Genomic DNA, 115,900 nt, shown 5'->3' with positions numbered 1-115,900 from the left:
ATCTTGCTTTTAGAGCATAGTTTCAGAGATTCCCCCCCATCTCTAAGCCTATGTTGTAAACATGCTAGTCCTTAAGCCACTGCACACATCTTTAGACAAAGGTAATTTATGACCTCTGAGGTAACTCTCTCCAGCAGATGAATTGATAATTTCTTGCACAGCTTGTCTTTTTTTGTTGCTGTTGTCATTTCCATACATCTCTAACTGATGCAATGAGTTCTTGCAGTTCAGATTATTTACATACCCTATTGGGTTTCTGGGCACAGTGATGGGTCTTGAATTTACCCTAGCAGAGGTGAAGTAACATTCAATTTGTCACTACCTGGTCTAAGTCAGCAAGATGCTCCTGGATAATATTCTCAGAACTACTAAGCTGAGAAGTCCACGGGGAAGAAGGTGAAAAGAAGGTCAGCTGCTGACATCAAATCTGGTGCCAGATGTGCTGACCCCTAATCACAGGCTTGGTAGCCTGCAAGTCAGCAGAATGTTATTGAATCCAGCATCTAGCTGAAGCCAGATGCTTTGACAAAGACAACCCCACCTGTGCAGCCAGCATTATGTCACAAACGAGGAACAGAACAGGGAGCTACTTATACATTTTTTTAAAAAAAATTACAAAACCACCTTTGAACTACAAATTACCTTTTCTGCTTTCTACTCTTTCCTCAAAAAATGTTGACGTTTCGTAGTTAAAGGATCCATAAATATAATTGAAAGGGAGACTAAAAAAATTAAGCTTTGGTGGCCAGAATCTTTTTTTTAAAAAAAACGTATTTGAGAAACACTTGGAAAATTTAATCTCCCACTTGTTGAGGAACTAGAATAAAATCTTTAATTTTGTTTAGAAACAAATATAGTCATAATTCTTTAAATAACCTTTCTGCCTCTCCTGGTATCTTTTTTCAGAAATAGTTTAAGCTAGGATTACTGAAGTAAGTCCAAATCCTAATCATCATGTTTGTTTCATGTAGCTAGCAGTCTACTATGAATCAATCAATATTTGATATGATTCAATCAATACAATAAAAAATATTAAAGAAGAGCCTGGAGTTTGACCTAGTGATAGAGTACTTGCCTAGCATGCATGAAGACCCGTGTTCGATTCCTTGGTATCACATATATAGAGAAAAGCCAGAAGTGGTGTTGTGGCTCAAGTGGTAGAGCTCTAGCCTTGAGAAAGCCCAAGGACAGTGGTGCTCAGGCCCTGAGTTCAAATCCCAAGACTGCCAAAAAAACCCCTCCAAGTCAGCACCAAAACCCTGATTTTATGCGGAAAACGGCATTATGATGACAAATGCTCTCAAAGCTACCAACAGTTATAGTTCATGAATAAAGAATATTAAGTTAGAGATGGAATGTATATCTACTATGGTCTCAAAGCCGTGTGGCCAGACCGAAGACCATACTGCCCTTCTTGCCCTGAGGAGCTTCTGTGGGTAACTGCCTTCAAAGTGTAAGTGCTAGGAACTGCACACTTCCAAGAGGACAGCAGGGATTAGGGATGATGTTCTTGATTTCTCAACTGCTGTCAAGTCTGCTCTTTGCTGAGTTGTGGCCCTGAGTTTCTCTCTCTAATACAGCCATCCTGCATACATTGAAACCATCTCAAATACTTGAATCCCCCTTCTGGACTTGGGGGAAACAGGACACTGGCACAAACATTATTGAATTCTGATTAGTGTTTTAACTAATAATAATGTTTCTGAGTTGTGTGAGGGGGGTGCAGGGGGGAGGGCTAATTATATCATTCACCAGTTTACCTATTGTCCAGTATTAAAATCCCAGTCAGGGACCAGGAATGTGGCCTAGTGGTAGAGTGATTGCAAACATACACCAAGACCCAGGCTCCATTCCTCTTTACTACAAACAGAAAAAGCCAGAAGTGGTGCTATGGCTCAAGTGTTAGAGCTCTAGCCTTGAGAAAGCCCAGGGACAGTTTTCAGGGCCTGAGTTCAAGCCTCAAGACTGGCAAAAAAAAAATATAATAATTCCAGTCATCTTTGACTTTTCCTTTATCATTGTTCCAGATATTCAAACTGATTTCATTGCTATTTCTTCCTTTCTTTTTATTGTCTGGGTGATGTACAGGGGGATTATGGTGACATTCATCAGGTAGTGGGTCCATTACTTCTTGAACATTGATATCCCTTCCCATGTTTTTTCCCCACTTCCCTTCCCCAACCCCCTCTCAATCATCTTGTTTTTCCCCTTTCCTTCCCTATTTCAAATAAACAAATAAATATATATACAATATACCAGGTACCAAAGTCAGATAGAGTAACAACATGAGATAAACTATAAGGGGAAAAAAATAACCTCATATAGTACATCAAGAACAACAATCACAAAGATAAACCTCTTGTCTCCACATGCCACAGTTTATTTCCCTTAGCCTCATCCTAGATAGCTATATGTACATAGCTTTTGAGTTATTGCGATCCTCTGTTAAGAGAATCCTTTACTGTCTGTTTCTGTACCTTCTCCTTCATTTAGATTTCCACTACTGTGAATCTGACAAGAATCATCACAATTCCATTTGTATTATTAAAACAGACTCCTGTTTAATCTACCTCGACCCAAAGTTTCAATGCTATTCTATTTACCAGAGCTACTCTCCCTGTTGAACTTGATCCTAATAGTTGACAAAATAAGCCCCCACATTCGGACCTATATTTAGTCATTTATTACCTATGAGATTAATTAGTAATAGTAACTTCTTCTAGTGAATCCTGAATGCCTGCTGTAGGTCTAGTGTGCTGGCAGATGCTCCAAAGGCACTCTTCTCCCTTTCAAAAGCATGCCCTTGCCACTTCTAATAAGGTCCACCAAGGCAGTTATTATGAGCATGTGCATGCGCCCCTTCTCTTCCCTAGATGGTTTCACATTCCCTGTTCCTCCCATCCACATGGAACGCCTGTGTTCTTGACTTCCTCATCATCATTCATTGGATCCGAGTCCTACCATGTCTAGAATGTTTTCTTCAGACTCTTTCTTAAACAGACATGTATTGCTTACCTATCAACAATCAGTACCAGAACAGACACATCCTGCAGTCTCCAAGAATAAAGCACGCATGCTGACCTTTAAGAAAACATAGAACAACTAAAGGATGGCAAAAGTGTTGACGTTTTGCCTCCTGGAGGACAAAGTTTTGTTCTTTGGAATGAAAGCATACAGGACAGTAGACAGGCAACAGATGCCATGCATAACACATGGATGAAGACATCGACAGTGTGAGAGTGGCTTATATTTACTGAGTGGTCACAATGCAACCATGACCTGCTTCAGAGCACACCATAATTCAGTAAGATACTAGTATTTCCATGTTATTGATGTTGGAGATATGACTAGTTAGATGATTTGTCTACATTTTCAAAGATGATAAGAGGAAGAACACATTGAAAAAACCCTCAAATCTAAAGCCTCGATAAATTGTAATTCTAGGAATTGGCTAATACAATATCAGGGTACACAGCAAAATATGGGGATCTATAAAACAGGTTTGTATGTCAATAGAACCACTGCCACAATGTTCTGCTCCCTGATCCATCCTCCAGAGCTACAATAGTGATCTATTGTGAGTTACACCTGTACTTGTAGCCACTCAGGTGGCTGAGATCTGAGGACTGCGATTCGACTTACCTTCTTTATTAAAAAACAAGTATTTTTTCTCTTTAGTTTCAGTTTCAAACTGATGCAAAAAAACAAATCATGAGTTTATAGCAGAAATGCATTTATAATATCTGTTTTATCTCTTTTCCCAAACACTTCACACAAACACTTCACACATAGCAAATAAAATGACATTTGCTCATTATTATAGTAGAATAATATAGAAGAGTCATAACAAATGTCTACTTTAAAAATAGTAGTGCGTTATACTCTATGTTGTTAATTTGTCTTCCACTTATTTTTAGATTTTTCATTGTAAAAAGTGCATGAAAAATTGTGAGTACAACAGATTTAATTGCTTAGTAGATCACAGACTGGCTAGTTTACAAAAGTCAGGCAGTAGAAAAAAGAATTCTTGATTGGTACCAAAACATTGTGTAAGTGAACTAGAAGCCACCAGAAGCATTTTTGTTCCTCTGGTCTCCTATTGTGGGGGGAGCGGGTGGGAAGGGGGATTTGGGTGTTTTCAATCCAAGGATCTAGAGATGATCACCATTTTGCTTTTGATTTAAGAAATATACACAGAGAGCATTATTTTCAAGCTGCATGTCATGAAACAGTTTGTGGGAACATCAGTTTGATGATGTTAGATAAAGAAAAAGTGCGTGATTCAAAGGAGAAAGAAAAAGAGCTTTGAATGTCTTGCAGGGATAAGGTGTCTTTCAGCTTTATGTGTATGTGTGTGTGCATGCATGTGTTTGTGCATGTTCACAACTTGATACACAATGTTTTAAAGTGATTTCCCCATCTTCCTGGTGGGTCTAGTTGCTGCAGTAGAATATACAAAGTGATATTATTGATCAGACTTGTAATTGTTGGAGTCCAGACAACATAGTTTATTAAATCCCCAACTATCATGCATAGTTTTAAAGGTAGGCCAACCAGGGTGTTTTTGAATCTTTGCACCCATAAAACTCATAGAAGTGGGAGGAAGGAAACAGGAAGTGCATACTGACCCACCGAGGATATGGAAGTTGGGTCTGGATGGGATGTGGAGAACTTTGATTTTAACAACTCTCCTGCCCACTGTGAGGGGAATGACTTTCTCTATGTTCATGTGGACAAAACCACACATGGTAATGTGATTACAAATTTATCAAGTCAAATGTCTTCTTATGGGTACTGGGATTTTAACTCTGGGCTTTGAACTTAGTAGAAAAACATTCTGTCACCTGAGCCATATCTTCAGGCCTACTTTTGCTTTCATTATTTGTTAGACAGAATGTCTCATTTTTGCCCCAATCAGCCTCAGACTGCAAAAGTCCTACAGATGACTCCTAAATAGCTGGTATTTAGGTGTATACCATCATACTCAGCCTGCAGAAACCAGGTTTTAAACATAAGAGAAAATAAAGAGATGATTTATTTGCTTTCCAACTGGGGGAGTATGTGAGAAAAATAAAGGGACATGAATATCTCAGTGATGACGGTCTATAGTACCACCATCATGTGAACCATGCCCACTTAATAGACAGAATGGGACATTCATGATACTGAACTTCACACTAAAGCTACACAAGTGTTGGGTGCCAGTGGCTCATTTCTATAATCCTAGCTACTCAAGAAACTGAGATCTGAGAATCACAATTCAAAGCCAGTCCCGGCAGGAAAGTTCATGACACTCTTTTCTCCAATTAATCAACAGAAAACTGGAAGTAGCTCCATGACTAAAAATGGCAGAATGCTAGCCTTGAACAAAAGAGCTTAGGTACAGCACTCAGGTTCTGAGTTCAAGCCCTATGACCACCACCACCACCAACAACAACAAAAACCCACAAGCAAAATTAAAATTAAAAAAAAGAAGGTAAATATTAACTAATTTTTTTAGACTGATTACACAAAAAAATCAAAAAGCCATGACATACTTAAGAGATCTGCAGTTTTCAAATCCTGCTAAGGCATGTGCTTATTGAGATAATACCTTTGGCTCTTTGATTTTAAAAGATAGCCTGAAATTCTTCCTCTACAATAAATGACCAGCAGAGTGAGTGACATTATTTGAGGTAACAAATTGGCTAGCAAAACCCACCCCTTAGCCAAATCTCAGCAAAGAAAAACATAAAAGAAAATGAGAAGTTAATAGTTAAGAAAATAAAGAATTAGTTTTTTTTTTCTTTGATGAAAGACTTTTAGACACGAGTCATTTGTGGACTTACCCCCACAAAAACCCCCATCAGATAGAGTTCTTAAAATGGGAAAAATAAGTAGGTGCATGAAGTTTTCACCTTTGGTACTGGGGCTTGAACTCAGCCAGGGTGATGTCTCAAAGCTAGTGCTCTACCACTTGAATCACAGCTATATGTCTGGCTCTGTGGTGGTTAATTGGAGAAAAGTCTGATGCACTTTATTTCCTGAACTGGCTTCAAACTTTGATCCTCAGATTGAAGCCTCCTGCGTAGGTAGGATTACATGCATGTGTCACCGGTGCTGAAGTATGTCCATTTCTTTATTTCATGCTAATTTGTACCCAAACCAGAAAAAAACTTTTGAGAGTGCTTGGACCATCCTTGTCTTTCTGGAAACCTGTTGGTTTTCAGTGCATTTATTTCCCCAAACTTATCTAGGAAAAAAGGGTGAAAGCAGGATGATTTGTGGAGATTTATTTTACCAGCTTATTGCCAGTAATTGATTTTTATCCATGTTGCCTTGAAACTCTCCCAAGCTTGGGACATTACTAGCTCTACCCAGCAGTAATGAACAGCCCACAGGTAACAACAACCTTCTTTAATGCTAAAGTCTGTGTGTGTGTGTGTGTGTGTGTGTATCCATGTGTCTATCTGTATATGTGTCCATATGCATGAGCATGCAGTGTTTAAACCAATAATTCTTGAACTCCAGTATAATCTTCTTAACATGTGGCTGCTGGGGGCTTATCCTTGTGTAAGAGATTATGTTTCTGTAGGACCTGGGCTTCAGTTAGAAGTTGACATTTTTAAAAAATTGTACTGTGGAATTAACTTTTCACACTTCTCAAAGAGATTTGTTACCTGTGATTGAGAAGAGAAGTTTCTTATATAATGAGTCCTGTTTAGGACAACTGTTCATTGCTGTTTGAAATGTACATATCCTGCTTGCATTTCACTGTTATTATGCCTTATAATAATAATAATAATAATAATAATAATAATAATAATAATATTAAGAATCACAGAACTGTGCTGCTTGGGTTGGAGAAATGGCCTGAGCGGTAAAGAGCCAGTAGTGAGAAAGAAAGCTGAGTGAGTAGGGGGATAGGCTCTGAGTTCAAGTTCAATACTAGAAAAACCAACCAACCAACCAACCAACTAACCAATAGGAACCTTTGTTGCTAACGGGTGGTGTGTACCTGGCAGAACCACACCTACTAGGCTTGTGTTAATTCTCCATTCCTGACTATCCTGCACCCTCTCCATCTGACCTGAATTTTGAGATGATCCTCAGGTCTGAGGAGTCCTAACTAACCTACCAGATTTTCAGACTAAATCTGATTTTTTTCCTGGATCATTTTTGTATCTTCTATTCCATATTTTTAATGAAAAAGAATGGCAAAAATTAATTCCTTAGGAAAGCAAAGGCATTAAGGGGAGACACATCTTCCAGACTCCCCATTTTACTGTCTATGCCTGATGACTTTTAAGTCAGAAGATAATTGATAGCTGTGTGATCTCATTTACCCTGCACTTTCTTTCCCAGTGATCTTCATGCTCTACAATCATGTTATGTACACTTAACCCCCCTTCACTGTCATCTTTCAGATACCTGAGTCCTAAGTGGGTAGCCAACTTCTTAACACACAAGCAAGAAAACCAGAATGGGGGAAAAATATCTGTCAATTATGTATCACAGTATATACCCATTCCTACAGAATACACACACACACACACACACACACACACACACACACACAAATTCTGTAGCTACTTGATCCATAAGGTCCCCATTATTTTCGGTAAGTAAATACTGTTTACAGGATATTTATCACACAGTTAAGACATCATTTACTTCGGATCTTCATCAGAGTTGCAAGGAACCATATTATATATTTTATGTTGTTTTCCAGGGTAAGAATTCAAGTATTCCTTAGTATTAAAATACATTGACAGCCAGGCACCAGTGGCTCATGCCTTTGATCCTAGCTACTCAAGAGGCTGAGATCTGAGGACTGCTGTTCAAAGCCAGCCCAGGCACTAAAGTCCATGAGATTCCTATCTCCAATTAACCACCAGAAAACTGGAAGTAGTGCTGTGACTCAAATGGTAGAGCACTAGCTGGGCCCAGGCCCAGAGTTCAAGCCCCACAATCAAACAACAACAACAAAAAGATATATTGACATAAAGAGTTCTTACCTGAAGAAAAGTCCACAAATTTTGATTTTTCTTCAAGTACTGTTCTAAATTGCTAAAATTAATCCTGGATGGTAGGACTTCTTACATTGTCACACATTAATACTAGAGATAATATCTATTGAAAGAAAACTTTTTATAAATTTCAAATGATCATCAGTACTCTTAGGGATATATTAATAATTTACCAATTTTTGCATGATCTTCCCAATCATATAGTACACAGGTTATTTATTATTTCCATTTTACATCTCGTTGTAGATATACTTTCCCAATGAGACTGGTTCTCACAGCCTGCACTAGCCTGGAACTCCCTATGCATCTCAGGCTTGACCTTGAACTCAGGAGCACCTTGCTGCAATGCTTGGATTATATTCATGCACCACTGTGCACAGTCAGTAACGATTTAATCATAATTTTGTGCGTTCTATCATTATAACTCTTAGCAATGATTTTAATGAATCATTTCAATCATCTTTCAAAATGCACTTTACCCTCCTTACAACACAGACAGCTCTTACTGCCCTATAGGTGGCAGCATTGAGCAACACATTTAGGTAATGGCTAGCTTTTCTATTCCTGTGAATTTTCAGTTATGAGCAAATTTTCTTACAGTGTATTTCATTACCGGATACCAGAAGACTAATTTGGCATAAGGTGACAGGATAATACATGTGTCTGCTGAACATCACTCCTGTCAGATTCCACGAAGCATCTCATTCTGTTCTGTAGACTGCGTGAACCCAAGGCCAATTTGCATTTATAGTTAGCACAAATGATTGCTAAGGAAATGCAAAGAACAAGTGAATTTACAGTAATTACAGTATTAGCTACATGGGTAGTAGTAAAACATTAATAACTAGGACAAATACCAAGAACACTCTGATTAGTGATTACTTCCATATGAAATCTATTGCTGTGAATAATTAGTCACCTTAAACTTTGGTTTGGTTTTATTTGTAGTCATGAGTATGCTAAGCACATACTTAGCTACAGTCATCTTCCATGATCTGCAAACATTTTAGTAATGAAAATTGTCTTTTACGGGAAAACGAGAAAACTTAAAAAAGCCCAACTAGTTTATATGGTTAATCAATCCTAATGTTCCCCGTGAAGATTAAATGCAAACTATTTGTACATTAGGTTATTGCTCAATTCTCTCAGGAAAATAATATTTGTTTGGAGGGGCATCACCGTTATTTAGTTGTGGATTTTGTTGTTGTTGATGTTTTGAGGAAAGGGAAAGAGGTTAGGAAAGGTCATTTAAAAATTGAGAGGCACTCACTGAGATTACAGGCTCATGCTTGTAAATCCTAGCTACTCAGGAGGCAGAGATCTGAGGATCATGATTCGAAGCCAGCTTGGGCAGCAAAGTCTTTGAGACTCCGAGCCACAGCAGCATCACTTCTGGGGATTGAGTAGTGAGTTGGAGGAAGAGCACTAGCCTTGAGCAAAAGAAGCTCAGGGACAGTGCCTAGGTTCAGAGTTCAAGTCCCAATATATATAAAAAAAGTGAAAGTCTATCAATGAGAATTGTTTTTCTACAGAAGGTGAAATTATGGCTCAAGCTCTTGCCCCTGGGCAGGAAACACAAACCGGTAAAAAAAAAAAAAGCCCTCGGGCCTTATCTAGATTACCTTGTTACTAGTAAACAGCTCTTTTGTTATCCTCCTTTTCTTGTGCAGATTCTGTAACTTGTCTGCTCTAACTTCAGGCGGGCTCTACCCTGCAGACTCCAGGGGTGGGGGTGGGGACGGCATAAGGCATTTTATACTCCCCTCCCCCGAATTTCCGTCCTTGTAAGTGCAGCCATTGGAAGAGTTACCATTTCCAAAGGGTTTGCTATTTATAGCCTGGCTGTAGTGGGGCACGTGTGCCCGCATCACCAAGCAGTCAGAGGAAGGGAGGGGAGGGCTCTCGATTCCACATGTGGACTCGAATCATAACGCGGTAACCAGGTCTGGAAGAGACTGCACCCCTGCAGATAACGAGAAGGTGAGAGGAGAGAAGAAACCAGGGGCTCCCAGGGTTTAGTGGGGGAGACAGCCTCTCTGCAGACCCGGGATACCCCCCAATTCACGTTACGCAAGCAGCTGCATGGCGCCTGCGGTTCTTTTTTCTTCTGTTTTCTTTCGCTTTGCAACCAACCTTGGTACCCTCACTCTCTCCCCACCACCACTGCAGTGCCAGGCTGGAATGACAAGCGCGTCCGCCTATCAGCAGGCCGCTGCGGGAAAGCAGCGCCCGCCCCTCGGCCGCCTTAGGCCGCGGCGAGCTTTGAGCCATTGAGCATGCCCGGCGCGGAGCGCTGCGTCTCCCGCGTCTCCCCGCAGTGCGGGAACGCGGGAACCCCACGAGGCTCCCCCGGCTTCAGGGAGGAGGCAGAAACCCCTCCCAAGAGCCAGGAGTGAGAGTGAGGAAAATAAGATAGCCTTCAGCACAGAGACCAGCGTCATCTTTGTAAGTCTTCAATGTCAGCTGCGCAAGCAGGGGGCAGACTTGCCTGTTTATAGGTCACCCTAAAAAAAAAATAAAATAAAAGGGGGGAAAAACTCGGGGGGTGGCACTTTTGCTGGTGGTGACAACGAAACCACGGAGGAAGCCAAGTGAGCAGGCTGCTGGCCAGGCCCTACAAGGAGTCCCCCGGAGGCTGTGCCGGGCCGAGCTGGCGACGACCTTGCCTTCTCCCTCTTCTCCTGGCGGTCAAGGTTAAAGATGTATGGGTGGTCACATGGGTGTGGGAGTTGTGAGAAACAGACGTTTCTGGCACGATTCGCACAGTAGGCTTTTGGCCTTAGGAACCCTCAGTAGGTCTTTAAATTTCTTTTTTTTTACATTCACAAAATGGCTTTGGGAATATAAGGGATATTTTATTCCACATCCCCCCCCCCCCCCCCCCCCGGCATCTTGACCCATAGATGTGAGCCCTGGGCTCTCCCGGAAACAGAATTTGTGATCACATTTTCTTCCCAGTGGATCCGCAGCGAATCCTCAGTGCCAGCTGTGAGACAATCGCCTCCAGTGGATCGTGGATCTGGTCTCCCCACTCCCCACCCCACCCCAGTTTGATTCCCCCCCCCACACTCACTGCCCTTGGTGTGGGACTGCTGGGCGGCAAACCCGGGGGGGGGGGGTGTCCACGGTAAAAGGATGATCTCAAGTCTCTCAGAAAACCATACCAGCATTCAGGGCGCCTCTCCCTGTCCTCTCACCCCGAAACCCAAATCCAGCTTTTATTTTTCCTGAGAAGTGGAGAGGGGGGCCTGTGGTGGGGGGGAAGGTTAGACTAGAAAGCTCCTTCCCGAGGGGTGCGTCTTCGGGTCTTACCTGTTCCGTCTGCGCCAGCCCGGTTCCCGCGCCCCCTCCTTCCCAGGCCTCCCTTCCGATTCGGGGCTCCGCAGCCGCAGAGCCCCCCCCTCCACCCCCCACCCTCACTCCTGCGTCTTCCCGAGCCCGCCCCCTCCCGTTTTCCCAGACTCCCCTCGTGCTTTCGGGTAGCCACCCAAACACCCCCCCTCCGTCTCCCCCTCGCGCGCCCCCCGCGCGCCCGCCGCGGGGATTCCTGCGGGTCGGGGGCGCCCTGGGTGGCGCGGGCCGGGAGTCGCTGCAGCGGGGCGGATCGCCGCGCAGGGGCGCTGCCCGCGCGCTGCACCGAGGCCGGGCGGGCAGGCGCGGGCGCCGCTGCGGCACTGCCGGGGGTGGGGGGCGGAGAGGGGGCGGGCGCGGGGCGGGCTCGGCCCGGAATGTGGGGACCCGGGCGGGAGCCTCCCGGCGGCGGCGGCGGCGGCGGCCGGGCTGCCGAGTACCGAGGCTCCATCACGTGTTTTTCTCCCCGGGACTGAGACGGCGGCGCGGTCGGAGGGGGCCGGCGGGCGCGCAGAGCCAGACGCCGCCGCCGCCGCCGCCGCCGCTTGTTTTGGTTGGGGCTCGGCAATTCCGCGGTGGAGGAGGAGGGAGGGGAGAAGTAACTGCAGAGGCTGAGCCTCTCGGGGGTGCTGGCGATCCTTCCCAAATCTCCCCCCACCTCCCTCCCTCCCTCCCTCCCGCCCCCTCCTCCCTTGCCCCGCGAGCTTGGAACCGGGGGATGAGCCTCCGGTCCTTCGCTCTGTCTCTAGCTTCCCTGGCGGCTCCGTAGCCTTTTGCGTGGAAAAGCTACTTTCCCCGCCCGCCGCGATGAGCCCCGGTGCGGGCTGCAGAGGACGCGTCCGCGGGCGGCGACAGCAGCCGCCGCAGCGCCGCTGTCTCCGCGATTGAGCTGGTATTTGGGCGGCTGGTGGCGGGCGGCGGGGACGGTGTGTGTGTGGGGGGGGCCGCGTGGGGTGGGAGGAGACGGAGGAGGAGGAGGAGAAGGGGGAGGAGGGAGAGCCCCGTGCAACGTTGGGACTTGGCAGCCCGCCTCCCCCTGCCCAAGGATATTTAATTTGCCTCGGGAATCGCGACTTCCAGAGGGGAACTCGGGAGGGAAGGCGCGCGCGCCCGCAGCGGCCACGCAGGGAGCCCCGGACCCCCGGCCGCCGCCTTTCCCCGCGCGGGACTTCAGCGGGGCAGCGAGAGATGCACCTCGGCTCCTTCCTCGGTGGCGGGGGCTGAGAGGAGACTTGGATTTTGGGGGAGCATTTCGGCCGTATCTACCCCAAGACGAACTGCCTCGGCCTCCCCCCCACCCTCCTGATCCCCCGGTGGGGCACAGAACGCCCTTCAACTCCGGCGGGGCTCTCTCTCCTTCCCTCTTTCCTCTCCCTTCTCCTTTGGCGCAGCCGCTGCGATCTCCTTCAGCCGCCCCTTCCTTCCCCGTGCGAGGGGGCGCCGCGAGGGCGCCGTGGATCTCGCCGCCGCGGGGTTCTGCCGACTCCAGCCCCGTGTGCATGTGCGGAGCGGCGGCCGGGAGCCTCCGCCCCCCCGCTCGGTTGTTTTTCGGCGGCGCCGGCCTCTGCTCCCCGGCGGCGGCGGCGGCGGCGGCGGCATGGCGAGCCCTCCGGATGCCGAGGGCTTCTCGGACGTGCGCAAGGTGGGGTACCTGCGCAAACCCAAGAGCATGCACAAGCGCTTCTTCGTGCTGCGGGCGGCCAGCGAGGCTGGGGGCCCGGCGCGCCTGGAGTACTACGAGAACGAGAAGAAGTGGCGGCACAAGTCGAGCGCCCCCAAACGCTCGATCCCCCTCGAGAGCTGCTTCAACATCAACAAGCGAGCCGACTCCAAAAACAAGCACCTGGTGGCTCTCTACACCCGAGACGAGCACTTTGCCATTGCGGCAGACAGCGAGGCCGAGCAGGACAGCTGGTACCAGGCGCTCCTGCTGCTGCACACCCGCGCCAAGGGCTACCCCGACGGCACGGCGGGCTCCGGGGCCGGGGGCAGCTGCAGCGGCAGCTCCGGCGTCGGGGAGGCCGGCGAGGACCTGAGCTTCGGCGAGGCGCCCCCGGGACCCGCCTTCAAGGAGGTCTGGCAGGTGATCCTGAAACCCAAGGGCCTGGGGCAGACAAAGAACCTGATCGGCATCTACCGCCTGTGCCTGACCAGCAAAACCATCAGCTTCGTGAAGCTGAACTCGGAGGCCGCCGCCGTGGTGCTGCAGCTGATGAACATCCGACGCTGCGGCCACTCGGAGAACTTCTTCTTCATTGAGGTGGGCCGCTCGGCCGTGACAGGGCCCGGTGAGTTCTGGATGCAGGTAGATGACTCGGTGGTGGCTCAGAACATGCACGAGACCATCCTGGAGGCCATGCGGGCCATGAGCGACGAGTTCCGCCCTCGCAGCAAGAGCCAGTCCTCCTCCAACTGCTCCAACCCCATCAGCGTGCCCCTGCGCCGGCACCACCTCAACAACCCCCCGCCCAGCCAGGTGGGCCTGACCCGAAGGTCGCGCACCGAGAGCATCACCGCCACCTCTCCCGCCAGCATGGTGGGAGGGAAGCCCGGCTCCTTCCGCGTGCGCGCCTCCAGCGACGGCGAGGGCACCATGTCCCGCCCGGCTTCGGTGGACGGCAGCCCCGTGAGCCCCAGCGCCAACAGGACCCACGCGCACCGGCACCGGGGCGGCTCGCGGCTGCACCCCCCGCTCAACCACAGCCGGTCCATCCCCATGCCTTCGCGCTGCTCCCCTTCGGCCACCAGCCCCGTGAGCCTGTCATCCAGTAGCACCAGCGGCCACGGCTCCACGTCCGACTGCCTCTTCCCCCGGCGCTCCAGCGCCTCGGTGTCCGGCTCCCCCAGCGACGGCGGGTTCATCTCCTCCGACGAGTACGGCTCCAGTCCCTGTGATTTCCGGAGCTCCTTCCGCAGCGTCACCCCGGATTCCCTGGGCCACACCCCGCCGGCCCGTGGGGAGGAGGAACTGAGCAACTACATCTGCATGGGTGGCAAGGGCGCCTCCACGCTGGCCGCCCCGAACGGCCACTACATCCTGTCTCGTGGGGGCAACGGCCACCGCTACCTCCCCGGAGCCGGAGTCGCCACCGCCGCCGGCACCAGCCCGGCCCTGGCCGGGGAGGAGGCAGCCGGGGCGGCCGATCTGGACAATCGGTTCCGGAAGAGAACGCACTCAGCCGGCACATCCCCCACCATCTCCCACCAGAAGACCCCGTCGCAGTCCTCCATGGCGTCCACGGACGAGTACGCGGAGATGATGCCCGCCTACCCGCCGGCAGGGGGCGGTGGAGGCCACCGCCTGCCCGCCTACCGCCACTCTGCCTTCGTGCCCACCCACTCCTACCCCGAAGAAGGCCTGGAGCTGCACGCCTTGGAGCGGCGCGGGGGCCATCACCGGCCCGACCCGGCCAGCCTGCACACCGACGACGGCTACATGCCCATGTCCCCAGGCGTGGCCCCGGTGCCCAACAGCCGGAAGGGCAATGGCGACTACATGCCCATGAGTCCCAAGAGCGTCTCGGCCCCGCAGCAGATCATCAACCCCATCCGACGCCATCCTCAGCGCGTGGACCCCAACGGCTACATGATGATGTCCCCCAGCGGCAGCTGCTCGCCCGACATCGGCGGTGGCTCCAGCTCCGGCTCGAGCAACGTCAGCGCTGCTCCTTCCGGGGGCAGCTACGGCAAGCTGTGGACCAACGGGGTCGGGGGGCACCACGCTCACGCCCTGTCGCACCCCAAGCCCCCCGCGGAGAGCGGCGGCGGCGGCGGCAAACTCCTGCCCTGCACCGGGGACTACATGAACATGTCGCCCGTGGGGGACTCCAACACCAGCAGCCCCTCCGACGGCTACTACGGCCCGGAGGACCCCCGGCACAAGCCCGTCCTCTCCTACTACTCGTTGCCGAGATCCTTCAAGCACACCCAGCGCCCAGGGGAGGCCGAGGAAGGCACCCCCCGCCAGCAGCCCCTCCGCCTCTCCTCCAGCTCCGGTCGCCTTCTCTATGCCGCCACCACGGCAGAAGACTCTTCGTCTTCCACCAGCAGCGACAGCCTGGGTGGGGGCTACTGCGGGGCTGGGCTCGAACCCGGCCCCCCGCACCCCCACCACCACATCTTGCAGCCGCATCTGCCACGGAAGGTGGACACGGCTGCCCAGACCAACAGCCGCTTGGCTAGACCCACCAGGCTGTCCCTGGGGGACCCCAAGGCCAGCACGTTACCCCGGGCTCGTGAGCCGCAGCCCCCCGAGCCCAAGAGCCCAGGGGAGTATGTGAACATTGACTTTGGAAGCGAGCAGCCTGGCTACTTATCTGGCCCCAGGGCCTCGCACAGCTCCGGGCTTTCTATCCGGTGTCCACCCCAGCTCCAACCAGCTCCCCGAGAGGAGGAGACGGGCACTGAAGAGTACATGAACATGGACCTGGGGCCAGGCCGGAGGGCCATCTGGCAGGAGAGTCGCCCCGTCGAGGTGGGCAGAGTGTGTCCCCCGGCGCCCCCGGGGGCCTCCAGCGTCTGCAGGCCCCCCCGGGCCCTGCCCAGCAGCCGGGGCGACTACATGACCATGCAGATGGGCTGCTCCAGTCAGAGCTACGTGGACACCTCCCCAGTCGCCCCTGTCAGCTATGCTGACATGAGGACCGGCCTGGCCACCACCACCGAGGAGGCGAGTCTGCCCCGGGCCGCGGCCGCCGCCACCGCTCCCTCTTCCTCCTCCTCGGCCACGCCCGCTCCCCCCGGCGAGCCACCCGGAGCCGCCCGGTTGCCTGCGCCCGCGCCTGGGCGCGCGGCCCTCCTAGGGGCCCCGCCGGGACCCGGGGGCCCCAGCGCCTTCACCAGGGTGAATCTCAGCCCCAGCCGCAACCAGAGTGCCAAAGTGATCCGTGCAGATCCACAGGGGTGCCGGAGGAGGCACAGCTCCGAGACCTTCTCCTCCACACCCACCGCCACCCGGGCCGGCAACGCGGGGCCCTTTGGAGCCGGGGCTGCGGCCGCGGGGGGCGGAGGCGAGGAGGTGAAGCGCCACAGCTCTGCTTCTTTTGAGAATGTGTGGCTGAGACCCGGGGAGCCAGGGGGAGGCCCTAAGGAGACTGCCCCAGGGTGCGGGGCCACCGCGGGAGTGGAGAATGGGCTTAACTACATAGACCTGGATTTGGTCCAGGACTCCAAACCGCGCCCCCAGGAGCGCCCCCCGCAGCAGCCGCCCCCCGCGCCCGCAGGCAGCCAGAGCCGCCCGGCCAGCCGCTCCAGCGAGGATCTAAGCACCTATGCCAGCATCAGTTTCCAGAAGCAGCCAGAGGACCGTCAGTAGCTCCGCGGGGCGTCACAGCAGGTGCGTTTTCATGGTGGCAGTCACAAGTTGAACTGCTTTTCACCTTGTGTTGCAATTCTGTCCTTTGACCCTGACCCTCCCTCCCCACTTCCTTCCCACTGTGTCCTTGGAGAGGATGTACTTGCTGGAGTGAAGGTGGGTGAGAGCACTCCCCCCCCTTTCCTCGCCCCCCCCCCCAGTGGCCCCTACCAGACAGAGAAGTAAGTGTGTAAGAGCAAGCTCACGAGGGGCGTCCGCATTTGCGAATTCCCAAGTGAACTACTGAACACGTATATTTTATGATACAAAGTTCTCAGCAGCCGTTGTAAAGTTTATTTATAAGAACTTTCGCTTTGGTAATGAAGTTTACTTTTGACCCTCTGTTTAGGTCAGCTCCCCCGAGGGACAGTGTTACAAAAATATTTGTTGCTACAGGGCACTAAACTCTCTTCACTTAGGATCCTTTCTTAGAGCTCTGAAGGCAGATCTTATCGAGTATGTCATGTGGACTTTTGTTCTGTGATTTCACAATACCAAGGCAACATAACAGGCACCAAAACAATTCAGGAGTAAGGGGGTTGTTTTGTTATGATGGTAGTTGTTTGTTTCGTTTTTTTTTCTTTTTTGAATTTAGAGAAAAGTGCTAATGGATCTCTGATCTCAGAAGAAAGTAATTATAGGTGACATTTTCTTATTGTTCTTGAACCAAGATCTGTGAAGTATTTTTCACTCAGGGACCCACCATCTCTCAGGCATGTCAGCTTTTATATACAGGATATGCAATAAACTCTGTGCACCTGGGACCCATTAAGAGTTAAGAGTTGTGGAAGTTCATCCCAGTGTGTCTTTTCTTGTACTAGACACCACAAATATATCATTTGGGAGCTACTGTATCTCTTCTGTAAAATGACTTAACATGTTGCCGGAGAAAAGGATGGCTTATTGAATGGAGAAAAGATGGAGTTTTGCTTTGGTTTGCATTGGTTGAGTGGGGAAAATTGTACTTTTCACTTTGCCAATATTTGTTTTCCCTTTAGCTCAAGAGTAGATGCCTCAGGAATACTGAAAAGTTGACGTCGGGTCTTCTGTGGCTGGGGCTGTATGAAAAATGGAAAATAGTTGTAACAGGAAATTAGTGTGCCCCTTCAATCTATGTGCTGGGAGTCTGTTTTCTGATGGTCATCACTGTGGGTAGAAGAGAGGCTTTTAGTTATCCAGTAATGTGATGAGTTGGCAATGAGGAGTTTTCAACATTTGGAAACACTTTATGCTGACAAGCTGCCTACCTTGGGATTTTACACATCCTTCATAGAGGAGCCTTTAGGAGTATTTTTGCGTCTTCATAGGTGTCCATTACATTTAGCCTTGAGTTTCTATGCATAGGAAATAATAACATATAATACAAATGTATATCATGTGGCTATTGTCACTTGGATTCTCTATTCAGCACTTAATCTTTTTCTATTTTGTAAAAATAAGATAAAGGTATCTGAAGATTAACACCAAGAATTTTGGTGACACATTATAATAAGCATATATTTGATTAGCATTTATTGCAACATTTATTTTCATTATTTGCTCAAAAAGATTTGATTGTATATACTGTAACAATTATTGATTAGTTCAAATGCTTCTGGAAGTTAAACTCCCTGGGACACTGTAAACATTTGTTTGTAAACTGCTTCATTTATAAAGTCAATTGAAAGGAAAGAAACCCAGTAGAACTAAAATTTTGGTTCTAAAGGAGATAAAAGATACATTAGCAGGTTTTTCTTAGCTTACATCGGTTCCTTTTTATAGAGAAGAATAAGTATGCTTGATTGAAACAAGCAAACCAGATGACCAAGCACACATTTTTAAGAAAGAATTTAAAAGAAAAAATCCTCCCTACATGGAAAGTACACTAATAATCAAAACCAAGAAAAGGTAAAGCCCTAATCTTATATTCTTGACTTCCTTAGATTAAACATATTCTACCAAAAAATCATAGAATCATATTCTTAATCTAGGAGTAGCTAATAGGCCACGTTTTGGCAGAGCTGTGCCAGCAATACATTTTAAAACTTGTATTTGTTTTTAGATGCACATGTGGATCTGTGATTTAAGTGGGCACTAAATGAAGTCTGGTATATCTGCATCCCCAATTCTCCTTTCTTGACTTTGTCCTGTTGCATTTAAAGTTATTACTGCATAGTCAATCTTAAGAAACAGAAAGACATCAGACCTGCTCCAGCTAGGGACAGGGATTTGTAGCTCTTTGCCCAGCTTCCTCACCAGTTGCTAGCTTTGCCTTTCCCATGGCTCAAGGAAAACCTGCAGCATGATGAGGGGAGCCTGCTCTTTCTGGTCCCTCTCTTAATCATGCCTACTTCTTGACTATTTTCAACTACCCATTAAAAGAACATTTGTGAAACATTCTACTCAGGTGTTCAGGACTTGAGACCCTTTTCTGTTTCTCTTTTCCATCTCTGGTGTGTGCTCCAACTTCTTATTATTTCTGTGCTTTGGTTCCTCTCCCATTTCTTCTCTTTGTTCCCCACCATCCCAGCATTGTCTCCCCCACCCCCTCTCTTCAGAATTTCACCGTGTGGTACTTGTGGCCTGTTCTCTGCTGGGGCTAAATTGAGCCCACAAAGAAGGGCAAGAAGACCCACTCCAACTTAGGACAGCAGCCCAGCCACCTTTGGTCAGCATTTCCTTCAGATCCGTCTTGTAGATCTGTAACCAAGGCGGGGCACAGGAGAACGGGCTCGCACAAAGACACACAAGACCCCAGCCTGCCCTTTGGGGTTCAGTGAGGTTGCCTTTTTGTCATTCTTTTGTTATGGCCTCCTTAAAAATGAATTTGCCCTCTCTTCCAGGCTGACTTTAAGGGATTCCATGCCTCTAACATCAGGACCCCATCCCGCCCTTTCCTCAGCCTGGTGGCCTTTTTATCTGGCTTGCCCCTGGCACTTTCCCTTTTCCTGGGTCACCTCCGCTTCCTGCATTCCTCCCTCTTTATTTGGCTCTGGGCTGCTCCTCCCTCCTCCTCCTCCTCCTCCTCCCCCCCTTTTTGCTGGGGGTGGGGGTAAGGCCAGCCCTGGGGCCGCCCCTCGCGTCTCCCGCCACCGCCTGGTCGGTTGTTGGGGGCAACCGGGCCCCTTCCCAGGCCACGTGGTTGGCGGTGTGCAAAGGAGCCCTGGCCCCGCGGGCCCCGCGGTGTGGCCGCTGGCTCTTTGGCGGGCGGGGCGGTTCCGTTGATTGGCCCCTGCCAGAGCCAATCAGCACGAGGAATGGCTGGGAGGGCGGGTCTTGGGGGTGGCATTTCCCCGGGCCACGTGTTCCCACCCCCCCATCCCCGCGTTCCTGGGCGGGCACCACCCTCGGTGCGGCGCCAAACGCTTCCCAATCCCCGGCTTCCCTCCCTCCTTCCTCCCCCCCTCGGTGGGCCCCCCCCCCCCTTCCACCCACCCACCCACCCAGGATGTTTTGCACTGCGCCTGATTTGTGCCTCCAGCCCAGAATGTCAAGAATGAAAAAGGCAATTCAGCTGGCAGACGCAGGCCCGGAAACGCACGCTTCCTCTTGGTGTTAATTGAGAAATATGCGGGCTGTGAGCACGGGACGCGCCCCATTTTGTGTTTCCCTGCCTCCCTCGCTGAGCTTTACGCGTCTGGTGGGTTGGGAGGCGTGAACTGCAGCGAGCCTGGGCGGCGCGGGACCTGCGGGGTCTGGGGTCGCTCGGGGGTGGGGGCCGGGGGTCGGGGGGGGACAGAGGTGGGGGGGAGACAGAGACTGCCCGACGTTCCCCGGACCTCGACTCTGAGAGCCTCACCCCAGTGGTGACTGCCCGCCCTTGCCCTCCCCACTCCCCCCCACCGCCCCTCCCCAGGACCCAGAACTGCTTCCTAGCAGTGACAGCTACTGTTCCAGAAGGCTTTGATTGATGGATTATTTATTTATTGTCCCTTTTGTTTTCTAGAGCTCCTGGGATTAAACCCCAGGGCTTTTGCCCCCATGCCAGGCAAGTGCTCTGTAACGGGGAGCTGTACATTCTTAGACATCTTATTCTACTCTACTCCGGACATCTTCACAGTCTTGATTAGTGTGGGCTATTGTTCAGGGATCTTTTTCTGTTCAAATAAACAACATCCATGAACATTCGCAACTCTTGTAAAAAATGTATCTGAATGTCTCCCTCAATTAAAAAGTATCTTCAGTATTGCCTTTCACAAAGAATTGGGATCCAAAAGGGCATACAAAGTTATTATTTTTTAAAATCAGAATTCCTGGAAAATAGCTGTGTACTATCTTGAATGATGATGCCATGGAAAAAGCAGCTCCTGGGAGTGAGAACTGAAGTTCTAACAGAGTTTTTGTCCTTTACTTGCTGGGTGACCTTGAGAAAATCAGTTAATTTCCCTGGACCTATTTCTTCACTAATAACTTGAGAATTTTGTTCTAAATTATTTTAACCTCCTTTGCAAAACATAGGGATGTTTTGGAGCAAATGGCAGGCGCTCCTTAATAGGTCAGCTGTAATGAAGATTCTTCCTGAAGAGGTTATCGATGGATGGGCCCATAATAAGGTGTGTTGGAGTAGCCTGTTCTCTCTAATACCCCTTACAGCAGACATTCTGTATGGAGAACTAGACAGAAAATATGGTCTGATTTGGGACTGACTTTAGCCTTTCTTATTTGGAGGAGGTATTTTTCTAGTTTCAGTCCTCTTAATGGTGTACCAGTCTAAATTTTTGAAACCATCTCTAGTCTGGATTATATTCTCTCCCTATCCTGTTTAAGAAATAAAGCCGGGTGTGGTGGCTCACGCTTGTAATCCTAGCTAATCAGGAGGCTGAGATCTGAGGATCAGGTTCAAAGCCAGCCTGGGCACAAAAGAACCTGGGACTCTTATCTGTAATTAACCTCTAGAAAAGGGGAAGTTGGGGCTTGGCTCAAGGGTAGGGCAGTAGCCTTGAGCTGAAGAGGTCAGGAAGGGACAACACCCAGGCCACGGTTCAAGCCCCATGACCCACAAAAAATTAAAAAAAAAATAAAGAAAACATGTGGGGGAAGGCAAGTCACTTGCTGCTTCCTCCTTCTCCAGCCCAGCCGTCCCAGGAAGCATCTTACCTTACAGGGAAGGTCCAGCTAGAACCAATGCATGCATGTGATATTGTTCAGTGCTTACTCTGTTAGGACTCACCTCTTATGGGGAGTCTCTTTATGGGTTTATTCCATCAAAATTCTCCAGTGAGACAGTGACAGTCTCTTAACTGGGTAGAGAAGAAGTCTGAGAAGCCACGAGGGGACTATGTGAAGTCTTCCACATTTTTTTCTTCTTCTTCTTTTCCTTTTTTTTTTTTTTTGTGGCTTTATTTTACTTGGCTAGGTGAGTGAAACAGCTCAACACTTCTCTTGTTAGCAAAATTTGAACTGTCTACTGTGTGTGTGTAAGTGTGTGTACATTTTAAGATTTTGGATTAACTAGCTATAGGTTTTCTGCTTGACTGATGCAGTATCATCTTAGATGTGCAGTGCCTGTATATTCAGAAGTTCCTACAGTGTTCTCATATCCAGGTGTGGTTCGCAGCATCCTTTGAGTGGTCTGTAGACATCATCATTCAGAGCTCTGGTCACTTCTGCTTTTACCCATCCTCCAACTATAGTCAGTTTCTTAGCTGAGTAGTATGTAAATGGCTCCTTTTATTCTAATGAGTTGGTAATTTAGTATAATGGAACACTTTAAGGTTCTGTTTTGTTTTGTTTTAAAGCCATTTCCTCATGCTAAGAGAGTTATTGGAAATTATATTCACAGAAAATAGCTTCTTGTGAAATTGTATTGAAGACAGATTCTCTGTAGGATTCCACAACTTTTCTTATATTAATACTTTTTATATTTGGCTTTGGAAATAATAGATGCCCTTTCACATTTGTAATTATGTATTTGAATTGCTATTTCATTGCCTTATGAATGTATAGCTGTGTGGCTGACTTTAAAAACTCTTCAAGATGTTATTATTGAAATATGTTTAGTAGGTATAATCACATGGAGATTTAACTCAGTAAAATTATGTTTTAATGTTAGTATGGTATAATCAGTATACTTTCAACTATGGTGAAATAGTTAAAAAGCAATTGTAAGGCTTTTCAAATTATAGGCTAGTCAGTATCATCTATTTGCTTCGATTCTTGTTTCTCATTATGGAAATAGTGGTATCTTTCCCCATCTTAATTCAGAGAAAAAGGGGAAGATGGATTGGATAAGTAGAAGGCACTGTCATCAATGGTAAAAGAACATTTTCCATTTTAATATTCTTGCTGCAGGCTCTGCTATAATCTACTTGTTAAAATAAATTCGGTTGGATAAATGTCATTTATGCTTTTGCAATGAGTCAGTGATCATTGAATAATAGGGTTTTTAAAATGACATGTTTATGTTAAGAAAGCTGTCTTCCTTTTTCAGTCCCTGTCTTTTCACTCCTAATGACAGGAAAGTAGAGACTTGGGTCAGTCTACAATTTTAGTTGTATTTCTCTTAAAGTGAAAGATTATGCAGTTTTATTACCCAATCTTTATTGAGTAAGCTCAGGCATATTCATTGTTTTCCTTGATACCATCCCATATATATATATATATATATATATATATATATATATCTTTTAAAAATGACATCTTAGGTACTTCCCCCCCTCATTTTTTGCCTTTTACAGAATGAAATGCTTTGAAGGGAGTTTTCTGGTTCTCATTGACATATTTAAATAAATTGCTAAACAATACGACTTTTTATGCTTCCTTCCGACTGGCAGAATAATCTGAGATTTTGCCATTGCTTCCTTTAAATGCTTGCTTTCTTACTGGGTGTCAATTATATGTGATCATACTTGTTTTCGAAGCTTATAGCATTTTCTTTAAGAAACATCAGCAAAGCGTATTTCGTATACTACTAAGTTTTATGATACCTGTCTGGGTTTAGTCACACTACCGAAAAATATAGGTGATGCATGGATATACTGTAAGTATTTGAAAAGGTTTAAGTATTTTAAAAAGGTATAGTGTGAAAAATAAACCTTCCTCTCATCTTCTTTTCCCATAGACTATCATCATTGTTGACTTCAGTTTTATTTTTCCAAAATTTCATTGCCTGAACAGCATGTGTGTGTGTGTGTGTGTGTGTGTGTGTGTGTGTGTGTGTGTGTGTGTGTGTTCGTGTTCTTGAGCGTGAACTCAGAACTCAGGGTCTGGAGCTCTCACTTGTCTTTCTTTGTTTTGCTCAGAGATAGTGCTCTACCACTTGAGTCATGCCTTTGTTTCTATTTTTTTTCTGGTTACCTGGAGATATGAGTCTCAAAGCTTTGTCTGTATACTGTAATCCACAGACTGCAGTCTCCCGAGGAACTAAGGTTGTATGTGTTAGCCATTGGGCTCACTTGCCTGTACATTTTGAACTTTAATAGTAGAAAGTTGATTCAATTCCCAACTGCCCAATGACACTAGTGGAAGAATAGGCTCAGATGTCAAAATCTGACACTAAAGGAACACAGAGGGTAATTTACTTCATAAAAGGAGAAAGAACAGCATTCCTTTACTTTCCAGGCTTTCTGGTAGATCCTTAGATTCAAAAAGATATAGCCCAAGGAAAGGAAAGGAAGGAAAACAAGATGATTGGGAGGGGGTGGAGGGAGGGAAATGGGGACAAAAACTTAAGAAGGGGTATCAATGTGTGAGAAGTAATGCACCTACTATCTGGCAAATGTAACTGTAACCCCTCTATACATTACCTCAATAATAAAATATAAAATGAAAAAGAAAAGAAAACAGATATAGCCCAGTAAAGGAGGTGAAAGCATTAAGAAAGAATCTGCTTTTGCAATGTTGAATTTTTTTTTTTTTTTTGCAAATAAAGAAGGCAAAGTATCTTAGGCTTTCTAACACAAAGATTTCAAATCTTTATTGTTTTATTTTCTTCTGTTCACTTGCCTGGCAGTATACAAGCGCCTCCCTATGCCTTTGAACTGAATGAATAACTGACTCCAAGTATAATGTAGTAGGATTAAGTATAAAGATTAAGGTTCTTTAGAAAACCCTTTTGAAAACTTTCTAGATATCAAAGGCACATATTTTTGAGAGTTCAAATGACTCAGTATTTGCTGAAATTTGCCTTACCATTTCAAATTCTGGAAGTAGTTTGTTTTAAACAAAAGATTTCATACAAATACTTGAAGAAATTTCTGTACTTTAGTGATCTTTCCCCACTCATTATCTCCAAAGTTATTAACACTGGAATTTAGAGAATCTATCCTGTCTTCAGAGGGATTGCTGAGATAATTTCCAATTTGAGCCAGAGATGAAACTTCCCTAGTGCTCAAACACATGCATGACCTATACCCTCCCTTTTTCTTCTGATCTTAAGTAGTCCAGGGAGGCTATGAAGAGAAAGCTACTTCTGTATAAAATAGGAACATTCAGAAATACTCTAAAAGATAAAACATTTTAATGAACAGTTTCTTCTTTCTCCTCCTCCTCCTCCTCCTCCTCCTGCTCCTCCTCCTCCTCCTCCTCCTCCTCCTCCTCTTCTTCCTGAGTTGCTCACAAAAATAGACTCATAGAAATAGCATCAGTATTTGTCTAAAGCAGCATCAGGGAACATTTTAAAAGGAATCTTCTATATGAAGTTATCTAGTTATCTTCTATATGAAGTTATCTAGTTTCTCTGGTATTTGTGCCACTTCACTTTTGAAATTTTAAAGCATCCGAATACAAAGTGCTTAAAAACACTGCTCATTTCTTAGATCACGGATCTGTGGGCGGGGTCATTTGGAGTAGATTTAGGTGGGCAGTTCTTGGGGCTGGTCTCACTGGATTGGCTGGAGGCTGGAGATAAAAGCTGCCCTTGCTCATATGTCTAGGGGATGGTGCTGGTTGTCACAGGCTACTTTTGGACTCCATAGTCCTTGTAGGTTAGCCATGATTTTGCATGGTACTGAGTACATTCCCAGTAGCAAGACAGGCAAAACAATGAGCAAATACATACTTTTAGACCTCTGCTTCCACCACATTTGCTATTATCCCATTAGCTAATGCACAAGTCACCTGCAGCTATGCCCAATTTCAAAGGGGAAAAGGGGGAGGGAAGCTAAGCTTTTGTGACTTACTGTAGTATGTAAATGCATTTATAAATGCAGTCAGTTCTTTTTGTTTTCATTGACAAAATTTTACCCATTGCATGCTGAACATTTAGAATAGAACTACTGTTGGGTATTAGAATATTTATTTCTACTTTGGGGCTGGGGATATTTGTTAGAATAGAATTCTCCCATCTTTATTTATCCTTTGAAAACATAAATTGTTTTAGTCTCTTATATAAATCTTTGAGTTCCTTTGGTGAGCTAGGCTTTGGAAACTGAAATAGGCATGTCCTTGGCCTCCATACATTTCATAGAGTGCAAAGAATCAAGTAAACAAGTAGGTTACTATAAAAGAAACAAAATGTGTTAGGGAGAGGATCATAGGAATTATTTTAAAATGCAGGGACAGAAAACAATTTGAGAAGACAGTAGTCATTACAGTTCTTGCACTCAGATTTGTGAAGAAAAACATATATTTTTATGTCCCATATTCTGTAGGCCAGATTTTGGATGGTATCTTTCTAAGCATTGGTCCTCACCCTTTAAAATGCCTCTTATTGGATGGATGTAGGCTGAGTGCCTGGCACAGAAAGTCACAAAAAGAAGACTGCTTCGGTTTCTAGTAGAGGAGGCTGTTGTCTTAGTTTGTGGTGCTGTTAGTAGTTGGTGAAAAAAGATGGTGGCCCTATGAACTCTCTCTTCCTACTGGAGTAGAGGAAAGGGTTACACTTTGGTAGCCCTCAGGTAGGTTCCAGAGGACTAAGAGAGCAATTACGGTACCAGAAGGGGACCCAGAGCCAGTAGACACCCTCCTAATGACTGCTCCCCCTCCCTCCCTCCACAAACTAGGATAGATAAGAATTGGTTGTGATGAGAATCAGGGAGTCTGAGACTTTTCAATGGTGTGAAATTACTTTCCCACTGGCTTACAGATACTGGTAACATCTCTGTTACTGATGACTGAGATGTAAACACAAATGGTAAAAGTACTTGGTATTTACATTTTTCTTTTTATCAGAACCTCAAATGCCTTAAATCCTCTTGAGGTTACACAACCAAACAAAATGGGATACTATATAAAGTACCTTGTGGTTGTGGGAGGAGGAGGGGGCTGTAAACTTTTCTGTGGAGTTAGTTATGTGGTGGTATTTATATTGAGATCTTAGCAGCCCCTCTCTGCCTAGCCCTCCTGACCCTCCCACTTGTCCATCCGTCCCCCCTTCCCAATTCCAGTGCATTCTTTGAGCTGTAGCTCAACAATGATTTCCTTTCAAAACCGATCCTATTCCCTTTGGTTAGATTCAGGAATATAAATATTCCAGTTTTAAAGGAATGGGTAATAAAAATAATTTCTGAAAATGCTCCATTGGTTAGAGAGAGAGAGAGAGATTGGAGAGAAAATATGAACATGTTGAGAAGTACTAAAAAAAAAAAAATTACATTCCTAAAACTCAGCTTTAAAAACAGGGGCTGGGAATTTGGCCTAGTGGTAGAGTGCCTGCCTAGCATGCATGAAGACCTGGGTTCGATTCCTCAGTATCACATACATAGAAAAAAGCTGGAAGTGGTGCTGAGCTCAAGTGGTAGAGCTCTAGCCTTGAGAAAGTCCAAGGACAGTGCTCAGGCCCTGAGCTTAAGCCCAAGACTGGCAAAACAAACAAACAAACAAACAAACAAAAAACATTTGCAGCCTAAGCATTTGGTCCTTCACAAGTTCCTACAAGGGATGGCAGTCTCAAAGTGTGCAGGCTTGTTCCTCGGGCCTTTGAACTGGGTGAAGAATGTGTCTCAAAATGGAAAAAAAATGAATGGCTGGTGCTTTTAGCCTGCAGCCTGAAACTTGCTGGAGGAATGTCATTGTGTCTTCAAAGCCTGCTTCCCACCACGCTGCATTAGATGGCTCTTGGAAAGCGTCTTTGCATTATCAAGTACACAACAAAAACCCATGCCACCCAATTCGATCTAATTCACTGGTTCCTTTTAGGTGAGTTTAATTAATGTGTTTCTTCTCTCAGAAAGGAGTTCCATTTTGCTCCCTCTCTACTCCCATTGATAAGGACTTGCTGTTATTCCATAAATCAAGAATCTTCAGGCTTTTTCTTTTCTTCTAGTGTCATGGGGCATATTATAATAAAACATAGTGACAGAAGTGGTTAGGAAGATGTTTTTGTTCCAAGGAATTCTTAAATTCTAAAGACCTTTTTCAGCATGACCACCATTAGGTTTACCAAATATAAGTGCACTTAAATAACCAGAAAAATACCTAAATTATTTCATTTGCTGGGTTCAGGTATACATACCCCCTGCTTTTTCTTTCAGAAAGTCTTCCTCTTCTGAAAGAATGAAGGCAACAAACTGTTCTTGTTATAGTTACAGGTTTCCTGCATTCTTTCCTTGTTCAAAATTCGGAGCTATTTGAGAGTAGACAACTTATTTAGCCATTTGGGGAGGAATATTCCTTGAATTTCAAGGAAGGGTGTAGCTTTAAGAAAGTCCCCAAAGTGGATGTATTTTGAATATTCCCTAATCATTTCATTCATCCAATATTTCAAAAATTAAATTCGGACCTAACACGATCAGATATAAGACCAAAGTATAAGAATCCTTGTGACCGAGGTATGGATAGGAAGAACACTTGGGTGAAAGGAATTACACTGTTCCTGTTCCTGTATCTGAAACTGTAGTGTATATTCAAGTCTTGAAGACTCCCTCTCTTCCCTCCAGACCATTTGTCAGAAGACTGACAGAAACTTTGCAGTGTTTTGAACAGATTTATTTCTCTGCTTCCAACAGTAGCTCATCAACTTTTGTTCTATTAATATAGTTCTTCTGATGTTAATTGTAACTTACTGATCTAGGTCAGCACATAGCATGTTCACTGAAGTTTATGATATCCAAAGCAGTGAGAAACATTATTTGAAAACCAGCATATGAGAGTTACCTCTGTTTTAAGGCACAGGACAGTTACTTACTTTGTAATCCATAATGCCCTCGTAATATGCTCCTCTTCTTCTGTTCCCCTTCTTCCTCTTCAGCCTCCTGTTGTTGATTAGCCTCTTTAATAAACTATTTGGTGAAGGGCTCTGAAAAGGAATTAAATGTAAGTGAGATCATTTGGCCAGCGTGGCGCTTGTTCAGTACTCAGCTGAAATGTTAATCTGGACCCAGGACACTCAGTCCCTCCAGTTTCCAAACACTCATTTCCATATATACTTGAAGCTGGGCTATTTTGATGGCAAAATAATAGAGTACATAGTTTGTTGCGATTATAGCAATTCTTCTCAAATTTGGTTTGACAACTGGGCATCATTGGCTCATACCCACAATCCTAGCTATTCAGGAGGCTGAAATCTTGAGGGTGGCTGTTCAAAACCAGCTCAGGCAGGAAACTCCTTGAGACTAATCTCCAGTTAACTCTCAGAGAATAGGAAGTGGCGCTGTGGTTCAAAGTGGTAGAGTGCTAGCCTTGAGTGAAGAGCTCAGGGACAGCGCCCATGCCCTGAGTTTAAGCCCTACAGCTGGAAAACATGAGCATGCATGCATGCATGCATGCATGCATACATACATACATACATACATACAGTTTGACATATCAAGCACTGAGATAAAAACCTATAATCCAAGCAACTTTACATATAGCAAAAAAGTGTTACATTTTCAAATGTAAAGTTCCCTAGCTACCCGAGATCTGTAATGTAAATATGCTCTCATATATAATTGTAGGGATTCAGTTTCATTGGCCCTTGACATGTATACTATATTTCAATTATGGATCTGGTGCTGAGCTAGGCTGTTTTTGTCTCTCTCATAGTTGATGAAGTCTGAATGGATGGTAGAATGAGCCTGGCATCTGATAAATACTGCTTGTTGCATCTAGATACTGAACAAATGTTATGAATAAATGAATAAATGGGAAGTTGAATATCTGATGTCTTTAAAAAAACTAATGACCTCCTTTTGTCTGTACATGAGTACTTCATTGTTGCTCCTTGTGCTTCCCATTTCTCAGTTTTGATTAAGTTTATTTGGCAGTTCCCAAAGGAAACAAAGTCATACTTTTCTGGGGGTAATAAAGCTGGGTAGTAAAAGGAAGTGAGAAATGAAATTGATACGTATCTGCTTGAGAGATACTGGCTTAGGGGAAAAAGCTACAACAGGTGGGCCATGAGAAGGGTATTGGGATTGTGTGATACTTTCAGGAGTTCACAAGTGTGACCACCAATGTGTACTGGGCCACTCTGTGTGTGTGTGTGTGTGTGTGTGTGTGTGTAGTCAGGAACCATAGCTTATGCTGCAGCATTCACGTCAGTGATTTTGTGGAGTAATAAAAGTTTCTGCTTTGAGACTGAAAGCAAGATGTAGTAATATGAACATGCCAATGGTTCTTTTTGAAAATTTTGTTTAAAGCCATTTGCTTTTCTGTCTGTTTCTTTCTAGAACAAATGTTTGGCAGGAATATACTAATATCTTGAAACTACTCTTATGTAAGAAGCTTTTATTTTGACACAGCTGCATATTTTGCAGCTACAGATCTTCAAGCATAGTTCTCCTTAAATCCATACATCACTAGAGGAAATCCTGCAATTTGAAGGTTACTTTTGTAGTGGATAACAGCTTTTATGGTGGGAAATTCTTTCTTAGCTAACTTAACTCCTTCATTCCCATGTGAAGGCATTTTAGTCTGGGTTTTGGTCATGATAAAAATTGATGGCTCTTTACAGTTGGGAAAATTGGAAGCTATCAATTATACTTTTACCAGAAGCCATGAATGTACAAAGTGGAGCCAGGGATTTGGCCTAGTGGTAGAGTGCTTGCCTAGTATGCACAAAGACCTGGGTTGGATTCCTTGGTATCACATACATAGAAAAAAAGCCGGAAGTGGCGCTGAGGCTAAAGTGGTAGAGCTGTAGCCTTGAGAAAGTACAAGGACAGTGCTCAGACTCTGAACTCAAGCCCAGGACTGGCAAAAAAAAAAAAAAAAAAAAATTAAAAAAAAATGTATGATGTGAAGATAGGCTATTTTAGGTCTTAAGTAACAAAATAAAACCTGACAAAAAGTTGTAAATATGTAGAAGATAAAATAGGAACTTACAATGTGTTGGTGCTGTGATTTGTCAATTTTCTCCAAAGGGAAATAAGGCTGGAAATGAATTCAAATAGAATTTCTAAGAAGAAACTTTATAAATACTTCATAATTGTTCAGAAAATGATAATTAACTGAATGATATTCTGGATTTCAAATGTAAATATAACATATTCATTTTTCTGCAAATTAATTATAGGTCAGTTTTTTAGGGGCAAAAATTTGCCTTCCTTCCACTTTTCTGTGAAAAGCAATAATTCATTTTAAATTCTGCAAAATACAATTTAAAGTTCTGCAAAATGTTTGATAACCATTTAGAGAGCAAGCTAAACTTGGTTTTATCACTTACTTTAATTTGACATCATTCATTTTGAAAATGTACAGTATTATTGAAAGGTGGTACCGATTTTCCTTCCTTATAATTAATGAACCAGTTTACCATATTATTTTTGACTTAAATTTGTACTATATTCAGAGTTCCTCCGTTTTGCCTCACCTGCTTTTGATCTTTTTTTTTTTTTTGCATCAATTCTCGGTGCGCTTTTACCACACTGCATTTGGTCTTCATGTCTCCATAGGGTTCTCTTGGCTGTGTCTTCTTTTTGATGATTTCTGAAACTTTAGCGTACTGGCCAAGAATTTTGTGTGTTTTGTAGACTGTCCCTACTTGCAGTTTGGTGCTACCTTTTCTCGTGATTATCCTGGCATGGTATGCTTTGGGGACACAAATCACAAGGATGAAGTGCCATCTCTTCACATCACATCAAGAATGCATGATGTGACCAGCATGATTCATTAGTGTTGCTTGCCATTGACCTTGCTCACCTGGATGAGGGTACATTGGGCAAGTTTTTTGTTGTTGTTGTTTTTGTTTTTTTTTTCCCACAGAGGAGTTATTTTGGAAGGAAACGCAGACTTAAAGAGTGTGTGACTGCATTACCAGCTGCTGGATAGGCAGAGTGAGGAGGATGGAGAGCCAATGGAACAAAAGCTAGCAATCTCAAAAGGAAAAGGCAAAACAATAGAGATGGTTTATGGCTAAAGTGGGATGGCATTTGCTTAGCATTTTTGAGGGCTCAGCTTCTTAGCCTCCCCCCAAAAAGGGAGGGGTAATTACCTGCTTTATATGTATGTGGGTCTATATCTGCATACATGAGATTTATATTATATATTACATGTATGTTCACATTATAGATATTGTATGCATAACATACATATGGGTAATTTATGTGTATATGCACATGTATATATGATATGTACAAGCATGTATATACATTCCTTTGTCTTCCCAACCTTTGACAGTCACTGATCAGTGGGTTGTTTCTACATGTTTTGGAAACATTTTCATTTGTATTTTTACTAGGTTGTATTCTTTTAGCAATATGCACTTAAAATCATCTGCAATTTTTTTGTGTGTGGCTTGATAAGACTTTTATTTTATTACTGATGACTACCCTTGTATGTGTGTCCATATAAAAACCACTGGCCTTTTATATTTGCTTTTATGTGTGTTTGAAGATGTTTGTGAAGTCAACTCTCAGTTTTCTCTTTATATTAATCATTCTTAAGTTGTTCCCATCATTCTTATTTCTTAAGCCTTCAATTTTGTGGTTGATTCCAAAAACCTAAGAAATTTTCCTCATCTTTTTCCTGCCCAGAATGTTCCACTTTCTGTAGTCAAATAATTCAGAGCAGACCGGCATACTGTTAGAGATTGGCTTGTGCTTGCTTATGTTCTCTCCACTTAATCTCTTCCATATCATATTTATTTGGTCAAAGATAGCAAAACACTATAGATATTTGTACCATTTTTGAGCCACTGTGATCTTTAGGAAACCCAGGCAAAACTCCTTCTTCATCCCCTTTGTGGGTACTGTAGATGGAGAAGTCACAAATGCACACATGAGAAAACAATAAAAATCCTAAGCCATTTCTGTTCTCTATAGTGACATCCCATATGATTCTTTATTCACCATTTAAAAAATATAGACATTACTTTCTCTGTCTCTCTGTCTCAGTCTGTCCTTTCTCTCTGAAATTTTCTTAGTGTGTTATGCAATTCTAGAAATAAAATTCTTGACATACCAGATCATACAGATTATGATGAGACATATCTTATATGTAAATTTAAGTATATGTGTGTGGGAGAGACGGGGGGGAGGGAGGGAAAAGGAGGGAGAGGGAGGGAGAGAGAGAGTTTTCCATGTGACTTGTTGCAACAGAGAGCTGAGAAAACATTCATGTTCACCAAAATGAATCTTGGTGCAATGATAGTTGTTTCTAAAGCTGTTTAAATATTAATTGACCTGAAACAAACCGTATGTTCCTTTGTGAACCATAAACTAAAAATAGGAATATGTATCTGCGAATAATCTTTACTTCAAAGTTTCCAGAAACTCCACGTAGAGTTCCGGAGGTCATCAGCTGCAGATGTTTATGAAGCCTTTTCTGTGGGTGCCTCATTTTGCACATTCCATCTTGTCACCAAAGTCTACAAGGAATTGGTATTACTGGGCTATATTTACATTTAGAATGTTGCCAACTCTCCAGAGTACATAAGCTGGGCTATTTATGAAACCAATTCAGCTGGCAGCTGAAGATGAGAAGATGCTATTTTGGGAGGCATCCTAAATGCAAGATTCTGTGGTGAAAAACTATGGTGTCTACCAGATAAAAATACTCAGGGCAGGAAGTAGTGGTAACTGATTACTTCCCGTTGTAAGTATTCTTATCAGTATGATAAGCTTCAAGTTTCAGTTCTTCTTTCCTCACCCTAAGATTTCCTTTCCTGTAATCATTTTTTTATAAGAGGATTAGAATTTTTCTTTAAAGTCGATGAGTAGAGAACAGGGAACTTTTACTAGCATACATTTTCTTAGCGCTCATTGGACTTGGTTAGCTAAGAGAAAACTTGAATCAAAAATGAACTGCTGTTTACTCCTTCATTAACTAGATCAACTGTGCACAAATATGAAGGCCAGCATGGTTTTTAGGAATTAAAATTGAATGATAGAATTGAACCAGCATAGACTGGCAAGAACAAAGGAGATAAGAATTTTATACCTTTTTTTTTTTTTTTTTTTTTTTTTTGCTATTTTTGAGAGACCTGGCATTCTTCAACTTGATTTTTTTTTTGTTGTTGTTCATAAAACTAGAGGTGATCATATTTCCCCAGTCCATTTTAGACTATAGTTTATTTTAAATTTTTGGAGGATCAAATGAATGTCTATATGAAAACACAACTGTAAACAATGGATACTCTTTTGAGACCTGGGTTCATAGTGGTTTGAGTTAGGCCTCACCAACTCCTCTTTTACCTTTAAAGCACAAAGGTATTTGGGGTTTGTGCTCTTTCTTTACTGAAAATATTTTTCAGTAAGGAAAATCATTTTTCTGTATTTCTTGGCTGGAAGAATGTGTCATGGATGGCTCAGAAAGATACATCAACATTTATTCTGTAGTTCAGATAGGAGCACAAATGTGTGACATCATTAAATTCTAGTAAAGTGTCTTGCATTCATTAACTTGGCATAGGAAAAAAATAAAGTTCTACATGTAAACTAACTTATTTTTCAGAGCTAAGTGTAAATTAAGATTAAAGCCTGAAACATTTATTATACTTGAAAGAAGGTCTGTACTCATATTGTACAGTTCTTATAGATTCAATCATGTATTTAATATGGAAAATGAAAGTATTGTTGAAAATGAAAGTTTAACCCAAGGACTAGTTGCTTGCATCTGTAATCCTAGCTGTTAAGGGGCTGAGATCTGAGGATCAAGGTTGAAAGTCATTTTATTCAGGAAAGTCCAAGATTCTCTTATGTCCAACTGGTTTAACCACCAAAGAGTTAGATGTGGATCTGTAGTTCAAGTGATAGGGCTCTAGCCTGAAGCAAAAAAGCTAAAGGATAGTGCCGGGGCCCTGAGTTCAAGCCCCTATACCAGCACACAAACAAAATTTTACTTGGTAATATTGGGTATTTTCTTTCTACAAAGTTCTTGTTGATAAGTACCACCCTGCCCCTCTCTCAAGGCTGCTACCCTACCCCTTGAGCCACAGTGCCACTTCTGGTTTCTAGTGGTTAATTGGAGATAATATTCTCATGGACTTTAGTGTCCCGGCTGGCTTTAAACCATGGTCCTCAGATTTCAGCATCCTGAGTAGCTAGGATTACAGGTATGAGCCACCATACTGGCTTGATCATTATCTCTTACTCTTGAGTCTCAGCTGTCTTTGCTGGAGCGCTCCCATGTTTTGTGTGGGACTGAGCAAGAAAGGATGACATCTTGAAGGAATGGGAATCTATGGCTCAGCCACTTACTAAACAAACTAGATCTACTCTTCGAATATGGTTACAGAATATAGCTATGAATTAGTCCTAGTCATAAAGTTTTTAAAATGCACTTATCACTTCTATGATGGTTATTAGTGTTCCATTTTTAACCTCCTATTTCCTTTTGGGAAGAGGAGTGGATTTCTCAACACCTTATCAGAAAGGGAAACTATGTTATTATCTTCTGTGACTTCACAGGCCTTATCTTGCAGGCAGTCAAAGTCAAAGGTCGAAGTGTCTTAACAAAGATAAATGTAGTGATCAATGAATGGCCTAGGTTCATTCACAAAAGTAGGAAGACTCCATCACATTAGAGTATGACTCATTTTTAATACACGTACCCGTTTTTCTAGCGTCATAGATCCAACATTTGCTGGATCTGTTCTAATCCTTTAAAAGGATAGCTTGTTAAACTCCTTTGACATTATACTGATAGGCTAATAGATTGATGCTTTTCAAGTTCAAGTTGTTTCTAAGCTTCTTTTGAAACTCAAGGGAAGCCTAGAATGATGTCACCTACATTTGTTTGTTTGTTTGGGTTTTTTTTTAACTTTATTATTATTTTTTTGGTCTTTTCTTCTTTGGTACTGGGGATGGAACCCAGGACATTGCACTTGCTAGTGCCACTGAACTACATCCCAGCCCTCACCTACACTTTTCTGTCTGTAGACTCGCTGGCGGGAACTACAAGCCCAGGATTGGCTTTGTGAACCCAGTGGATGTTATTGGCCTACATTACTTTCAGCTTCCTTATAGTCAGTTGCTGCCAGAAGATTCTTTAGTCATTCTTGGTAGATCCTCATTTTTCTTTTTTGTCACCATTAGTTTGAACTTCCACAGAGTTCCATGTCCATACTCTCTATTACTAATGACGACCATGGAAGGGCAAAAACTAGTGCTCTTAGTTGTCTTTAGTTTCATTGTTCCTCTCATCAGCTATCGCTTGTGACTTTGCTTTGACAGTTGTCGTCCTTGTGTACCTTATGTATTATGGCCCAGTGTCATTAGGTAATATTAACTATATTGATTTAAGAGAATTCTATTAGTTTCTAAGTTCAACTTGTACCTTTGCTTGCATAAAGCAATATTGAGGGGCAACAATAAAAAAAAAACACTGAAACACACTGAATATAGTTACATAAAATGTATTGAGTGTGAGCAATCCTGTTATATAATTAGTAGACCATCTCTTCTCCCACAGTCAATTTTGATAATTTGAGGAGCAATCAGGATTTCAATAAAATACCAGGACATTCAAATTGTTTTTGTAACAGCTAATTCTAGTTTCAAATGGCTGGGTATGTGTGCGCATGTGTGCACTGGTATTAATGCTTGTACTCAGGGCCTGGGTGCTGTCCCTTAACTATTTTGCTCAAGGCTAGCTGGCACTCTACCAGTTCAATGACTTCTGACTGCTGTTTTTTATTTTATTTTTTTCCTGGTTAATTGGAGATAAGAATGCCTAGCTATCTTGAACTGTGATTCTTATAGGTTTGGTGTAGTAGAATCTTGTCCAGGAAAACTTGGGTATTATTTAATATTCTGTTCTTTCACAAAGTATATTTGAATCAGCACAATGATTTTTACATTTACTAATTTACCCACAGATATTATTTGTTGAGGCTTTTTACTGTTTTCTCAGATCCATTGTTTGAAGAAATGAAATCTGCATTAACGAAAGGTCAGAAGTAATATAATTTCAGGGAATAAAAGCCACAACAACCCTTCCACCCCAGAAAAAAAAAAAAAACCAACCCTTAAATACTGTAAATGAATAGAGAAAGAAATAGGTTGAGCCATTTGGGGTGGTTAGTCAGAATAGGAGGAAGCTGTGTTTGAGTGCTTGGAAGAAATGATGGAGAAGCGAGAAAGGGGTCCTGGGGGACTGGGATGTAGCCCAGTGGCAAAGCGCTTGCCTAGCAAGTGCAATGTCCTGGGTTCGATCCCCAGTACCAAAAAGAAAAGACAAAAAAATACAGTTAAAAAAAACAACAAAGAACTAACAAACAAAAAACCCAAGAAAGTGAGCCCGGAAGGATTGGCAAAAGAGGAGTCTTGCCAGTCCCGCCATGTTCCAACAGATCTCAAGCCACAGGGACAGAAGTAGGAGTAATCAATACAGTAGACTTGGGCTAGATGTTGGAAATATCCATGAAGCAAGACTAAGTTGGGTTTCACTCCCCATGTGCTAGGAAACCCATTTAGAAAGTGAGTACATGTGCTAAAACCACCTCCCATGCCCGTAGGTTTTCAAACTAGTGGCATGTGGTATTCTACACCTGCTAGAACCTCTTAGATATGAACGAATGCTCCCTCTGTCCCAGATTTTCTTGGATTAGTTTCCAGCATCACCTAGGAGTGTCTCAAGGAGGTTTCATCTCTAGTGTTGCCACAGCAACAATTACTCTAGCCCCTGAGATACCCATTGGCCAAATCAGGCCCTGTGACTAGAATCTAGATGCACCCAGATCACATGATCATTGTTGATGTGTTTTTTTGTTTCTGTTTTTGTTTTTGTTTTTGTTTTTGCCAGGCATGCCTTCTTTGATTCTTTTTTCCCAGAGGCGAGAGGGTCAGATTTCAATTCATCTGTAAAGAATGACTGAAGCCCAGCTTCTGGAGGTAGAGTCCTTATTTGGAGCCTCCAACAAACATTCTAGCTATAAATAATCTAATCTAGTTTTTTGTATGTGTCTTCAACTGGCCCTTTTTCTTTTGGAAACCGTGTCTCCTGACATGACCCATTCAGTTACTGGTTTTTATTATGATATGCACTTACATTTACATTTTTTCCAAGAAGTGATTTTTTTAGATTATGAGATTGAAATTTAGCCGGGCTGATAACTCTTCGCTGACTGGCACTGTTTGGAAGTCTGTATGTTTTAGGAAGTGCAGTATTAGTTTATTTTAGGTCTTTGATATTGATCTACTATATAGTAGATAACAATTTTCTGTTCCAACATTTACGTTACAGAACATTTTTTTTAATGTGTGTGTGTCCTGGTAACACTGGAAATCCATGGTAGAAACATATGGCACCAATCAAGTGGAGTGAATTTGCTTTGACTTTTATGGCTCTTTTTTTTTTTTAACTTGACTTTCGCATAATTCCTGGATAGTAATGTTGCTTGAATGAACGTTTACTAGTGTTTGTGATGATGTCATTTGCTCTTAGGTGTTCATTTTGTGATTTTTTTGAGCAGCTCTGATTCTTGGAGGTTTTTGGAGTGGGAAAGCCTCATTTCCCCAACCTTTACATAGTAGAGCCTGATGATTTTCATTTCTCCAAAGCTATAAGGCCTGTTGTTGAGTAGACAGGTGACAAAGCTTTGTGGATTTTTCACTTTGGGCATTCTAATGGACATCACTAATGCTCACCGTGTTGTTCCAAAGCACTAATTGGAACAGAGAGATATTAACCAAATTTTAGAAAACCCCCAAAAGTTCATGGCTTCTCTCAGGTGCTCAATAAAAAAAATATCTGCTGGTCCTAATACATGGATATGGACCTGCCTGGAGAAAGCTGCTAGGAGAACACACATTCTGTTGCCTGAGCCATTTATTGTCAAGTATGCTACTTGCTATTTACAAAAAATTGAAACGTATTAATCTGGTGTCTACTTTCATGACTGTTTTCGGTAGGAAGTAAGTGTGGAGAGATTATTTTCCTAAGAAAGGAATATGAGTTGATCAAGCCATACTGTGAGGTTCTGAGCGGTAGTGGGTATAATTGAGGTGGAAAGAAGTGGAACTGTACGCAGATTCACTTGACACTTAGAGGGGAATTAGCAAAAGGCAAGTTGGGCAGAGTTACTGCTAAGTAGAGTATTGATAACATTCCTGGATTTACTATTTAAATGGGCTTGTGCACCATTCTGTCCTCAGGTAGCTATTAATCATGTCTGTCAAATACAGTCTTATAAGAAAGTTAGCTAGCATTTGACCTTGGTGGCAGATAAACATTAATAGGATAGGATTCATCTACAGTATAAAGTCAGTGTTTGCGGTCCCTGCCATTGTGATCTGCCCAACTACTGCTTCCAGCTCTGGTTATTCATTTGCTTTCCCCTTCCTAGTCTTCCTGTGACCAATGACATGGTTTTGGACTGTAGGTGCCTTTCATAACAGCATAAAAATCTGTATGTGTAAACCTGCACATTGCTTTCCTTAAGCAATTATTTTGTGCTGCTAAAGGAATATACACACATTTTTTGGGCAGTAAAAGTAAAATATTATTAGACAATGGACTTCTAGGGGAGAAAAAAAAAACATATACAGAAAACAAATTGCCAGGCTTCAATGAAATGTTGGTTGGATTGGGGTTTAGGAAGATTTAGGGATTCTCTGTTTTATTACTTGGTGCTAGGTAGTGTATAGAGGGATTGTATAGAGGGATCTTTATTTTATTAGGATTTAAGGATCATTTGCTCTAAAACAATGACTCAGATGAGTTTTGAACCTTAGATTACTGAGCAGCCCAAAGATACTCATGCTGAGTAGGATCTGTTAAAACCTTGATGTCCATTCTTATAATTCCAGGGAAGAAAGAGCAGCTATAGGATAGCTAAAGAGAAATGCGAGGGTTGGTAAATGTCACTTTGTGACAGCAAGCTTTGCTTAGCATGCTTGAAGCCCAACATTTGATCTCCAGAGGCACATAAAGGAAAAAAAAATTAAAGGAAATTTAATGCAAAGTTTTTATGAATGGAGCATTTATTTAGGATCTTTTTTGATGGCATTTAAAGTTTGCTTGGAATTATGATGAGGAGAGTAAATAATTCCAGATGGAATAGAACTTGACCAGTAACATGGCAACCAAGAAAGACCACAGAAATGTTGGTACCTTGTCCATTGGAAGATGAAAGGCCTGGCAGTCTAATAATATTTTGGGTTGCTGGGGCTAGAAAAAGAAGACGATTTCAGCTTCTGTTTTGTTTTAGAAAGCAGATGGCATCTTTTTAAAGACACCCTTGAAATTCAAGCTCTCTGGATGGCTCATTTCATTTTCATGTTGGCATTCAAAGAGTATAACCACCAGGATCTGAGCTGTGGCATGCATGGATTTTGTGTGGGTTTTGTTTGTGATATTTTTGTCATAAATGTGGACAGTAGCCTTTGCAAGAGAGCTTTAATACAAGACTCTCAGATTCTTATATAATTTTAGGACTGGGGAAACCACAACATGTTATAAAAAGAAAAACCCCCTAAATGTAGCAATTTGAATAAAAAGGAACCAAAAGTAGGATGGCATGGGAAATGTTTATGGAATGATGAATAAAAACTAAGATCTCCAGCTCTCTAAAGCCAAAAGCATCTTCCATCATTCCGTTCCTCCTGCCTCTAGGCATCTCCTTATCACTGCAGGTGTTGTCTGATTGCTTTTCTTTGTATCTTGTCATTAAAATAATTGTATTCTTTAAAAAAAATAATAAATGCATTTCAAGGAAGGAAATGACATGGAATGCTCTGGGGCTAGTTTTCTTCTCTTCTGGGTGGTCACCATATTTTATCTTGTAAGAATGACTAATGCCTACTTGTGGTTTGGTGGATCACTTTTAGTGATTGTATTTGCTTTCATTAGAAAGATGTTTTTAACATTTGTAGATTGTTTCTTCAAGCTGATTGACTGTGTGTGTGTGTGTGTGTGTGTGTGTGTGTGTGTGTGTGTGTGTGTATTTTAAGCCCCTATTGAATTCTACTTCTTGATTCACAACCAAATATGTAGTTTTCTCATTGAATTCAAGATTGGCTCACTCAAGCTCATGGGTCACATCCAGCTGCCTCCTGTTTCTGTAGAAATGTATTGGAACCACCCGTTCCTTCATATGTTGCCTGTGGCTGCTTTTGAGTTACAATGATACAGTTTAGTTGTTGCAACAGAGATCTTAGAAGGCCCACACAGCCAGAAATATTTACAATATGACCCTAAACAGTAAGAGTTTGCCAACCCCACTGCTAGTTAAAGCTCATTACAGTTAATTGTGCAGATGTATGACCTGTGCTAGGTAAAACTTAAGTTACACCTTGTAATTTGCTCCCTTTGTTCTTCTTTTCCTTCCTTTCCCTCCCTTCCTCCTTTTCCCCTCCTTCCCTTCCTTTTTTCTTTTTTCTTTCTTTTGCTTACCAGGCCTAAGGCTTGAACTCACCAGGCACTGTCCTTGAACACGTTTGCTCAAGGCTAGTGCTCTGCCACTTGAACCATAGCACGACTTCTGGCTTTTTCTGTGTATGTGGTATTAAGGAATTGAACCCAGGACTTTGTGCATGCTAGGCAAGCCCTCTACTACTAGGCCATGCTGCTGGTTCCTGTTCTTCCTTTGCTTATATTTAAAAAATTTTATTTTCACAACTTTTGTTAGCATTTATTGATTTCTTTTCTGAATTTTCAGAGAATTGAATTCTTTTCTGAATTTTAGAGAGCAATATATCAGGAGTCATGTGTTATGTATCTTGAATTGTCTGTATAACAAAGCATACATAAAGAATTTTCCAAAGAATTTATGAGCAGTGATATCACACATGAATGCTTACATGGTATATTTATTGCTGTGATTTGGGAAAGTTTTTTCCCAAAGAATCATGGGTTATAAGATTGACAGCTGATGGCATTATTGGGAAGTGCTAGAATCTTAGGAGGTGGAGCCTAATGGAAGGACTATAGGTCATTGTGGCATGCTGTAGAAAGGGAAATTAAGATTTTTCAAGACTTCTCTTGTCTGTTTTCTTCCTGGTTACCATGAGCAGAGCAGCTTCCTCTTCCGTTCATTCAGTCAATGACGTGCAATCTGGCGACAGGCCCAAAAGCCACAAGACTAACCAACTCTGTGAGACACAAATCAACCTTTCCTCTTTATGCCCTTCTTTGTTGTGGTACTTCGTGACAGTGATGGAAAGCTGACATACTGGTTAAGAGCAAGATTATGAAAAGCTTCACAAATCAAGCCATATTTGTAATTAAATTTTTCTGGAAATAATGGTGGCTGGTTGTTGGAACAGAGTGAACTTTGCCTTTTAATTTGTAATTAGAGTACTCTGTAACAAACAAGGAGAATGTTGAGATGGGGCTGCAGCTCAATCCTTTGTATTATTTAGCCTTTTATACAGCACTCTTTTTTTTTTTTGCCAGTCCTGGGCTTGAGCTCAGGGCTTGAGCACTGTCCTTTCTCAAGGCTAGCACTCTACCACTTGAGCCTCAGCACCACTTCCGGCTTTTTGCTATATATGTGGGGTACCGAGGAATCGAACCCAGGTCTTTGTGCATGCTAGGCAAGCACTCTACCACTAGGCCAAACTCCTGGCCCCTATACAACATTTATATTTGGCTTTTTGGTAATTAATGAGCAAGGGCTGGGAGTGTGGCCCAGTGGTAGAGTGCTTCCCTAGCATGCACGAAAACCAGAGTTTGATTCCTTGGTACCACATACATAGAAAAAGCTGGGATTGATGCTGTGGCTCAAGTGGTAGAGCTCTAGCCTGGAGAAAGCCCGAGGACAGTGCTTTAAGTTCAAGCCCCAGGACTGGTAAAAATAATAGTAACAATAATGAGCAACTTTAATTTTTCCTTTACAATGGAAAATTTTGCCACTGGCACCTTCTGTTATCTATGATTTCATTGTAAAATCACTTAACTTTCAAGATGTATACTTCAGTTTTTTGTTGTTGTTTAAGTTAGCCAATGAATTGGGAATTTCTAGCTTACAGAGTCGTCTACAAAGCTAATTATTTTCAAATTTAAAGCTTGAACTGCATGCAATTCTTTTAGTGAAGAGAAAAATGTACATTTCAGATAGCCTTTATGCAATTTAAGGTTTGATTAGAAAGAATCAATGACTGCCACTGGAACAGAGAAGGTGGCTGGGACAGATTGTGTAGGAAAGAATCAGGGAGGCAAGATCTTGGTAATTGGTTTAGAATGACTCAGTAAGATCTTCAGTCACCCAGGCCATATATAGCACAGATACATGTGTGTTTATACAAATGTGAGAACATCACCATCTGTAGTTGTGGGGTCAAACTTCATTTACGACAATAGCCCCATTTAACACCAAAGCGACTATGCTGTTATCTGCCGGGTTGCATTTTATTGGTCTGCTTTACTCATTAAAACCAATAGTTAATTAATGAAATTATCTATATGGTCCCATTCCTGCCCACAGCTAATGAGGTAGCACAGCTTGATATAGAACCCAACTTGATGTCTACTATAGCCTCACATCCTGTGCCAGAAATGAAATCTAGAAGTATTGGTTTTCAGAGAAGCCATGTGAAAGAAACAAAACAAAACACCTCATCAATTCCAAAATCTCTGCTGACAAACACACCTCTGTGAGTCCCAGCTCTGAGGAGGACAGAGTTAGGTTGGGTTGGGTTTCCCAGGAGTCTTTTTGTGCGTTGGTTTTAGAGTTCATGCACATTTGATTCTAATGCTTTGAGTGCTGGAAGAAGACAGCACCTTGGACTTCAGACAGCTTTGGTGGCAAGATTTCAAGCTTTGTTCTTCTGATATCCTTTCCTCAAGGAATTTAATTCTTGTCTGAGGATAGTTCAGAATTCAATGAAAACAACAATTTCATATTGTCCCTAGCGTTATCTGAGAACCAGATGGAAGAAGGTGCTGGAAGGATTATGTATTTTAATGTTGTGCATGCATCTGTGTAAATGGCTGAACCTCATCTGGGCTTCTGTTTCTACCAGCTGTGTTCTTCAGCTGGGGTGGAGTGATGAGGGTTTTCTTCTGACATGGAATCATGCCAAGTGAACACTGATGTGACTGCCAGGTTAGATTCTTAAGGGCTTACTAATGGGGACACAGCAGATGAATAGGAGAGGGGGAAGCAGGAAAGAATGTAAAAATGTATAAGGCAGTGTGGGCTGGACATCCTTTAAATTTGCTATCTGAGCTCTTCATCTATTGACTTTATAAGTAAATTAATTGGATATTTTCATCTGTCTCTGAAGAAGAAAGGATTTTTTTTCCCTCTGTGCTTTTGTTGGGATAGGATTTCGGGCAACTTTTCAATAAAGACATGGGTGAAATATTGTTTTTGAAATTAATTTTTTATCTTGTCATAGGCATAATGCAAGCAAAATAATATTTGTTGCCCATAAATTCAAAGCCTTGTTTGGGGAGTGAGCTTTTTCTTTGCCAGCTAGGCCTGTGTGTGTGTGTGTGTGTGTGTGTGTGTGTGTGTGTGTGTGTGTGTGTGTGTGTGTGTGTGTGTGTGTGTGGTGGAGATCTGGAAAACATCACTTCAATGCCTTTTCATTGCTATTTATCTCATGTTTGTATTTTACTGTATCTTGATTCTCAGATTTACTGTGAAAGAAGTGCCATGTTTTGCATTGTTTGCTAGAAGTTCTTATTTGCTTTCCCATGGGTTTTGGAAAACTTTGTTGTTTTTCATCCATTTAAAATTACATTTGAGAATATGTTTCTGCTTTGATTGTCAAAGCTCTTCTAGGCTGTCTGGTCTTCATTGAGCTTAGTGGAGAAATACATTTCCTGGCATAACTCAAGTACCATGTTATAGGAAGTGCTACAGAGTTTCAGAGTGTAACTTGTGACTACAGCTGTTCAGTATTTCATGGTTCATGACATGTAGCCAGCTGCCCTGGCTCCTCCATGGCTTGTCCTGGCCAGCTCAAAACCCTTGAAACTTTAGGCTCCAAAACTCAGTACTTACTCTGTGAAATGCAAACACTGTATTTACTACAAACCTCTATGAAAAGTTTTCTCTCAACAAATTGTTTCACTTTTGTAAAAAGTAAACGATATCTCAAGTTACAAAATATAAGTAAGCATTAGGAACTGTCTTTTGAAACAACTTGGGTGCCAGATGAAAATGACATTGCTATGATTTTTTTTTTTTACTTGTGCTCTGAGCCAATTCTCTACTTTCTTTACCACTACCACCCAAAAGCAGTTTTAGACAGTAGAGCACTATTTTGATTACTCTTCTCTGACCTCTGTATGTCATATGCTGGACACGGAGGAGAATATGTAATTGTATACCCTGTCTTATCTACAGTTACTGAATAAAATAATTTGTAATGTACAATGAGCATCTTTGCTAGAGGTTTTTAAAAAGCTCTTCAAAGATAACCCAGTATTTTATTTGTAGATCCTCAAATTTCCAAACTGCCACCCTTAGATATTATTGAGTAATTGTGTCTAATTTTAATTAAATTTCAGCTTTCCCCTGACACCTTTTTTTTCCCCCCCCCTTCGGTCAGTCATGGGACTTGAACTCTGGGCCTAGGTGTTGTCCCTGAGCTCTTCAACTCATGGCTACTGCACTACTCCTTGAGCCATAGTGCCACTTCTGATTTTCTAGTGGTTAATTGGAGATGAGTCTCCTGGACTTTCCTCCCTGAGCTGGTTCTGATCCTCAAATCTCAGCCTCCTGAGTAGCTAAGATTACAGGCTCATGTGAGCCACCATGCCTGGCTCACCGTTTTTTTCCCTTTTTCGGTTAGTCATGGGGCTTAAACTCAGGTCCTAAGCACTGTCCCTGGGCTTCATCAAGGCTAGGGCTCTACCACTTGAGCCACAGAACCACTTCTGGCTTTTTCTATGCGTGTGATACCGAGGAATCAAACCCGGTCTTCCTGCATGCTAGGCCAAACTCCTGGTTCTGGAACTTTTTTTTTAAACTATCCTGTTTCATTTCTACTTTGGTGGTAATCTATAATTTAGATATGTAAAGGTATCTAAGAAAATATTATGCATCATCACAGTCTCTTGGAAAATCTGGAAGAAATAAAATAAGATCTGTTACAATTATTTCTGTGTCATATCAAAGTCTAGTCCCTTAATAAGGGTAAAATTTCTAAGTATTCACAGTTAGACATTCAGATTTTATTTGTTTCTGCCATAGAAAATTGTGAACCAGGGAAGCCAATGTATATATTATAATATTGTAATATAATACTATTATAAGTACTCATCATGCATTTAATCATGGTGGTTGGTAAATGTAAGGTTAGTCTTCTAGTGAAATAACATATTTTAAAATTGGTCTCTACTTTTTCAAATATTCTTTAAAATTATTTTTGTAATAATAAAACCATTATATGACATATATCCATTAATGCCATTAAAATAAAAATAAAAACTTCTTTTTGCCTGAGTCCAAAAACAGGAAGAAGTTTTGTGAATTGAGATTGGGTCTAGGAAGAAAGCTTTCTTTCCATTTTCAACTTACATTTTCTTTTCTCTCTATCTCAATTTCATTGATTTTTTTTTTTTCAAACTCAGGGCAGCAGTGAACTCTTCACATATAAACATTATGCCAAATTATAAATCATTAACATTTAAAATTTTTGCCAGCAAATCATATTAGGAATTTGAAAATATAAAATTATCAAGTGTATTTTTCCTAAGTAAAGATTAGCTTTTCTGTCTAGTTAGTTGATATCAATTGCTATCCTAAACACTTTTCTTTTGCTTATGTCTGGTGTTTTTAATCTAGTGTTTTATCTGAATTTTGGGGGGATTCTAATGCCGATTTTCTCAAAGTGCCTTTCAAAGGATGTTGGAGTAGTTAGTACAAAATAAAAACTACAGCTGGATGCTGGTAGCTCATCTCTGTCACCTTAGCTACTCAGGAGGCTAAGATCTAAGGATCAAGGTTCAAAGCCAGCCTCGGCACTGTGGCTCAAAGCGGTAGAGTACTAGCCCTGAGCAAGAACTCAGAGACAGTGCTTTGACCCTAAGTTCAAGTCCCATCTCTGTAAAAAACAAAAACAAAAACCCACCAAGAAAACCAACAATTATTTATTGTAAGTGTAATAAGCTTATAAGACCATAAGCTGCAGAAATGCAAAATGCCCACATGGCAAATGGGAGGAGGGAGATATTTCCCAAGTGTGGTTGGACACAGAATCATGTCCCCTGGAGCTCATGTTCTGTGGATCATGTGGAACTGCTGGCTTACTGCATGTCAGAATCAGATTCCAGGAAAGTCCACATTCCATGGCTCCAGCTGTCCTCTGGTTGTGAAAGCTTTTCCACTCTACATGGAAGTATCACCAAGTATATGACTTAGAGTCATTATTGTAGCCCATTCCTTGCTGTACTGTATGGAATGTGGAATACAGTTGTTATTTTTACACATGCCCTTCGTTTTTGAAAGCAAAGACACAAAACATTTAGACTTCTTTTTGGCCATATACATTCTATGTAGCCTGGTCAGGATGGGAACCATCCTATTTATTTATTTGTGTTGCTCAAGATATTTTACTTCAATTTTTAAAAATGTGTCATGGGGTTTGAACTAGGCCTGGGCGTTGTCCCTGAGATCTTCAGCTAAAGGCTACTGCCCTAACCCTGGACCTGGGTGTTGTCCCTACCCTTGAGCCAGGCCCCACTTCCCATTTTTTGGAGGTTAACTGGAGATAAGAGTCTCAAGTCCTTTTGTGCTCTGGCAACCTTTGAACTTTGAGCCTCAGATCTCAGCCTCCTGAGTAGCTAAGATTACAGATAGGAACCACCACACCCAGCTTTAAAAATGTATTCATTCTTAAGCAGTTGAACAATAAGGTTTCAATTCATCATGTCAGTTGGTGAATGCAGTGCATCTTGGTCAACGTTATTTTAAAAAATAGTTTATTTTTATTATCTTTAAGTGGTTGTATATAGGAATTTCCATTTCACAAACAATTTAGGATTACAATATAGATCTTGATCAGTATCACCTCTTTCAACATTCTCACCTATCCTTCCCCTACTCACCCTTTAGCTCCTGTGTCTTAATTTTGCAGGATATACATTGCATTCATGCCTGCGTTCTCCTCTTCTCTTCATTATCCACCCTTTTCCTTTGGGCCCTACAGTATACTTTTGGAGTACTTTCTTCCTAGTGTTTTATTTCACTGAACTTTGACTTTGCCTTACTAAGGAATTAGCTGTATTTGAGTTCTCCATTGAAACTGTCATATTTCAGTTAATCCATCCTATGTACAGAAGGTAATTCTGTCCCAGTTGTGGACTGAAACACCAAGTCTGACTTCTCAGCTACTTTAATGCGTCAACAATCCTAATATGGTTGACCCAACTGATTTTTTTCATATATTTTTTAAATTGTAATAGAAGGTTACATTATATTCACCAGATAGAAGGCGCATTACTTCACAAACAATGATACCCAAATAGATGCAGGCCCAACTGATTTTTAAAAACATCCATTTTCCCTACTCGTGTCCTAAAGGAAATGTAGGTTGTTTCCTTTGATCTTTCCTCATTAAGTCTTGGATGCACATTCACACTGGAGCCACTTCTGTGGATAAGGAAGCCTGACTTGTAATTGCAGGGCTTGTGTTTATATCTAATCCGCGGAGACTTTTGAGAGCTGATGATTCACTTGCAAAGGATGCTTCACCACTTTCAATGGAGCATGTGTTTTGATCCTATGAGGTCAGTGATACCAGATTTTAACATCAGAACTTTTCTTAGTAAGAGAAGTTGGTGATTCACCTTGGCTTGTGCCTCGTACACATGGCCTTAAGATAAATGCTTTCTTAATAATAGTTCAGAGAGGCCAAATCTTTGATCAGCCTGAACTTATTTAGCTCTCTTACTGCTGCTATTAATTTGCTGCTTCTAATGGAAGTTGGCTCATCTTATGCTATGTTTAAACCTTCACCACGAGCTGGAGTATAGCTCAGAAGTAGAACATCTGCCCATCACGCCCAGGGCTCCTGGGTTATATCTTCATCACTGCAAACAACCAAAACAAACCCAAACAAGCAAAAAAGCACAAAAGCCCCAAACCTTAGACCTTATCGGGGCTGAAGTGTTTTCCTTCTGAAGGACAGGTGGAAAGAAATGTGCGAAGCATGAGAATGGATATTATGTTTTGAAGACTTTCTGGCCTACTGTGAATCTCTGAATATGTGACAATAAAAAATTCCAAATCTGTGACTTGTCCTGTTCTTCTGTCACTGAAGTACTGGATGCTGGCGGCTGAATAATGGAAGGTTTCTCTTGGATTGCTGTTTTGATGCTTGAAGACAAGAACAAATAAAAAGGGATTATTGGAATGGAGCCACCCAGTTTTTTGAGCCTGAGTCAGTAGTGAGCTCTGCCATGTTCACTGGAACAGCAGTTGAAAGAGACCAGGTATGGAGAGAAAAAGAAAAGAAAATGAGAGAGGAAAGATATAAGAGACTAAGAATCAGTGCCCCTGAAAATTGTACGTGGTCTCATTTAGACATAAAGCACCTAAATTCAACTTAAATGGATTTTTGGATAATTTAATAATCTTAAAACCATTGTATTCTGTACTCCGGAACACACTCCAGTGATACACCATTCTAAAAGTGACATAGGGATCTTTGACTTTTCTGTAGACAGAGATAATGAACACACTTAACTGTAGGTCTCCAATAGAGCCATTCTGTTTCATGTCTGCCAACTATAATTCTATAATTCGCTCTATAATTGGCTCTGTGTATGTGTCAAATGTATAGTATTTTAAAGCTCACCTCATTGTTTTCCCCTTCTCCAAGGACAGAATATTTTTAAAAAGGGGATGTCTAAGAAAGTAAATATAGTTGGGAGGGAAAGTATAACTGTTTATGGTTTATTTTTTAAATCTTTCATGCCTTCTAATATCCAAAGACATTTTTATTACCTATTATAGTGTATGGCTTATGATCTTATAAGTAGTTTTTTTTTTATTTTGGCTTTCTAAATAAAAGTCTGAAGGATGGAGAGAAAGAAATGGATAAAAATGTCTCCACATCCACCAGACATTGTAGCAGAAGTATCCTGGAGGCAGAGTTGGGTCACTTACCATGGGAAGGGATTCTGTTTTATGGGGCCAATAAGTGCCAGGCCTCCGGTTTACCTTTGGCTCTGTTTGTGCTTCTTTGCCTGAGTCTGTTAGGCACACCCCGCTGCTTGTGTCTACCACTGTCTAGACTCATCCAGAAATGAGAGATAACAGTTTTAGTGCTTTCCTGGGACACACCAGGAGGGTTAAAAGCATGCTTTGTTGGTGGCAATCTCTTTTGCACACTCTTGTCTAGAAGGGAAGGTTTTTTCTGATATCCAGGTGCCTGGTATGTGGAATGTTGTTCTAGCTGCTTTCATTTACATTTCTCAGCAAGGCATTTCAGCATGTAATTTCTCATTACCCTTCGTAAACACAAATCTTGCCCTTGGTTTCCTTTCGTGAAAATAACCCTGTGTATTGCAGTGAATTCTTATTTCTATGAAAAGTTTGACAGTGTTTCATCCCTGCTTTTTTTTTTAATATAGCATTGTCCATAAATCTATGGTTAAATGCCTCATTTGCTATCTATGAGAGCTTTCAAATTTTTTTTATTGATATCAATTAGTTATATGCGGGGGTTTCAACAGCCTGAAAGCTGTCTTCCTAGGCAAACATTTCTCTTCTTTTTAATTTTATTGTCAGAGTGATTTACGGAGAGGTTACAGTTATATATGTGTAACTGTATATTTCTTCTTGAACATCGTACCCCCTCCCATGTTGTAAACATTTTATATAGAGAAACAGAGACTGGAATTTGTATCTCAGTCTTATTATTTTGATAGTGGAATTTTTATATTATTATTTCAAATAACTGATCATCTTTCAAATTGGGTCTTGAGGATAAATCATACATGGCTTAGGAGTCACAAGTAATGGAAGTGAAGTATTTAGTTGGCCCTTTGCCCTTCTCTAGTTATGATCCTGACTTTTGCAACTGGTTGTGAGGACCATGTATCTTCCCCATTTTAGTAAATTGTGGAGGTGTGAGGGAGTCCAGCATGTTGTCCAGGATTGGTCAGCAAGTCCTGGTAAATCAGGAGAAGACACAGTCCTGGGAGTGACAAGTGTGTTTAGTTGTGTCTGTTTTTCATGGTTAGGACATGTGTATCAGTGTCACATCCTGCTCATTTCCCCAACACTCTGTGACTTGAGCATCCTCTTCCTTGTTACAGTATTGCATCTGGAAAGTTCTTGTATTTGGAGGGACCCACTGAGACTCAGATATGGCATATCAGTGGTAGTCACAGAAGTAAAAGGAAGCTCCAGAACATGAACTATAGACACAGATGCCTCATGCTCTTCTTAGAGCTTTGGTGAACCCTAGAAGCAATGGACAACCAAGTTTGGACTCTTCCTCTGCCTCCTCAGCTGGACAAACAAAAAATAGTTAAGCATGATGCTTAACTATTTGGGGCCTCTTCCCAAGAAAACCTAATACTTTTCCTAATCCTTGCCCACATTTCCAAACATCCCTAGATAGGACAAAATGTTCCCTATTCACTAAAATTGGGAACCACTAGTCCCGAGATTTAGTGAAATCCCTGGAGACTCGAAGGTGTCTACAAAGAAAGTGTATAGTTAGCTCCATGTGCTGGCTTGAGGTGAAATGCAGATAACCACTGTGAGGTGAATTCCAACAGATGTGAGGATGACCCCACTTGTTTCCCTTGGGACTGAGGTCCCTTTGGAGTCACTGACTTAGTCGTAGCTGCTGTCACAAAAAGAGTGGTTAGTGAAATAAGTCATATTGTTTTCTCGCAAATCCAGAGGCTGTAAAGTCCAAGATCAAGGTGCTGATGAGTCTCCCTTCCTGGTTTGCAAATGGCAGCCTCCTGCATTTATATTCTTATGGTGGACCACAGAAAGCAGCTCTCCCATATCTTACATCAGAATCATTCTTAGTCTCACTCATATGACCTATTGACTTCTGTCTCCCCAAAGTCTTACTTCCTAATACTGTCACATTGAGGGGAACTACCCAGTCCATCACAGATGCTTAACGACGGCGTTTTCATTACAAGGTGTCACCACTTCCTCATTAAGAATTGAGACAACTGTTCTCAGGGAATCTTTTAGTCCAGTCAAGCAGCCAGCTCAGCTGGGAAGTAACATGTTGAAGTTCAGTTGTTAGAGAACTTCTAAGGAAAGTAATTTTCCTTAAAAAGACAGTCGGGGGGGGGGGAGGGAAATGGGTACCAAGAAATGTGAAAGGGTATCAATGTATGTGAATTAATGCACCTTCTATCTGGCAAATATCATGTAACCCTTTTACTAATTACAATAAAAAAATTAAAAAAAAAGACAGTCTAAAATGTCAGAGAATGGAGAAAATTAAGAAGAGCTGGAACCTTGCGGAAATAAGACTTAAAAGATGAAAGCAAACACACTGGGAGCTTTGGGGGTCAGTGGGTGAAAGGTCAGCCATCTTTGTCTCCTGGGAAAATGTTGCCTTTTTATTTGAAATAATAAAGAAATGTCTGCAGTCAAGTCAGAAGTCTATATTGTGTGCCTCAAAGCAAGGTATGCTTTATCAATTACTTCAGATAATCTTTCTTTCTGATTTTTCCCTCCTCTTTCTTTTCCAGCTGCCAACGATTAGACGTGCATCTGGCAGCAATTTCAGTTTTTCAAGTCGCTCAAGCAGCACTGACTTGTGGAACTGCCCTCCTGTTCTGTTCCCTTTAGATCAGAGATTGGGGGAAAAGAATTTTGAAACAAAAGCTACTCAATTCTGCCTCCCCCCTTTTACATACCACCAATTATAAACATGCTTTTGAACCTGCATTAGAAAAACCTCACAGAACGTCCACTGAAATGTCTTCATGTGGCTTCTTTGTAAATCCATTCTTGTAGTAGGATAAGGCCGACTCTGAAAGGGCAGAGAGCTTCAGGCTTGTAACTGTGCAAGCAAGAGAACTGGTCTACCAGTGGTGATTCTGTAGATTGTGTTAGTTTAAAAGCTTTCCCAAGATATGTGAGTGCCACTGTCTTAATATTTAACTTATTCCATTCCCTCTTCAAGGGGCCAGTCTTTATGTAGTTGTTTTCATGGGACACCTTGTTTGATTCACTGATACTACTTGTCTCTTTCTGTTTTTGCCCCATGCCACCCCCTTTTCTCAAGACACATTCTACTTCTGGCTTTCCCCCAGCCAACCCTTCATTGCAGTTCTGCCTGTGGATTCATTCTTACTTGCAGGGCGTTTTTTGCCTGGTGTTCTGTGTGTGTGTGTGTGTGTGTGTGTGTGTGTGTGTGTGTGTGTGTGTGTGTGTGTTTCAGGTAGCAGAAGATTTAAGAACTCAGAGTTTCTAGTTTTTAATGACATTAGATACAACAATGGTCACTATAGACCATAATCTCAATGGAAAGTGCTCTTTGTGTATTAACTATATCCTTTAATTTCATATTGACCCTATACAATGGGTATGCTATCCTTTGATATAGAAGAAAACATGGAGACAGGAGGGTGGGCAGCTTACTTAAAATGATAGAGAGAAAAGGTCATAGAAGCTGGTTTTGGTGCTCATGCCTGAAATCCTAGCTACTCAGGAGGTTGAGATCTGAGGGTTGTGGTTCAAAGCCAGCCCAGGTAGGAAAAACTTCAGGAGAGACTTATCTCTGATAAACTACTCAGAAAAAGGGTGCTGTGGTTTAAGTGGTGCTGTGATTTAAGTGGTAGAGCTCTCTCCTGTAACAAAAGAAGCCAAGGCACAGTACCAGGACCAGAGTTTAAGTCCTAGGACCAACACACACACACACACACACACACACACACACACACACACACACACCCCTACCTCATGGAAATGTGCTCTTTCTTTCCCTTCAAGGTATACCTTGGAAATAAGCTTTTAGTTAAACAAAATTATCATTCTTTAACAGCATCAAATCCATTGTGATGTCTCTGTCTTCCTTCCAAAGTAGCATTTCTTGGGATGAATTTCCTACATTATATTTTGGAACTCAAACTTGAATACAGGATGCTCACTGTTCACTTCAATAGTGACAGTTCAAGGGTGACACACAATACTGCTTTATGACAAGCAGCTCTTCTAGATGAAATCATCTCAGTACAACTTCCTCGAGATGTTCGATTGCCATAGAGAAAGGCTTGAGCTTGGCTCTCAGACGAATGGTTGGGAGTGGAAGTGTTCCCTTATTTACCTGTTGATTAACAAAAATAGAAAACAAATTGTGGGAAGGAAAGAGACCTGGGCTTGTTCAGTTCAGTAGATGTTTCTTGCATGACCAAATTCTTCCATAAAGACAGCCACAACCATATTGGGGACTCTGGCTAAAGCTTGTGGGGAGTAGGAAATAGATTAAACACAGGTTTTCCCAGTTCTCCAGCTGCCAAAAGTGATGTCAGTGGCATTAATGGTTCTTACCTCAGTCCTGTGCTGATCCAAAGCCGTTTGTATACACGCTCGGTTTGTGGGCCCTTATGGAAAAAAAAATGATGATGGTTGAGCAAACAATTGGGTAGCTAGCCAATCACCGAAATGCACCATACGGCACTTGCTTTGTAAGTGCCGGGAAACAGGCGAGGAAAGAGAAATCTCTGTAGTGGTACAGACAAAAATTAAAGGCAGTGATTGTAGGGCTGCCTGATTTCCTTTCGTCTAATTACAGAAATGGTTTGACAAACAGCTTTTTACCCTCTATACCGCATAAGTGCAGGTATGATGTAATTGTAAATCTGCTGGTTTGTATCAAAGCCAGACTTATAAAATGTGCATTACAAAGAAAACAAAACCAAAACCCCCTAAAACTGACATGAGAGTACAGTATAAACCCCAGTACTGGAATGTAATTTCTGTACTGCAGAAACAGCTCCCCTGAGTTCAAATGACTTCCTGCCACACAGTACATGTGGCCAGGCCTGAAACATACGGGGAATTGCTTTTCCTAAGTCCTGCTTTGGTTTGGTCTCACATCATGTTGGCAAAGGACACCGTGGAGATAACTTCACTTTACGATTTTTCCAGGAAGAGAATGGGAGAACCCTTCTGGCATTGATCTCATCTGCTTTGTTGGCTTTCTCCTGTTCATTGAAAGAACTGAAAATTACTACAGTGTTTATTGGGGGGGAGGGGATATCATTTTTTTGGAATGTTTATTGAGATTTCCTTAACTATCACCCAAATACTTTTTTTGTGTGCATATGTGCCAGTACTGGAGCTTGAACTCAGACCCTCCAAGTCTCCCTTGGATTCTTGGCTCAACACTGACGCTCTGCCACTTGACACACCGCCAACTTCTGGCTTTTTGCTAGTTAATTGGAAATCAGAGTCTCCTGGGCTCTTTTTGCCCATATCGGATTCAAACTAGAATCCTTAGATGTTAGTGCTACAGGCATGATCTACTAGGCTTATTCTATGTTTTTGTCATTTTAATCTTATCTTCCCATCCCTGACCAACTCAAAATGTTTCTGGAACCTCCTTCTGCCTTTTATAGCTGGGAAAGGAGGAATCCACAGCACTGGCAGCACTGGCCCTGATAGTCCACAGCGGGCACTGACAGGCCTCCTTGGTCATTCCCGATCCTCGTCTTCTTAATACTACGCATGCCTTTCTTCCTTGGTGGTCTCCTGGAGCCAGAAGGTCTTTGACTGGAACAAAAGGAGAGCTGGAGCAAAGCTGGCCCCTCACATGTTGGCTGCTCTGCCTGGCTTTCCTTTCTTGGCAACCCAGGCCCAAGAAGGCCTGGCCAGAAACCTTGTTATTATCCTCAGGCCTCCCCGTCTCCCGTGTGACATGTGCCAGGCAAGACTATTATTTAAGCCCTGGCTTTGGCTGGTTGGTTAACCTTTGCTGTTGAAGACTATGAAACCAACTCTTAACAATCCTGGCCTGTCTTAAAAGAAGTGGTTTTTCTTTTCTTTAACTGAAATGGCTTTTAACTTTCAACAGCGAGTAGCATCTATCTTGACTCCCCCTCCCCCCCTCTAGTTTAATCTTCATTTGGGTTTTATCTATTTATTTTGGTGGCAGTGGTCTAGAGGCTTTGACACCAAGAGTATTTTTGCGTCACCTTTTCTTAGTGGAAAGCTTGAGGCTTGCCACCATTCTTTCAACTGAATCTTGTAAAGAGCAAAAAAAGATTCTCCCATGGCCCAAATTTTGGAAGCTCTGTGGAGCTGACTTTTTTAAGTTGATGATTGCCATTGTAAGCAGAGCTGACTGTGATACTGCTGTCATCTCACTCAGGGGGTAAAGCCCAGGCTCTCAATCCCGCCCCCCCCCAAAAAAAAAACAGAAAAAAAGAAAAAGGATGTCACAGTCTATCAAAGGCATCACTGGTCTTTTTATTCATAAGAATTTTATAATGTGGAGGTTAAGATAGAAATGTATTCATCTACTAGGAGCATTGTGCAATTTTGCAGATGCCAAAAACAAAAAACAACACAGTACTCTTGAAGCATCTTTTAAGGTACTTGGTTAGTGTGCCAACATTCTAGGAGATGTGATGTTTAAATTAGTGATGCAGCTGGATGCTGGTGGCTTATCCCTGTCACTTCAGCTGTTTGGGAGGTTGAGATCTGAGGATCACAGTTTGAAGTTAGCCTGGGCAGCAAAGAGCTCATGAGACTGATGGAGGCATTGCTTGCATGATAGAACATCAAGTCATGAGATAAGAGCTAAGCAAGAGCATGAGGCTATGAGTTCCAGCTCTAATTCTTGCACACATATTTAAAAAAAAATTAAATTAGTGGTGCCATGAGTTAATTGCAACAGTGTTGTGAGGTCACTAAAGACCTAGACTTTTAGAAACCAAAACCAAGAAATCAGAAATGTTTTTTACTTTCCAACTATAGATAGTTAAAAAGATGGGAAAAGAATTTACTCGAAAGGCTTAGAAATGGGTTAACATTTCACATCGTTTCTCAACACAGAGTTTTAAATAAGAAAGATCTAGGAATGACTTGAAGTTATTTTCTTCTCTTAAAAACAAGCCTAGCACTGGCTTCATGCCTGTAATCCTAGCTTTCTCAGGAGAGCCAGCCTGGGCAGAGAAGGTGGTGAGACTCCTTAAATTAACCAGCAAAAAGACAGACTATAGGTGTGGCTCAAGTGGTCGAGTGCCATGCAAGAACTTGAATTCAAGCCCTGGTACTAACACCTTACATTAAAAGAAAAAGACAAAAACAAAAAGACATTAAATACAGAATTGTAAAAGTTAGATCTTCTGAGTATATAATGAAATTAGAAAGATTACAGAATAGGGATTCTCCTTGAGTTCAAGGAATTTCTGTAATTCAAAGAATTACAAACAATGTTTATTCCTTTTTTACATTTCCTGGTACTTTATTTATACATTTTCTATGTTATACTCAAGATGATTTTTGAAGAACAACACAGCTATTTATGTTAAATGAAAGAGAAATATGTTGTTTTGATGCATTCCTTTAGGTGGTGGGGTTTAATTTATATGAATTTTTCTAGTGAAATCTACAGTAGAAGATTTCAGACAATGATCTTCATTGAAGAAAAGTGATTGCAATACTCATTTTTTTAAGCAGGAGGAATTCTGACAGCCAAGCCACCTACAGTATTTTCCTCCCACTCCCTTAGTAAGTATAGAAACTACCAGCAACACCTTGTTCAGGTAGTTATTATTACCTTGCAAAACACATAGATACCAGATGAAAACACTTGTCAATAGTTTTGAGTAAAAATGCATTGCTGAAACTACAGAACCTTCCATTGCAATTAGATCTTCACTCTGTGCTGGCTTCAGTTTACATAGTTAAAAAGGACCAGGAGGTTGAGACAAAGTAAAAGGATGCAAAGGCCTTATTTATTTTCCAGCTCTAGCAGACATAGTTTCAGTGGGTTGAGTCCCAATGTAAATTCTTGTGGATGCAATATTGTAATAATCCATAGGTCTCAAATAACACTGCTCAAGTGTTGACTTATTTGATAATGCTTTAAAAATTACATTTTTCATTACTGGCAATAAGATCAGGTAGATTTTGTCTGACAAGAAGATACACACAGGAGTCAGGAGCTACTGAGGTGGTGATAAAATTTAGTGAAAATGTAATTTCCTGCTACTAAATCTTGTGACAGGTACATGGTATTTGTGGGTTCGGAAGTGATTCTCCAGTGATGAAACGATGGCAGAATATCACCAGTTGATATTTGCACATTTCCCTTTAAAGAAGTGTTTTGGGTTTTAGTTTCTAGTTTTTCTATATTATTGATGACATTTTTTTTTGTATTAGAGCAATGTTGCAATATTTTTTTGCATGTACTTGGTGTCTGGCAACCAAGAGTGTTGGATTTAAAGGGTGTGAAATGTGCATTAAATGTCTGCCATCTTTTTCTGGCACTTATTGCTGTACTTTATCATTCATCCATTGCATTTGTCTTCGTCACTCATTGATATTTATTGAGGTGAATGAGTGTGGGAACCCAGAATGGCTATTGCTTTTTTAACCCTCTTTCAAATATGCCCTTCTAGTACAAAATATCTGTACATCGATCTTAGTCTGATTTACATGCATAGCTTTATTCAAGCTCAGCCTGTCCAGATTAGAAGCCTGCAGAGGCAGAGCAATGGGGAGGTTCGCAGCACTTCTTCAGAAAGCGTGCTGTGACGTTTGTCTTATCTGGTCATTAGGTTTCCTTTCCAACCACATAATCATAAGAATGCTTGTAAAAAGCTGTTAGGGGAACTTGAAAGGAACAATATTGATCAAATTTTAGTATATTATTCATATACTGCTTTGTTAAAAGGCAACTCCTTTGTACAGCTACTTTAAAAACAAATATTTTAAATGCACAAAATTCCAAAATGTGGGGGCTCTTTATTTTCAGGGAAGACCTCACTGGGTTAATCAGCCCCTTTATTTGCCATCTTTGGCTCTGGAAGCTTTTCAGGCTGTTTCCAAAGATCAAATGAGCCCTTCAAGGGCTGAGACTGGCTGCTATAGAGACCACTGAAAAGAATACACTCAAGGCTGAGAATCCAACTGCAAGAAAGAAGTAGGAATTTGAGAAGGCATCCCAAAAATGCGACCGTGAGGGTGGCCGCTGGAGAAGGCAGCTCACGACCAGGCATGCATGCTAAAGAAAATTCGTACCTTTGCTACATAACTAGACTTTATATACATTAGTGTATAAAGACAGACTGGTGTGAACTTCCAACTTTTTGTAGGAGTCTGTTGTCCATAGCCTTCTGTCTAATCTTACCTTGTCTACTATGATTGCCCCCACTTTAGCTTTCACAGACTCCTAAGTCTGTGTCAGCAACTGGTAGCATCTGTGGCTGAGATGAGTTTGCTTATAATAAACCTAGCTTCTCAGGAGATTTAGATCTGAGGACTGAAGTTCGAATCGAGCCTGGGCCGAAAAATCCTGGATATTGAAAAAGAGCTGGATGGTAGAGTCCCAGCAGTGAGTGAAAAAGCTAAGCAAATGATCCTAAGACCCAGTGCTGGCATTCTCGCTCCAAAATCTGGATTTTAAAACTTTAGAAGGAAGGTATGCAGTGGAGTTAGTAGGCCCTTTTACTTCTTGTGTTTTTCACATTCTTATGGAAAATGACAAGGCTTGTTTCTAGAGGAGCACAGCAGTAGACTTTAGTACCTTGTGAGACCATGTTTTTGCCTCTCCTCATAGAGCCCCCAGTCTCTGCCTGGCGTATCTATGTAGGTTGGCATGTGTGATGATAAAAAAAAAAACCTGGTACTGTCTGTTCCTGTCCTAAGCTGTTGGTTCGGGCCCCCTGGCTGAGTGCCAGATACGGAATGAAAAGCATACTGCCTGTCCTTTTCTTTTCCTCCATCGTGTGTTTGGCAGTTCTCTGTCACAAATCCTTTAATTCCATGTGGCTTTCCTGCCTTGATTTAAGGCCTAGATCTATGAAGCTATATTCGGGTATATATTGCTATTCTAGTAAGAATGTTCCGCTAAGAGTTAAAGAAAACTTGGAAGTAAATCAGAGTTGTGGGTCTTCTGGGCTGTTTGTTGGACAGAAGGGTTTGCCTTGCATTCTTGGAAATGACAGGGAAGAAAACGTTTTCACTATTTCTCTGACAATGAAAGGGATAAGCCTAGAATGTATTTCACTCTTTTTTTGTTTGCATTGGCACCTCCATGCTAAGTATTTCTTAGTAATTTTTAAAAGTTTTAAAATATTTTTCTTTTTTTTTTGGCTTACAACCTAATTAACTTGGAACCCTCTGTAGTACTTAATGCAGCCATTCAACAAGTATTTATGATGAGCTACTCTCTGCTGTTCTGTGTACTCTATAAATATTGATGGGCATAGATTAATTTTTGAGTGCTTGAAAAATAGGGACTTCTGAAAGACTATGTAATTCTAAGAGCAAAAGATGGCTCACGAGGTTGGAAAACTGTCTCCTCTCTGAAGGAAAATTGTGCATAGTGCCTTTTTCAGATCTTGAGTCACAAAGAAGAAATGCTGTGCTTCTGTTTTAGTAATTTGTTTCTATTAGACCTAAATCTGAATTACTTTCCTTTATTATTTATTGATTCACTAGTCTCTTTTCTTTGGGATTCCCTTTACATCTAATTTCTTATGACAAACAATATCATACTAAAAATAGATTTTAGCTGAACATTGGTGGATCACATCCTAGCTACTGAGGAGGCTGAGATCTGAGGATTATAATTCAAAGCCAGCCCAGGCAGAGAAGTCTGAGAGCTTCTCATCTACAATGAACCAGCAAACAGTTGGAAGTCAAGGTATAGCTCAAATGGTAGAGTTCTAGGTTTGATGTAGAGTTTGAGGGCATGAGTTCAAGTATAAGTACCCACATATACACACACAAAGAATGGATTTCAGATTTTTGTAAGATTAAGCTCTATAACTTCAGATACTAAAACCTGTGGTTGATTTTTTTTTTTTTTTGCCAGTCCTGGGCTTGAGCTTAGGGCCTGAGCACTGTCCTTGGACTTTCTCAAGGCTATAGCTCTACCACTTGAGCCTCAGTGCATGCTAGACAAGCAATCTACCTCTAGGCCAAACTCCTGGCCCCTGTGGTTGATTTTTTAACAGAAAGGTTGGACACAGGTTGACTGTAATCTGTTTATTATATTTTATAGTTGTTTTACACAATGGCTATAATGTATATATTTGATTCGATCATAACCACCAAAGAACTTCATATTTATTTGTTGCCAAATCTCTGAAATGCCCAGGTCACGGTGATTTGTTAACTGGTTTACTACTATTGAGTACTTTTAGTTTATGATTGCTTTAGACTCAGTAGTTTGAAAGAAAAGAAAAAGCAAGTTAAATACAGTTTGCCGATTTTATTTAGGTCCACACTAGTTCTGGGACCTCTGAGTTCAGTCTGTCTGTTCCTGCCTTTCTTTAAAAGGAGAGTTCCTGAATTGTGATTGAATGTGGATTTTGGGATGTCCTTGGTGACCATTTCTTTTCTTTTTTACCCCCCTCTTTCCAGAATGAAGACCTAAACAACCTCAGCAAATCCTGCTTTAACTCATGGGTACCCAGACTCTTAACTATTTCATGATTCACAACCCAGGACCTCACCTCTTCCTCCTCCGTAGATGGTACGATGCATCCATTTCAGTTTGTTTACTTTCTATAATCCTCAGGAGTTCATGAACGGAACTGCACGTTTTATATTGTGCCAAGCAAAAAACAAACACACACACACACACACACACACACACACACCAGAAACCACCAACACCAACAAAAACAACAAAAGCACTGTGATACCGGAACAATGAGACTGCGTCAACTTCATGTTGGACCTTCATGGACTTAGCTGGCCACAATGAGCTGCGATGTTCACTGCGATGCTGTGGGAGAATGAGTTAACGCTCATTGCAGTTACGAGATCAATTTTATCTGCTGCTGAAACTGCTCCATAAAACACCATTGTAAATTATTTCATACAGAACTGTTCGCGTTGGGTGGAGAAAGTATTGGATATTTAACATAGGTTTTGATTTCTATGTGTAATTTTTTTAAATGAAAATGTAACTTTTCTTATAGCACATCTGTTTTTTTTTTTCTTTTTGGATGTGGAATTGAGATATACGATGTTCTGTTGTAAAGAAGAGTGGAGCAAATGCTTAGAACAAGGCAAACGAGCATAAAAGAGGATCTGGTCCTTGTTTTAAGATGGTAATTAAGAAAAGTAATATACTAAGAATCATAGTGCCATAGACGATTCTCAATTGTATAGTCCTATTTGCTGATACTCTCTCTTGTAATATAAACTTGATGTTGAGCTGAGTTCTTTACAAGAATTAATCATAATTTTGTATTTTTTTCCTGTAAGACAATAGATCATGTTAACTAAACTGAAGAAGGATATATTCTACTGGGGTATTTTCAAATGTCAGTTTAAAATTGGTAATTGAATGGAAGCAGAATTATAAGAAAAGGAAATGACAGTCTTCCATTCATTATATATATTGTACAGAAGAGAGACACAGATGGTCCCTTCATATACAAAGTTCTCTTTGGAATGAACCATGTAGGTGTTTGTAAATTCTGGGAATGTCTTTCTATTCATAATACACTAGATCCTGTTGATCTCTTCTCTCCATCCCCTATTCTGGAAGCTTCCTGCTCCATCTCCTCTTTTTTTTAATTTAGTTTATTTTTTGTGTACATGTCATGGTATTTCATTTCCTCATTGTCCTGAGAAGGATGTTAAGACAAGCGAGTTCTTGCTAAGCAGAAATTAAAATCCCAGAATTTTGTTTTCTTCTTTTATTCATGGCCAGGGCTACATGTCACTTTCCTTAAGAACATTATCTCTTGTGTCCTGACAAGTTCCAGTTTTACATGACTTAACGGAATGGAAGTGGTTCGTTTGCTGTGATGAGTGCCGGGCCTATCAGCAATGAGTTAATAAAACCATAAATGTGCAGAGAGCACACGAAAGCATAAAATGATCTCCTATTGGAAGATCCAGCCAGAGTGCAAGTGTTATTCCTCTGCTTGTTTGCATAGTGTATGTACCTTGCAATTTTCCCTTGTGAAACCAAAATGGCCATGAACACAACGTCCAAGATATTATTAACCTGTAGAATGTTTGATCGTTTTGCAGAGAAGTTTCCTAAAGGTTAAGTGAATTAATGCAAATATCAGGGCTCTCTGTGATGCAGTGTGAGCTGTATAGCGGACATGGCCAGCTGTCCTGTTAGAAGGAGCACTATTGTAATTCTGGGAAGAGGTGAGCTCTCTGGTTGGAGCTACAGGGAAGGGGCTAGGAGGGCATTTACTATAGCTGCTGTCCTGATCAAGTGGCTGGGGACCCCTGTTCTATTCAGAAGGGAGGGGAGATGATGGACTTATTGCTGAGGCCTGTGTTACTGCTCATTGAACCAGATGGCATGTACCTCACAGACTGTTGTGCAATGTTCATTGTTGCAGGTCTCAATCATTTGCATGCTCATCAGTTTCTAAGATAAATAGGTCTATAGTCGTAAGAATCCATTGTTTCTAAGAAAGCTGCTGAATTCCATTATTTCCTATTTGTGGAGAACCCCGCCAATTTGAAAAATCTGCTATGAAAGTTGTTTCTTATACTTTCATAATCTAAATCACTTTTTTTTTCTTCGAACATTCTAAGTCGTTCTCTTGTTCGAGTAAGAAGAAAGCAAGGCAGTTTTTTCTTTCTTTCTGGTTGTAATTTTTTTTTTAAAGTAAACTAGACTTTGAATACATCTTACCAAGATACCTCTGAATGTGGGATTATCAGCGTATTTTGGGTGAGGAAAGAAACGAATGGACTGGAAAATCCATCTCTAGGTCTCTGACTTTTTTGTTGAGTCAAATAGCACAAAGGTGGAAATTCTTATTTAAGCTGCTCTAGAAGTACCTGAGCTGGGTTTAATGGCAATATCAAAATTTACTGACTTAAAACTGGAAGTTGCTGGTACTCAAGCCAAAAGCTCATGCTCTGGCTACTTGAAGGGTTTACTTTAAGCACGTCAGCTGCTAAGTTCTTGTGTTCAGTTCCTGTTGAAGAAAGTTGGCTTTTCTGCATTTGTGAGTATTTGTAGGCCAGTCAAGAGCTTATATCCGCAGAGCTGCAAGTGGCCTCTAGTTAGTGGCTTTTTCTTCATGAAACCAGCCTTTCACAGTGTTCTTTCTTAGAGACTTAAGTGGAATTTGAAAGTTCTCTGTTGTTAAAACAAAACAGAAAAGAACAAATATGTTTCCTGGCTTTGATGATGTCTTCATTTTGGGAAAAGTGAACCAGCTGGGGTTGAGGAGAACCTTATTAATGATCAACCACTTGAGTCAATAATGACAAATCAGTACTGATGTTAGATTTGCGGCTAGTCCTTGCTGACTTTCAAAGGTCAGGGACTCTTGAATAATCTAATAACTATAAAAATGGACCTACTCAAAATCATCTAGCTTGAGTAGGGATTTCTAATCTTTCTTTCTCTGGCGTTTTTACCCTCACCTATCTTTTAAATGTATAACAGAGAATGAAGTAACCCTGCTTCTGTATTGTAAGAAATGATATTTTACAGTATCAAGCGTCTGCTTTATTTAATGTCACATCCTGCAGGAAATATATCATGTAGCTGGGAACTCATTTACTCCAGGTGGATAAAAGTTGGGGAGGAGGGTCCCCATCCACAGACGGCAAGAGCCATGACAAACAGTACAGCTGTGAAGTGCGGTGACTGTGGGTTACAGTGATCCTATCTTTTTGACTTACATCACTTTGGCAGAACTCTGTTGGTTAGATCATCGCATAAGGAGATTCTCAAACAAATAAGTTCTCAGAACCGCACACTGGAATTCACGCCATCACTGGGAGATAAGAACTTTTGGAAAGTCATTTGAAGGAGAATGGGTGGAAACAAGAAATGACTTCATTTGCAGTGACTAGACAGGAAGGAGTTGTAGAATTCTCAAGACAGGGTGACTGTTAGTATGAAAGGATTTCACACACACACACACACACACACACACACACACACACACACACACACAACACACACATATGGAGTGTGGGGAACTTAGAAGCATGCCCTTCTAGGAGTGTGAGGACAGGCTTGTTGATTTCAAAACAAAACAAACATAGACCTTCATCCAGATAATGAAGAGCCAACAGTCTTCCTGTGGTTTAATAGAACATAATGAGATGCTGGTACCTTTGGTCATTTCTATAGCCAAGATATTCAAGATCCTTTCATCTTTTTTTAAGTCAGTGTCTCCTGAGTGTGGCTACGGATTGTGTAGACCAGCAGGTATGTGGGTATCCCTCATAGCTTATAATTAGAGCATCAGATTTGATGCTGGGAGAAAGTTGAATGATGCTAGAAGTGTTTGGCCCTACTCGTAGGGGTTTATCATTAATAAAGAGCTCATAATTAGCCAATATGATTAGAAATGTATGACTTAGATGGAGAGTTGTTTTCCTTTCCTAGCTTGTTGATGACGTGGCATACACCAAAAGATCGGTGTGGTAGTATTTTGGCCACTCACCTAGTATTTAAATCTCTCTTGACTTCTGCTCATTTCTCCAGTGTGAAACAATATGCCATATCATAGGACAACTTCACGACAGGAAAATATGTCTGTATTTGTATAGACATTTTTAATGCTGTTTTTCCCCCCTCCTTTTTAGAACTTTATCATTGGCCTAAGAATGTAGTTCCCGGAACAATTTTTTTCCTACAGAGTATTTTTCCTTACACCTCTTTAGCTACAGGGTGGGTCAACTGATCTCCATATATATTTTCATTTCGTGTGTGTGCCCTTTGGTTTATCATCTGAAGATGGTGCTTCCCATGGTGCTTCTTCATCTGTGTACAAAAGACCAACATAGGGTCTGTATTGCTACCAAAACATTGTATATATGTGTATAACATGCGTATTATGTATATATGTCATGGGTACCAGGCCAGGCTGATGTTTTTTTTATTTAGAAGTGTTTCACTTTTCCAAGTTTTCTTATAGTGTTATGCTTGTTTTCAATTTTAATTTTCCTGATTCTGTCTGGTACTTAGAATTGTAGTGTCTTCATCGTTGATTAAAGAAAACTGTCTAAATGGATGGTAGTAACATTTCTTTATTTATAAGACATAAAGCAGAAACTGAGCACTGGGTTGGGTAAGAATGTTTCGTGATCTTTTAGATGTGATTAGGAAACAGGAAGATTTACTTCTTTCCATCCTTCCCTCTCTCCATGGCCAACAGTATAAGGAAAAAGACCCTAGAAAAGCTTTTCAGTCGTCTTTCATGGTAGTGTTAAGGGAGAAGGAAGCAAAGCAAAAACAAACATTCTGTTCTCAGTGGAGGGATTTGTGTTACATTGACCTGCAGAAGACAGTACTGATAACATGAACAGACACACATTTGCTAGGTTCAAACACAGAGGCCAGACCTGAGAGTCTGATTCTGTTTCCCAGAGGAGGTCAGTGCTACGAATTCTGGTCATCTGATAACTATGAGGGCAAAGATAGGATGTTTCTAACCATTATATTATTAGCAGCATTTAGGCAGATTTCAGAAACATCAACAGGCAAGACAACTCCAGAGATTTTGTTTTAATTGTCCTGGGGGTAGAGACTGGACATTGGTTGTTTATGTTGTTTTCAAGGCCCCTGGATTGATTCCAGCATGAGGTCAGAGATGAAAAACACTGCTGAGAATCATTGTCCAAACTTGTCTGATAAACAACTCTGTAGTGACCTAGCAATACGTATTTTTTCAGCAAGTGACTCTTCTGGGAGACAAGCTTTAGGAAACTTAGAGATTTCAGCTTGTGTCACTACTGGAAAGGCTAGTAACACTTAATGTTTAACGTAATTCACCAGATTGCCAAAGTGGAAGCAGCCAAGACTCCCTGCCTGCTTCTTTTAGCATTGTTTTCACCACTTGAATAAAGATGAATGGTTTATCCTATTTTGTGTTACAAACAAGTCCCATTACTGGATGTTTTGGAAACAGATTCAAGGTTAACCTTTTACAATTTATTTTTATATGAGCATGGTGCTCTACCAGAGAGCAACAAGACTGCCTTTTCTGACCTTATTTGGTACACAGGCTGGAGGGAGCTTCTTTCTGCCTGGCAATGTAATTGATATTTTCATTGTTTAGAAGCAGCATGCAACATGATTTAATAAATGCTTGAAGTTACTACGTGATCTTCGGTTTATATCACCTTCTCTGTTTCCATTTAAAAACAAAATATCACTGATTCTTTCCTCTTCATGGCATTTCTGAGCAAACATTACTCTGTCCCCTATTGAAATTACATGTGAACATCACTAATTAGCATTAATCTAAGGAGAGTCTAGTTGGAATGAATGAATGGGTAATTTATAGCATAATTGTCCTATTACCTCTACATGGACATAGAAATGAGCTATAGCAAGTAAAACATCAATAAAGGACTTTTGAGAATTAACAGCCAAGGAGAATTTGTAATTACCTCAATGCTACGATTATATATACTGTCAACATTAGTTCTGCATTTGTTCTAGGCTAGCCATCAGGGTCAATGTTAATTTTCTTGTTTTATCCTTCCAGCACTCACATGTACACCAGGAGTCTGTTTGGTTACAAGTTGTGAGGAACAGAATGGCTTCTCACCCTAGGCTGGTTACAAGTCTTGGTTTCAAAGCACTTAAAGAAATGCCTGCTCCATACTTTCAGGACACTGTTGGGCTGGGGGTGTAGGTCACTGGTTGAGCACCCATACAGCCTTCAAGAGGTCCTAGGAACCATTCCTAGCACCATGAAAACAAACAAAAATCACTAGTTGCCTAGTGCTCCGAATTTGCTGAACCAACATGATTTAATGTAAAGCTGCAAGTATGGCCTCATTCAGTTTGTAATTTCCACCCTTCAAGCTCACAAGATCTTGGGATCAGGAGTGTGGCCTAGTGGTAGAGCCTAGCATGCACAAAGCCTTGGATTCGATTCCTTGATACCACATACAAAGAAAAAGCCGGAAGTGGTGCTATGGCTCAAGTGGTAGAGCTCTAGCCTTGAGAAAGCCCAAGGATAGTGCCAGGGCCCTGAGTCCAGGATGGGCAAAAAAGATAACAAGTTCTTGTTCTGCTTATTTCCATTCTTTGTCTTTATATCCAGTTCAGTCATGTCAAGAGCAGTTTCTGGATTCTCTGTTTTCCTCACTTAGTATCCTTTTTCAGCAACAGAATAGAAATGTCCAGCTTTATTTTAGGAACACATAATGACAGTAGGTTAAAGGTAAAAGCCATGTGAAATCCAAACAGCTTGTGTCTTGAGGTCTTAGAGTTTACATGTATTATCTCTGAGAAACCCTTTTACTTTGAAATTATGAGTGCTTCGTTAGGGATGTCAAGAAGCAGACACTTGTCCAAGATGGGCAACAGAGAACTGGTGAGGCAGATGCCTACCTATTACCTGTGAATCACAAGTGAATGCTTGCAGCTTCGCAATACTGGTCATACACAGTCCTTGGAGCTTGGCCCAACTGTAACAGAACTTCTGAAGAGCTTATAAATATAAACCTGACAAAGATCACAGGAAAGAATAAGGAATTGTCTTGCAACCTACTGACAACCAGGGTGACTTGTACCCCTAACTTTGGTGGAATTTGTTTAGAGTTCATCCAGCAATACACAATTTGCTTTTTTTTCTGTGTAAGTTACTCCAAAGCTTCAAATCTTTAGAACCCAAGTCTCTAAATTTTAACTAAATGGAAGAGTTGATGGACGTGGAGTTTGCTTATGAAAACCAAACTGACTATTGGGCATCAATCTTTAAGACTGGTGGACATTTGTAAGGAAACAGCAACAAAAAAAGACATTTGGTATATGCAAATATAACTATATTTGCATTTATTTGCATATCATTCTCATGCCATATAATACACAAATGACAACAGAAGACTGCCTCCCAGGGCTCGGTTATGGTTTATAGGATAGCATTTGAAGTCATTTTAATTTTTTTTCTGTAAATTTTTACAATGTTTATATTAACTTTTGCAGTGATTCACATCTATATGAAAAACACTGAAGTATTATATTAAAAAAAAAAAAAACCTAAAGGGAGTCGGATGAGAATTTCAATTAATCCCCATACTCTAAACCATGATCTACAAATCTACAAATGGAGTTTGGTAACCTATAGACTCAGGCCACGTCTGTAGCCTTTGATTTTTTATTTTATTTTTTAATAAATAAGAGTTCAATGGAACATATGCATTCAGCCCACTACATATTGCCTATGGTATCAACACCAGTGCCCTAAAAAACAAAATATCTATTGTCTATACCTTTCAAAACATGTTTGGTGGTCTCTGCCATAGATACTTTTCAGACAGATAACTGGGCTATCAGGCAAAGTCCCTTGCTATGAGCTTTTGCAATTCTCCAGGATCTGCTGGAAGGCAGGACTTCCATAAAGTCTAGGGTCAGGGAATAGGTTTTTATCTTTTTCCTCTCCCTTTCTAACTAGCAATCAATACAGTGCTGTTGTGGCAGATCTGAGTCTCTGTTGTCATGATTATATCACTAGTGGATAGAGTTCATGATCATTTATTAATCTCCACTTGATTGTTGAAGGGCCAAAAGAATTCCTTTAAAACAAGTTTTATCTACAAACAATTACTATTTTACAATTTGGCAAGCAGAACTGCAATAAGCAGAGCTTGGAGGACTTGTTTTTAAAATCAGTACTTTGATTTTTTGAGGTTCAAAAACACAGACAAAAGAAGAGAAGACAGTTAAGGAGTGTCTTTTCCAAGTAGATTAGAGAGGTGGGGGGAGAGAATCCAAAGGAAACTGAAAGTTGATTGTGGGGTCTTGAATAAAGACTAGAGACAATGAATAGACTTTAAAATTTTTTTTCATTCTCTTTTGCTAGCTAGCAATTAGTACAGTGCATAAAATGGATATAGGCCAGGAGCACAGAGTCTGTCCAGGAAGACAAAGATAAAATCTTAGACTTAAAAAAAAAAACAAACCATTGCTCTAAATTGAGTCATCAGATAAAATAAGTACTTCCTTAGTATTTTCATCATCAAATCTCAATATTCACCCATCACACCCTCAATATCAGCAGAGAAGTGATTATATTCTAGGTGTAAGATTTGCCATATAATGAAATTCCTACTCTTTGAAGTTGCTTTATTAGTTGACTTGTCAGGACTTGTTCTCTAGATAAGGAAACTGGCTTCCCTCTCTACTTCTTTAAATTCACATTGATACCATGGGGATTAAGAATTTTAAGAGTTTTTAGGTCCCCTCCCAGCCAGTTTTTGTGTACTCTGCTGGGTCCAGTTTGTGTGTGTGAAGTCATGTCCTGGTGAATTGTTGGAATGAATCTGGATAGACAGTTAAGTGGAGAATGGGAGACAGGTACCCCACAAAAAGGAGATGTTAAAAATAAATAAATAAATAATAAATAAATAAATAAATAAATAAATAAATAAATAAATAAATGGATCCGAAGGCTGCAATGAGCAGAGCCAAGTAGGCAGGCAACTCACCCAAAAGGCCATTCCAAAGGCAAGAAAGCATCCTAAAAAAATCCTGCTCTTTATACTGGATGGAATTGTTTATCAACAAATTTGATTCCATATCTTTGTGTAAAGTCAATAGACAGGTCACCATGGTCACTCATGAGTTCAGAAGTCTTTTTTGGACCAGAGACAATGAAAATCCAAGTACCTCTCCCCAGCTCATATGTGTCTGAGCATTTGCTATCAACCAGCCTGTTACTGGTCATGGACCATTTTATGGGATTTCCATGGTCCCCTTCATCCCAAAGATTTATGTATACCATCGCACCATTTTTACAGACCCCATAGGCCCAGGTGTAGAAGAGAAGTTGTCCAAGGCTACTCAGATGGTTAGCAGAATTCCAGAACAGTTCCCTTAAAAAGTGAATGTCATGGAAAATGGAACAAATCCCCACATTCTTCGATATCCTAATACCCATTCATGACATTGTGTTGGCAGAAACTGCCATGTAGAATTTCTTCCTGTGCTGTTTGAATACTCCAGGCATAGCCCTTAATCTCTTCTTAGCCTCTCACCATCAGGTCCACTTTTTTTTCTAGTGCTTTCAAGGGCCTCTGGTTCAATCTAGTTAATGCTCAATTCTTAAAAAAAAAAAAGTGTCATTATTAAAAATGTGAGGTACAGAAGAATTACAATCATGTGAGTCAGGTGATGGGTGCATTTGCCTTCATACAGTGTCTTCCCTTCCCACAACCTCCCTCCTGTCTCCACAAACAAGTTTCATCATAGTATCCAGTGAGCTCCACTGCTACATTGTTTTATTCTTATCCTTGGAGTTCTGTGCCCTCCAAAGACTCACATGTGAATAAATCATACATAAAGAAGACAGAGCCATCTTGATTCCATATCTTGGAGGGTTTTTTTTGTTTTTGTTTTTTGTTGGTTGTGGGTCTTGAACTCTGGGACTGGGTGTTGTCCCTGAGCTTGTCAGCTCAAGGCTACAGCCCTACCCCTGGAGCCATAGCACCACTTCTGTTTTTCTAGTGGTTAATTGGAGATTAGGGTCTCACGGGCTGGCTCTGAAGCGTGATCCTCAGATCTCAGCCTCCTGAGTAGCTAGGATTAGAAACATGAGCCACCATGCCTGGCTTGATATATCAAATATATCAATTATATATAATTTTGTAGAAACATAAAGAGGCATATAGACATTGTGCCTTTGTGTTTCAACCCTAAGATTACCCTCTTTTGGTCTCACTGTATATGACTGTCTGGAATCCTGCATAATTTATATCCCAATATATTTTGTAGCCATCTTCCTCCTATCATTGAAAACATGTGCACCTTTTGTCTCTCTGAGCTTGGCTTACCTCACTTAATATGATTTGTTCTTGGTCCATCCATTTCCCAGCAAAATTCTTTCTAATGAATGCTGAATTCTTTTATTTTTATTTTTTATTTTTTGTCAGTCATGGGGCTTGAACTCAGGGCCCAGACACTGTCCCTGAGCTCTTCAGCTCAAGGCTATCGCCTCATTCCTGGGGCCTGGGTGCTATCCCTGAGTTCTTCTACCGCCCAGGAGCCACAGCCCCACTTCCCATTTTCTATAGGTTAATTGGATATGAGAGTCTCACAGACTCTTAGTGACCAGGCCGGCTTTGAACAGCAATTCTCAGCTCTCAGCCTCCTGAATAGTTTGGATTACAGGCGTGGGCCCCCGCTCCTGGCCTGAATTCTTAATTAAGGATTCCTCCCCTCTAGATCCCATCTGAGTTAGATGTAGTTTTCTGTTTGTTCTCATAGAATACCCTACAGAGTTCACTCAACCTGTACATATATCCACATACCCCTCCCTCTATCCCCTGTGACCTCACACCACCCATAAGGATAAAAACATTCAAGGAGAAAATATTACTGATTTATCTAAAACAGCCAATTTAGAAAAAAAAAACACCAGCAGCATGTTTCTGTTTTAAATTCAAATTCTTCATTTAATTTTACATCCTCTTCTTATTCCCACCACACACTAACTCTTCTAAGTCAGCAAGATCCCATGCCCCACATGTGAAAGAAAAGAAAAGAAAAAAGGTCCAAATCTGGTTTGCTTCATCTGTTGAAAAACAAAATCAGTTTGGCTGAGCTAAACAAACTCCTTCCTGAGTAGAGTGACTCTCCTATTTTTCTTTGCAGAAATGTTTGACAGATGGGAATCGGATGGGAACTATTGCCTTTCATGACCGTGTGAAAACTTCAGTTTTCATCTCTGCCTTACCATGAACTAACCGTGTGACTTTGAGTGAAGCAGTTTTTCTCCTGGCCCTCCACCCCTTGTTTATAGGAGATGAGTGTTATCTGATCTTAACCTGGACCTCAGACATTTGCCAACAGCTATCCCTCCCCCCCCCCCCCACACACATACACTCCCCTTACTCCTGCATCAACTCAAAGGCATGGGCGTAACTGTGTGCAGTTTCATTTCCCCGTGGGAAAAGGGAATTCCAGTGGATTCACTAAAAGTTCTATGATTACAAAGAAATGATTGCCTAAAATAATCCAACCTTATGATTTTACTATTCCCTAGCGGATTGTATGGAATAAATGATTGGCCTAAGCCAGGGAAAAATAGATCAGCAAAGTTTATTCTACTTTTTTTCTCCCTTTAATACTACAGATTTGGTCTTGCCAAGACCTTCACAGGAGTCAACGTTCTGGAACAGAGAAGACACATCTGATAAACTATTTTCCACACAGAGTTATAATGAAGGAATGCATTAGATCTCACAGCATTTGGTTACATAAGAAAACCATACATCGGAAGGAAGAAAATGCATATTAGCTAAAAGAAAATGGATGCAAGGGGTGGAAATTTAGGTGCCAATGTTTTAATGATGGAATCAGGCCACCTTTAGCACTTTATAGGCTTGAAAAATGATGGGATGGGCTCCACCCTCCCTTTCCTGGCATGTAATTACAAAGATAACTTTGAAAATGACATCCAATGTGTATATCTGCTAAATGAAAATGGCTTCTGACTAATTTCACTTTTGCATACATTCATGGTTGATTTTGGAGGGAGGGAGTCCTTGCTGGGGTGATGGTCCCGCCCTCTGGTTCAGCACCCCTCTTCTGACTCCTCTGAAGTCATCTTTGGGAGATGAGTACGTTTTCCACAGACACAAGGACTTGGCTCTAATCTACTTGGAGATGAGCCTTACTGACTTATAATAACAGCAAAAAGAACTAAAGAGGGATAGAGTAGGGAAATAATTAATGAATTTCTTCTGGCTGAGGAACAGCTCTTACTTGTTTACTCATGACAAGTCTATTATTACGCTTCCTATTCTAGCCACAGACATGGTCTTCATAATACAATGAAAACCTCAGCCAAATGATTCTGGAGATTATAAGAAACTGAGGGAGAAAATTCTAAGAAAAAAACACTACTGCATTTCAAATGAGAAGATGGCCATTTAAATGGCTCTAAAAATGTTGGGACAACCAAAAGATTTCAACCAAAGATGATCATGACATTGATATCTACCATGTATCTATTTCTTATTGTCCCAGGAAGGGGGATAATTGGTCAAAAAACGATAAGTTTTAGAATGATAGGAGTACCATTTATCAAGATGCATTTTACACATAAATTGATCCATTGAACTGAAACTCCTTTGTACAGCTACTTAAATAAAACATTTTAAAGATGAAAATAAAAAGAGAGCCTTGACTCTGGAACAGAAGTTTGGCATTGGAATTAGCCTGCCCTAGGCCAACCTGGAAATTCCATTAAGTTAGATGAGACCATGGGAAAATTGCTTAATTTCTTGGAGCCATCGTTTAGCCATCTGTAGAAGGGGATGATAACACTTATTGTGCTGACTTTGATGAGCAGTACACCCTCCCAGCCTTCCCACCTGGCAGCAGTATATTATAGTCATGGGATTCGAACTGAACTCCAAACATCCTTGGGGGGGGGCGGTGAGCACCGTCTCTTCCTTCTGCCCAACAGCTTGCTCTACCTTCTAAAAGACCTTAATTTGGAGGAATGCTTCTTAAAGTCCTCAGTCCTCTCATTTGGGTAGAAACGTTGTATACTCAAGGAAAATTTAAAATGAAGCCTTAGATGGGATCTTGAGATTTGTGGCACTGCTTCTTTCTCAGCAATGTGCTCGTGAAACTTTCCGAGCACAAAACTGGCCCCCAGAAGGAAACTGGATGTTAAGCACAACAAACAAGCCAGCTCCATCTGCTTTTCTTTCCAACTACTCCCTTACCTCCTCTAGACAGGAGCTGTTATTGAAAACTCTCATCTAAGTCAGACTTGGTAACCTTTAAGTTGGAGGCGTGTGCGGTCCCTGTGTCTCACACACTCACATTTTTTTGCTCATCCAAACGCTGCTGCTTCTTTCTGAAGTATCAGCACTTTTTCTTTTTTGGTCAGTAATGGAGTTTGCAGTCATGGCCTGGGCACTTGCTCCAGGGTTCTCTACCACTATGAGCCACAGTTCAATTTCTGGTGTTTTGGTGCTTAATTGGAGATCAAAATCTCACAGAACTTTCCTGCCCAGGATGGTTCTGAACTAGAATACTCAGATCTCAGCCTTCTGACTTGCTAGGATTATAGCCACTATCACCCTGCTTTCCAGCAATCTTTTGAAGAGGCAACTATCCTCTGGATCTTTTAACTTGAGTTCAAATTAGTCTTATATTTAAAGGCACAATTTTTAATGTCAAATATTTAAGAATTAACTGTTTGTCTATTGTGGTTTAGGCGCTCTCTACCATCCTGGTTTTGAACCACTGGATAGAAGGTGTCCAGAGAAACCCAGCCAAGCCATGCTTTAGTAATCTTACACTAGAGAGAAGGCCCTGTGGAAGATGAGGAGATGGAGTACTTGAGGCTAGCTCTCCTGTACCTTACCTTCTACTTCCTTATGCCCCTCTTTCCCATCATTTTGTCCCAATCCAGCCTTTTAAGATGTGGTTTTTAGATTTCCTATGGGAATACCAACTTGTTTCTCTCCTCTTTCCCTTTTCTTTTTACCAAGGATGTGCAATGATATTCCTGTTGGTTATTTAAAGGTGTCAGGAACATTCTGTGCTTGGATTTAACCCCTTACATTTCCCGGAGGTGCTTTGTTCAGCTGCACATGAACTTCTAATGTTTTCCAGGCTCTGTGTTTCATCCAGGCAGCAGCTTCTCCAAAGCTTGGCCTGCCTCCTGGTTTTTAGGGAAGCTTTTTGCTTCACAGTGAGACCATCTGACAGTTGTTATCTGCGATCTGGGACATAGAACTGCCAGTGATAAGTGCCAGAGGCAGCCATGGTTTATTCTTCTGTAAGACCTCCCTGCTCCCCAGCCCCCCCCCAGCCTAGGGTACCAGGGGAAAGAGACTAGTGAAACACCAGATGTTTACAGCAGAAGGAAAACTTCCCACCCACCATGGCTGGCCTCAGTATGGATTAAGTCCCTGACAAGGGAAAACCATCTGATGGGTCTGTCAAGATGTCTTCTTAAGGTCTTTCCCTTCATGTCTCTTTTCTTCCCTTTCTTTCCCGCTTGCCTTCCTTCTCTTGCATCATTCCTGACTTCTTTACTTCTCATTATTTTTCCCTGTTACAAAATCATTGGCATGGCTTCTGAGTGACATCTCTTTGGGAGGTAGACATGGTGACAGATAGAATAACATGGAGCATGCCCAGTGAAGCAGGCCCTCACAGAGGCCTTCTGGGAATAAGACTAAGCAAGCTGGGTCCTGCAGAGCACACGGCTCTGGCTTCAGGGCGTCTCCCCAGCTTCCTCTTCTCTCTTGCTCTCTGCCCAAATGCTCTTCCCCAGAGGAATTTTCCTCAATTCCCCCAGAGGAGTTTTCCTCAAGCTCCCCAGCCTCTACTACTCTTCACTGCATTTCACCTTTTACTCTCTTCACAGTTTGTCTTCATTGGAAGTTAGCTCCATCCTCATTTGTGTCTTTGCTTCCATAGGGTTCCCCTACCTGAGCCATAGCTTGTCCTCAGTAAAAATCTGTTGAATGAACCAGGAAATGTTTCAGGAAAGGACATAAGAAATAAAAAATATTATCAAGAATGATGCCAAGAACAATGATTTTGAGACTTTACTTTCTGAATTTTTCCAAGCACTGTGTTTTATATATATTGTTGCCAATTCTCAAAATTACCATGATAGAGAAAATAGAATAGAGAAAATAGAATTTTACATTTTTCACTGAAACAGAAGGTGAAGTCTTCCAGAATCCGGTGTTTTCCCAAGGCCACCCACTTGGTGAAGGATGGCGGTGGCTCTCAGCCTCAGACAGGTCTGCATTTAAAGCCAGCAGTCTTTTTTGCCCCTTTCCTCTTAGTGTTGAGTCGCATAAACAACAGATGGAAGGAGATAAACTGCATGAGGAGCACAGATAAAGCACCATGGGAATTCAAAGGAGGAAGAAGAAGCCTCTGGGCCAGAGAGGCAGAAGAGGGAGAACAGCAAGATGACTGTGGTTTTTTGTTTTGTTTTGTTTTTACATTTGAATAGTAGTCATTTAGTTCAATAATTATATCTATTTTAATTTTCTTTCTTTTCATTTTCTTTTTTTATTATTGAGGTAATGTATAGAGGGGTTACAGTTACATTCACCAGGTTGTGCATGCATTACTTCTCACACACTGATACCCCTTCTTAGGTTTTTGTCCCCATTTCTCTCTCCTACCCCCTCTCAATCATCTTGTTTTCTCTCTTCCCTTTCCTATTTCAAATAAACAAATAACATGTATATACAATATACCAGGTAATTTTTGTGGATTTTTCCCCCCTAGGCTGTGCTAGGAAGAAGGGATTTGAGCGTGGAAATGAGACTAGAAACACCACCACAGGTTGAGAGAAAAATAGCTGAATGTTACCCGTGTGTGTGTGTGTGTGTGTGTGTGTGTGTGTGTGTGTGTGTTGTGTACAAAAATTTTGTAGCTGGTTAGAAAGGCAAGAAAGACTAGATGAGTTCAAAATTCTTTTTAAAACAAAAATAGTAGTTGTGGAAACAAGTAGTTTCTCCTTTTTTTCCAGTTCTACCTTTAATGCTTTTCTTTTCTCTTCTCTCCTCTTCTTTTTTCTTTGTTCTAGTACTGGGACATGAACTCAGGGCCTAGGCTCTGGCTTCAAACTATAATTCAAACCACAAATCAAATTTCAGACTCCCAAGCAATTAGTATTATAGGTATGAACCACTCTTGCCCAACTAACTTTGATTTTTAAAGACAAAAGTACACACTTACATGTTTATTAGAGTTAGAAATGCACCCCTCCCCCCACACACTGATAGTGCCACTTTTCTATTCAAACAGACTTCATCTTTTATCTGCCAAAAACTGTGTTTCACCATCCAGTCAAATTCTACCTTCAGCTATAGTCCAAATATTCCTTTATATCCAGCCTGGCAGTCATTTTGACCACACGATCATATACACATATATCTTAGTGATTCAGGGTCCCATGGACTCAGGTCAGATTTCTGTCCCCTATAAAGGCTCTGCCTAGACTCTTTTAAGTCTTCAGGGCACATCAAACATGATCATGGCAGGTCTTTCTGCTTGGCTCTGTTGCTATCATGCTGAGTCCTCTCTCTGCATTCTTCTCCCTACAAGTTCTTACAAGCTACTTCCAGCCCAAGGGCTTCAAAGGCCAGAGACCCAAGGTTCCAGGCTAGCCACATTCATTTTTAGTTCTGAAGTGCTTCATAGCTTCATAGGGGTTCTCAGAGGCCAGGGACAAAGGTCTCCTGTCTCCTGCAGAAGAAGGCGGGAACTTAACATAAAACACAGCAGAAGTGCTGCCAGCCATGGTCGTCCATTTAGATGAGTAGCATTGCTGTTACAGATCAGTACCTGAACGTTGTAAAGCTTGATAAAATGAAGTGATAGTAAAGTATAAGGCAAAGAAAATAAAATCTATAATTTATAGCTGGTGAATCAATTGGCAAAGCCATAAGTAGTTTAAGGCATAATGATAAATACTGTAAAATGGAACACTAGAGTGAGGAGACATATGGAGGGAGGAAATGGAGTTGTAATTTTGATCTATTGGTTGCTTTGATAACTGTATCACGGTTTTGCACTAGGGAAGGTACAATTCTGAATGAGGATGCAACACATGCCAAAGATCACAGGGTTAGCATGCATTAAAAATTCCATCAGAGGGCTGGGAGTTTGGCCTAGTGGTAGAGTGCTTGCCTAGCATACACAAAGACCTGGGTTCAATTCCTTGGTACCACATACATAGAAAAAGCTGGAAGTGGCTGTGGCTCAAGTGACAGAGCACTAGCCTTGAGCAAAAAAGTATCCAAGGACAGTGCCCAGGCCCTGAGTTCAAGCCCCAGGACTGGCAAAAAAATTCCAATAAAATAAAATGTAGACTATGCATATTCTAGAAGGAGGTATTCTTTTTGTCCATGACAAATCAAGTTTATAAAATATCATGTAAAAACTGTCAGATCCTAAAAAACAAACTGTCCTTATTCATACCACCATTAATTGAAAATATGAGGGAGAATTTCTAGAAGTTCTACAAGCAGACTTACCTTTTCCACATGCTGACAATACAGCATCTACTGTACATGAATGAAGTGATAAGTGGATGAACTCTCTCTAGCCTCCTGCCACCTCACAGATGCTCAGTTACTCCCTTGCACTCTTTTGAGTATTGTCACATGAGTGCTGTTCACTTTTCCCTTTGCTCATATGCCATGTAGTCTTCATCCATCTGCGGTAGATCTATCTGTATCAAACACACACCGATACTGTTACCGTTATTCACTAAACAGTGTACTCTGACAGCTACTTACATAGCATCTCCATTGCACTAGCACTGCATACATTGGAAGGACGTGTGCAGGTTACATGAAAGTACTGTGCCATTCTATATAAGGGCCTTGAGCATTCCCAGATTTTGAAATCCATGGGGGTGGGAGGGTCCTAGAATTCATACTGTGCAGGTACCATGGGGCCATGGTATGAAACTCCATCTCTTGGAGGCAAGGATTAAATGGCCATACATTATTCACAGGAAATGACAAAAAATATTAAATTCAAAGAAAATTGAGTTAAAATTTAAAGAAGAAGAATCTATGAAAAAGCCATTCATGATCATAAGTGAAACAATTAGAAACAAACAGCAACCAACAGCATTACTTACTAGAAGTGGTTTTCTGAAAAGTTTTGAAGTGGCAATTTTTGAGTGAAATGATGCTAAAATTGTAGAATGTCTAAAAACATGAAAATGAGAACACTGAAAATTGGAACCTATATTGTAAATCTATATAAATATTATTTATAATATGTAAGGGGAAAATCCATAATTAATTGACAAAGAGAAAAAACAAAGCAAGGGCAAGCAGAGGGAAAAATGGAAAGGAAAGTATATGTCAGTTAAGGGAAGAAAAACAAAAAGAGTGGGGAAACATTGCAACAACACAAAGATATGCTTTGCTTAAAACAAAGCAAAACAAACCTATTAGCTAACCCAAAGAAAGTGTAAGGAAAAAATATACAAAATGACAATGAACACTAGGAAAACAAACTTACAATAATAGAGGCCCTTAAAAGACTTACAGGGAAGTAGGCCACATAATTCCACAAAAATAAATGTTAAAATTTGGTTGCGTTGGACAACTTTCCTAATACCAAAAACTTATAAATAAAAGTGATCTTAGAACTAATAGAAACTAGAAACATTAGAAGAAAATATCCTTATTAACTTAGAAAATGAATTTTAAAGAGCTTAATACTCAGATTTGGAAAGTTTATAATATGAAATTAAAATTTTAAAAATAACAAATATAAGTAAAAATTCTATAGTTCCAAATTTGTAGGACATAGAAGATTTATTCATATTAGAAACAAATCAAATATCCATCAGCAGGTGGAAAGCCAAATCATGACATATCTATATAATGAAATAACACCATTCCTGGGTAATGGTATATCCATTTGTACTATCTAACAATGGAATAATAAAAGTAGACAGGTTTAAACTATTGATACATGCAAAATAATGCATATCACATTAACAAGAAAAGATTATACACTAGACTATATTTCATATGATTGACAAGTTTCTAGCATGGGAAAACAGTTCTACAATAATAAGAAACAATTGGTTATCGTACTGAAACATTAGGAAAATCAAACTAAAAGTAGCATAAACAAACATTTCAGGAGCTTGTTATCTTGACTGGTTTAGTTACTCAGGGTAATCTGGATTGACTTTAAAAATTAAGTAAGGAGTTGTACTTTTGAAGGAATTTTATCACTTTAAATTAATTTGATTAACATTAATGTGAAAACATGAATGGTTAAAAACTTGGCATGCGAATTAGCTCATGTTGGAAAAGAATAGCATTCTAGAATTTGGAATTCTTTAAGTTAAAAATTAGTTTGTATTTAAAATTGACTGTAAACACTGTAATATAAAATAATATAAACAATGTTAAGTGTTTCTTCTTTAATATCGGGAACAAGACAAGTATTGGCTTACATATATAGAATTGTATACAATATGCCCAAAGATTATAAGAAAATTAAGTCCTGGCTCCTGGTATATGGCATGGTGGAGCATGACAGGGGAGAACCGGACCTGAATGACAAAGAAAGCTTTTTATAGGGTACCTTTTGCACATTTTTTTGTTTGAATTGCATGAATATATTACCTATTCAGGAAAAAGAAAGAACTTAAAAGAGAGGTTAAAAATTCTGTGCTAATTTGATTATTGTCACTGTAAGTGATAATCTTTCATGTGTTACTTTCTGGTACAGTATTGTGTTAAATTGAAAATATGTGAATATTTAGAACCATTTTGGAGTGGAAATCAGAAGATGTTTTTTCTGAAATAGATATTAATGATCTCTTGAGGAAATAAAAAATTCCATTTGCCAAATGAGAAAATAAAACTTAGAGATGTTAAAGAATGTTTTTAGTCTGCTGTCAGCCAGGCTAGATCGATCAGCATTTTGTCTTTTTCTACTGATGCTCTATCATTCATAGCTCTCATTTTAGGCTAATTTGGTCCCCATATTGAATAGTTCTTCAACCGAATTGCAGGGTTAGATGCCTACAATCTATGACCGAAGACTACAGTGGCAGCCATGTTTATCTGTTTTGCTTGAAGTCTTAAAGTTAAATGCTTCCATCATTATTCCATTTCCCCAGGTATTCGAACTGAACAACTTAAAAGGAGGACAGATTTATTTTGGCCCATGGTGTTACAGATTTCAGTTCAAGGTCAGATGACACAACTACTATGGCCTGTGATGAGGCTGAAACACAGTAACAGAAGAACTTGGCAGAAGAAAGCTGCTCACCTCATGGTAGTCACCTCCTCTGACTGGGCCCGACAGCCTAAGCCTCTACTACCTCTCAATAATTCTGTCAAGTTATGGCTCTTTTAATGGGTTAAGTACTTGACAAAGTCAGAACCCGAAATGATCCAATCACTTCCAGATAGCCCCATTATCTGACAAGTTGTCCTTTATCATTATTTTTAAAAATGTTGAATTATGTTTAAATAGTTATACAAAGGTATTTCAATTCCACATGTCAAATTGCAAGTACAATGCATCTTGATCAGTTATCACCTTTTCTACATTCTCTTCCATCTCCTCCATTCCCCACCCATCCTCTAGTTCAATAGCCCCTAACACATGAGCCTTAGGGGGACATTTCAGATTCAAAACATAACTCATGTTGCTTCGCAAAGTTCAGAGAATAGAAATTGAGCTCCAGTAGCCATGGATTTTCAGTAATTTGAAAGCCCTTTGCAAGCATTTGCGGGCTTTGGAAAAATACTAATAAATAATGAAGCTGACATTTACTGTTCTCTGTCATCAAAGAATTGAGCAAGGTGCTTGGTGTACCTACAGTAATGCAGTCATCTTGACAACAATCGTAGGGAACATTTTCACAAAAACCCATTTTACAGAGGAAGAAAGCCTACAGAACTTCAATGGCTTGTGTTTACAACAGTTGGTCAATCTGGAAGTGGAGCTGTACAAGTAGGGAGCCTAGTACTGAACACACAATCTTCATTGTTTTTCAGCTCCCCCATCACAGAGAGGCTGGATATTATTTCTGTTCTCTCTCTCATTTTCCACACCTGCTGAGTTAAATTTTTCTCTTTGTGCTTTAGTGTATTTCAAAGAGCAATAAGCTCTGATGGCAGCCTACCAACACTTCTATTCCTTGACAGTTCATTTTATCCAAGACTTCACTGAAAAAAAAACAAGAATATGGCAAGGTTATTTCTCTTAGTCAAGGACAATTCTGAGTGAAAATATTTTTGTTAACTTATACCCAATGCCAGTTACATCCATGAGAATAACATATTTACTTGTGAATATTTTCTTGTAGAAAAATTAGCCTTTAGTTAAATAACTCCAGTGCATTAAATGTTTTGCACTGACTTAAAAATTTTGCTCATATTACTTTTCAGTAAAAAACAGTATGTCAAGCCAGGTGCAGTGGCTCACGCCTGTAATCCTAACTACTCAGGAGGCTGAGATCTGAGGAATGCAGTTCAAAGCCAGGCTGGGCACCAAAGATGGAGAGACTCTTATCTCCAATTAATTCTCTAGACAATGGGAAGTGGGGCTATGGCTCAAGGGTAGGGCAGTAACCTTGAGCTGAAGAGCTCAGGGACAGCACCCAGGCCCAGAGTTCAAGCCCCATGACTAACAAAACAAAAACAAAAACAAAAATAAAAAACAACCCCCCCAAAAAACAATAGTAAATCAAATATAGTAAATAACTTAATGCCTAATAAAGACAAGGATCACTTCTAATATATAAGCATGATTGTAACACTTATGTAAATAGTTTAATTCTAAAAATTGAGTAGCTATTTTAAAGTGCTTTAAATATTTGTGACATTTCTTGTGAAGGCCAGAAAAACCCCAGGAAGGCCAACAAGGGAGAAGAAACTGGGGATCTCTGAGGGCCTCATGTTCAAAAGTCTCATCCCAGGCATAGCGGGGGTTAAACAGGTAAATCAGAGACTCAGAGTTGGTCTTGGTGAACCCATTTTTGGAGCCCTTGGCTAAGCTGAATGAAGATGGGCATCTCTTCAGTGGACATTGAAATGTGTAATTCCTGGCAGTTAATTTGCAACTAAAAGAAAGGGAAAGCAGGGTTGTAGAAGTCGGGGGCGGGGGGATCTTCCAAGGAAGGAGGACGAAAACTGTACCAACCCAGAGAATCACTCTGACTACCACAATTCCCAGAAGACATCCTCCAATCCTCCAAGTTCTGCCTTCCAGCATCTAAAACATAGTCTTCTTCAAGGAGAAAAGAGAAAGTGGACGTCCTTGCAAAGGGTAGCACACAATGTTAGCAACTCCATTTCCTGCCAATGCATTTTTTTCGCAGGTTGAAGATTGTAGGGAATATTCACTGACAAGTGCTTTCTCACCTATGACAGCTACAGAGCTGCATAAATTAGTTCCTTTAACAGGTAAAGAGCAGCACTTTCTGCAGGGGGTCTTAATCTTAAAGACTTTATAGATTTATCTTAGGAAGTGTGCAAAGAAAGACAAATATAGGTTGTAATAGCCTCTAAAAGTTTACTTGAGTCATTAAAGTTCAACAAAGTCTCCAACACAGTGCACATAGGTTTATACTGACGGTTAAAAGAGGACTTTCGGAGAAAAATAACCCTCGGTTAATCATTTGGTTATCATAAACCTATGGCAAATATAGACAGTGACAGGACCAGCTAGCATTATTTTTATTGCTGTGTTGAAATAGTCCTATTGAATCTATCTCAAGTTCAATGTTGGTGGCACCAGGTTGTATTCTAAGCTACTTGGGGGCTGAGAAGATTGCAGTTCTAGGTCAGTTCTTGGTGGAAATCTCCTCCAGACTCCATCTCAAGGGAAAGAAGTTGGGTGTGGTGGCATGCATCTGTCATTCCAGCTATAAACAAGAAGCCTCAAACAGGCAGACCACAGCCCAGGTATGCGTGCAGGCAGCAAGTGAAATGCTGTTTCAAAACATAACCAGAACAAAAAAGTGCGTAGGCATGGCTCAGTGGTAGAGCATTGCTAAGAAAATGTTGGACTCTGAGTTCAAACATCTGTACCACCACAAAAGGGAAATTTCTACTTAGAATTGTAAATGATGTTTATTCTGTGTATCATTATTTACAAAAGGAAACAGAATTTTATTACCTTTACATACTAAAATTGAGACACTTTCTGTTACACATTTAGCAATTTATATATTTTGACAATGTAGCCAATGAAATATGTAAAAAGACTCTCAGGAACATGTACACCAATGCAATCCAAACTTCTTATTTTATAGATGAGAACACTGAGGGTGAAGTATAAACTGTCAGAGACAAGTTCACCTATAATGCCAAGACCGGCCAATCAGCCACCAAATCAGGGGTGCCGGAAGATCTGAAGTGGCCAAACATCTTGAACAATTTTCTTAAGCCTCTTACTGATAATGAACTTGACACAAACAGCTGGAATTGAGTTAGAGAGGGGAAGCCTGTATATTTTTTGTTTCAGCTTTGTTGCTCTTCTGTTGAAAATGTGTGGAAATCATTTTACATATTGTCAATGATACGTGGACACCATTACAAAACTGTCATTTTAGCTTCTCTACAACACCTGGGTTGGTGATGCAAGAGGTAGGTTACCTGTTCTGAGAACTGTGGTACTCAAACGAGAGGTGGATTTGTAGTTTCTGGCTCAGCACTTGTTGAGGAAGACCAAATCTAGGACAACTTTGGGATGTGTAGATCCTGCTTTGAAATGGTGTGCCACCAAGCCAAGGGTCTGAAAAAATTCACCTACTGGAGGCACTCGACTGATTCTTGGAATCTCCATTTGAATGACATGAAGATTGGTTGTAGTTGGGTTGTTATTTGGTCACAATTACCAGTGTTGACACTTGGATAGTATCCATTTGCTGCTTATTTAATAAATGGAGTTATTAAAAACTCAAGCTGCTCTTATTCATTAATGTCTGTGTATTAGATTTCTGGGGCTGCTACAACAAACTTTGAGGTTGAAGACAATAACATCTCTTTGTTTTAAAACAGTTCTGAAGGTTTACCCCTAGAGCTCTGTCTCCTCCGACTCTCTGAGAAGAATCCTTTTTATTTTTCTTTCCTTTTCCAGTTTCTAGAGTACCCCTGGTCTTTAGCCCTGTCATTGTCTGCACAGGCAGAGCATGGCATCTCACAATCTTCATGTCCTTATGAATGCACTCAGATCTGAGCAATACCGACGACCATTCCCCTTTAAGAGTCTTACATTAACATCTTACATCACAGATATCTGCCAAGTGTCTTCTGTCATGTTAGGTAACATCCACAGGTTCAAGCCATTGCATCCTCGGCATATGGGTGGGCGCAGGATTCAGCCAACCTGCAAAGGACAGGAAGCGTCATCATGTCTTGCACCTCAGCCCCTTTCTTCAGGGCCACAGAAACTGAGCATTCTATCACATGTTGGAAGATTTCGAGGCTGAAGGAGCTGATCCTTTTCCCCAATGGCCCAGTTTCACCCAGCGCGGGGTTGGGCACAAGCTAGATTTGCGTTGTTGCAGTTCCTAGACTTTTACATCAGTCTGTCCGCGGTCTTTGGTGTAGGCCGTGTTTGACTGGGTTTGCGCAGACACAGAGGTAAAAAGATTCCTTCCTCTTCTCTTCAGTCTTGAGCTCATCCATGCATGCTGAATGACCTCTCAGGGGCGCCGCCTGGAAGCTGTGTCCTCTGGAACCCTTCAGAACAGGGTCCTAGGAGAGGATCTGCATTTGGCTGCTTTTCTCTCTCCAAGTGGGAGCTCACCTTTGGCACCAACTAATAAACTCCTTCTTTGGATTTGACGGAGGGTTTGATTTCCAGGACAAGGACTGCTATCTGTAGAAGAGAGGTGGGTGAAAGATCCAAGTAGTTCTTATCCAGAAAATTTGAGACCAGAAACGTTCCAGAGTCGGGGGATTTTGCAACACTTCCATATACACAATGACACCTCTTGGTCTAAAAGGTATTTTATTTTCCTAAGTGTGAAATTCATTATGGTTTGTAAACTCATTAGGTGCAGGGACTGCAGGCAATTTTAGACAATATTTTAAAATAATCTTAGGCAGGAAACAAAGTCTCCTGGTGTGGTATGTTTCACTGCAGGCCTCTTGTCAGTATTCAAAAGGTTTTGAATTTAAACAGTTTATGGTGTTGGATTAGGAATGTTTAGTGTAGATATCAAGTATTGAACCCAGCTTAAGGTTCACGAGTCCAAGCTTGGGGAGAGGGTCAGAGTCTGAATCTTGCCATGCCAGGAGAGTGAGGCAGCAAGGTGAAGCCTTTCATTTCCTTACTTGTAAACTGGGCACAGTAGATCCCTCTGAAAAGACTGGATGAGGTAATCTGAATCGCGTTCTCCAGACAATGCCTGGCATCTAGAATCCCTCGACCCATGCAAGAGTTTGACCATAATGACCAAAGGCTCTGGGGACAGCTAGGGCACAGTTCTACTTGATGGATCCCCCACCATTATACAGGAGATCTGTATATAGAAAGAAATGTCGAGCCCTTCTTTTATCTCATGTCAGAGACATTAGGAACTGGTGCTGAAGGGAAAGATTTATAAAACAAAACCCCACACAATATCCAGAATACAACATTCGGAAAGAAATGGTAAAAATAAGTATTCCTTCATTAAACATGCTGCAGATCTAAGGCAGCGAGGCCATGCTGGTGCAAGGAGACAGTCATAGAGCATTTAGAGATGTGACAAGGAGGGACTGTTTTCTAGAGAAGGTAGTATTTCAATACCTGGGAAATTCCCATGCATTCTGTGCTCTTGATTCCCAAATTTGTATCTAACAAGAATTAATTATTTGCTTCTGGTTGAGTCCTCTCTTTCAAGGACACAGAAGTGGAGGTATAAGGAACTTTCCATTTGTCCTTGATTTGTCCTCTCCCAGACCCTTTGCCTTTTACCAACTGGTTTACTGTTTTGCTGGTGGAAAGATGACATTGAAGAAAAGCAAATATCAGAAAATGGGATCATGGAAATCTTTGATTTTATGAACAATAGAAAACTGTATTTTCGTTTAATTTTTGCAAATTAAACCACAGGAACTGAATAAATGTCAGGGCTATTGTTGCCAATAATTTTAAATTGCCATTAAAACCACAATATCATCATTATATTTAGACGTCAGCTGTGTAGATGGGTTTTACAGTGATTTTCCTACTAATGATGTCTTAGGAAGTAGAGGCAATCCTGTGGACTGTGTACTGCTGGGAACATAAATGTCAGCAGACTTCTTGGGAGGCAATTTAATATTGTTTTCAAATACCCAACATATGCCTGATCACATACCCAGTCTTACCACCAGAAAGTTACTCAGAAGAAAAACAATAGGGAGGTTTGCTAAAAAGTCTTATACATGAGGACATTCATCACAAAGTTCTACTAGATCAAACTTAGTTGCAATATGGGTATGGTAATAATGTCAGGGGATGGACACAAGATAGCATTCCATGCAGCCATTAAAAATCATGTGCTTTTCCTGGCAGTGCAGGCCTGTAATTTCAGCAGTCAGTCAGGTGGCTGAGGTAGGAAGATCTTGGGTTGGATGTTTACCTAGACTATTTAGTAAAATCCTGTCTCAAACACGTATTTTTTAATTAAAGAATTTATTAACATTGATTTCTACATCATATTTCAAGTGACGTGTTTAACAAACAACTATTTGAGAAGGGAATCTCTATATACAATCACTGGCACTTAGATTTTAGAACATAATCAAAATTAGGCTGAGGGTTTGTATGTCATAGATACATAATGATGTATGTAATAAAACATTATATCTATAGACTCATAGATATTTATGTCTATGTAGTTGTGTTTATATTTCCAGTACCATGTCCATAGCATTGGGTATGTAAATATTGAGTCCTTACTCTTGTATTGTTTGGATCTAATAGCCACATACTAAGGATATCGTGTGCCTTTGGTTCCTTTGGTCTTGACTTGTCTCATTCAACATGATTTGCTCTAGATTTATCCACTTCCCTGCAAATGCCATTATTTTATCTTGTCTGTTGGCTATGTAGAATTCCATTGTATATATATATCATATTTTCTGTATCCATTCATCTGTAGTAGGGCATCTGGATTGTTTCCATTGCCTGGCTATTATGAATAGTGCAGAGATGAACATAGCTGAGCAGGTGTCCTTATCATATCTTGGGTTCTGATATTTAGGGTAGATGCCCAGGAGTGGTACGGTGGGGTCGTAGGGAAGGTCATTTTTCAGTTCTTTAAGAAACCTCCACACTGCTTTCCAGAGTGGCTGAACTGGTTTATAATCTCACCAGCAGTGTAGTAGGGTTCCTTTTTCTCCACAACCCCGCCAGCAACTGTCATTGTCTGAGTTTAAAATCTTGGCCATTCTTGTTGGGGTAAGGTGGTATCTTAGGGTTCAAACATGTATTTTTTTTAAAAAGTGATAAATAATTAATTTGAGAAAGAATCTGAGTAGGGAGACATAAAATGCTACATGACAGAGGACAACAGCACTGCAATACTCTAAAGAACAAAGATTAATACCATCTTTGCTCTGGTTAGTGGTTTTGTGGGGAGGTAAAACAGAGTGTGGAAGAAGAGTTGGGTGTTGGGTTTTGTTCTGAAATACTTGGAACCAATCAGTCAATATATCTTTAAAGAGCTAAAGAATTCTCAAATTCTTGATTAGTAAACAAGGTGTAGTAAATTTAAGTGATGTGTCTACCCCAAATTTACCTTCCAGGACAATGCTAACCACAGGGTTAAAAAAAGGCAGGTGACCATTTACCATGGCAAGCATGGCAGCTGGCAGAGTTGTAACATGCATTGTCATTGTTTATTACCACCTTCTCAACTAGTGATTTGCAGAAAGGGTCCCTGAGGAAGAGCAGGAAAGAAATAGAAAAGAATGTTCTGGTTTTGCTCTACATTGGAGGCTAAATGGAAACCAGTGTTGTTCAGTGTTAAGGACCAGATGTACTGACATGTGAACAAGCCAGGCTTAGCAAGGCATTGTGGGGTCAGTGTTGAGAGCAGGTGCCAGGAGAGCCTTGATTCAGAGAAGACAGCTGATAGGAAAAGAACTGTTTTCTCTGGGAAGTAGGTATACATTCCATTCCCTGAGTAACCCTACTCTGCCCTGTGCAGGAGGAAAGGGTCTTAGAATTCAAGCACTCCCTCTTGCTGTAGTTTTTGTTTTGGATTGACAGATATACAGTTTTCTTTGGACAAATTGATTTGTTGTACTGATTCTTAGTATAATTGCACCACATGTTTATATGTGCTTGTTGTGAAGAGTATATAGATGCAGAACAACCCTAAAATAGAAATCATTGTCACGTATAATCTCACAGATACTAAATTTAGGCCCCCTGACATGTGTCTCTCCACCTGTTATTATTTCACAATGCCTAACACTTTTTAAATTGGAGATCATTAAGAACACTGTTTTATAATATGCCTTTTAAATTTTCAGTGATGTGATCATCTGGCAATGATATTAAAATTCTTTTGAATTATGATTTTTTTTGAAACAGTGTGTTTTATATGTAACCCAGGTTGGACTTGAATTCAGTGTGACCCAGGCTGCCCAGAAGAGCTTCCTGCCCCAGTATCCCTAATGCTGACTTACAGATATGAGCTAGACTCAAATTAATGGTGTGTGGATGAGTGTTTAGATGCACAGGGAATTGACAGTGTAACAATTACACAATTGTGCCTATTTTTTGAGGGGGATGTCATGGGACTTGAACTCTGAGCCTGGGTGTTGTCCCTGAGCTCCTCAGTTCAAGGCTACTACCCTACCCTTGAGCCACAGCCCCATTTACCATTTTCTAGTGATTAATTGGAGATAAGAGTCTCTTGGGTTTGTAGTGCCCAGGCTGACTTTGAAGGCTGATCCTCAGATCTCAGCCTGCTGAGTAACTAGGATTATAAACGTGAGCTACTGCACTTGGCTTATGACTATGCCCATTTGATAATCTGTTTAGGATTAATACAAGACTTTCTGCTCCAGTTACTGCAGGACATTTGCCTATTGCTCCATGATCATTTATGTGTTATTTATGTGTGGCATTAGTAGATACAATATATTTGAGGTGACTTTGGATTCTGAAACAAAAAAATCAAGAGTGATATAACAAAGCACTTGTTTAAATATCTATTTGGTTAAATTCTTCAAAGTGGATAAAAATGAATGTTTAGGTTAACATTTCCATCCCTAGCTATAATGGTGAGACAGGTCTGTTTCAGAAAATGTTTAGTATCTGGCTGTGGTTGTTGCTGTTCTTTGTTGGATATGTGTGTATATGGAGGGAGAATGCATATTATTTCCACAAATGCTCAATCTTCTTTGTATACAAATAGCATTATAGAAGCAATTTTATGGATATTGTATAATATCTCAAACAGTTATTGTTCATCCATCAACTCATTAACTTATCAGTCCCAAACACATGTAGCCCTGAGAAGCAAGTAGTCATGTTAAGTTATGATGTTCTCTTTTTGGCAACCAGGTGAGAATGTGTCAAAGGACTTTGTAGAATGCAGAACCTATACTTTAAAAAATGCTAAACCTATACAAACATGTTTGGGACAATAGTTTCAGATACTTGTGGTTCATGTGCATATGGCATGCACTGGCAATGCCTACATTATTGTTTACATAATTATAACTTCAAATAATTTGAAAATAACTTTAACATATTGATAGATGTAGAAACATTAAAAATACTCAATTTAAATACTCAGTGAATATTCCTATTTAGGTTATGATGCTTAATTGTTTTCTGTGGATACATGAATATGCATTATAGTAAAAAATCATTTTTGTCCTGCTTGCTTACATATGTTGGACATTTCTTTGTGCAAATAAAAACTCTTAAGAGAATGGTTATGATCTACTTATAAACCATTTGTTCTGAGGGTTATTTCCTAAAAATTGATTTCTTAAAAGTATAACTGTAGAACTTTGCATTTGTAGACAACTTCAAGATGTCAGCAGCCTTCATGAACCAGCCATGATTGCCTTTCAGGTTTCTTTTTCATAATATATTTACAAAATTATGCCCTGCTTATCTTGTTTCCACTCATCTGTACTGCACATCCTTTCCTCTCTTATTTCCTGGCCACCACTTAGAGCCTACAGCACGTGGAAGCACCCTGTTGATTCTTTTAACATGATTCTTTGGTTTCGAATACTCATTAGAATAAGAGGATTGTATTGCTGCACAGATTCTAGAGTACATCCATTTTATTTTGTTTGCTTTTGGTTTATTTTGTGTGTGAGGGGGATGGGGTGGGTGAGATGATAAATTCTCTCCCCTCCTTGATGCACAGTAGCCTAAGAACAGTTGTTGGATGGTAGTGGGGGCCATTCCAGGACTTCAATGCCAATAGTCCCTCACTGAATAAACAATCTGGGGAAATAATATCTGCAGTAGGAATTGCAAAGGAAAGCAGATAATGCCACCTGGCTTCTTCCTCGGTCTACAGATGTATGCAGACCAAGAGTCCAATCCATAGGAGGAAATCAAATGAAGGAGGAGTCTGAGCTTACACTGGCTAGAGCATCTCTAAATAGGTCCCCTTTTCACTTCTGGAGATGGCAGAGAGCTACCCACTGTTAAGAGAAACAACTGGATCCTGCCAGCATTTAAATGATGAGCAGAGAACTAGATGGCAGGATCCTTTCTGGCTGGAAGCCAGTAGCAGAGTTCATTGCAATGACCATCTCAAGAAAAGAGCCTTGCAGTGGTCTGTGTGGCCCCTCCCCCACCCCCTTACAGACACAGTGGAATGCTCACTACTGGGGAATGAGTGATGCCAAATGCCTGTTTGGCTTTTTGCATAAACTCTAACTATTGCAGATTTGACTTGATCCTCTGTTGTCAGGGAACTCAACATTAGGTTGCTTTGATGACAGCCTTTAAGGCTACTGGATGGTTCCTCTTTCTCAGGCTATTCTGGACAAATGGCATGGATGAAAACAAAAGGAAAGAGAATTTATCTTTCATAAGGTTGGTGTTAGGAGAAAGTGGTGTTTTTCGTCATTCCTTCCCCAGACTCAAAAGCCAGCAAGAAGGTCAGGTCTCCATACTATTACTATGATTTCTCCAACAATACTGGGAAGTCATCTCCTTTGTCCTTGAACTTGTGGATGATTTGACCTTTGACTTTCCTTATGTTCATAACTCTAGGGCTAAATTAGCCCTGCATGTCTGAGTTTAAAATTTTCCTTTGGGAACCAGTCCCATCTCGGCTTGCACTAGTTGTCCCTATTTTATTGAGCAGTAGCAAATGTGCTACTCTATGTCAAATCCATATTTGGTGACTTCCCCACTATCCAGAGAGAAGTGCCAAAAAAGGGGGGATAGAGCCAGCTTTGCTTAAGTTTTTTTTATAAGACATTTAGTTCTTAAGTATATTTATACAAACATCATTTGACTCAAATTACTCTAAACTGTGTCTTAAATTTAGATGCGATGAACTCTTTACTTAAATGAAGATGTATTCAGTCTTCAATAAACATCTATTGATTTCTCACTGTTGGCCAGGAATTGTGTTAAATACTATGCGGTTTATATTGATGAATGAGATAATCTCTGCTTCAAATGACTCGAAGTCTCTCGAGGAAGATATGGAATAAAGCATTGGTGTAATACTGTGATTAGTAGTTAGCTGTTAGTCAGTAGTGGGGACTGACTACAGATTCACTTCGAGGGCTCTGGAAAGGGACTGTCAGCCTCAGAAAACTCATTAAAATGCCAAGGACGTCTACCCTTACTAATATGGATTTCTGTTTGTTTAAGTCTCTCAAATGTTCACTATATGTTAAGTGATTTGCTACTCTATTCTCTTTTGAGAATTATGAGAATTATATGATTTGTGATCCTCTTTGTGCATCACCTCTTTACTGAGATCTTTCTTGATCATCCTATTTAAAGTTAGACACTTTGCTGACCCTAACCCTCACACTCTCAAATTCTCTTCCATGCTTTATTTCTTACTTCCTAGCACTGGTCACCATCTGACATAGTATGTGTTTTACTTTATATTTGTTACTACTGATAATAATTGAGTTCTGGCCTCTGTGTCTCACTAGAATTGCAAGCTCTATTCTTCACTATATTTTTAAGCCATATTGTTAGTCCCTAAAACTGGTGACTGAAGAGAGGATACTCAAATATTTGTTTACTGGAAGGAAAGACAAATTTGATTATCATGAAGTTGATGTGTTTTTTCTTATTATGCACAAAATTGAGAATCTGATGGACTAAAGATTTTATTTTCATTGTTTATATAGCTAAAAAATTCTAGCAGAAAATACTAGATTAGAGTTAGGAAGAAAAAGATACCCTGAAAGTAACATATTAGTATTTGTTGTGTGCCTGTATGTATACTGTTAGATAATATGGATAAAAAGGCTCAAGAGAGATCTTTGTCTTCTAATATCAGATAATTTACATCCAAAAAAGATTTGAAACTATGATAAAAAGGATAAATAACATAGGACTTTAGGACCAGTATTTTATGACTTAAGATCCAAGTAGGAAAAGGGAATGAACTAAAAGAACATTGCTGTATTCTGTTTTGATTTTTCTAACCAAACAAGACTGAGTGGCTTATAAAAAATAGATGTTTACTTCACCTGGGTCTGGAGGCTAGAAGTCTAAAATCACAGTGCCAGCATGATTAGGCAGAGGTATTTCTCTGGATTATAGATCCTGGACTTTTTGCCTTATGAACTTCTTAAGAGGGATAGACAGCTCTCTGGGTTCTTTTTTAAGAGTATACTGACCTCATTTATGAGACCTCTCTCCTATGGCCTGAATTATGACCCCAAAGCTCTACCTTTTAATACCTAATATTATCACATTGGTTAGGCTTTCAATATTTGAATCTGGTTGAATTGAGTAAGGGTAGACTGTGTAATCGGGAAAGGTTCCTGGTAAACACAGGATTTGAACTTGGGTATAAGAAAGATGAAATTTATCAGGCAGAAGAAGTGATGAGGCCACCTCACGTGGGAACAAGCCTGTGACATTAGAAGGCTATAGCACTCTGTTGTCCCAAGGGAGCTGGAAACCAATCCCAATGATATTGTCGACACTCTACCCACTTTGGAATGGCCATTTGGGAATTCCCTTCAGGAACTGACTTTTTGCGGTTGACATGCTTTATAGTTGGAACTTAAGCAATTGTTTGAGACAAAGCAACAGTGGTTTAGGGTCAAACTGGCTAAAGAAGTTACTGATGGAATCAGACACTATTGCTTGGGGCTTTACCTGCAATGTATTTTTTTTTTAAATGAATGGGCTGGCCTATACTAAAGTCAATTCAAAGTGGCCAAAGACCTAAATGTGAGTCCTAAAACATTGAAACTGTTCCATGAAAGCATGGAGGGAAACAGTGGAAAATGTTGGCATAGGTAACTACTTCACAAGTTGGTCCCTTTCTTGTAGCTCGGCCAATAACAGCAAGAACTGACAAATGGCATGGCATCAAATTAAAAAGTTTCTGCACATCAAAGAAAATAACTCCCAGAGTGAAGAGACAATCCTCAGGATGGGGAAAAATAGGACCAGCCATTTGACTAATAGTCACAATATACGAAGAGCTCAAGAAAAAGAAACAGAAGAACAAATGATCCTATTATAAATGAGCAAATGAACTGAACAGAAGTAGAAGTACAGATGAGTAATTAATTCATAAAAAATGTTAAACCTCTTCAGCTGCAAAAGTAGAAGTAGAAGTACAGGTGAGTAATTAAAATGTTAAGCCTCTTCAGCTGTAAAGGTAATGCAACTCAAAATTACAATAAAATTCCCTTTCATCCCAGTCATCATGGCTAGCGTTGAGAAAACAAGCCATGACAAATGCTGGTGAGGCTTTGGGGCAAAAAGGAACACTCCCATACTGGTAGTGGGAATGTAAATAAGCCTTGCCATTATGGAAATCAGTGTGAAGATTCCTCCAGAAATTAAAAGTAGAATGATCTTATGTTTCTGTTCCAGCATCTTGGGTTTTCTATCCAAAGGAATGTCAGGCAACATACAAGAGAGTTATCTGCACACCTATGTTTTTTGTTGTTGTTGTTTTGTTTTTGTTTTTGCCAGTCCTGGGCTTGAGCTCAGGATCTGAGCACTGTTCTTGGACTTTCTCAAGGCTAGAGCTCTACCACTTGAGCCTCAGCACCATTTCTGGCATTTTTCTATGTATGTGGTACTGAGGAATCAAACCTGGGTCTTCGTGCACGCTAGGCAAGCACTCTACCACTAGGCCAAACTCCCAGACCCTGTGCACCTATGTTTATAAAGTGCTACTTGAAATAAATAGCCAAGGTATTAAAACAGCCTAGGTATCAAACAACTAATTATCAGATAAAGAGAATGTGGTGTACATATGCAGTGGAGTAATATTCAGCCATAAAGAAGAATATTATTTCATTTTCAGGAAAATGCAGATCAGCATGCTAAGTGAGAGAGAACTCCTCATCAAAAAAGACAAATATTATCTGTCCTAGCTGGCGCGGTTTGTTCCCGCCTGTAATCCTAGCTACTCAGAAGGCTGAGATCTGAGGATCAAGGTTCCACGCCAGCCCGGGCACAAAAGAACCTGAGACTCTTATATCCAATTAACCTCTAGAAAAAGGGAAGTGGGGCTTGGCTCAAGGGACAATGCCCAGACCAAGTTCAAGCCCCATGATCCCCCTCCTCCCCCCCACACAAAGAAAAACAAATATTTGTTGTTAGGTAGAGGAAATACTAAACGTTGGCTTTTGTACGTTGTGTGTGCCAGTCCTGGAGCTGGAACTCAGGGCCTGGATTCTGTCCCTGAGCTTTCATGTTCAAGGCTAGCACTTTACCAGTTGAGCTAAAGCTCTACTTTTTTTTATGATTAATTGGAGATAGGGGTCTCACTGATTTTCCTACATGAACTCTCTTTGAAGCAGAATCCTCAGATCTCAGCCTTCTGAGTAGTTAAGATTGCACGTGTGAGCCACCAGCATCTGGCTGAACTTTGCTTTGTTGACTTTATTCAAATATCATAATTAGGCAGTAGCTCTATCATGTGAGAAGGAATGGGCACTCCTGGTTATCTGTCTATTGAATTTCTTCTGTTCCCTTGTGTTCTGCACACCAACCATACTCCTTAAATAGATTTTGACCTCATGCCTGAGTTCTCAAATACTCAGATGACTGGCTATATTTGTAGATAAATTTCCAAACCTTTCCTTAGTAAATGAGTAGATACCATTTTTCAAGTCCCTCACCATTTGATTTCTATTGGTAGAAGGACTATAATCACTGAGACGTTTGTGTTTTGTGTGTACAAAGTGGAAAACCAACAATCAACTTTTACTTTTGGAATGTTTTATTTCCATTATACAAGCTTGAGGACTGACATAGTTCAAAGTACTAATGGATGATATTTAAGTAACTAACCTCTACGTGGATAGCTAAGTATGGGTTGTCAGAAAGGAAAGTGGTAAGTGTAGATATCAACTAGGATAGAGTTTCACTAGCCATTGACAAATATATCTTAAGTGCATGGAATCACTTGGTAAGAACAAGCCCTGGTGCAAGCGATGGGATCAGGTTTCAGGAATGGCAGCTTAATCATCACCTCAGCCCTTAACATCTACTAGACTTACAGCCTGTGAGCTGTAGTGGAGTCCCACAGTTAGACTGACTTAGAACTCATGCTACTCTAAAACAGCATTCTATCACAACAGCATTTATACTTCATTGATTTAAAATGTATAATCATTGCTTAGTACAGGTTAGGCTTATATCTAAGACTAGGACATATCTTTCTTGAACTGAATACAAAGTACTTTTATGTATACTATCTCCAGTTGGGTTTGTAAGAACTGAACTCATTGGAAAAATTCAAATATCCAATGGAGGACCATAAGGAGTTGTATCACGCTACAGCAATATGGAAAGGGCCGCCCAAGTGGGTAGGAGATTAAGATGTGTACTGCTACAGGTAAAGCAACAAGAGAGAAATCATTTTATAGCAGGCTGTTTTCTGTCCCTCTTTACCTCTGTAGTTGTACAAGTTATTTAGCTATGTGGCTTGAGGTCTTTATTTGTGACTGCTGTCTGATCTATAATTTTAAAGGCAGTGTACTAACTGGTGTTTAAGCAGGACCATGGAGACTGTGATATTTGCAATGAACTGCAGGAGAACAGGAAAATATCAGCTAGTTGGTGCTGCTTTGTAGTTCATTATTATCCTCGCTTAATAAAGTAATAGATACTTGGAGATTGCTTTGAAGTGGCTGCCAATTTCGTCACAGTTCTGTGAGATCTGATACTGCTGCTTTTAAACATGGTGTGAAAGTGCAAATGGTAGGACTTGTGAATTCATTCAGCAACTTCCAAATCGTAGTCTGGTAGAGAATGGGACTACAAAAATTGAGCAAAGGGGCTCTATAGGATTCCATGGTTAGGCAACAGATTTGGTTCATTTTTTAGTAATGCAGGCTTGAACTTTATGGAAATAAACAGTGCTTTCCCCAAAGCATCTAGAGGAATTATAGGAAGGAACTTTGATCTTCTTAGCATTTAAAAAAACTTAATAGGCAGAGTTAAGTGGAAGGCAGCTCAGCCTACATTTAATTAAACCTTATTGAGATACCAAATTAAATAGATGCACTTTAGAAGGTGGAAATTAGTGTCTTAATAATAAATATGAGGCAAGTCAGAGGAATATTTATGTGTGTAAAGCTAGATGACTATAGGAAAATAATTTTCTCTGATTGGCTTTTCTTTTCTGAGGAGATGGTCCAAGAACTGAAATTCTTGGAAATCCCCAGAGCCATTTTTATAAGTGCCGTAAATGCAATACAGGAAGCTAGGGGAAGCTTGATTTCAAGCACTGGGATAGGATCTTGGAGATGTTTATAATTCCTGTTACATATATGGTAACTAGGTTGTTGTTGCCCAATTTGCTTATTCACAATGAGGGTGAGAACAAAGGTTGACCCCTCATTGTGTCCCCCCCTCATTGCCTACTGCATTGTGAAAGAGAAAAATCTGAATCTGTGACTTGCTATCTTCCTGAAGCAACAAGTCCTAATCGTAAGGAAGTGACTTCCTTCTGCTACACAGGGCATTCAAGAGACATGTGATGAAGAAGATGTCCTTAGAATTGAGGTCTGGCACATTGACTCACTCTAGAAGTAGACCTGTCACATTTTCAGCTTTATTTTTCCAAGAAAACCATCCATATTCCACAGCAATATTGTTCAGTAAAATTTTCTACTCCATTGAATTTTACACTGGTAAACAATGTTCTAGAAGAGCAGTTGCAGAGATGGAAATATTCTTCTCTATATATGCATATATATATACACATATACTGAGATTTTCATTTTTTTCTCATAAAGTTTTTTAAAAACATTTTTTGTAAAGATGATATATAGTAGTCTTACATTTGTATAAGTCAGGTAATAAGTACATTTCTTTTTGAACAATGTCACATTCTTTCCTCTTTTTCTCCGGTTGTTTTTTCCCTCCTGGCCTCCCTCCCTCACAAGTTATATAGTTCATCATAAAAACAAGACCTACTCCTTCAACATGATAGTTCTTTATGTAAAAAAAAAAGAACAGAAAAGGAAAGGAAAGTGAAAAGAAAAGAAAAGAAAAGAAGGAATCCTGAAATATAGGTATCCCTGCAGAAGGACAGATGATTATTGCTTGGCCAGATATGCACTCCGATGAAAAGTGGTAATGTCACAGCTTGTCAGCCACTTTCCTCCTGTTAGGAAAGAAAAGAGAAGAGAGAGAGAGAGAGAGAGAGAGAGAGAGAGAGAGAGAGAGAGAGAGAGAGAGAGAGAGAGAGAGAGAGAGAGAGAGAGAGAGAGACAGAGATTGAGAGAGAGAGGGAGGGAGGGAGGGAGGGAGGGAGGGAGGGAGAGAGAGAGAGAGAGAGAGAGAGAGAGAGAGAGAGAGAGAGAGAGAGAGAGAGAGAGAGAGAGAGAGGATGGAGACAAAAAGGGAGATTGTACACATGACAAAATTCTTATCAAGCAGGTTCTAACTTGCCAGCAAGTCATTCCATAAATGACTGTGAATCACTTTACTTAGAATTTAAAGCAGGCTCTTTAATGAAAATGTTTATGCTTCCAAAGCTAACCTTTGGTAGCCTTTGCCATTGTTGAGCTCAAATATTGTGTATTTTCCAATTAAAAGCATTAGAAAATGCTTCTGGGTAATGAAAACCCACATCAAAAACTAGTGAAATTAATTAGCTAATACTGCTTTCAAAAATACACATGAAATTTAAAAATTAAAAATAATTGAGCAATTTAGCCTTAACAATAGAGTAAGAATATTTTTAGCCTATGTTATTCAAATCAGGGAAAGATTCCAGTGTTATATCTCCACACGTATTTGCTCTGTATCCCAAGCAATCTTACTCTATCACCACGAGCCTCTCACCTCCAAAAAATGTTCCCAGCAGGTTTCCTTATTCCACTTCCAATCTGCATTGTTTTATTTATTGTAAGTGTTGACTGTTCATAGAAAATCAGAGTAAGTGTACAAATAGTGGAGAATTTGGGGATATTGTTGTTGGTTTTTTTTTTTAATTTTTGCCAGTCCCGGGGCTTGAACTCAGGGCCTGAGCACTGTCCCTGGCCTTTCTCAAGGCTAGCACTCTACCAACTGAGTCACAGCACCACTTCTGTTTTTTTTTTTTTTCTATGTATGTAGTACTGAGGAATTAACCCTGGGTCTTCATACATGCTAGGCAAGCACTCTACCACTAAGCCAAACTCCCGGCCCTAACAATTTGTGGATATTGTGAGAGACTATTTAAAATAGCGTGGGCACATAAAAAATATTTGGCTGGGCACCAATGGCACAGGCCTGTTATCCTAGCTACTCAGGAGGCTGGGATTTGAGCATGGTGGTTTGAAGCCAGGCCAGACAGGAAAGTGTGTGAAACTCTTTTCTCCAATTAAATCACAGAAAAAGCTGAAAGTGGTGCTGTGGCTGACGTGGTAGAGCGCTAGCCTTGAGCAAAAGGAGCACAGAGATAGTGCCCAGGCCCAAGGTCAAGCCTCTGTGCATAGCAAGCAAAAATAAATAGTATAATTAATTAATTAATTTGTACTTCTCCACCCTAGACCAATATTGCACTCAAAAATTTCCATTTCAAAGATGATATTTTGTTGTCTGTGGGCAAGAACATTGTTCTTAGAATTACTAAGTAGCTCTATTTTGGTTATGGGTGAAGAGGAAGATTGAGGAGGAGGAGGAAGGGGACTGATGAGTAATACAAAGAGGTTGAAAGAGAGAAAGATGGAAATAGGTAGGTTTTAGGATGGTTGATGGGGCAGAATAAAGAATGCCCTTAATTAATGAGTATTCTTCACCTAACCTGGAACCCAACTTAGTGGTTCACATTATCTCATGACACATTCCTGCAATGACTAAACCTGGATTTAGAGGTCAAATAGCTCATCAAGTTGCATTTCCAGTTGGGAAAAAGTAGAGGAAATGGATCAGAATTCAGTGGAGGCCTAGAAGTCACTCAAGGCTCTGCCCCTTCCATTATTACATTCTCTGTGCTATGCTGAGTCAGCTGCTGAGAATGGGCATGGCTGATCACTGCGCTGGTGAAGAGGAGCCTTTGGAAAAGGATGAGAAGAAATGCTGAACGCGATCGTTGGATGAGTTCTTGCTGTGCCAGGCCCAGAGAGCTTGGTAAATAATTTAGAGCTACTGAGGAGTGACACGGGATTGATCGCAACACTCTTGGTGGCAGGGAGCAGGTGTCAAAGTTTGAACAAGCCAGGGGTTTCAAATGCAGAGACTACTTTCTGTCTCTCATCGTTATTGGGAATGTGCTGGACAGTTTGAGGAACTTCCCTTGTCAGGGAATTTTCTTCAAAGATTGTTGTGACACACTCGCGTAGTTATTCAAACAACCCACTGTCTTTGGGGGGATACCTGCTTCCCTTAGTAATCCTTTCACATTCAACAGCATATATGTGTGTGTATATATATATATATATATATATATGCATGCATGTGTTTTCTTATTTGTTTTTATTAAGTAGTTATATGAACAAGTTTCAATTCAACAAGTCAGATTATGAGCTCAGTGCATCTTGACCAATGTCAGCCCTTCTGTTGTTCTCTGCCATCCTTTCCAATCTCATCCCTGCCCTTGTGTTACATTTTCACATAATATATATTGAATATAATGACCGTATTTGCTCACTCTTCTTTCCATTTGTCTGTCTTCTCTTTTTCCACTCCCTCACACCTTCTAATAAAACATTTTTCATCTTCCTGGTATTCCTTTTTGATAAATTGCTCTTTAGTTGTTTAGAGGAGTGGCACCATTGGAATTCTGTGAATAAACCATCCTTTAGTCAAGTTGTTTGCATATATATGCATACAAGCATGTAGATTTCATATGTGTTCATAATTTAGATCTAGTTTCCGTATATGGGAGAGAACATGTACCATTTGTCTCTCTAGGTCTGAGTCACTTCCCTAAATATAGTTTGTCCTAGGTCCTCCCATTTCCATGTAAAATGATATGTAGTATTCTGTCTGATAAATGAGTAAAATCCCCTTGTATGTGTATATGTGTGCATATGTATATGTATATTGCATAAATATATATATATCACATTCTTTGGTCCACTCACCCATTGTAGGACACCTGACATTTGGCTAGTTTCCATAAGTTGGTTATTGTCAATAATACAGCAGTGAACACGGAGGTCTGAGTGTCTTTACTGTAATCTGACTTGTAGTTTGCCTGTTTCTTTGGTTGGGCTTGTGGTGGTGAGGATGGAACACAAATTTTCATAGATCTTGGGCAAATGCTCTACTATTTGAATCATGCCCTCAACTCTCCACAAAAATTAAAAGATCACTGAAAACTTTCAGTATGCTTGGCAAAACTTACAATGTAAACATAATGTAAACCTATCGGAGTATTCCATTTTATCTTGGACTAGAATCTGCTCTCTCTCCCTTACTCTACAGTACTGGGTGGCATTAAACTACTCATTAAAGGAGAACGTTTTTCTTGGCAGTTTATTTATAACTTCCTCTAGATCTAGGGGCTTGCCATAGCTGAATAGAAAACTAAATATAAGTAGTGTTTGTTTTTTTTCCCTCAGAAGCCTATTGGGCTTTGAAAAGGGAGGAGAATTGCAGCTTTGTAGGGGAGGCTTTCCACGTTAATGAGTAGCTGTATGCATCTCAGGAAAAGAGTTTGCTACTAAAAATAGAGTCTAACTATAGTAATCCGGAGCATTTCATACTCAGATTCTGCATAGGCAGAAATAAGTTCCAAAAGGGTGTAGAGTCAAGACTAGGAATGTAAAAATAATCAGAACTATGGTCCCACTCCCAGAAGTTGCATAATCCAAGCTGGAACTTTGATCAAATACACCTACTATACTCACATAAGAATTTCCTAGGAAGTAGGGTGTGACAGTAATTCTATAAGGAAGAATAGCACACATAGACTATTTTTAGTGTACTTATGTTAAATTTGTTTTTATAAAGGATTTGGGAGAGAGTAAGAAGAAAGAAAATATAAATATACCAAGTAAAAGATAGCATAAACTCGTAGTGCCTAGCAATGGTTTTTTAAGGATGCTTGTGATGTACAGAACTTTCAGAATATTAGTTTTAAAATGGCTATGTCTATATTTCCTTCTTCCCCCCCTCCCTCCCTCCCTCCCTCCCTCCCTTCCTTCCTTCCTCCCTCTTTCTCACTTTCCTTTTTGTTTGAGGCTGGAAGTCAAACTCAGTATTTGATGCTTGCTTTGGCCCATCGGTGCTCTACAACCTGAGCTATGCTTCAAACCCCTTATTAGCTAATTAAAAAATTGTTTTCAAGCAGTTGTACAAAGGGGTTTCAAGTTAACACGTCAGTTTACGATACAATGCATCTTGATCAATGTCACACTTTCCATCATTCGTCCTGTCTCTATTAGTTGTTACATTAAGGTATCTAGAGGTGAAGATGTAGCAATGGTGCTTAGTGCAGTTGCATGTCTCCTGAACTGACAACAAAAAAACACAACACCCTAACCAGTGCCTGATTTTTAAAATTCATTTTTAAGCACTGTCCTTCAGTGCCATGGTGTTTGGAAAAGAAGTCTTTAGAATGTAACTAGGTTTAGAGACGATCTGGAGTTTCTGGTATTTATAATGGGATCACGGAATTAGTGACTTTCTAAGAAGACAAAGATAATAGCACCATCGCCCCCCCACACTCTCTGCCTCTCTGCCTCCCTCATTTTCTCTATGGGACACAACACAAAGACAGTTGTTGGCAAACCAGGAAAATGTCACACACCAAGGACCTCATATGCCAGCATGTTGGTCATGTAGCCTCCAGTGATGAGTGGAATGAATGCATACTGCTTATGCAACTCCATAACTTTTGTTGAAAGAACCTGAGCACAAACTAAGGTAACGACATTGTCTCTGTTGTATTGCTAAACAAGGTAGGGTTTTGGGTGAGTATTCAAGGAACATCCTATTTAATATGTTCTTCTCCATACTCCCTTTTTGTCTCTTATCAAAGATCAAATACTTTGAAAATATCAATAGGTAGAATATCTCCTAATACATTCTGTGGTTTAAAATGACCTGCACATGCTAAAAATATTAATTCATTTCTATAATATGAACATTTAATATTTTAATTAAAAGGCAAGATGTGAAATTTCTGCTAAAAGCAGTTTATTATTAAAAGTGAAAGACCAAAGCTGCCATATTTAAACTCCTTGTGATCATACCTTTGTCTTAAAGTAGTAATTGTTAAGATCTTGGCATTGGACGATTACCTATTTCCATACCATAATATAGATAAATGCATGAAGGAAATATAACTTCCCACATTTGTATCTAGCTTGGTGAAGCTTATAAAACATATTTGGTCAATACATTTCTTATAATAATGAGAATCTGATTAACATGAGAAAGTAAAATAAAGTGAAACTTTTAAAAGAATAGAACGCTGGGGTAATTCTTGGTTTGCCTTTATAGGTGATTGCTCTCTTCTCCCTGGCTGCTTTTAGGATCCTATCTTTGGTCTCTATTGATCCAGTTCAGATTATAATGTGGTGGTGGGAAGTCCTTTTCTGGTTAGGTCTGTCTGGGGTTCTAAAAGCTTCTTGTATCTGGATGGGCCTGCCCTTCTGGATATTTGGGAAGTTCTCTGAGATGATTACCTGAAGTATATTTCCAATACCATTGACCTCTTTCTCCAGACCCTCCTCAATACCAATTAGCCTTAAATTAGGCTTCCTAATTGTATCTTGGACCTCCTGTAGCGTTTTCTCATATTTCCTAGATTTGATTGATTCATTTTCTGTTCTTTCTCTATAACAACTAAATTATCTTCAACCCTGGAAATTCTCTCTTCTGCATTGTCTAACCTGCTATCAAAGCTTTCTACTTTATTCTTCATCTCCCTTGCTTCTAATTGCTCATTTTTGATGCCTTGCATCTTTTGTTTTAGATCATGTATGGATTTCTTTAGCTCCTTGGTTTCCATTTCATATGGAATAATAAAAACACTTCTTAGCAGAAAGAACAGCGCAGGAGGAATTTCAATATCAAACTTTATACTCTGTTACAGAGCTATAATTGTCAAAATAGCTTGGTACTGGCACAAGAACAGGCCTGAAGACCAATGGAATAGAACTGAGGACCCAAATATTAAACCACAGACCTATGGCCACCTAATCTTTGACAAGGGAGCCAAAAAATAGAATGGAAGAAAGATAGCCTCTTCAACAAGTGGTGCTGGCAGAACTGGTTAAGCACCTGCAGAAAACTAGAGTTGGATCCTTCTTTGTCACCCTGTACTAGAATTAACTCCAAATGGATCAAAGACCTGGAGGTAAAAGCTGACACACTGAAAACTTTACAGGAAGGAATAGGAGATACACTAGGCCTCCTTGGCACAGGTCGAAACTTTCTTAATAAGGACCAAGAATCACAACAAATCAGAGAAAGGCTGGATAAGTGGGACTGCATTAAACTGCAGAGCTTTTGTGTGGTAAAGGACATAGCTAGTAAATTAATTAGGAAGCCTACAGAGTGGGAGAAGATCTTCACCAACCAAACAACGGACAAAGGCCTCATATCTAAAATATATCAACAACTCAAAAAATTGAATCACTCCAAAACTAATCTCCAAAGTAACAACCATCCCATTAAAAGATGGACCAAAGACTTAAAGAGAGTCTTCTCTGAAGAAGAAACCAAAATGGCCTATAGACACATAAAGAAATGCTCAACATCTCTGGTCATAAAAGAAATGCAAATCAAAACAACTCTAAGATTCCACCTCACTCCAGTTAGAATGGCCAGGATCAAGACAACTAATAACAACAGATGCTGGAGGGGATGTGGCCAGGAGGGATCCCTACTACACTGTTGGTGGGAGTGCAAACTCATTCAACCACTATGGAAAGCAGTATGGCAGTTCCTCAAAAGACTAAACATAGAGCTCCCCTATGACCCAGCAATTCCACTCCTTGGCATTTACCCAATTGTCCAGAAACAAGGACAAACTAAATCCACTAGCACAACAATGTTCATTGCAGCACTATTTACCATAGCAAAGATATGGAACCAACCTAGATGTCCCTCAGTTGATGAGTGGATCAAAAGATGTGGTATTTTATACAATGGAATTCTATGCTGCTGTCAGAAAGAATGACATCGCCCCATTTGTCAGGAAATGGACAGACTTAGAAAAATCATATTAAGTGATGTAAGCTAGACTCAAAGGAACTTAGGCTCAATGGTTTCCCTCACTTGTCATAATCAATAGAAACCTTGGGCTCTCCTAGCAGAGATTTGCAATAGAGCAAATCCTTGATTCAGAAGGCCATATGGTATGACACTAAATGAAAGGACCTCTAGGATATGGAAACAAAAGCCATATAATGAATGCTTGTTGTCCTTAATATACTATGTACTTTTGCTGTCCCTTGATTATCTCATATTGTTACAGTATCTCACTTTGTTATCTGATATATTGGATATATTTGCATTTTGTTATTTGAAATTGGATAGGGAAGGGGGGGAAACAAGATGAGGGGTGGGGGTGGGGGGAAGGAAATGGGGACCAAGACATGAGAAAGGGTATCAATGTATGTGAATTAATGTACCTTCTATCTGGCAAATATCATGTAACTCTTCTATTAATTACAATAAAAATATATGAAAAAATAAAAGAATAGAACTGTTCTATCATGTTTTTCTTTTTACGTTGGCATCAGATTTTAGTAATATTTTTTGGTTACCTGGTATATAATAGTACCCTGTTACTGATGGAGAAATTCCTCCAGAGAAATTGGTGGATAATTAGTTGCTATACATGAGATGATTCTACTGAGACTTCTTTTTTTAAAAACTGTATCTTTAGGTCTCAAGATCTAGAACAAACATGCTTAGATTCTGGGAATTCAGTAGTTGTGGAGTGATGGAAAACCCAAAGCCAAGGTTAAGTTTCCACTTTGATTCCCACATACATAGTCCCAAACATGGACTACCTACAGCAAAAGAATGTCTATAGCATTGCATGTATTATTTTTAATCTTCTTGGCTAAAAATGGAACAAAATAAGACAAAATGAATTGATGGTGAGCTGCCTCTTTCTCTTCCATGAATGCCCCTCTGCTGGTAGCATTGGGCAATTTTGGCCAGTTGCTTTTCTGGTTATTTTAATTCAAGCTGAATCATACTAAATGGAAGCCTATGAAATTGCTTTTGTGGATCAGAAATGTTCAGATACCGGAAATTTTTCAGTGAGTATTTGGAATGGATAGTCCTAGGTGTGTGCTGCCTGTGTTGATTACAAACCCCATCAATGATGTCTTCTGCATCTTCAACTTCCTCCAGGTACTCTCTATTGGAGTACTAGGGTCTCTGGATATTCCAATATGAGACTAATACTTTCTCCCTAACCAAACTCTAGCCAGGTTCCTCTGAGACCACCTCTTCAAATAGGCTTCAATCTTTGATTAAAAAGGCTTCAACACTAAGCTTCCACATCCCTAGGATAATCCTAGACTCCTGTAAATCACTTGCCTGGCAAAACTGCATGCAGAGTGTCAACAGAATCTACTGCTATTTCCAGTCAATACCTGAAATTGGAATTCTTTCCTCCCGGCCACTATGATACAGTAAGAGCCCAATTTTTCTAAGAGCCAGTTAAGCAACCTACCTGACTTTTACATGGAAGTAACCTCTGTTCAGGGGAATTTTTCACTTCCTTACCTCTAATGAGCCCCACTCAACTCTCCTTTTTCCTTTAAAATACCCACTTACCTTTGCACAAATCTAGTTTGAGTTCCATGCAGTAGTAGATTTAAATCTGCCCCTCCCACTCATTAAGGGAATCTGGCTTTGCTTATCTTTGACACTACATACTTCCTGGCCAAATTCAGATTTTATTAAAACATCCAGTAGGAGGGACTGACAGCCACAGCGGTCTCATCACAAGAACTAGAAGCTGGTGGCACAGACAAACTAGGCCATAGGCTAAGTTTTCAGAATACATGCCACAACCTTTCTCCTCGAAAAGGAAGGCAGAGGGCAGATGTCTCTGACTTGAGAATAACTAGAAACTGGTTTGACTTACTAATAAAGTCAGTCGTTTTGTAATTTCAGTACTCAATTGTGTCCAATGTACCATGTCTCCTAGGCATTGTATCCACAAGCTTATGATTGAGAATCTTTGGTGTTGCCTATGAACTTAAAAGGATAAAAATCTCCAGATTTGATTTAGAGCTTAGAGCATGGCCCACTGGAATATGTTCAAAGGGCTGCTCAGGGACTGTCAGGACTTACATAAGGACTTGGAGATAAGTGGTTGGAGTGCTTGCTTTGCATGTAAAACCAAACAACCGACCAACCAAACAAACAAACAATTAGGCCATGAGTTTGACATGTCTGGAAGACCTCTTTCAGTTCAGACACAATCAGGGAGTTCAAGATTGCTGCCTTACCCCCCTTTCTCAAAGACCTCTATCCCTTCACAGAATCTGATATATGAAAGCAGAGCCATAGTACCTTGCAACAAACCAGAATGATGATTCTATAAATACAGAGATAGCATCTCAGAAAACACTGAATGAAAGCAGCCTCTGTAGCGCTGGGGCTGGTGAAAACTGTGTAATTAACTATAGACTAAGAATCATTTAAAACTAATAGAAACTGTGGTGCTATAAACAGCCCACTAGAGCACATAGGTTTACAACTCCTAGGAATTAGTTTCTACTGGGCAGAACTGAGTCTATGAAAGCTGTGAATTTTGACCAGTTCTGTAGTGAGAATGGCCAGGTGGAAACTACAGGATTATATTTGCAGTTGGTTTTCTGGGTGTGGTATCGGCAGCTGCTTGTGTGTGTGTGTGTGTGTGTGTGTGTGTGTGTGTGTGTGTTACAGTATTACATTAATTCATAATCTCAACTTTTTTATTTCATAGTATGGCTTTTTGTCACTTTCAGTGAATGCTTTATAAACACTTAGATTCAAGATCTTGTTTAGGTAGTTTTTTTATTTACATGTATATTTGCACTAGGAGGAATCCACATATAAATTCATAGGAGATTCAGATCTCCTAGGAGCTGAGCAGATAGAGTGCTCCTTGCACCTGGATAAGGCTGTTCCCACCCATTGCTCTACTACAACAGTGCACTTGCCAGTGGTCACGTACTCCTTGCTTATGTTTGGCAGAGAAAGGGAAGGAAATCCATTTACCTAGGCATATAAGCATATATGTCCCTTTAAAGCAGAGTTTCAGGAAAGGGAGAATCAAATTCAGGAGGCTTTCAAAATAGCTATACAAATGAGCAAAGGAAATTGAATATCATAATGATTGAGAAACATCTTAGGAACAAATATCTGGGCTTTACTCAAATGGAAAAAGAGACGGTCAGAAAAAGAGAGAAAGAAGAGAGGAAAAAAGGGGAGGGGTGGGGTAGGGAAGAGGGGGAGAAGTAGGGAAAAAGTAGGTGGGGAAGGAGAGAGGACAAGAAGGAGAAAAGAAGATAGGGAGAGAGAAGCATTCAAAGAGCTTGTAGACTAGTAACCTCTAAGTGCAGATTTATGCCTGGTTCAGCAATAAGTCATGTTTCCTATTTGTCCCCACTCTCATTTTCTCTCTGCATTTCAATTCCCTGTTTGCTCAAGAAGAAATCACTTGACAGGAAGACACTACAGACTCTGCTTGGCACTTCAGAGTCAGTGTAAGACCCTTTTTACCTCTCTATCAAGACTGCTACCCACGTTGGGCCATCAGCAGACAAGACACAGAAATCAAAGGCTGCAGGGAGGAAGTTCCTTCCTACAAATCAGTGACTCAGACAGAAGAGTGGTGTCTAGCCAGGTGTGGCCTGTAATACTAGCTACTCTGGAGGCTGAGATCTGAGGATCAAGGTTCAAAATCAGTCCAGGCACAAAATGACCTGAGACTCTTATCTTCAATTAACCTCTAGAAAATGGGAAGTGGGCCTGTGGAGCAGAAATAGTAGGGTGGTAGCCTTGAGCTGAAGAGCTTAGGGACAGAGCCTAGGCTGAGTTCAAGCCCCCTGACCCCCCCTCAAAAAAAGAAGAGCGGTGTCTAGAGAGAGAATTTCAAATGTCTTTGTCACTTGGGGGTGAAGCAAGTTTACCTTGGGAGACAGCTGTGTCTGAGCTTTCTCTGGAAGAGGCTCTGCCTTGCACTTGCTCTTGCGCTCAAGCTGGGATGGGAAATCCATTATTCTTTATAGAAGCCCATTTTATCTATATTTCTCAATGCACAAAATAAATAATAAGATCAGGCAGCAGGTCTGAACTTCTATAAATTTGAAGTAACCATGGACTCCAGTGTGTAATGTGGGATCACGTGATATCTGTGGCTGACAGTCACAAATCTTGTTCATGGAAGTCTAGATTCTCAATGCCTTTCATAACTGAATACTAAGTTTCAGCTACAGATTTCAACTTGAGATGATGATGCAGTCATTTTCCCCTTGTCTACTGTCACAGTCACTTTGGTTACCCCAAGGACTTTCTTGTCAAGGACCACTGGTCTGGCTCTCCTTACTTCTTACAGTCTGTAACTGGTGACTTTGGACAGGGACTCAGCTCAGCCTTTCCCTGAATTCTACCTGGCCTTCCTGCATCACGAATGCCTTCCCATTTCCTGGTCACTCTGCCAGAGCACATATGCTGAAAAGGAGACCTTCAGTGGTCATCTGGGGTCAATGATTATGTGTGCTGCTCTGTCTCTCTCAGGAGTGGATACTTACAATGTTTTGTGGCAGCCCTCAGCCATGTGCTGAGTCAGCTTACATTGGTAATAAAGCTTCCATGTTGATCTCCAGGCATTTTCTGTGGTTTGCCTCCTATGCTGACTTCCCACTGGATTTCCAGGCTGATGGAGAAGGTTGCTAACATGCAGCAATGGTTTACTTTATGTTGCCTGGACTGCGATTAAGCTATGGACAGCTGGCTGGTTAAGCCCAATTTCTAGGTGTTTCTGGAAAAGACAGACATTTGTTATCTGTAGACTGAGTCAAAAGGTCCCTCCCCGGTGTGGATGGATGTCTCTCAGTCCTTTTCAGGTTTGGATTATCATATAAAAGTGGAGGAAGGGGAAAAATGGCTGTCTCTGTTGGACCTGGGATATGCCTCTTCTATTGCCCTGAGATGCTGATACTTTGGCTCTGTGGGCTTTGGACTCTGACCTGCACGAAACCATTGACTCCTCTGGCTCTCAGAACTTGAGGCTTGGATGGGAGCCATTGTTTTTCCTAGTTTCCAGGCTGAAAACAACAGACTATGGGACTTCATCTTCCATAATCCAGTGAGCCAATCCTTCACGATCAATCTCCTTTGGAAAGTCTACGTGTATGCTTTTGGTTCAGTGTCTCTGGAGAACTCTGACTCACAGGAATGTACAGGCTCAGGAGACAGACAGCTTGAGTACAGAGCCAGCATCAGCTATTGCTTCCCAGGGACATTGGAAAAGAACATATTTCTTGGCCTTAGCCTTGGCACTCATAAAATGAACAGGAGTGATGATGGGACCCAGCCTGTGTGGTTATATGAGAATTTAGCGAGTTAATTCTGTTGGGACTCTGGAAAATGCTTGATAATATGGTGACTCTGAATGGAATGCGGGGAGAAGGCATGCCACTGGCTGAGACCCCAACCCTATTTTGACTTAGGATTTAAAATAGATGGTATCCTGAGGAGAAAGTGAACCAGAGACCTGCCAGAATGTATCTATTTGTACCCTGTAAATAGAATTAAAGACTAAGGTTTTGCCCATTTTCAAGGAGATCAAAATCTATGTTTCTTCTTTGGGATATACATACTGATAAGGAGGGTAAGCAAGTTATGAAAACATCTGATATTAGGTGAGGTTTTAAGAAAGAAGTATTTTGTAAGATCCTTATGGTTAAATAAGGCTCAATTCATGTGATCCTACTTAATTTTTCCATAGTGGTTGATAAGTAGCCAGAAGCTATTAGTCCTCAAAAGACTCTCCCACACCCACATCAGATTCCCCGGGCCTCTCCAGCCCAAAGGAAGCCTAGGATCTTGTTGATGCCTTTTAGGAAGTGAAAAAAAGAACAATTTATTGAGAATTGTTGGACTTGTGTTAGATGCTGAGACTTGGGCAAGACCCTCTTTGTGCTGCAGATTCTGTTCATCTGGGATATCACTTTTGAGATAGTCTGATTGAAGCTCTCCTTTGAAATATTAAGGTGCCCGTGACATTTCTCAACCCCCTGTGCTCTATCTCCTATGTCCAATTTCCATTGTGCAATATGTCAAGTTTGCTATCTAGTTCCCATAGGAGAAGCTGAGAATGAGGACTGGATTAGCAGAGGCCCCTACAGGATTCTGCTTACCAGTTGTGCATAGCCTTTTTGGATTTGTCAAGTCCAAGGGAATGGGTGGAGGTGGGGCGAGATCATGTTATAGTGTTACTTCCTGGCATTGGGCTAAGTTATCTCATGTACTCTAACTGATCTGACAGCAGAGCTAGCCTGGGAGAGCAGAACATGAAACAATACTTATTTTGGCTTATACAAACCTGTGCAATTTGGTTTCTTTCCCAATAGGTTAGCCCATGCAGATTTTACAGGCATTTCATAAAACTCTCTTTCCCTCTCCTCCTCCTCTTCTCCCACCCACCACAATGTGCTAAACCCTGTTTCTTTTCTGGTATTTACTGATGTAAGGTTTGACAGCCCCCCCCCCCCCACACACATCATGCCACACCCTTCTTGAAGTTACACAAGCCAGAGCCAACCAACTTGATAGTAACTAGATCACACAGGCTGCTTTTTTACTGGGGGATTCACAGACCAGAACTTCCTTCTTCAAAAGATTTTAACAGTAGGAAGAACAGGTTTGATGGAGATAAGCCCGAATCAAATGCTTCTGAGAACTGCGATCTGATATCACAGAAGTCATATTCATGTGCCAGGCAGTTTCTAGGTTTTGGAGACATGGCAGCAAGCAGGAAACCATCCCTAATTTCAAAGAAACAGCTCTAGATCTTTCTTTCCATTGTTGAAGCACGACTTCAAAATGACAGTGTTTGGTCATATGTTTAAGATCATGTATACAATAACAAACATGCATGCAATAGGGCCCAGAGGTGTTGGTTTCACTGGAAAATTCCCACACAGATAGAGTGTAGTTATGATTCTTTCACTCCTACCAAGGTGTACACTAATGTAAAACAGAAAGGTCATAAAAATAAACTGAAATTTAAGAAAGCTCAAAATACTGGTTCCTCTTTCTCAATCATCACTGAAGACCTACTGAATTTTCCCACGTTTTTATGGACCTTCGTCTGTGCTACCCAGGATAGCAGCAAGCATTTGTCATTGGGCTACAAAGGCCATGTCAATTCAAGCCAGGCCACCTGCGTGGAGAGGCCTGTTTCATTTACCAGCCAGCATGTGTTAGATATGGAGAGGTCCAGACTGAACTCAGCAGAGAGCTCATGCTCAGATAAGCAAGGTCAGGCCTCCCTGGGGCACAGACAATTACAGAAAAGGCAGCTCATTGCAGCCTCACAAATAGCCTGCAATTTGCTTCTTACTTTCTTTTGGGCTGGAGGCCAATGTGGTTCAGAGAGGATTATATCGTGACATTCATTTGTTGGGCGGGGGGGTGATGGGAAGATCTGTGCTTATTTTTTATAAGTATATACAATTTTATTAATGGAAATTGGAATTTTACAATTCCAATCTTTTTACAATCATTGTGGGAAATAATAATTTTGTATGTGTGATCCATTATGGTGTCTAAATTAGCAGATCTTTTATTAATTGCAATTTATTTCTAGGTGCATATGTGACCTATGCAGCATTCTGTGTATCTCAGGTCCAAAGATATTCTGGGGAGAATGGGAATGTGATGCTGGTGTTTAGATGAGTTGGATAATGTGAATTATGCATATTAATGTAGTAACTTCTAATTAACAAAGTGACTTTCAAATAAATAATCTTAGCTGTGTATCTAAGGAGTGATATCTTTAATTGCCCTGTGATAAACTACAAAACAGAACCCACAGCAAGAAAACAAATAACAGAAAATCTGTCAATAAAACAAATATTGTTATGGCTCTCTGGCTCAGCTCACTCAGGAGTGCTAAAAGCAGAATTTTAATGGAGAATTATTTGAAAGGCATTATTTAAAGGCATTCTGGAGTATATTTTTGCTTATGAATGACTTCCTGGGATTTAAAAAATTATCCTTCAAAGCTATTCATAAAGGAGAAAAAGGAACATATACAAAAATATTTAGGTGAAAAGTTACCTCCTTTTGATGAGTGAAGTATCTACCAAGAGAACCTTTTCAGGATTATCAGTGCTTAGATCAAACATTTATTGTGCCTGTTGTCATGCAGGAACGCTGTGTACTAGTTCTCTGTGATTGTCATCTAATTAGGTCAAACTACATTGCAATAGTACACGCTTTCCTCACAGCTGTATTCTTGGTCTCCTCAGTCGTGTTTATTCTAACATGTTTTTGTATTAAAATTGCTGAATTCTCAAAGCATCTAGTAGGAGATTTCTAAATATGACTCTGAGTTTGTGGATGGGAATCACCATGATCTTGTATTCAAGGTGGGGTGGCATGAGCATATTTAAATTGTTTTTCAGGAAGTCCTAGAGACTCAGATATAGGGGGTAGCAAGATGGCAGGCCTGCTCTCTGTACCATACATGCTTTCTTCAGGCTTTGTCTGAGAACAGTCCCTTATCCTCCTTTTAGTGCCAATCCTGACATTCCCTCTTGAGAATGCTGTGAGGTTGGAGGTCACCGTGGCTTTCCCTGTTCTGATCCCAGAGGAGAGGTGTATGATTCACCCCCTTGGGGTGGCTGCTGTAATTAATAGATGGGCGCATGGACCAATGTGAATCAGTCACTGTACCTTTTCCTTTCCCCTTTCTCTTTATTTTCCTTTATTCAAATCTGATTGCAGAAAAAGTGAAAGATTATAAAATCTATTATATTAGTTACATGGCGTTTTTAATACAGAGTTTTAAACAAGGCAGAATATGAGACTTGCTTATCTGAGAGTCCTGATAAGAGCTGCAGAATTCAGTGAGTGGACTATGTCATGAAACACTTGGGTTCATTCTGTCTCCCATTGCTGTTACCCATTAAGTTAGCTTTATCCTTAAATGGTTTTCCATGGGGCAACAGGATAGTTATGTTCTCAGACAGGGCCTTTTGCTCTAAGTATTAGAATGGACAAGATACAGAGAGGGGACAGAGGGGGGGGGGAGAGAGAGAGAGAGAGAGAGAGAGAGAGAGAGAGAGAGAGAGAGAGAGAGAGAGAGAGAGAGAGAGAGAGAGAGAGAGACAGAGACAGAGACAGAGACAGAGAGACAGAGAGAGAGACAGAGAGAGAGACAGAGAGAGAGAGAGAGACAGAGAGAGACAGACAGAGAGAGAGAGAGAGAGAGAGAGAGAGAGGAGAGAGAGAGAGAGAGAGAGAGAGAGAGAGAGAGAGAGAGAACACGCTAAGAACCTCAGGAATTCACCTTTCATGCCTGAGAAATGAGTATGCTGTTCAAACCCTGTTGAGCTAGGGTTAAGTTTGGCCCTCTGTGTCATACTATACTGATTAGCCAGACCTCTGTTTCCAGACAGAGTTGATAAAGTTCGGCCACAAATCCAGCAAATAATAGAAAGAGCAAATATGAATATTTACAAAGCATTTTGTTTACTTCTGAGGGCTACTGCTACTGAAATAAGGAGACAGGGCCTATGCTTCCCCTAAATAATTAGTACTTGATTTCCCTTGTTGTTTCCCTATGTGGTTTGCTTTTGTAGTCAATTCAAGTATTCACATCTAGCTTGTTTTGCTCA

The 115,900-nt window shown here is 40.8% G+C and overlaps 1 protein-coding gene across 4 annotated transcripts; it reads left to right on the top strand.

Moving 5' to 3' along the window:
- The first annotated feature begins 12,885 nt into the window (after positions 1-12,885).
- Irs1 (insulin receptor substrate 1) lies at positions 12,886-73,438 on the top strand. 4 transcript variants are annotated; one of them, XR_016539158.1, is made up of 3 exons: positions 12,887-16,695; positions 61,418-61,529; positions 73,093-73,438. XR_016539158.1 is itself a non-coding variant. In XM_090354921.1 (2 exons), exon 1 carries the CDS (start codon positions 12,958-12,960, stop codon positions 16,672-16,674), a length of 3,717 nt encoding a protein of 1,238 aa, XP_090211047.1. In that variant the 5' UTR covers positions 12,886-12,957; the 3' UTR covers positions 16,675-16,695; positions 73,093-73,438. The 4 variants fall into 4 exon arrangements, 2 of the variants coding, with proteins under 2 accessions (XP_090211047.1, XP_090211046.1); XR_016539157.1 differs by having other exon boundaries at positions 61,418-62,112; XM_090354921.1 differs by lacking the exon at positions 61,418-61,529 and having other exon boundaries at positions 12,886-16,695.
- Positions 73,439-115,900: the final 42,462 nt, after the last annotated feature.

Source organism: Megascapheus bottae, chromosome 21, assembly GCF_031878675.1.
Source record: "Megascapheus bottae isolate mThoBot1 chromosome 21, mThoBot2.hap1, whole genome shotgun sequence".
Taxonomy (NCBI): domain Eukaryota; kingdom Metazoa; phylum Chordata; class Mammalia; order Rodentia; family Geomyidae; genus Megascapheus; species Megascapheus bottae.
Note: the sequence above shows the minus strand (reverse complement) of the source record. Positions and strands in the feature narration are given on the sequence as shown.

Bases quoted from the DNA above. Each gene is read 5' to 3' on its own strand.
- Irs1 (XM_090354921.1), top strand. From the start codon at position 12,958: ATGGCGAGCCCTCCGGATGCCGAGGGCTTCTCGGACGTGCGCAAGGTG.